Source organism: Oryctolagus cuniculus, chromosome 8 (genome assembly GCF_964237555.1).
Source record: "Oryctolagus cuniculus chromosome 8, mOryCun1.1, whole genome shotgun sequence".
NCBI classification, from domain to species: domain Eukaryota; kingdom Metazoa; phylum Chordata; class Mammalia; order Lagomorpha; family Leporidae; genus Oryctolagus; species Oryctolagus cuniculus.
Genome location: NC_091439.1, coordinates 59,194,102 through 59,338,280, shown reverse-complemented (window position 1 = coordinate 59,338,280; position 144,179 = coordinate 59,194,102). Strand labels below are relative to the sequence as shown.

General features: G+C 41.1%; 2 protein-coding genes, 1 long non-coding RNA gene, 1 other non-coding gene and 1 pseudogene across 9 annotated transcripts in view; 3 read left to right on the top strand and 2 right to left on the bottom strand.

Moving 5' to 3' along the window:
• GSTCD (glutathione S-transferase C-terminal domain containing) overlaps positions 1 to 10,766 on the top strand; it is a 142,365-nt gene extending 131,599 nt beyond the window's left edge. For all 3 annotated transcript variants that reach the window (XM_051819527.2, XM_008267531.4, XM_051819525.2), the window contains 4 exons: positions 109 to 242; positions 2,406 to 2,436; positions 3,819 to 3,888; positions 9,068 to 10,766. In XM_051819527.2, the coding sequence (XP_051675487.2) occupies positions 109 to 242; positions 2,406 to 2,436; positions 3,819 to 3,888; positions 9,068 to 9,204 (372 nt within the window). In that variant the 3' untranslated portion in view covers positions 9,205 to 10,766. The remainder of the gene's footprint in view (positions 1 to 108; positions 243 to 2,405; positions 2,437 to 3,818; positions 3,889 to 9,067) is intronic.
• Positions 10,767 to 18,678: 7,912 nt separating this feature from the next.
• Positions 18,679 to 19,810, top strand: LOC138843312 (nascent polypeptide-associated complex subunit alpha pseudogene; annotated as a pseudogene).
• A 37,142-nt stretch (positions 19,811 to 56,952) lies between these two features.
• Positions 56,953 to 139,531, top strand: NPNT (nephronectin). Of its 4 annotated transcripts, XM_008267522.4 has the most exons (14): positions 56,953 to 57,292; positions 59,175 to 59,275; positions 75,958 to 76,008; positions 91,803 to 91,895; positions 96,695 to 96,784; positions 100,998 to 101,117; positions 102,365 to 102,484; positions 104,445 to 104,579; positions 104,838 to 104,960; positions 107,436 to 107,831; positions 126,090 to 126,176; positions 126,659 to 126,757; positions 135,128 to 135,384; positions 136,719 to 139,531. In XM_008267522.4, exons 1-14 carry the CDS (start codon positions 57,222 to 57,224, stop codon positions 136,812 to 136,814), a joined length of 1,839 nt encoding a protein of 612 aa, XP_008265744.1. In that variant the 5' UTR covers positions 56,953 to 57,221; the 3' UTR covers positions 136,815 to 139,531. The 4 variants fall into 4 exon arrangements, with proteins under 4 accessions (XP_008265744.1, XP_008265745.1, XP_002717228.1 ...); XM_008267523.4 differs by lacking the exon at positions 75,958 to 76,008 and having other exon boundaries at positions 56,956 to 57,292; XM_002717182.5 differs by lacking the exon at positions 96,695 to 96,784 and having other exon boundaries at positions 56,957 to 57,292.
• LOC127483158 (uncharacterized) lies at positions 111,162 to 112,940 on the bottom strand. Its single transcript, XR_007909129.2, has 2 exons — positions 112,789 to 112,940; positions 111,162 to 111,493 (listed from the first exon to the last, which is right to left on the bottom strand). It is a non-coding gene; the product is annotated as an uncharacterized lncRNA (long non-coding RNA).
• Positions 116,264 to 116,372, bottom strand: LOC127483323 (U6 spliceosomal RNA). The gene has a single exon (XR_007909521.1). It is a non-coding gene; the product is annotated as a U6 spliceosomal RNA (small nuclear RNA).
• Positions 139,532 to 144,179: the final 4,648 nt, after the last annotated feature.

The window sequence follows — 144,179 nt, the reverse complement described above, 5'->3', positions numbered from 1 at the left end:
TAGAATCTCTCAAAGGTTAGTCACAAAAAGTTAAAAATAAAAAGGCACAGAAATTATACTGTTAGTTAGGAAAAGAACTTAGTGCTAAAGTCTAGTTTTATTTTCCAGGTGGCACTGCATGCTTGTGGAGTGGCAACTGACATGGTGATTGAACACTGTGTCAAAACACGGGCTTCCTTCGTCACATGCCCTTGCTGTTATGGTTTCATTCAGAACACCTCAAAGTTTAATTTTCCAAAAAGGTAAGATCTCCTGTTCTACCTGAGACACCAAGATATGGGTTAGCCAAGGACAAAACTTGATTGATACACATTGTACTAAGATTTTATTTTGAGCTCATTACCTCTTCTTTCCTTGATGGCAAGGATTGTTGTTAAGATGTATGAGGAAAAAAGAATCTCATCTATATCAGTCTCTGATTTTTGTCTTGGATCCAGCTCTTGCTGAAATAAAGCAAGTCATTCTAGAAGTCAGACTGTAATTAACCACTCTGTAAATTGTAGTGAATACATATTTAGGTACTGGACAAAGTATACTGCCTGGATGCAAATGCCAGTTTCTTATCATTTTATAAGTCGTTTCACTTTTGTCAACTTAGTTAAACTCTTTTTGCCTGTGTTTTCATATCTATGTAATAATGATTATAATGGTAACTACTTCAAGGATTTTGTGAGAATTTGGAGTCCTAAGTAAAGCTCTTAGAAGTAGCATTAGAGCAAGCACTCATCAAACAACTTTTGATAATAGTAGTAGCAGTGGTATCTTAACATACTGCCCATGGGTGTTGATGATTAATCTGCAAGCTGACAGTCATTTTTATAGCCCTTATACCACTTAGAAGAAGAAGACACTTTGGTTATTAGTTAATGAGAATAATGATGGTCACCTTAATTACAGAATAGGTTAAATATATTACTTTGGGGAAGCCTTTCCTATAATATGTCAAAAAAGACTTCCTGACCAATTGCATCATTACCTTTAGGAAAGCTTAGAAAACTTTCATTACAACTGATAAGTAATTTAAAATAACAAAATAAAAATAATAGTTTTCTTTGTCTTTTTCTTGTTCTTTACTAAATTTGCAAAGAGTTGAGAAAAAAAAAGAAACCATTAAAAGTAGAAAATAAAATACAATTTGAGACTTAATTCAGCAGCCAAAATTCATTTTACTCTAAATCTATTTTGATAAAATGTATAGTTTTACAACTCAAAAAGAAATTTGTAAGTATAACACTATCAATATTTTAAGAATGCTATTTTAACTTGTTTTGCTTCCAGTCTAACTTAATTGATTTTAAAATCTCAATTGAATGCCACCCCTATAGATTTACTGACATTTGCTCTCCTTGTCCTTGGAAATGATTAGAAAGTTTGTTTCTTTCTTTGGATATAAGACTGACCTCAATCACCAAAGATAGAATTGGAATTTTATAACTAGCACGATTTCTAGAATATGTGAAAACAAATACTCATTTCAAACAAACAAATTGGCACTAATAGACTTAGCATCAAATGTATAGGTGCATGTTTTTGATTAACTTAAGAGTGAGGGTTACAGCACTGATAATAGACAATGTTCATGGAATGTATGTTTACTTTAATAGCTGTGACAGCACTACTCTCCTGGTGCATTAATCACATCTTTATTTTCTGATGCATTGACATCTGAGGCCTTGCTGATCGTGGAGAGACTGCCCTTCCCAGGGCTATATCTAACAACCAGAGATAGTTAAAACCTTGCTACAAGCATGACTTTCATTAGCAAACTAACCAATGCAGAGCTCATATCCTCCAACTGCCTCCTTCCTGGGGCTCTTTTGCCTCCACATCACAATCTTCTTGCTCTAATACCCCAGGGCCTGGTATTATCATTCACTGAGAGCCCTATTCTCCAGACCTACTGAAATTCAAACTCAGCCTGCTTGTCCTGCCTCCCTGTTCCTTCCCAGGGACACCACATCTGACTCTTCCCTTTCTCCTAACACTGGTGCTTCCCCATATGGCCCTGCATGTCATGGCATCCTTCCTCTTGGGGAGCTATGAATAACCAAGAATGTATCCAATAACAATCATCACCTGATTTGTTGGCCTCACTACCCCTGAATAATAAAACCCACACAGGAATAGTAAAACACCACAATCTGTGTTCTCATGAGGGTGAGAGAAAGAAATTGGTTGTGCTTCTATAACCATGTAAATAATCTGTGAAAGAAATTCTTTAAAATTAATATATTGATGACATTTTTTATAAAAACATTTCAAACTGGCATAGTTTTTACTTCAGTATAGCTTTTTATACTCTTCAGAATAATATATATGTCTATTTACAATTTAGTTCCTTAAAAATTATTTTACTCAATATTTATGATTTAAAATTATGACTAATTTCTTTTTCTTTATTCCAGTGAACAATTCAAGAATACTTTATCATACAAGGTAACCTTGTACACATCTATATGTCTTCCTAATATGCATTTTCATTCTTTATATTTTTTCCTCTCTAATTTATTTTTAATTATTATATATTTATTTGAAAGGCAGAAACAGACAATCAGACACAGTTATCCTATCTGCTGGTCCACTCCCCAGATGCCTGCAATAGCCCCAGCAAGTGCCGAAGCCAGGAGCTGGAAACTCGATCCAGGTCTCCTACATGGGTGGCAGGAACCCCTTCATCACCTGAGCTATCACCTGCTGTCTTCCAGGGAACACATTAGCAGAAGACTGGGATGGGAACAGAGCTGGGACTGGAAACCAGCCACTCCAATATAGGATGTGGTGTCCAGCTAATGTCTTAACCACTGCCCCAAATGCCCACTCCCTCAAATCTCTAATGGAATATATAATCTATAGTTATATTTAAATTACTTCAACATCTAATGTGGATTATTATTATTATTATACAAATCCAGATTTACTCTAAAATTGTTGATAAGATTTTTAAAAGATCTGAGATGTTTGGCCCACTTGGAAGCTAATGAGTTAGCCTGCCATTGTGAGTAGTGGCAGAAGATAAGCGCCTCCTGAGTCAAGGACAAAAATCAATTTGCTGCTCACAGAGATAGCAGTAGACAAACTGCTATCGTTTTCACACTGACTCCCAGAGTTCCAGTACCCACAGGGCTTCAGGAAATGGAGTTTCTCCTGAGGGAGAAACTATATTCTCCAAAGTTGTTCACTATATAAAAATTTTTGAAAAGGTAATCCAGAACAGAAGCAAGTTTTCTGTAAAGCGCCAAATAGTAATTATTTCAAATTTTGCTGGTCACATACAAATCTTCCACATTCTTCTTCCTTGTCCTTCCCATTGTTACTGTTTTGGTTGTTGCTAGTTTATGACCCTTTAAAAATATAAAAACTTTCTTAACTCATGAGCTATACAAAAATAAGTGATAGGTTGGTTTGGATCTATGAGCCATAGTTTGCCAATCCCTTATTTGGAACAAACCTCTGCTTATAAGACACAAAAAACACAAAAGTCATGGAAAATTGTGTCTCAAACATAATAAGAACATTACATAGTTGTGCATCACCAATCTGAGCTACATAGTCTCCTGCTTTCTGAACATCACAACTAATAACTAATTGGTCAATAACATGGGATATTACATTCCAAGAAATGGTAATAGATTAGAGAACTGCATAAACATCAGAAGAAATAATTATCATTTTTTGAAAGTTTGCTTCTTTGAAAAGTACTATTTCTATAGTACTTTATTCAATTAAACAGTGTTGAGCTGAGAGAGTTTTTGTGTTATTTTTACATTGTGGGAGTAGAAGGCTAAAATAAATCCACATCCAATTGCTGTTTCTTTCAGGAACACATGATTCTGTGCAGATTTGCAGATCAGACAGCTGTCCAGCTTCCACCCCAAAGAAGACTCATAGGTATGTATATTCACAAAGCAGCTGGTGAGTAGATCAAGCACAATATGCTGTGGAACCAATGGACAGAGGCTGCGTGAGAAAAACTGGCCCATTTACTAGCAAGAAACTAAAGTTTATTCTTCTCAGAAAACTTAGTCCATATTGAAAAAGGGCTTTGTAACTATAATAACATTATATCCTATTTTGGCAAACATTAATACATTTAAATACATTTTCGATGTCTGTACATTGAATAGAATTCCTATGTTAAATCTCTCTTACTGTTATGAACAAAATGCAGCATCTATCAAAAGTCAAAAAGAAATAATAATGATGCCAAATTGATGCATTAAAAAATGTATAAAGATAATATTTTCTTCCTCAGAAAAAATATACTTGTGTGTTCATCATAGATGAATTTATCTGACATTTGCAATATTAAACACTATATAAATAGGGAGACCCAAAGAAAGATTTCAAGTTTATTAAGTAATTGATGTATTGAAGACTTCATTTTAGAAAATGGAATCACATTTAGAAGAATATAGAAGCTAATAGGTATTATACATTTAAGCACTAAGCTAAATGCTCTTACCTATTATCTCAGTAAATTCTTATAAAAATACTTAAGGAATAGAAACTGTTGTTTACGTTTTAATGCTGAGAGAGCTGAGACAAAAGGTTGCCTGGGGTACTTCATCTAATAGATGATAGAGCTACCATATGAACCCAACTTACTTGATTCTGAAGCTCTTAACTACCTTTGCGGTGCTGCTACCTAGCATGCTGGAATCACATCACTGGAAGCTTAGGTTCTAAAATCAGAGCTTAAGATAAAGGGGCAGAGTCAAAAATAATCTTAAAAATCATTCATAGGGTCAGTGTCATAGCGTAGCAAATTAAGCCGCCACCCGAGATGCCAGCATCCTGTATGGGTGCTGGTTCATGTCTTGGATGCTCCACTTCTGATCCAGCTCCCTGGTAATGGCCTGGGTAAAGCCCAAATGCTTGGGCCCCTGCCATATATGTAAGAGACCCTTGAGCCTCTGCCTTCCACATGGGATACCCAGATGAAGTTCCTGGCTCCTGTCTTCAGCCTGGCCGAGACCTGGCCATTACAGCCACCTGGGGAGTGAACCAGCAGAAGGAAGCTGTCTCCCTCCCTGCCTCTCCCTCTCTCTCTGTAACTCTGACTTTCAAATAAATAAATAAGTCTTAAAAAATCATTCATAAAGCCCCATATAAGACATTTCATTCTTTCTCTTCAAAATTTCAATAAAACACATTTTCCTCGAAGATACTAGAAAATAGTCTATGGTTTTATTGGTTGAGCACCAGATGAAAGTTAGCTGGTATTCAGGGACCATATTTTATCAGAAATAGATATCTTTAAACTCTAAAATTGATCTTTAAAAATGAAGTCAGCATAGCTAGGTGTTCACAGTTGGAGAGGTATGTGAAACCTGATGAGGAGAGAGATATTATTTCCTTTTCTTTCTTATATTCTGTCACATAAACCTTTTTTTTTTATTCCCTTGGCTGCATTTATATATTTATATTTTTCTTTACTTTGGTTCTTTTTTTTTTACTTTTATTTAATGAATATAAATTTCCAAAGTACAGCTTATGGATTACAATGGCTTCCCCCCCATAACTTCCCTCCCACCCACAACCCTCCCCTTTCCCACTCCCTCTCCCCTTCCATTCACATCAAGATTCATTTTCAATTCTCTTTATATACAGAAGATCAGTTTAGCATGTATTAAGTAAAGATTTCAACAGTTTGCACCCACCTAGAAACACAAAATGAAAAATACTGTTTGAGTACTAGTTATAGCATTAAATCTCAATGTACAGCACATTAAGGACAGAGATCCTACATGAGGAGTAAGTGCACAGTGACTCCTATTGTTGACTTAACAAATTGACACTCTTGTTTATAGCATCAGTAATCACCCTAGGCTCTTGTCATGAGTTGCCAAGGCTATGGAAGCCTTTTGAGTTCACTGACTCTGATCATATTTAGACAAGGTCGTAGTCAAAGTGGAAGTTCTCTCCTCCCTTCAGAGAAAGGTACCTCCTTCTTTGATGGCCCGTTCTTTCCACTGGGATCTCACTCGCAGAGATCTTTCATTTAGGTTGGTTGGTTTTTGTTTTGTTTTGTTTTGTTTTTTTTGCCAGAATGTCTTGGCTTTCCATGCCTGAAATACTCTCATGGGCTCTTCAGCCAGATCCAAATGCCTTAAGGGCTGATTCTGAGGCCAGAGTGCTGTTTAGGACATCTGCCATTCTGTGAGTCTGCTGTGTATCTCGCTTCCCATGTTGGATCATTCTCTCCCTCTTTTATTCTATCAGCTAGTATTTGTTTATGTGATCCCTTTGGCTCTTAGTCCTATCATTATGATCAATTGTGAACACAAATTGATCACTGGGACTAGTGAGATGGCATTCGTACATGCCACCTTGATGGGATTGAATTGGAATCCCCTGGTATGTTTCTAACTCTACCGTTTGGGGCAAGTCAGCTTGAGCATGTCCCAAATTGCACATCTCTTCCCTCTCTTATTCCCACTCTTATATTTAACAGCAATCACTTTTCAGTTAAGTTTCAACACTTAAGAATAACTGTGTATTGATTACAGTATTCAACCAAAAGTATTAAGTAGAACAAACAAAAAAAAAATACTAAGAGGGATAACGTATTAAGTTGTTCATCAATAGTCAGGGCAAGGGCTGATCAAGTCACCGTTTCTCATAGTGTCACATAAACTTTTGAAGAGAGTTGATTGTCTCTTACCTACAACTGCTACTCTTTCTTTTGCACTCCATTTCCCTTTCCCTCTTCCTGTCACATCACCGACACTTTGAGTAAGTCAAAAGTACATTTGATATAACTCCAGTAGTCCTTTGTCTTGGTCCATTTTTTTTTCTGCAAAAACAAAATACCTCAGACTGAGTAATTCATTACAGACACATTTATTTAACTTACAGCTCTGGAGGCTGGAAAGTCCAAGACTGAAGGGCATGCATTTAGTGAGGCCTTTTCTCTGAGTCATAATATGGCAGAAAGCACATACGAAGAGAGAGAACCAGAGGGGACCAGACTCGCCCTTTCATAAGGCACCCACACTTGTGATAGCAAACACATCACTGAGATAACAGTATTAATCCTTCTTGGCCTGATCACCTCTTGCTAGGCCCCACCCCCAACATTGTGCATTGGAGATTTGAGTTTCCAACACCTGCTTTTTAGGGAATATATTCATTCCAGGGCCACATAATGAAGACATAATTATATAGTAGATGGATATGTACACAACAGAAGTTGGGTGGCTGGAAGTTGCTAGCCTTGAGGAAGAAGAGCATTTAAAATTGCAGGCAGGAAGGGGAGAAAATCAGATTCAAATAAAGCCGTAGACTCCGTCAGATATCTACACTTCTGCTTCATACAGGCTATTCCTGTGTTCTGTGAACATTTTTAGGAAATTTATCAGACCCCAAAAGATAGACTACCAACAACTGAATTTTAGTTGTAAAAGACATTTCAACATGTGAAAACATGAGATTATTCTACATAATGAAAACAAAAAAAAATTAACTGAAGTGGGATCAAAGCCAAGTGTAAATGCACTGCAATGTAAGCCCAGGGTGGGTACTGAAGGAATGTAGAGCATCTCATTCTGGCAGAGAATATTTCACTTCAAACTGAAAAGTAGATGCAGAAACATTTACAGATGTGAAAGACGACGTTTTCAGGCAAAAAACAATGTCAGCCATTGGACTGTTGATGAAGAGGGGATATTTTGTCTAAATGGAATTCTAAACATCTCTTTATATCATTTCTAACACAGTTCATCCTTATGGCATTGGTCCTTTTAAGGAAAATATACAAAATAAGCATTTTAAATCCGACTCTCCCATTGCCAGTTCTTATCTGTGGCTTTCACCTTCCATTGATTTTTTTCCTGGGAGGATGCTGTCTTTCACAGAGGACTTTTCTATTTTGGACATGTGTCTTCACTTCTGAATTGATTTTAGCTTGGCAGTTTCCACTGTCATTCAAATAAATTGTTTTAAAATAAGGTTGAGGCATTATAATTATTGAAGAAAAATGGAATGAAAGAAGTTCTGCATAGTCAGTAGCTTATTTCCAAGAGAATGCGGAAGCTTATATATTGAATTTAGAGAAAAGTGTTAAAGTAAACCATAACTTTTAATATATTCAGCCCCAATCATTTCTCTCAAGGCACTTCTCAAGTTTGAAGTTTGTGTCTGCCAAAGAGAAACAAATTAGCTGCTTTGTTTGCCAGTCAGGTTTCTACTTGTTTTCCAAAGATTGCAGTGGACATAGAATACCAGTATTTTACAGAAGTTCAAGAGCTCTGAAAAGGAAGAGTATATTATACCTCACATTACATGTCTACATGAAATAATGAGCACATAATTGAGGATTTTCTGAAATACTCTCCATTTCTTATTTCTTCACAGTCCTGAAAAACCCCAGGTGGAAAATGTAGCATTTTTCAGAGGGTTTTTTGTCATCATGATTTATTTCTGTCTTTTTTTTTTTTCATTTAGTTATTTGAGAGATAGGGAGAGAGACAGAGGTTCCATCTAAACTGGTTCACTCCCTAATGCCCATGATGGTTGGGACTGGGCCAACTCAAAGCAAGGAACTGGTCTCAGGTCTCCCATGTGGGTGGGCTGCAGGAAACCAACTTCTGAGCCATCACCTGCTACCTCCCAGGGCCTGCATTAGCAAGAACTGGAGTCAGGAGCTAGAGCCGGGAATTAAACGCAAATACTCTGACATAAAATGTGGACATCTTAATGACCAGGCTAAATGCACATCCCTAAAAGACAGATTTCATTTCAGAATATTACAAATAATGTAGTTTAAAGAGAAATGGATTTTTAACCAAGGTAGGAGAAAATCTGTAGTTTTAATCTGAGAGTTGTCTACAACTACATTTGAAGAAGTTAACTTTCTTAGAACTATTAACAGAGACAAACCTGGGAAATGTCATGTATTTGTGACTATCTTCTCTCAACAAGGATCAAGAATCAAACTGAAAAAGTTTAAACAAGACTTGGTGTTGCCAGCATTCTCCATGGTGCTTGTGGATTTTGTCACCCTTTGGTTTCCCTTATTAACTGAAACTGCACTGCTTTGCTCACGATACCATCTGCTGTATTTCAGGGAAACAGTGCATGTGCCTGGTGGATATGGATCGAGCAAGAGCGGCAGAAGAACATGGCTATTCCGTTCAAGTAATATCTATGGAGCCAGAGAGCTGCTCTCCCAAAAATAACATGATTGTAGGAGTCCCCATGTAGAACAAGATACTCACCTTTCATGTTTTGCCATCAGTCTTCATGATGAAAGCCCAGTGGCATTCAGGGTTTCTTGGCATAACTGGGACATGGCATCAGCCATCCTGAACCCATTACACTCAGGAAGGAAAGGGACAGGAAAATCTTAGAAGAAAGGCTGCCTGCAAAGCATCACAGATGCTCTTACAATCTGTGATGAGAGGACTGCTGGTTTTCACGGTGAGAATCCCCTCAAGCAGAATGCTCCTCCCCAGTGGAAGTCCATCACCGGAATAACAATGTCTTCCTCAGTTCACAAGCTTTTCTGATCTTACTGATGTCATGTTGAATTCAAGACAGTGCACTTGCAACCCTTATTTTGTAATCACTTAAATATTCACATATAAACTAAAACTAGACTCATGGGGTGGGGCATTGTGTGTTTTTATATTTTTAACAATTGTACTTTTTTCTAACTTTTTTATAAATCTATTTAATTACTATATGGTTATTTTTAAACTAAGGATAACTGAACTTGAATATCATTTAGTATATTTCTTTTAAGTATATTGCCAACAGTTTACCAAATGAGATAATGATGGCTGGGTCAAACATTTTATGTGAAGAGACTATAAAACAATTGCAATAAATTTCCCATTATGAGAGTATGGATTTGTACATAAATCCTAACTAAGTAAGGAAGACATTGATTAATTAATTTAAATAAGTATTGAGGATCTGTTATTTGCAAGACTGTGGCTTAGATTCTTCTGAGGATACAAAGGTCAGTTGCAAGAGACACAATGTGAAAGTAAATCATCTAGAAGACAAGATTGAAGAATTAGTTAATTTCTTTATGTCATATCATAATTCAAATGTCAGTAAATCCTTATTTTTTTGTAAAAACTATTGAATATAAATTGGGAGTGTCAGAACTGTAGAGTGTTGAAGCTTATTTGAATACCCTCTGGTTAAACTCTGCTTTTCCCATCAGTTTTAAAGACATATGGCATCTCCTTTCTCACATGCTGCTATTTCTTTAACTTGTACATGTCATAGGTTATTCCATTTAAGATTCATTTAACTGGTTTTAATGTTTTCAACTCCTGTATGGCACATATCATAAGGAGGAAGGGCTTCAGATGGTCATGTCTATGGATTGAAATACAAGAGTCATTTACTGGACAGTACGAGCTTGGAGTAGAAGGGAGAGTTTTGAAGTCTTGTTTTCTGGCATAAAATTTAAGAAAAGAATTAACCATCTAAGTATTTTAGTCATTTCTGCCCATAAATATGATGTGTTCTTTTATCCTGAACTGTCTTTGTAATTGAGATATAGTTACATACAATAATAAATTTTAAGTGTTCCATTTGAGAAGTTTTGGCAATTGTATATGCCCATGGTAGTACCATGCAAAATAAAAATATATAATATTTCCATCAGATGTCAGATTTGTCCCAGTCTGTGGCTTGCCTACTTATTTTCTTAATGAATATCTTATTTTTGATGAAGTTTAATTTATCTTTTTACTCTTACAGTTAATATTTTCTGCACCCTCTTTAATAAAACTTTGCTTACCCCAAGACTGTGAAGACTTCACTTGTGTTTTATTGTAGAAATTTTATAGTCTAAAGCTTATTATGTTTAGGTCTAGGATCCATCTCAAATCATTATTCACAAATAGAGGTAAGTAGATTTTGAGAAATATACAGTCATTTTAATACCATTTTTAAAAATTCCTTTCCGGCTGGTGCCGCGGCTCACTAGGCTAATCCTCCGCCTTGCAGCGCCGGCACACCGGGTTCTAATCCCTGTCGGGGCGCCGGATTCTGTCCCGGTTGCCCCTCTTCCAGGCCAGCTCTCTGCTGTGGCCAGGGAGTGCAGTGGAGGATGGCCCAAGTGCTTGGGCCCTGCACCCCATGGGAGACCAGGATAAGTCCTGGCTCCTGTCATCGGATCAGTGCAGTGCACCGGCTGCAGCGCGGCGGCCATTGGAGGGTGAACCAACGGCAAAGGAAGACCTTTCTCTCTGTCTCTCTCTCTCACTGTCCACTCTGCCTGTCCAAAAAAAAAAAATTCCTTTCCTCTCCTCATTGAGTTTAGTATCTCAGTTGAAAATCAATTGAAATACATATGACTCTATTTCTGAATTTTCTTGTGTGTTCAAAATCTGTCTTGATTGGCATAGTTTTTTTGTTTTAAAACATTTTATATAAAGGGAGCAAATTTCATATATTTCATATATACAGTTTTAAGACCATTATGATACTCACTTTCACACTCTACTTTGCTCTCACTCTCTCTCCCTCCTCCCTTCCCATTTTTATTTTAATTTTTACAACATACTTTCAATTTTCTTTCTAATCAGAAGCTTAACCCTCCCCTAAATAAAGAATCAGCAAGTAATAAGTAAAAAAAAACACTGTTCCTCAAGAGTATAGACAAGGGTTATAAACAATAATCAAATCTCAAAATGTTAAATTTGTTCATTTACTTTTTTTGTACTCTGTATATTAGTTACTACAAGTCAGGGGAAACATTATGTTTGTCTTTTGGGGACTTGCTTATTTCATCAAGCATAATGGTCTCCAGTTGCATCTATTTTGTTGTGAAAGGCAGGCTTTCACCCTGTTTTATGTCTGAATAGTATTCTATATACCATATATACCACAATTTCTATATCAGGTCATCAGTTAATGGACATCAGTGGATTCCATATCTAGCTAAGCTATTGTGAGTTGAGAAAAATTGGGTAGTTTGTCTTTCCATTTCATGTTTCATTGTCTTGTTTGTTTTGGCTGTTCTAGATCAATTGCATTTCCATATAAATCTTAGAATTGGCATATCAATTTCTTTTTTAAACTTTTACTTAAAATTTCTTTAAAAATTTTTTTAAATGGGGCAGGTATTGTGGTGCAGCAAGTTAAGCCACTCTTTGGGATGCCCACATTTCATAGCACGGTGCCAGTTCAAGTCCTGGCTTCTCCATTTCCAATCCAGCTCCCTCCTACTGCGCCTGGGAGGCAACAGATGATGGCCCAAGCACTTGAGCTCCTGCTACCTGTGTGGTAGACATAGATGGAGTTCCTGACTCATGACTCTGGCTGCCCAGCCCTGGCTGTGGAGCCATTTGGGGAGTGAACAGCAGATGGAAGATCTCTCTCTCTCTCTGTCAAATAAATAAGTCTTTTTAAAACTACTTCCATAATAGTTTAGTGGGATTTTCAATATTGCCTGGTCTCTTTATATCAAGTTGAGGGAAATGCACATCCCAACATTATTAAATCTTACAATCTATAAATACATCTTTCTATGTATTTAGATACCCTTTAATCGCCCATAGAAATATTTTGTAACTATCAGTATAGATGATTTGTTTATTATTATTTCATGGTTTGATACTATTAACTATGAGCTTTTATTTTTTAAGATTATTTATTTATTTGAAAGGCAGAGTTATAGACAGAGAGAGGGAGGAACAGAGAGAAAGATCTTCCATTCACTGGCTCACTTCCCAGATGGCTGCAACGGCTGGACCTGGGCCATCCAAAGCCAAGACCCAGGAGCTTCCTCCCGGTCTCCCACATGGGCACAGGGGCCCAGCACTTGGGCCATCTTCCACTGCCTTCCCAGGCCTTTGGAAGGGAGCAGGATCTGAGATGGGACAGCCTGGACACATACCGCCTCAGGCGGAAGCTTAACCTGTTGCGCCATAGCTCCTGCCTCAACCGTAGCTTTTTTACACCCTATTCCCACTACTCAGAATAACTCGCTTTTACCCTTCTTACCAGCATAATCTCATTCATCCTCTGCTCTGAAGATATGACCTCCTGAGAGAAGACTCTCCCAACCTCCCTGGTTAGGTACCTGCTATATAGGATATCTTCCATAGGGAATAGTCTGCCCACTCCTCCCCAGGTGACTCAGGAGGCCCTTTTCCCCCCACCAGGGGGAGGGGAAAGCCTATCTGAAGATGATGAATATGGAGAACAAAAAAAGAGACTCCACTGCTCTCTCTGCCTTGTTCTCTGCATGGTGGTAGCTTTGGGATCCGCAGGAGAGAAGGCCCACACTTCCAGGAATGGAGAGTCCATACCCGCACTTCCGGGAATGAAAAGTCCTTGCCAAGGTCCCACGGGTGCCTAAAGGTCAACCAGTGAGGATCAGACATGCCTCAACCTTTAACCCCCACGCCCTGATTCTACAAAAGGAGCCTCCCAACCTCTGACGGGCGACTCCCCACCCCCACACTCTGTTGGGACCAGTGAACCTCGCCAGGGAGCGAAATCCCAATAAAAGCTTGTAAATTAATTGATTTGTCTGACTGGGAAGATTTGTCACACGCCGGACACCTTGTACATGGTATTCTCCAGCTATGATGGCTGTAGCCAATAATAGACACGGGTACTGCAATTGCTCTTTTAGCATGATTTTATGGTGTAACTCTTTGCCAAGGCTGTTGGCCAGCCAGAGCAAACAAAAGTGGTCAGTGGGATGCAAGCAACAGGGAAATCATTGCAATGACAATAATCTCAGCAAGTGACCTGATCTCACTCCACCGTTGTCCACCAAAATAAGGCTGCCCCTCACTGATCTGTTTCTCCTAAGGTAGTAGTAATATTAGGAACCAAATCTCATCCTGCATTGGTATTTAGGCCTGACTCTGAGAAACAGGCATAATTGTTAATGGCCAAACTTTTTTATCTTATTTGGGGGAACAAATTTCAGTCATTAGAAATTAAAGCATTTTTAAGGGCACACATTGCAAAATCATATATACTTACATATTAGGATTAGGTCTCATTCTAAAGATTTTGGCTACAGGTGTTCCCTACTTCATGGTTCAAGTCAACTGCTATTAATAGAACTTCACATACTGAAACCTATTTTTCTAGTGACTTTAAGAATGAAGGTCACAGGAGAGAAAATCCTGTGAAATGATCATAAAAAAAATCGCAATAAAGCCACACATTTGAAAATCACAGCTTTTTAAAAATAGACCCAATGAAAAGTAATTTGGAGTCTGAATAGCAATTTCTAATTACTCTGAAAATACAGGTTTGTTGTAGAACAGCTAGAATATGTGGCTAAACAAAAAGTACAAAATTTTTTAATTCACTATGTGGATACTTTTTTGTATACCCTCTTAGGCTTTGTGTTGTATATGCACATACATGCACAGATTGAACAAACACTAATATAGTACTTTCATGTACTAGGCACTATTCTAAGCCCCTACAAATAATATTTCATTTATTCTTTTATGTCATTTAATTCCCATAATGACTCTAGGAGCTATATACCATTAGTAATCTCATTTTATAGACACTAATGGTAAGATTACACACTTAAAGCAGACCTGGATTTGAACCCAGCCAGTAATTGGCAAAGATATAAGTCTCTTTGGCAAGCCTATTAGAATTGGTAGGGATAATCTATGAGAACAAAAATCTTAGTGCCTTTATGCAAGAAAGATGTGTTTGTCACTCACACTACATACCCATCCAAAATACTACAACTAGTCCACATTGTCTTCACAGCATGACCCAGCTGGACCAACTAGCCTCTAGCAAGAACACAGCTGGTCTCCTGGCAAGGGAAAAAGAGGCATGGCAAACTACCAGCTAGCTATTAAAGACTTGACACAGATGTGATACATATCTCTTCTTTGTTTCACTGGCTAATGCAAGTTACATAGTCTTTCCTGAGTTTAATAGGATGGGGATATGTACTTGTACATGTGAGAAATGTGTATTATGAAGAGTACGCATGGATTTAAAAAATATTTTACACCAAAATAAAATTCGTTTAAATCTATGTTTCTTTGAACTGTTTAAAATACCCTCATATAATAGCATAAAGTAGATAAAGTAGGATGAGGGAAAGGAAGAAGGAAACAACAGAAAGAAAAGACCCTATTCCAATTTGGAGTTAGAGATTCTGAATGCCATTGATTTATTGTTGGATATTCTATTAATCCATCGAGGAGAATTATGACATATGCCACAAGCACTTCTTGTTATTGCTCTGAGAATTTTCACAGTTATCTTTGGAAAAGATTTTTCCACAAAAAACACTCAGTGGAATTGTTTATTATTATAGACGTTTGCAGAACTATGCAACAGGGTTTCAAATTTGCAAACTCTGCTTTATACATTAAAGTACTTTATCTTTAATGCCAAATATTGCTTTATGAAGTTTGTACTAAGAATATATGAATATTTATTTCCTAGCATCCTTAATCAATAAAAGCATTGTCAGAGCTTTTGGTCAATTTCACAGGCAAAAAAAAAAAATTATTTTGTTAAAGTTCTTGGCCAATCTGACAGGCCAAAAAAAGTTATTTTGATTTTAATTGTTTAAATTATTCAAATGATTGCATACTTTTTTTCATGTTTATTGGCCAAATATTCTGTGAATTGCTGCTCAACCATGAATTTATTTTAATGAACACATTTATTGAACTTTTTTTTTTTTTTGACAGGCAGAGTGGACAGTGAGAGAGAGAGACAGAGAGAAAGGTCTTCCTTTGCCGTTGGTTCACCCTCCAATGGCCGCCGCGGCCAGCGCGCTGCGGCCAGCGCACCGCACTGATCCGATGGCAGGAGCCAGGTGCTTATCCTGGTCTCCCATGGGGTGCAGGGCCCAAGCACCTGGGCCATCCTCCACTGCACTCCCGGGCCACAGCAGAGAGCTGGCCTGGAAGAGGAGCAACCGGGACAGAATCCGACGCCCCAACCGGGACTAGAACCCGGTGTGCCGGCGCCGCTAGGCGGAGGATTAGCCTAGTGAGCCGGGGCGCCGGCCACATTTATTGAACTTTGAAGCCAGGCATTGTGTTTATGTCCCCTGATCATTTTTTATCTGGTACTTTCATCTTTTATATAAATTAATAAACATTTATTTGTGAGTTAAAGACTGTTATTAATTATGTTTTTAAGAGGATACTTTGTTATTTTTATTCCATTATTATACATTTTAAAATACACATGTGTTCATTATGTTACTGTTTTCCTTGTGGCTTCTATTTAAAAATTTTCTGCCAACCACAGATAAAATATTAACATTTTTGATATTCTAATTCAGGAATAATTTTAGGGTTTTTTTTTTTTTTACAGGCAGAATGGACAGTGAAAGAGAGAGACAGAGAGAAAGGTCTTCCTTTGCCGTTGGTTCACCCTCCAATGGCCGCCGGGGCCGGCGCGCTGCGGCCGGCGCACCACGCTGATCCGATGGCAGGAGCCAGGAGCCAGGTGCTTTTCCTGGTCCCCCATGGGGTGCAGGGCCCAAGCACTTGGGCCATCCCCACTGCACTCCCAGGCCATAGCAGAGAGCTGGCCTGGAAGAGGGGCAACCGGGACAGAATCTGGTGCCCCGACCAGGACTAGAACCCCGTGTGCCAGCGCCGCTAGGCGGAGGATTAGCCTAGTGAGCCGCGGCGCTGGCCAGGAATAATTTTAGTTTTTACTAAATCCTTCAACCAGACAGAATTTCTGCTGATGGGTGCTTTGAGATAGAAATATAGCATTTCTCTTGATGTTATTAATTTACTTTTTATAATACTATTCTAAAAATTCAACTTTTGGGACTGGCACTGTGGCCTAGCAGGTAAAGCCGCCATCTGCAATGCTGGCATCCCAAATGGGCACCTGTTCCAATCCTGGCTACTACACTCCCATCCAGCTCTCTGCTATGGCCTGGGAAAGCAGTAGAAGATGGCTCAAGTCCTTGGGCCCCAGCACCCCATGGGAGACCCAGAAAAAGCTCCTGGCTCCTGGCTTTGGATCAGCACAGCTCCAGCCATTGCAGCCATCTGGAGAGTGAACCAATGGATGAAAGACTCTCTCTCTCTCTCTCTTTCTCTCTCTCTCTCTCTCTCTGCCTCTGCTTCTCTGTACTCTGTCTTTCAAATAAAATAAATAGATCTTTAAAAAAAATTCAACTTTTTACAATTACTTTGAGATTCTTTTATCAATACTAAGTATACTTGCGATTTTCTTCACATTAATTCTGTTCTTGTACTACAACCACACATTAAATTATTGCAACTTTGCGTTAAATATATTAAATTATATAAAGTTTAAAAGGTTTATTGTGACATCTACTGGTCTGTGTTCTACATTTGTAATCATGACAGACCATAGCTTTTTTTTTTAATATTTATTTATTTATTTATTTGAAGGCAGTTACAGAGAGAAGGAAGAGACAGAGAGAAAGAGAGAGAGATCCTCAATCTGCTGGTGCACTCCCCAAATGGCCACATCGGTCAGGGCTGGGCCAGACCAATAGTTTTAATTAAATTCTCCAAAGAACCCTGGGGCTGGCGCTGTGGCGCAGAGGGTTAATGCCCTGGCCTGAAGTGCCGGCATCCCATATGGCCGCCAGTTCCAGTCCCGGCTGCTCTTCTTCCAATCCAGCTCTTTGCTATAGCCTGGGAAAGCAGTGGAAGATGGCCCAGGTCTTTGGGCCGCCCCTGCACCCACGTGGGAGACCCAGAGGAGGCTCCTGGCTCCTGGCTTCAGATGGGTGCAGCTCCGGCCATTGCAGCCATCTGGAGAGTGAACCAGCGGATGGAAGACCTCTCTGTCTCTACCTCTCCCTCTAACTCTGTCTTTCAAATAAATAAAATAAATCTTTATTAAAAAAAAAAGGACCCTGACCCAAAATAACACTAAGTGTCACTAATCTAAACGAAACAGAACCATGGTAACAGAACTCAATGTTTTGCACTAAAGAATTAACCAAATATTGAAACCTTTACTCAATATTTACAATTAAAAAATCATTATTTGCCTTTGTAGGACTCCTTTTTTATAATAGTCTTGAAAAGCCAGGTTTTATGCATTAGTGTTTGTTTGCTTTTAGGACTAGTATTTAATCTAGCTAGAAAACAAAATTCAGCAGCCAACAGAAGAGTGTACTCACAGGATGAATCATCTAAAAAGTCCTGAAAATGTCCATAATGTCAGTCGGATAGTGCATCCACCTCGTCACCTACCGGAAGTCCCTCTGGCCGACTAGAGTTGCATTTCCCAGTTACTCCCTTCAGCCCCAAAATACATTTGGGTATGTTTCTTGTGTTTTCCTTACCAGCATTTAAGTAGACTTTTTTTCTATAATCACTGTTATACTTTCAAACATAATCCAGTGTCTGACATAGTAAGAACTCAATAAACGTAGCATGTGTATTGTGTTTTAACACCTTCCTCAAGGGCGGCTTTCCTTATGTAGAATTCATATTGTTTTGGTTTATATTGTTTTTTTTATGTTGTGTAATGTCCTTACAACATACTTAGAAAGTCTAGTGCTAAAGAAGACTAAGGAGTGGTGGTTACTATTTTCTGACATTCAAATGAAGTAGATCCTGGTCACTTATGTTCCCTGTCCACGGAGGAAAAAGCAAAAGGAAATGAGTTTATACTAAAGTGAAGAGAGAAATGTTAGTTTGATGTGCACTGTCCCAAACTTGTCCCAGAATAGAGCATCACTTATGCTGCATGCTCATCAACGCTGTGCTGCATGAGAGAGACCGAATGGCCGTCAAGGAAATAGAAGAGTCAAGTGCAGTCTTCAGGGGAGGCCACTCCTCTGGCCTTGCAGCGTCTTCAGAGATGTCTGGTAAGCCCGTCACAGGACTGGTAAGCCCGTCACAGGACTGGTAAGGGGCCTCAGGAACGGAACGCTCCTCCTCACCCACCTGTGTTTCAGTCAGGGGAGCATATGCAAACCTTGGAGTCCTCTAATTTTCATACTAGATTAATTTTATTTTTATATTATTTATATTAATTTATAGATTATAATATGTATTAACACATTACTTTATATTAATGTAATTTTCCTACTAGATTAAATTTCCTGCTTGTTTTCTTACTAGACTAATTTTCCTGCTAGGTGCTTTCTCCTTTGCAAACAGCTAACTCAATCATCTGAGGATACTAGACAACTCATTATAACTTTGGGATGCAGCAGATATTTTGTTGAGAGCGACTTTCTCTCGTAAGAAGTTCTCAGTAGTTAGGAAAAGTAAGCTAGAACTTCTTGGATGGGCAAAGGAACCCAACCTAGGGATAAAGGTTTACCATGGAGTTGAAGTAATGGTTTATGTCCATAAACAACTAGCAGTTGACAAAGTATGTATCAGTAAAGTAATTTTTATACACAATTAAATATACTTCATTAAGACTTTATAGATGGTCAGCTTGGTTATTTCCTTGATTGAAACCTATTCTTCATATTAAGTCTTTCATAAATCATTTCACAATTGACTTTAAGAAATCTGAGAATATCCTCTTTGTCATCACAAAACCAGATGTCTACAAGAGCCCAGCCTCAGATACCTACCTAGTTTTTGGGGAAGCCAAGATTGAGGACTTATCTCAGCAAGCACAACTGGCAGCGGCTGAGAAATTCAAAGTTCAAAGTGAAGCTGTCTCAAACATTCAGGAAAACACACAGACTCCCACCGTACAGGAGGAGAGTGAAGAGGAAGAGGTCGATGAAACGGGTGTGGAAGTTAAGGATATGGAGTTGGTCATGTCACAAGTAAATGTGTCAAGAGCAAAGGCAGTCCGAGCCCTGAAGAACAACAGTAATGAGATTGTAAATACTATTATGGAATTTACAATGTAACCATCTGAAAAACAAGGATCTTTTTTGGTGTTTCAAAGAGTAACTGCAGCTTGGTTTGAAATTTGTACTGTTTCTATCATTAATAATATTATGGCTTCTTGTTGGAAAAAAAGAAATCTGAAAATGCCTAAGTACATTCCTGTATGTGTATAGGGACTGCTCCCCCTTATTATTTTTTGAGTTTAGTGCTGCCACAATGCACTGGTGACACTGAGACTCTTTAAATAGGCTTTTCAGAGATGACTTGGATGTGTGTTCCTGGCTGAATTAAGAATAGCCAACATGTAATCATTTTCTTTATAATTGAATGAAATATCATTTTAAGTTCCTCTATTCTTAATCTTGAAAGTATAAATTGAAAACTCAAACCAGAGTAGTTTTCCCCTTCCTCTTAAAATAAAAATTATTTTACTATTAACTATTTTTAGTCAACTGGAAATGGATTTGTTTTTAAAGATTTATTAATTTGAAAATCAGAGACAAAGATCTTCCCTCCCCCAAATAACTGCAACAACCAGGGCCTGGGTCAGGCCAAAGCCAGGAGCCAGAAACTTCATCCAGGTCTTCCACATGGGTGCAAGGGTCCTTGGGCCATCTTCTGCTGCTTTCCCAGGCACATTAGCAGGGAGTTGGATCAGAAGCAGAGCAGCCAGGGCCCAAAACACACCCATACGGGATACCTGCATCTCAGACAGCGGCTTAAATTGTTACGCCAACAGCGCTAACCCTGGCTGTGATATTTTCTAATTGTAAGCATGTCAACAGCTGCCTGTGCCTTTGTCCATTATTCATTTTGTGGAAAAACATTCTCTTTTTTTGATAAAGAAATAATAAAGAAAGCTATATTCTTTGGGTTTGAAAGGCCATTTTCAAGTGACCTATTACCAACTAGTCTGTAGGATTTTGTGGTGTGTGTGTGTGTGTGTGTGTATTAAACACTGCTTTTCCTTACACTAAATGCATTATTTTCTTGAATAAGTATCCTTTCACTGGGACATATAACATTAAAGCTGACTGTTGAAATGTTGAAAAAAAAAAGCCAATTGCTTTGGGAAAGTTATGTGTGTGTATCTGGGGAAGTGAACAGAGAGGGCAGAGAGAGAGGAAACGGTGCATCCAATGTTTCACAGCCTGGTTTTCCCCTCAGTCCTACCCTAAAACAGCATGCTTGGGTTAGCTCTATAACTGTACAAGTGGAAATAGTCCCTGAAGCCAAGTATTAATTTCAACAGCTTTATTACATAAATCTCTCAATCTGCTTTTTAAAGACATCTAGAGCAAGATACCCTGCCTTCTCTCTCAGCAAACCTTTAGTATATTTACCATTATCTCACCTCAACAAGATTCAATTTGAGCCAAATTCCTCATGCTATATTTAAAATGCTTCTCAGGTACTTATGGTGGAAAAGGACAAGAGTTGTGAACTGACTGCCCTTGCTTCAAAGTGAGTTATACTTCAAAAGTTCTACTTCTAAATTGTCTTTGTTTGCTATTGTTTAGTATTGGAGAGTAGTGTTAGAATTATCATCAGACAAAATAGTTCCGATTTTACTCTTGGTCTTATTTCCTAGGTCTTTCAATACTTCTCAGGCTCTCTTCCGAAGCCAACACTTTCTTTTCACTTTCTCTTGGATGCATTACAGAACTTACAAATAATATGCACAGAATAATTAATGCCAGTTAGTCTCTTCATTACCGGAAGCTCTGCGAGTCTTGAGATCTGGCCGAGTGAAGCCCTGCCCTGTGCTGCTTCCTCAGAATAGTTTTGGCTATTCTTGCCCTTTTGCTCTTCTATCTAAAATTAAGATCTGCTTGTCATGTTCCATGAAAAAGTCTTTAGGGTTTTTTTTTTTTATTGGCGTTAAACTAAATTTAGAGATTAGTTAAGAAAGAACTGACATCTTAAAAATGTTCATGTTCTTAATCCTAAGTATGGTATATATGCACAAGGTAGTTCCCTTCAATTCCAACTGTATTGTGAATGGATTGCCAATTTTAACAAATGCCCAAATGCCTTTTCTATCCACTGAAGTGATCATCTGGCTCTTTTATTCTCTTAGTATTTTTGATGAAACTAATTTCAGTAGTAAATTTTCTAATGTAAAATGGTTCTCATATTCCTGGAAAAAATAAAATAGTTCAAGATTAAGTTTCTTCCCAGTTACTGATATTTTATTTTTAACTTTATTATCTTTGTTCTTAAGTGCGATTGGACTTTCTGATGTTGTGCTGATCTATTTTGGATCTCAAGATCAAAGTTATTCTAGCACCACTGACTGACCTGAAAAAAATATTTTCTCTATTCTTTAGAACTGTTTTTTATAAAACAGGGCTTTTCTTTCTCAAATGCTTTGTTCACAGGCTTATAAAACCATCCAGCGTATTTGCGGACAAGAGAATAGGAGTCAGATTCTAAGCTACTTAGTAAGTTTCCTAGATGATTACTGATATATTATTTTCCATTTCTTCTTGAATTGCTTTTCTAAGGGTGTATTTTTCTAAGATATTGTCTGGGCTGATCTCTTTATTTCTTTATCTAGGCTGTTGATGAAAATTTAGGAGACAAAAGGCGAGGCCACTACCTGACTTTGACAAACACCTTGTATTATTTTTGTCCCTATAGCAATTTGTGTTCTCATCTAATAGTTATGCTAGCTGGACCATATTTTCTAAATTTATGGCCTCATACAACTGAATCACCTCACCTCCCAAGAGTCAAGATAAATTAGAGCTATCAGTTTTTCTTGATCTACCTGGAACTCTTATCCTAACAGATGAGGTTAGTCTGACAGTGTTTATTCTTCTTGGAGACTTGCTGGCGGCTGATCTGCAAAGTGCTTATAAGATTGTTCTCTCAATGATGTTTAAATGTACAGTATTTACTGTATAGAATTTAAACTCACATATCTGTTACTCTCTGAGACTTTTATTGTGAATATCATCAAGAGAGCTTTTCAGGAACAGAAATAGAAACTAAGTAATAGAAAAAACACAATAGAATGAACCTTGAACAGATTCCTTAAGAAGACATGGTAGACTGTAGGCAGAGCAAAATCTAATATTCAATCCTGTGTATTTTCATATTTCCCAGTGATAAATTAAAATGTACTTTAAATTTAAGTCACTGGCAAGAAGCACTGATGAATGTCTCTGATGATGTGCCAAACAGTTAAAAGCAGACTGGCGGTTGCCATCAGATGCAACTTAAAAGATTATTATCAAATGTGACAGGAGGGAAGGATCATTTTAGTGGTTTCTTGTTCCGTCCTAGACATTCCAGAGAAAGGAAGATATAGCAACTGCTGCTCTTTTACAATATATTTGTGTGGCTTCCACAGCATGTGTATTTGTGTGTACTGAGGACTTCCGCAGTGTGAAACACTGCCAGCCAGTTCTAGATAAAATTAATTCACAGGTGGTCAGATTACAACCCAGAGGCCAAAGTCATTCCACAATCTATTTTTGAAAATAAAGTTTTATTAGAACACAACTATGCTCATGTGTTTACATATTTACTATGGCTGATTATGCACTATTTCAATTTCAAAATTGAGTAGTTTTAATAGACTGACTCCCACAGCTAAAAATAGGTACTGCCTTGCCCTTTATAGGAAAAGTTTGCTTGTCCCTATTTAAATCATTAAGTCTCAAGAAAGCTGGTGAATAGCTATTTTAGGACAAGTTTGTGGGTTTTTTTGTTGTTGTTGTGTTGTGTTTTGTTTTGTTTTTACAGGCAGAGTGGACAGTGAGAGAGAGAGAGAGAGAGAATGGTCTTCCTTTTGCTGCTGGTTCACCCTCCCATGGCCGCTGCGGCCGGCGTGCTGCGGGCGGTGCACCGCGCTGATCCAATGGCAGGAGCCAGGTGCTTCTCCTGGTCTCCCATGGGGTGCAGGGCCCAAGGACTTGGGCCATCCTCCACTGCCTTCCCGGGCCACAGCAGAGAGCTGGCCTGGAAGAGGGGCAACCGGGACAGAATCTGGCGCCCTGACCAGGACTAGAACCCGGTGTGCCGGCGCCGCTAGGTGGAGGATTAGCCTATTGAACCGCGGCGCCGGCACAAGTGTTCTTAAACTAGGGCTCATAGATAAGTATCTGGGCCCTATCATTCCAAGAAACTATTTGTACTGTTTATTGCATGTCTATGTTTCACTGACAAGAGGCTCCAATGGCTTTCATCATATCTTCAAGGGGACCTTGTGCCCTGAAATATTTTAAGAAGTAATGCTATACATGAATATTGTTCATTTATTCTGTTGATGGCTTCTGAAATGAAATAGAAGAAATGGCATTCACAAAACTCACCCCAAAGGAGGTAGCAGATGATGGCTCAAGTATTTGGGTGCCTGCCACCCCCAAGGGAGATCTGGATAGAGTTACTGGCTCCAGGCTTCAGCCTGGCCCAGCCCCGGCTCTTGTGGGCATTTGGAGAGTGAACCAGCAAATAAGAAAGTCTTTCTCCCTCTCTCTCACCTTAAAAAAAAAATGGACCCAAAAGGTTTCCTGAACTGATGAAAATGTATAAAAATTTATAAATACTGTCAGTTTAGGGATTTTTTAACATGAAAATTTTTGTAATTCTTGTTATTTATTTTTACTGACTATATAAGTCACACATCATTCATTATCTCTTATTCTCACAGTCTTGCCTGGTGGTTACTAATCTCTCATTTTACATACACAGTTGCTGAGGCTCCCTGAAGATACATAATTTATTCTAAATATAACTAGTGATAGCAAAGCAAAGATTTGAAACTAGGTGTGATCCCTAAGATCACACATCACAGTGCCTCCTCACCAAAGATTCTTAAATTATTGAGTTGTCTATGATGTTTAATTAGGTAATGTTTGCCATCTTTAAGTTGAGGAAAATCTTAGCTTATTGCTGCACGGGGACCCTCTGTGCTAGAGATCCACTCCCACCAGCTATATCACCCGGCTCTCCCCTATGAAATGCGATCACACCCTCAGAGTGCAGTATGGGGCTCCCATCCAAGAGGGACTCGCTGGCTTTCCTGAGCCTGTGGAAGATTTCCCTCTTACCTGTGCCCTTCCTCAAAGATATCCATTTCTCTCCTCTCCTTGTCCTTGCTAAGCTTTGCCTGAACTACAGCTCAAACTTTTGAAAAAGGTAGAAAAAGACAAGTTGCTTCTGCTTAAACCCTCAACAGATGCCCCAAAATTATAAGCCTGGCACCCTTCTCCCTTTTCTTTTTGTGGAGTGAGAGAGAGAGTGATAATAAGTACTGGTTGGTAAAAAGAACCAATCCACAAACAAATATCTGAATATATGATTCTGTGACAGTCTTAACTACAATGAGAAGCCTTTCAGTTCTTTGGGGAGGGTAGTAATGGACTGAGATGTTATTTTAAGAAACAGGAAACACCTATGTATTTGTGGCAAATTAACACTTGGCCATCTCCCAACAAAAGAGATACAGATTACTCTCACCAGTGAGGGACAGAAAATGGAGCTTCCAAAGAGCTTGCTACTATGGCCAGAATAGATAGACTGGTGCAAATTAAACAGAACGAAAGAGCTAATGACTATCTATACTTCAGTCTTCTAGAGATTTTCTTGGGATCCAGGGATTGTAAAAGCAAAGAAGTAACCCAAGGGGAGATAATATTACGTATTCAATTCCTACCAATCTTAATCTTCAGATGACCCCAAACTTATATATATGATGAAACTTGAAATTGTTATGAAATAGTTTACTTAGGTTATCTGAAAATAATTGCAAATGCACAAATGACCAATATTTACCTTCACTTGCACCTTGCAAATAGAATAGTATTGAATGGGCTTCCCTACACTTTTTCTGATTTTCCCATGAAGAAAGGAGGAAAATTTACCTTTTCTACTGGAGATTGCTATTTTAGTACATCAGTCTCTTAAGACTAGTAACTATATATTTATCTGTGATACCAGTGTTCCAATGTAACTTTTCAACTGTTTTCTTGGGAAAGGGCTACTGCTTTCTGGATTTACAAATCAATTGTGTGTGATGCGCAGTCTATCATCCTGGGTCAAATGGTCTTTATATTGCTTCTCTTGAAGAACGTAAGGTCCTGGCAATGATGTTTGTGCTTCTTGAAGAGGGGAACAGCCCTTCTGGGTAACCTTTCATGAAATCACAGGAATGGCAGCTGCCCTAATACTAGTTGTCCTCCTAGAGGCAATGACATTTGAGCTGCTGTCATCTTCATCTTGCAGTATCTCAAAGCCAATTATTCATCCAGGTTGTCCGGAGCTTTAATGATGATTACTTTTGTTTCTTGCTGAATTCATAAAACGTATCTTGGCATTTTCAATTACTGAAGCTCAAAAAGACAAGTTTTGTGTGAGTATTGACTGAGGCCCACATCCATCCTAATAATAGAGATTCTATAACTACCTAGCCAATTCCCTATAATAAGAAAGAATAAATCAAATCATTTATTAATCCTATTATTTTAATCACTAAAATCAAATTTTGGATTTACCCAAATGAAGGAAGCAATTTACAGCTAATCCAAAATATCATTTTATATTAGATTTGGCTCCTTGCTTACAATTTTACTGTGAATAATATGAAAACTGACAGGACATAATATAAAAGGATATAATTCTTTCAGCTGAAATTTAGTGAAAATAGAGACTAAAAACGTGTTTGTAACCAAAAACTGGGTTTAAATACGAAAGCAGTCATGGATCCACAAAGTAAAAAGTCTATGGATAAAAAATGGAGTATAGTTTGAAATACCCACTGTAATCAGCCCTTAAGGCATTTGGATCTGGCTTAAAAGCCCATGAAAGTTTCACAGGCATGGAAACTAAAAGAAAATGACCTAAATGAAAGATCTCTGCGAATGAGATCCCTGTAGAAAGTAAGGGCCATCAAAGAAGGAGGTACCTTTCTCTGAAGGGAGGAGAGAACCTCCACTTTGACTATGGCCTTGTCTAAATAAGATCAGAGTTGGTGAACTCAAGAGGCTTCCATAGCCTTGGCAGCTCATGACAAGAGCCTCGGGTGATTACTGATGTCATAAATAAGGTGTCAATTGTTAAATCAACAATAGGAGTCACTGTGCACTTACTCCCCATGTAGGATCTCTGTCCTTAATGTGTTGTACTGTGCGAATTAACAGTAAAACTACTACTCAAACAGTACTCTATACTTTGTGTTTCTGTGTGGATGCAAACTGTTGAAATCTTTACTTAGTATACACTAAGTTGATCTTCTGTATATAAAGATAATTGAGAATGAATCTTGATGAAGAATGGGATGGGAGAGGGAATGGGAGATGGGATGGTTGCGGGTGCAAGGGAGGTTATGAGGGGAAAAGCCACTATAATCCAAAAGTTGTACTTTGGAAATTTATATTTATTAAATAAAAGTTGAAAAAAAGAGAAACACCCACTGTAACTGTCTTTTAGATTCTGCTGGTTTAGAGCATTCCTGTGTTTCCTTAAATTGTGCACACATTCCCTGTCCATTCTCTGCCTTGCTGATGCCACCAAGAAGCTGACTCAGGGGAAGCACTGGCAGAAACTCAGAAGGCAGGATGAATGAGAGGGAGGCAAAGATACCGCTCCTGGCCTCCTGCTTTAGCGCAGCGTCTGGGACACTGCGCCTTCACAACTACAGCTCTGGCGAGGGGCCCTTCCTCCATGATTCAGGGCCTGTGGCTCTGCCTTACTCCTTTACACCCAGGACTGTTGACCTGCTTCCCACTTCTGCTAGCTCTTAACATCTCACCATCTTTTCTTTATTCCTTCAACTTGCCTATACCCGTCTGTGCTCCTTGCATTAAGGTCTTATCACTTGAACCATGCTATGGTCTGTGTCCTCCAAAATTCCTGTGTTGGAACCTACCTGCCATGTGATAATATTAAACGGTGGAGCCTTTCGCAGTTTACGTCATGTCCACCCTTGTGAATGAGGCCATTGCCTTCTAAAAGAAGCGTCCCACGGCATTTGCCCCTTTCACCCTTCTGCCTTCTGCCATGGAAGGATGCAGCAAGATGTGCCATCTTGGAAGAAGAGAGCAGCCCTCATCAGACACTGACTATGTGGGTGCCTTGACCTTGGACTTTTCAGCTTCCAAACTTCAAGAAAATCCTCTTCTTTATAAATTATCCATGGGTCAGCATGATGGCATAGCAGGTAAAGCTGCCGCCTGCAGTGCCAGCATCCCATGTGGGCACCGGTTCAAGTCCCAGCTGCTCCACTTCCGATCCAGCTCTCTGCTATGGCCTGGGATAGCAGTAGAAGATGGCCCAAGTCCTTGGGCCCCTGCACCTGCATGCGAGACCTGGAAGAAGCTCCTGGCTCCTGGCTTCAGATCAGCCCAGTTCCAGCTGTTGTGGCCATTTGGGAGTCAACCAGTGGATGGAAGACCTTTCTCTCTCTGCCTCTGCCTTTTCTGTATTCCTGCCTTTCAAATATATAAGGAAATCTTTTTTAAAAAATGTAAATTATACAGTCCATATTTCATTATAGTAGCAGGAATGGACTAAGAAAAATCACCTGATGCTATTACCTGCTGGAACTCTCATCATATTGATAGAGAAAAATAAAAATACTTACTTTTACTGATTTGAACTTATCTTTTTTGTGGGACACAGACATTTTTATTTATTTTAAGCACTTTTATTAATATAAAGGAAGAGTTCATGTATTTCATATATATGATTCTAATATAAGGATTATCAATTTTAGTTTTTACTGGCTAAATTGGAATATAAGTGTTGATAGTGGAAAAAAAAACTTGTGATGAAGGTTCTAATTTACAAATTAAATAATTATGATTTGCCCATGCATAGACCTTCATTAATATTTATCCTTACTGTCTCCTAGTGATCCATTTATTGGACTTAGTTCAAATTACCTTTCCCATTTGAGTTCTTAGTATAACCAAGATTTTTCACATACTTTATGTTGGAAAATCATTCATCTGTAATTGTTCAAAGGGAAGTAGAGTATACGACTGCAGCAACCATATAATGTCTTTTTGTAAGTCTCAGCATTAATAGGTAATAAAATACTTCAGCATATATTTTGAATCACTATACATTACAGTGGTTGTTTTAAAATTCCTTAAAGGACAAATCAAAGTAAATAATAGGACTCAAATATTTGCACAAGCAAGGTGAACTTTAATTCACAAATGATTTTTCCTTAATTTGTACAGATGTCTATGGTTAATGAATCAAGCACCAATGTTAATTTGTTAAAACCTACTCAATATAATGTATTGTAACTACATCTACTAAGTATGACTACTCTTCTTGTCAACATATATGTTTCAATCTACATATATATACATATATATGTTTTAGAGAAGATATTTTAGAACTATAGTTTAAAAACAGAAACATTTCTCAAAGTGTAAAATCAGAGTTTATTCCAAGTCAAATTGATCCCTAAGAAACATTTTTTGCTTGCTTTCATTCTGACAAACTGCTTCTGTAGACTGTCTAGTTTTCAGAATTGCCTGGAGGGTATTTTATAAACACAGACCACTAGGTTCTATCTCCGTTCTGTGAAGGCTGAGGAGGGATGGGACTATGCCTGATTCATTGAACATTGTGTACCTGTCATACAACCTAAGACCCTTGATAATCAGTTGTTCAATGAATGAATCAGAATAGCTGTAGGAAGAGTCTAGGAGCTTGCACTTTAGGAGCTCCCAATAATTCTGTTGTCCATTCACTTCCAGAAACACTGAACTTTAACTTAGAATTTTTTATCTAGAGGATTTTATAGGCATCATCTAACTCTATCATCTCTCTTTCTCTCTCTCTCTCTCTCTATTTTTTTGATGGCAAGACCTTCTTTCCACTATTCATTCTTCAAATGACCACAACAACACAGTCTGGGCCAGGTGGAAGCCAGGAGCCAGGAAGATATGTGATGGAGATCCAAATAGTTAGATCATCTTCTGCTACATTCCAAGGCACATTAGCAGGAAGCTGGATCTGAAGAGGATCAGTTGGGAACTCAAAATAACACTCTGATATGCGATGCTGACTTAACCCGCTGTGCCACTATGTTGGCCCCTCATTCTTTCATGGCTGAGTAACGTGCCATTGTGTATATATACAAAATGTTCTTTGATCTGTTCATCCATTAATGCACACCTACTTGATTCTGTATCTTGGTTATTGTGAATAGTGCTGCAGTGTCCATGGAAGTGCAGATATCTCTTTGATGTCTGATTTCATTTCCTTCAGATATGTACTCAGAGTTGGGTCATGTGGAATATCGATTTTTAGTTTTTTGAGGAACCTTCATACTGTTCTCCATAATGGTTGCCCTTATTTATTTTCCCACCAACAGTGAGCTCCCTTTTCTGCAATCAGAAATGCAATTTTGAAAAATTAAAATTAGTTGCTGTGTAATTTTAAAAGGGTTGTCCAAATATGGCAAAATAAATTAAAGCAGCACGAAAAGATACACCATTGAAGGTAAAACTCTGTTTTCCCTTCCTGTACTCCTGGTCCCACTCCTCAGAAGTAATTATCAATCAATTGTGAATGCTTTCCTTGCAAGTAGCAAAAACCATACTGACACTGTTGTCATTGTTAATTTACATAAGAAGTTCGGAAATACATGGTCTCAGAGATCCTGACAATCAAGAACCCACGCTTCATTCACAGTTGCCGGCAATATCACACCTCATTGTTGCGGATTGTCGCGGGTGGCTAACACAGCTCCAGACAGCACATTTTCAGATGAAAGTTTCCTAAGCAGAAAGGTAATGGATACAAGTAAATAAGCTTTCTTTCATGCACATTTCTATTTCATGAGGAAGATAGTCCTCCCCAGAAGTCCCATGCAGATCTCCCCTTATCCTTCACTACTCAGGCAAAAACTGAGTCACTTGCCTATCCCTAAACTCACTATTGGCAAAAGAGAATGAAATTGGCTTGACTGATCTGATAATTCATCACCTGGTGTGTTGGCAAGAGAGAAGGGCAATAGCTATGATGTGGGCAAACACCTGTGATTACCTCACTATTAAATGTGTCTTAATGTCTCCCAGAAATTTTCTTTTCATATTTAAGTAGATACATCATAAATATTATACATTATCTACATGTCCTAATATTATATAATTATTAGTACAATTTTATGTTAGTACACACTTTACATATTTTACATTTTAAATATTTTTTCATTGTTATTTATTTATTTATTTGAGAGGCAGAGAGACAGAGAAAGAGATCTCCTACTTATTCTCATTGCCCAAATGCCCGCAACAGTCAGGGTGCAGCCAGGACAAAGCCAGAATCTGGAAACTCAATCCAAGTCTCCCAAGTGTCCCAAGTGTGTGACAGGAACCCAATTGTGAGAACCCAATTGTAGTTCATTTTCCAAGTAAGGTGTTCAGCTGTGAGTAGACAAATAGCTACTGTAACAGCTTGTAGATGAATGGAAAGCTGCAAGTAGCTAGCTAGCGGAACAGCTAAGTTACATGCATCTGGAAAGTTCACAGGCAAACAGGATGTTAGGAGTGGCCAAAACAGCTGAAGAAATTTCAGGAAGATTATAACCGCACAGTACTCAACCAGTGAGGAACTGGGTGAGGTACCTGCATGCCACAAAATAAATAACTTGCCATAACCCACCAGGCACCCAATCTTACAAGACTGTCGCACCAGACACTCAATCTTGCAAGATCATCAATAAAGTCTCACTTTTGCTGTACTTCCTGACTCTGAGTCCATTCTTTGGGTGCATTGGTAAGGCCGTTTCTCAGTCAGTTGAGCCATCATCACTGCTTCCCACGGTCCACATTATCAAGAAGCTGGATCAGGAGCTGGAGCCTGGAGTTGAACACAGGTACTCCAATGTGGAATGCATGCATCCTAACCACTAAGCCAAATGCCCACCCTACATTGTTTTAGATAAATGGGGTATTCTATGTACATAGTAAGTACTTTTGCAATGCTAATTGATACATTTTTTATTATTACTTTAGTCTTTAAATAAAGAATGAAGGGGGCCAGCTCTGTGGTATAGGGGGTAAAGCTGCCACCTGCAGTGCCAGAATCCTATATGGGTGCTGGTTCAAGTCTCAGCTGCTCCACTTCCAATTTAGCTCTCTGCTATGGCCTGGGAAAGCAGTAGAAGATGGCTCAACTCCTTGGGCCCCTGCACCCACGTCAGAGACTCAGAAGAAGCTTCTGGCTCTTGGCTTCAGATCAGCACAGCTTTGGCCTTTGTGGCCATTTGGGAAATGAACCAGCAGGTGGAAGACCTCTCTCTCTCTCTCTCTCTCTCTCTCTCTGCCTCTGCCTCCCTGTAACTCTGCCTTTTAAATAATAAAATAAATAAATCTTTAAAAAAAGAGTGATTCATCACTTTACAAAAAAAAAAAAAAGGAATGAGGATCATTTTCAAGCAGATACTAAGTTTTACTTGACCAGTACATTAAACAATGATACCATCATATTTATTTTGGGCTATTGAATATTCTTGAAGATATTATTTACAGAGTTTCTTAAAAAGATTTAAGAATTACTGTGGTCTGCATAAAATTCCATTTAAACATAGTGAAATGATTTTGTGACCCACAGCTAGGTGACTAAATGTTTACTCTGATGAATATCTAGCCACAAATATTTTCTATCATGTTAATATGCAGGCAGAAGTAAGAGGGCTAGGCATTACACATTTTTGGTGTATTTGCACAAAATATCATGTTAGCAAGTAAATTTTAAATTATTGACAGACTTCCGGAGAGAAAAATAGCTTCAGATACTATTTGCCTAATTTGTCCTGCACTGAGAAGATGAAAGTTGTTCACAAGATTCTTATGGAAGAGAAGGCCAATAGAGATATTCCAAGTAAAAACAAAGCACTTTTCTTCTGGTATTTGACATAACTGTATGACAGGCATTGGGAGCAAATGAATTGGAGAGATGATATTCTGATCAAGGGTCTAAGGTAGGTGAATTCAGATTGCCCCTAGCATAGATGCCCCATAGTCTTCAAGATCAACTTGTAAAACAGTTTCCCCATTTTTAGTGAAAGCTATAGTTTTAGTTCCATTTTCTCATATGTCTCTTGTAATTTGTCCCCAAATATTTTACTACATATAAAAATATTATGACTGTATATAACAAATTATTTAATCAGACTTCACAAACTCTAGCGTCTAAACAAGTTGGTGTACAAGGGTAGCATTGTTGCACAGTGGGTTAAGCTGCTGCATGCGACGCCAACATCCCATTTCGAAGCGCTGGTTTGAATCCCAGATGCTTCACTTTCAAACCAGCAGCCTCCTAATGTGCCTGGGAAGAAAATGGGAGATGACCCAAGGCCTGGGTTGGAGTTCCTGGCTCCTGGATTCTGGTTTTGCCTAGCCTAGATCTGGTTGTTGGGGTCATTTCAGGAGATGATCAGAGAATATCAGCCGAAGTGTTGACCAGGGTTTTTCAAAAACAAAACAAAATAAAACAAAAAAACTTTATACTAACTCAATTGACACATCAATTTGCCTCTATGGACATAGGAGAAAAATTAGAATAATCATTCAGAATATACTTGTACAGGACTGGGAATGAACAGAAGTCAGTGCCCTGACACTACTACATGGAAAAGTAACAACATATCACAAAAAACCTGTTACCCCAGTCCTCATCAATCATATTTACACTCAATAGATATAGAGTGAACAATAGCATTAGAGAAAAATAAGCCCAGCCTTAATATGAAGAATTTGGATCAAGAGAATCATAATGCCACTCCTGATATTGCTACTACTGAGCACATCCCCAAGCAAGAGCCTGGAGGTAGGATCGCATTAACCTCATTTATTTATTTTTTATTTTTTTTTTAACTTTTATTTAATGCATATAATTTTCCAAAGTACGACTTATGGATTACAATGGCTTCCCCCCCATACCGTCCCTCCCACCCACAACCCTCCCCTTTCCCACTCCCTCTCCCCTTCCATTCACATCAAGATTCATTTTCGATTATCTTAATATACAGAAGATCAGCTTAGTATACATTAAGTATGGATTTCAACAGTTTGCTCCCACACAGAAACATAAAGTGAAAAATAATAGATGATTTTTTTTAAATGATGATGAAATCAGAGAAGACCTATTGTCATGTTTAATCCCAGTGAGAGTCAAGTTGGGAATTGATAATTTCTTTTTTTTCTTTTTTTTCTTTTTTTACAGAGGATCAGTTTAGTATGCATTAAGTAAGGATTTCAACAGTTTGCATCCCCATAGAAACACAAAGTGAAATATATTGTTTGAGTACTCGTTATAGCATTAAATCTCAATGCACAGCACATTAAGGATAGAGATCCTACATGAGGAGTAAGTGCACAGTGACTCCTGTTGTTGACTTTACCAACTGACACTCCTGTCTATGGCATCAGTAATCTCCCTATGCTCCAGTCATGAGTTTCCAAGGCTATGGAAGCCCTCTGAGTTCTCCGACTCTTATCTTGTTTAGACAAGGTCATAGTCAAAGTGGAGGTTCTCTCCTCCCTTCAGAGAAAGGTACCTCCTTCTTTGATGACCTGTTCTTTCCACTGGGATCTCACTCGCAGAGATCTTTTGCCAGAGTGTCTTGGCTTTCCATGCCTGAAATACTCTCATGAGCTTTTCAGCCAGCTCCGAATGCCTTTAGGGCTGATTCTGAGGCCAGAGTGCTATTAAGGACATCTGCCATTCTATGAGTCTGCTGAGTATCTCACTTCCCATGTTGGATCACTCTCCCCTTTATTTACTCCATCAGTTAGCGTTAGCAGGTACTAGACTTGTCTATGTGCTCCCTTTGACTCCCAGTCCTTCACCATGACCAACTGTGAACTGAAACTGATCACCTGGAACAGTGAGATGGCATTGGTACATGCCACCTCAATGGGATTGAATTGGAATCCCCTGGTATGCTTCCAACTCCACCACTTGGGGCAAGTCAGCCTGAGCATGTCCCAAATTATACATCTCTTCCCTCTCCCATTCCCACCACCATGTTCAACAGGGATCACATTTCAGTTAATTTTCAACACTTAAGAATAACTGTGCATCAATTACAGATCTAAACCAGTCATATTAAGTAGAACAGATAAAAAAACTACTAAGAGGGATAATGTATTAAGTTGTTCATTAACAGTCAGGGCTATGCTGATCAAGCCACCATTTCCCATAGTGTCCACCTCACTCCAACAGGTTTCCCTCTTGGTGTTCAGTCAGTCGTCACTGATCAGGGAGAACATATGGTATTTGTCCCTTTGTAACCTCATTTATTTATAATGTGATCCCTTACACCCATTCCTTCGCTAAGATTTGTTGAGTTGTTCTTGGTAGAGATTCTTTGTGTTTCTTTACAGTTCCCTGTACTCTTTTTTTTTTTTTTTTTTTTTTTGACAGGCAGAGTGGACAGAGAGAGAGAGAGAGAAAGGTCTTCCTTTGCCATTGGTTCACTCTCCAATGGCTTCGCACCACGCTGATCCGATGGCAGGAGGCAGGTACTTCTCCTGGTCTCCCATGGGGTGCAGGGCCCAAGCACTTGGGCCATCCTCCACTGCACTCCCGGGCCACAGCAGAGAGCTGGCCTGGAAGAGGGGCAACCGGGACAGAATCCGGTGCCCCGACTGGGACTAGAACCCGGTGTGCCGGCGCCGCAAGGTGGAGGATTAGCCTAGTGAGCCATGGCGCCGGCCTCCTGTACTCTTTTATAACTATAATAGCCTCCTTTCCAGATTTTAAATTTTCCAATTTACTTATTCATAGCTGTCATAATCATCTTTCTTAAAGACCTTTATCATCATAATATTCCCTACCTAAGATCTACTGAGGAGTAGAAATAAACACTTGAACAAATGGAGACATTAAAAAATCAATCATTAAATGACAAAAGATGGAATTCCTTTCTTTTCTTTTGTTCAAGAGTTATCCATTTATTTGAAAGGCAGAGTTTCAGAGAGAGGGAGAGGGGATAGGTGTGTGGGAGAGACAGTTCTTCTACCCACTGTTTTGCCTTCCAAATGACCACAGTGGTCAGAGCTGGGCCAGTCCAAACCTAGGAGCCAGAAACTCCATCCTGATCTCCCACTTGGAAATCCTTTTTGTTCTAGTGAGATATTCCTTCTCCAAATTTCCTTTTTATTTCACTTGTGTATGTAAATTTAAATAAATGTAATAACCATAGGTTTGTTTAAAATATTTGATTTATTAATGTAGATACCTAAATCAAAAATATGAAATTACAGATAATTAACTTAATAATGTTACTTCTTCTTAACACTTAAGGAAAAATTATTTCAGTGCTTCCCATGCATGTTCTACATCAGTGTTCTTTCGTCTTTAGAACCACTTCTTGTCATCCATTAAAAGCAGACAAGCAGATGCCCTCTGGGAGATTCCGCTCAAGGAAGATGGTAACTGACAGCCTGAAGTGAGAGGCCACAGGAATATTTTTATTTTAACTGGTTCCATCCATGACTCTCTGCCTTAATACACAGACAGTGCTAAAACTTAAATATTCTTATTAGTCTTCACTTTGTACCTATCAGCTGAGTCTAAATGACTTCGGAGCTTTTCTTCAGTAAGAGTCCCCAGATGGAGTTTTGTGTGTGGGGAGCAACTCGGACTAGACTAAGTTACTGGAATTAAGACTTATTCTATGCATCTGCTCTCCCACACTATGGCGCTGGGAGAGGAGGCAACAGCGTCTACCCAGCTGCCTCTCACCAACTTCACAAGCTGCAGGAGCTGCTCCTGATTGGAGGAGAGCAGCGTACTCGGCGTGTGGGTAGTAGAGTTGGGATTGGTGGAAGAGGACTATAAAGGAGGAGAGAGACAACATGCACCAGGAACATCTAAGAGGAACACCTGTGCAACCCCCGAGAGAGCCGGCCGGCGGTGTGCCGCTCCCCTGCGGAAGTGGGGAAAGTGGCAGGGGGAACCGCCCTTCCACGGAGGTGGAAGGGACGGCAGCCAACCCGGGAAGAACCAGCAGCAAACCCAGGGAGGGCCAAGCAGACAAAAGAACAGCGCAGGGTCCTGTGTCGTTCCTCCACGAAGAGGGGGAGCGACAGTGTGTGGCACAGAGATTGAGCCATGAGCCACTGCTTAGCACACCATCATTCCATACTGGAGTGCCTGCTTTGAGTCCTGGCTACTCCACTTCTGACCCAGCTTCCGGCTACTACTACTGGGAAGGCAGCAGAAGATGGCTCAAGTACTTTGGACCCCTGCCACCCACCTGGCTGGACTTCTGGGCTCCTGGCTTGGGCTTGACTCAGCTGTGGTTGTTAGGCATTTGAGGAGTGAACCAGAAGATGGAGGATCTCTCTCCATCTGTTTGGCTCTTTCTATGTCTCTGCCTTTCAAATAAAATCTTTAAAAGCTTTTTTTAAATCCAAAAGTGTGAAGCAATATTCCTTTCACCACACCTTTAATAATACTAAAGAGCTGAGTAGCTTTTAGGTTGTTATTTGCAATCATGCTGCAATATCTACTTTAGCTATAATAATTCAAACCTAATGCGGGTGTACCGTACATGGTTCTATGGCAATATATTATTAGCTCTTTTCTCCGACTTCACAGGAGAAAATGGGCTTTCACAAGGCCATTTTCCCAGAGTCTAAGTTTGTAATAATGGAGTGAGAGATTTCCCACCACGCCAGCATGCTCACATATGCACACATGCACGCAAAACAGAGCCTGTAGACTGGATTATGCTGTAACTAACTCCAGCATACATTTTTTTCTGCCCTAGAACAAGTGCTGAGAATCCACAGTCTGGGAAACCAGCAGGCCACGGGGTGTGGTGGATGGAGAATGGCTTTGGAGTCGCACAGAAGTGAGTTAGTAACCAGACTCTGCCACTACTAGCTCTGTGACACTGGGTGAGTAGCTTAACCTCTCTAGGTCTCAGATTTCTCATTAGAAAACCAGGGATAATACTGACCTTCCAGGGTACTTGTTTTTCCTGGAAAAGCAACTCAAAAATTCTGCTTACTTATTCAACTTCCATTCCCTCTCCACAAATAAAGGTCAAGGAATGAGTATAATCCCCAATCAGACATTTTCTTACCTCTAAAGAAGAATGTTGTCTTTTGCTAAAAAACCAGTTGGATGTAAAATATCCTCAAATATTAGAACAATATACAAATTATATAATTTTTATAGCTTTTGGCTGAAAATGATAGCCACAAAACTATATTTAAAGTTTTGACATGAAAGGATTCAGACATAAGACAACAATAGTTATGCAGTGACAATGAAGCTCGATTTCAAAAGAAAAAAATGAATCACACATGCTTCAAACAGAATTTACAATCAAATAGATGACAATTAAATTTTCCTTTTCAATTTTACCTGGAAAGTTTTAAAAACTCAAGTTTCAAAACTTTCAAAAAATACACCTATATACACAAAATGATTTCTTGCTTCAAGAGTGAAAAACCATTTATTTTTTAAAATTTAAAGCATGTTTATATGTAAAAGATCGCATGCCCTGTATTTTTAAAAGGACTCAAAAATTATCAAAAGCTGAGAATGCTATTTGCCATTTAACTATTTTGTTGCCAGGGATAAGTTCTGATCCTGAAAGGGTGACCCTAGAAAGCGAAAGTCAGCCAACCTGAGCACAGGTCCCTTGATACCCCTTCTCTCTGGCCCCCAGATCTGGGCAGACTAGTATCCGGCTCTGAGCTTGGATCTTATTTGAAGCAGTTGGTGGCAGCAGGGGCTGTGCCCTGGAAACATCTTAATCCTGACCCTGCCTTGAGTAGATTTACCCCAAAGGGTAAAAGGAAAAATGTAAAAGGCAACTCTTGGCTTACTGAAAATTTCCAGTGTCTCAGTCAAGCTATAGCATGATAAAGAGGAATTCTGCTTTAAAAATCATGTGTTGATAATTGTTTATTGCCTGGACATGAATTGACTATTCTTTGGTAAATGCCTCGCATCCTGTGGATTTTAGATGTACAGCTTCATTGGTGTTTGTCCTTAAAATCTTGGGTCAATGTTCAAATGTGTCACTAAACATTTTATTCCAACTTTAGAATTTCACTTCACTGGGGGAGAGAAACTAATAAGCTTCAGCCTCATTTGAGGAGTTCACATACTTGATACTTGTTTTTCCCCTTTAGTAGATTTTCTCCTGTCACAATATGGGAACTCGTCCTTGGCAGTTATTTAAAATTTCATGAGGATTCCAGAACACTGAAGCACTGGGTCCAGATCACAGTGATTGGGACACATTTTGAACGTTCTTTCCAATTCTCTTCTTTACAACACATAGTGGGTAAAGCCACTGTCTGCAGTGCCGGCATCCCATATGGGTGCCAGTTGGAGTCCCGGCTGCTCCACTTCCAATCCAGCTCCTTGCTAATGGTCTGGGAAACCGGTGGAAGATGGCCCAAGTCCCTGGGCTTCTGCACCCATGTGGGAGACCCAGAAAAAGCTCCTGGCTTCTGGCTTCAGCCTGGCCCAGCCCTGGCCATTGTGGCCACCTGGGGGGTGACCAAGCAGATGGAAGATTCTCTCTTTCTCTCTCTCTCTCTCTCTCTCTCTCTCTGCCTTTTGCATAAAATAAATAAATCTTTAAAAAAAAAAAAAGCATCATCAAACAGCCCTCCCTCCCATGTCTGTGCCAAAGAAACCCAACCTTTTCTGATTATAAAAATGGTGGACTCCTGAGTCATGAACTAGGCCAATCTGATCAGTTTCAGCTTTTGAACTGAGAGACACAGGCTGCAGTCAGGTGATGATGTGCCTAGAGCTGCAAGGTCATGTGGAATGAGTGACTAAGGATGCTCTTGATGGTCGTGCATGGGCAACACACAGACAGGAGCTAGATAAGGCAAGGGAAATGAAATATATAGGTGGGAGTAGTGCAGCCCCAGAGAAAGCCTGCTTCGATCCTGAAGACTTTTCCATCACCCTCTCTTGGGTTCCTTGAGGAGCTGCTCCATCATAAGTCCTCCTTTACTTTAAGTAGCCAGAATGGGTTTGTTTCTGGCAACCAAATGAGCCCTCAGACAGAGTGAAGCCATAGACTGTTAAAAATTCTACCCAACTTCTTCCACAGAAAGGCAGTACTTGGTAATGACGTCTTTGAAATACCGTCATCCAAGATTTGTATTCATCCTTCTGAGACTATCGACATTTACACTTGATGTTAATTACAGTACCAACTTGGATATATATCGCCTTAGAGAAAGTCAGGCTGTCATCTTCTGCAATTCATCCTTTGTGGACAGTGAGTTGTGAAATTTATGACTCACTTTACATTTGCCCTACTCTTTCCCGTGTGAAGATGCTTCATTCTCCTTGACGAAGAAGGATGGTTGCTGAATAGTTCTGCCTTCTCCCGGCATTTGTTAACATTGACTGTCTTTCCCACGGAATCTGCCTGTCCCTTCCATGCTGATATTCTTGCAAACACGGCTAAACCAGCTCTGGGGACTTCAGCATTTTTTGTTAAGCCTCAACTAATTTGGGAACCAACAAAGGACTATTTCTGATGTGTAATCTGTTCATTTACTTTTCCGCCTGAGGGATGAAAGTAAAGTAAATTTGAGAAGATACAAAAAAAAAGTGTTTTCCCCAAAATAGAGGAGAATGAAAACCAAGTGATTAAAAGAACTGGTTAGTTGAGTAGGGAATTCACCTGGTGGGGAAAATGCACCTGACTACACTCATGCCAAATGGCATGATCTGACATTTCCTATGTGGTCATCTGTCTTCTGGCATATCTAAAAATGTGGCCTTCCGTAGTCAGTGTGTACCCTGTTTTACAATCATAGATTTTACCCTTGTTCTGATGATGGACACACACTATTTTCTCTTCCACAACTGTTCTTCTTAGTGAAAAATAGCCGAGCAAGAACAGTACATGTGGTGGTTACAAACACAGGCTCAGGCCGGCGCCATGGCTCACTAGGCTAATCCTCTGCCTGCAGCGCCGGCACACCGGGTTCTAGTCCCGGTTGGGGCACCGGATTCTGTCCCGGTTGCTCCTCTTCCAGTTCAGCTCTCTGCTGTGGCCCGGGAAGGCAGTGGAGGATGGCCCAGGTCCTTGGGCCCTGCACCTGCATGGGAGACCAGGAGAAAGCACCTGGCTCCTGGCTTCGGATCGGCGCAGCGCGCCAGCTGTGGCAGCCATTTAGGGGGGTGAACCAACAGAAGGGAGACCTTTCTCTCTGTCTCTCTCTCTCTCTCACTGTCTAACTCTGCCTGTCAATAAAAACAAATAAACAAAAAAACCCCACAGACTCAAAAGCCAAATCGCTTAATTTCATATCAGTTCCACCACTTCACAGCTTTGTGACCTTGCAGTATATGTAACCTCTCCATGCCTCAGTGTTCTAGTATGTAAAATGGGATAATACTAGTACCCATCCCACAAGAGGGCAGCAGGCGAGTCCTGGTGTATTGTTAAGTGCTCAGTAAATGTTATTTGTTATTATTGAGCAACCACTGTCCAAAAGGCACAAGCTTAGGCAGCGTGAGGGGTAAGGCAAAGTTTGCGTCATAATCCCTCCATTAGGAATTTGCTTTTTCTACTGGATGACATAAATGAAGGGGGAAGGAGCAAGGCCCTAAGTCAGATAGGAGTGTGAAATGCAGCTGTATTTCTTACTAGCCACATGACCTTAGGCAAATTACTTAATTTCTCCATGCCTTGGTTTGCTAAAGTCAGGGATAATAATAGGGTGTACCACACCATAAGCACTCAAAGTTAATTATATATACAAAGCATAGCAGGTTTTAAACTCCAAGTGAATATCTATTGTCATTAAGTTAAAGAGAAGGATTTTGAAAATGAGGAATGTTGCTGCATTGTCTCCCAAGTGATTGAAAATATGCAGAAACATGGAGTGAAGCAAAGCCAAGTTCACTTGTCCATGTTCTGCACAGGTCCCCTTGCAAAACTGTCCTGTTAAATCACCAGCTCAGGAAGGAAGTAGGAACAGCAAGCACCTTTTATATCTTTTTTCTCTTGCCTGCTTTTAACATTTTTGTCCTTGGTTTTAATGGTATTGTCTAGATATGCTTCTCTTTAATATATGCTGTTTGGGATTCACAATGTTTCTTAAATCTGTGGCTTAGTATCTTCCAACGATTTTGGAAACATCTCAGCCATTATCTCTTCATACCTTCATTGTCTGTCTCATTTTCTAATTCTTCATTTTCTAATTCTCTGTCTCCTGATCTCCCTCTCCTTTTAGGATTATAACTACGTAGTCATGAGGCTATTCAGCTATCCCATATGCTTTTTACACTCTTCTGTGTTTTTCGTCCTTTTGCCTTTCTGTGACTCAGTTGAGATTATTTCCTTCTGACATATCTGATTCCTTTTCAATTGTCTAATCTGCTATTAAATGCATGCATTGAATCCTTTAAAGTTATTGTGTTTTCAATTCTAGAATTTCCTTTTTACTTTTCAATTTTGTTTTCATTTCTATTCTCTGCCAAAATTCTCAACGTGCTTTTTAATTTCTCAAACATATTAACCAAAGTTTGAAAAAAAGTCTGTTGAATAACTCCAATATCTATCTCCTGATAATGCAACTCTATATTTATTATCCTCTGTATTTTTTCCCATCTCATCTGCTTATATTCCTGATAATTTTTAACTGTGTGCCAAATATTGGTATGGAACATTCCAGGATATTTGAGGGTGTGGCTGATGTTATCTTCCTCCAGAGAGGGTTCGTTTTGCCTCTGGCAAGCAGCTGGGCTAAGACAGCAGATGCAGGTTACCAATCAATCAGGCTCCTAGTTTTCTCTCACTTCCTTCAGGATCCCAGTTGGATGCCTAAGGAGTTTACCAAAACCCATCCTCTTTGGCAAGCTCTGAAGTCTATTTTTTTTTAACCCTGTTGAAAGCCTTGCTCAGACAGGTTCCTTTCTTTGGGCTTCTTGTGGTTCCCTATCTGGATCCCCACCATCCTGGTTCCTTGTGGCCTAGATAGCTTTTCTAATTGTTCTCAAAGACAGGGTTAGTTGGGTTACTTCAAAAATTTCGGTCTACCATTCTGGGCAGCAGAACTCTCACCTGTGTTTTCGTTGTATATCTGATGACCTTCTGCAGACTTCTATAAAAATAAGTGGAACCATTTCAAACAGCCTGCCACATGAATTTTACTGGGGAAAATGGCCTTTAAAGGCATGAAGAGGTCAACAAGAAAAGGTGGAAATATCTCCAGGGAAATCCAAATCTATTCTTTTATGTTATAAATCACATCATCATGGATACCTGGAAAATGTTAATGAAGACTTGGGCAGGCCTTTATTCCTCACCTTTTAGTTTCTGACCCTTTCTAGGGTCACTTTTGATGAGTAAAATAGATTTATTAGCATAGAAAAAGGTCACAGCATGGTGACAATCTGTTTTGCTGTTGTTTTAAGAAAACCAAGCCAAATTATAGGGACTACAGGAATGATATTAGCTTCAACCACAGCCTTAGATGTAGGGTAGGACTTAGACGTAATTCGGTAAAATACCCATAAAAGTTATGCAATTAAGTACCTGGTAAATTGTTTATTGAAAAAAGTAAATCTCCCTTCTAGACTATAAACTCATTTGATCTGATTGCACCAAGAGTTGACAGCAGCTAAAGAGCTGACAGAAACCTTCCACCTGGCACACAGCATTTGGCACTGCTCCTAGGAACCAAACCTGGATGTCCAATCCAGCCAAGCTTTTCTTTGCCTCGTCCGGAATTGGTATGTGCCACTTTCATCTTCATTTCATTAAAAAGAGGAAATTCTTTTTGTCTCTGGTTCAGGTGAATCCTTCCCTCTAGGGGAGCTTCCTGAGCCTTACACTGGCTGCTTAGCAGGAAGCAATGCATAGCTGCTGTTGAAAGGCAGGTGTCTGGACTTCTAGTTTCTAAGAGACAGGAAACCCCTGTAGTCAAAACAAAACAAAACAAAACAAAAAACCTTATGAATTCACAAATGGCCCAGCATTCCTCTATCTCAGATGCTATGAAAAGCAGCAGGATGTGTGATGGGATCTTAAATGCTGTACTGATAGATCTACTCTCCTGTGTTAGATCTACTCGCCTTTACCCTACCACTTACTGAATGTCCTCTATGTACTGGCACAGTGGTCACATCATTATATACTCACTCATTGCATTTTCACAATAACTCTGTAAGACCCACGTTAGTATTTCTAAGCAATAGAAGAGGAAATTGAGGCTCAGACAGGTGAAGTGATTAGTCAGTTTATCTGGTATTTATGAGCAGGTTTAAATCTGAAATCTGACCCTAAGTGCTATCCTGTATTAATTTTTTCTTAAGTAAAATTCGTCAGAATTACACTATACTCCCAGATGTTCTTTTAGAAAAATGAGATAATACTTGTGGCATGATTTTACTTCTTTGATGAAATCATTTTGCATATTAATCATGATTAGTATGCATATTTAGCAGAGTTGAAGACACTATAATAAAAAACATTAATCTACCCATATCCCCCAACCTCAATTTCAATGAATTTTACACTTCAGGTTATTTGCACTGAGAACGAAAGCCTTACTCATTCAATAGACCATGTATCTTAAGCTGTGTATAGAAGAGTTTAGTTTTTTCCACCTGTAGCACAAGTAAAAGTAACCTGAACTGATTAAGATTGCATTTAAAGAATTATGCAGCAAAGAGTTATGACATCTTGGCATTGTGCTTTGCATCTTCATTTTGGGAAAGATAATCCATTCCACAGGAGACAAATTTTACTATGTACACAGAAGGGGGAAAGGAAAGTGTCATGGTTTGAATAGGATTTGGCTTCCCCAACACATGCAGATGTTTAAATCCCATAGTTCTGTCTTAACAATTAGTGGATTAATGTTAACAATCAATGGATTAAAGGTGGAGACTTGATCTAAATGCTACCTGGGAGGTGAGCCCAGTGGCAGGTCTTTAAGTAATGGGGGGGGGGGGGTGCCATCCCAAGACAGGTCTCATGAGCCAGTTGTCTATATAAGCAGAGTACGCCTCCTGTGTCTCTTTCTGCTTCCTAGCTTAACATATGATCCTCCCTATGCACACGTTCCACTGTCCACCACCCCTATCAGACATTAGATCAATGGGGGCTGCCTGATCTTGGAGAAGCAAGCTTCAAACCTGTGAGCCAAAAGAAAGGGTCTTCCTTCCTCAGTAGCTCCACTCAGGTATTTAACTACAGTAACAAAAAGTTGACTAATATGGAAGGTAAACTTCCTGTATATAGGAAAGACCATATAATTCAAAATTTAAAGATTTCCAGAGTTATATCAGGAAAAAGAAACCCAAAAACCTTGATAGAATATAGTAAAATAACAAGCAGATAAACAAATAAACTCTAACTTTTAAATTAAATGTTAATAGTTGTGGGAGTATCTTTATACTTTTATTATCGTGTTTATTGAGCTTTTTTCTAAAATGGACTTGGAGAAAAATCTCTGGAAATGACAACATAAAATAAGGGTAACAAAGGAGAATGAGAAAATCAAGACTAGGTGATCAGAAAAAGAAGGCATAGGCTAATCTACCCTGAAAGTTAACATAACTCATGTCAGAATGTAACTCTGAGTTTCCTAGTAGCTACTTAAAAATAGACAAATTTTTAGAGTTTTAGGTTCCCAGAAAAAAGTACAGAGACTTCCTATATGTCTTCTGCCCTTACGTGCACAACTTCCCCCTCCGTCAATATGGAACATTTGCTCAGTCAAGGAACCTGCATTGACACATCATTATCACCAGAAGCCCATGGTTCACATTCAGGCTTATTCCTGTTATTGAAGATTCTGAGGGTTTGGATAAATATAGACTGACACACTCCCACCACTATAGTATCATACAGAGCAGTCCCACTACCCTAAAAGTCCTCTGTGCTATGCCTGTTCATCCCTTCTTCCTTCCAGCCTTGTCAACCACTGCTTTTTACTGTCTTCACGTTTTCTGGCATCCACACTTATTAAAGGGAAACTTGATACACTTTTTTTTAAAGATTTATTTATTTATTTGAGAGGTAGAGTTTCAGAGAGAGACAGAGAGACAGAGACAGAGAGATCTTCCATCCTCTGGTTCACTCCCCAAATGGCCACAATAGCCAGGGCCATACCAATCCGAAGCCAGGAGCCAGGAGCTTCCTCTGGTTCTCCCTTGCTGGTGCAGCGTCCCAAACACTTGGGCCATTCTCTGCTGCTTTCCCAGGCCATTAGCAGAGAACTGGATTGGAAGTGGAGCAGCCAGGACTCAAACCTGTGCCCATATAGGATGCCGACACTACAGGCGGCAGCTTTACCTACTAAGTCACAGCACCGGCCTCGAAGAGGTAAATTTTCATCAGAAACAGAAAACACGAAATTTTCTCAGAAGAGATGATGATTGTTTTTGTTCCTAAATTCTACAAAAAATGAGTTACATTATGGGCTCAAGATAGACTTATGAGATAATATCCACAGTAGTTTCCCAGAAAGTACAGGTGGAGAGTTTCTTTGACTATTTCTTATAAAAAATTCATAAAAGCTGAAAGTCCAACTGTGTAAGAATCTTCTAGATTCTAAATCAAGTTTCAAGACACTAAGTAGATCCAACCTTAAATCTGGGAAATCCAGAAGAGGTGATAGATTAATGTATCCTTTACTTACACTATATCCTATAAGTATCATTTATTTTAACAAAGATCTTTTTTAATCTATTAAACATTTTATTTATTCAAGAAGCAGAGGGAGGAAGAATGGGAGTGGGGAGAGTTCCTGTTCACTGATTCACTCCCACAACAGCCAGGGCTAGAGCCAAAAGTCCAGAATTCCATCCAGGTCTCCAAAGTGAATGACAGGAACCCAATTACTTGACTCCTCACCTGCTGCCTCTCAGGGTCTGCCTTAGCAGGAAACTGGAATCAGGAGCTGGAGTCTGGGAATCAAACCCAAATACTCTGATGTGGAATGCAGACAACTGAACTGCTAGGCCAAACACTTGCTCCTAACAAGGATTTTAATAAACATGAGCCATCGCCTCCCACATCTTCGGGAACCCCTGGACCTGCTGTAGCTGGACTCTGGCACCTAACAAGGATTTTAATAAGCACTATAATTTTGCCTGAAGAACTGGTGTTCTGTGGTTTGAAAACTGATGCATATTTTACAGACCAGAAGGGTAGGTTGAACATTTATTATGAAAGGTGAAAAGCCTAACTAGCACTTCCCCCACGTGGCAGTTGGAGGTAAGGGTAATTTTAGGCCACTTAGAATTAGTGGAAGTACTTTGAAAAAAATCTCAGTGAAGATGTAAGGATTCACACCACAGCATGTCAGAGCTGTAAAAGGCACAGAAAATTTCAGTGCAAGTGCTTGTAGCTGCCTGCCTTGGACAGAGAAAAACCTGAGTAGAAAAGTACTTAATTCCAGTAGTAAGATCTCTACCTGAGAAGGCAATCAATACCTGTTGAGTACTTACTACTGTGCCATGTGCTGAGCTAGGCACTTTATGCAGTGTGCCTAATTCAAATGGGTGAGTTATATGTTAAGAATTCTCAAATAAATGAATTGACTTGCTATGTGATAAGAATCATTGACTAAATGAATTTTGGAGAATCATTTTAGTGATATCTGAATTAATGTTCAGCCTTTTTTCTAGCAGTAATTAAATACTAAGTTCACTCGTTTCTTGAGACCATGGCAAAAACAAACGATGTAGTCAATCAAAGTTTTTTATTTTCCTCCTTGGTACACTGGAAAAATGATTTTTCCATGTTTTCTTTTGAGGCCGTATGACTAGGTAGTGGCCAGTGATACACACACACACACACACACACACACACACATATATATATATCCCAAGTTATGATAATCTATGATCTTTCTTCTGTCTCCCAAGTGGCCATGTGAGGAGCACTCCAGTAAGAGAGAACCACAGTAGGAAGGGGAAAGATGCCTGATAGCCACTTGCAGAGTTTGGAAGAGCTGTCCAACATGCATTAAACTTTACATAACTGAAAGGAATTTTTATCACGTTAAGCCAAAGATGGTGGTTGTAGTATGTTATAGAAAATAGCTCGTGTTACTCTTCCTGGTTTTGTGATACTAAAATGTTAACTGTCAACATAGAAGAATCTTCCTATTTTTATAAATAAAATATGAATCATAATTCTTTACGTTTGTACGAGATCATTGACACAATTTTAAAAAACGCTGGAGTGTAGAGAGTAAAAATATAACTCCATTTTACAATTCTTGAAACAGCTTTCTTGTTTTTCTTGCTTTTTTCAATTCTTCCAGTGATAGTAAAATAGAATCCAAGACCTAGCAAATAAAATCTTCCATTGTCTTTTGCAGAATTATTTGAAAATGGGTAAGAAACATTCACAGTACTAGTTGTACCTGAAGCTGTGGTGTCTCATATGCACTATATTAGATCAAAAAATCAATGTCTTCAGCTTATAAAGAGAAAGCTGGCCTAAAATTTTAAAGATCACTCTTTTAAATTGGTAATGTTTTCATTATATTTAGAGCTTTTTTATATGTGTTTATTGATATATATTTTAATTATCAATTTCTGTAAATAATTAGCTTACTGAATATTCTTATTTGTCCAGTGAATTTTATTTTTAATGTTTACTTATTTTCACCTATGTGAAAGGCAGAGCAACAGAGAGAGAGAGAGAGAGAGAGAGAGAAACTGACAGAAAAACACAGAGACACAGACAGAGATCTATCCACCAGTCTACTTCTCAAATGCCCACAACAGCCAGGGCTGGGCCAGGCCAAAGGCAGAAGCTGGGAATTCCATCTGGGTCTTGCACGTGGCTGGCATAGGCCCAAGCACTTCAGCCATCATCTGCTTCCTCCCAAGAAGCGCATAACAGGAAGTTGAATAGGTAGAGGAACAGCAGGGATTCAATTGGTACTCCGATGGTATACCCTATGGTACACCCTAGGCAATAGCTTACTCCACTGTGCCACAATGCCTGCTCCTCCAATAGATTTAAGTGACTATTTGATGTAGTTGAATAATTATATCATCTTTAAATAATGAGAGGTTGGCTTTCTGCTTTCAAAAATTGACATGTTGTCTAATTGTAACAAATATTTCACAACTATTCTAAAATAAAAAGTGATAAGAACATCCTTATCTCATTCCTGATATTAATAAAAGTCCTCCTAGTACTCATTACATAATATTCTGGAGTTTTGTTAGAGATACATCAGCTTAAGACCAATCCCTTATTCTATGAGTAGGTCTTTAAAAGAATCAGTATGGGGTGGTGGTGGTGGGGTGCCTGGGCTATGTTGTAGCAGGCTAAGCCTTCGCCTGCAGTGCTGGCATCCCATATGGGCACCGGCTCATGTCCAGCTGCTCCTCTTCCAATCCAGCTCTCTGCTTGTGGTCTGGGAAAGCAGTAGAAGATGTCCTAAATGCTTGGGCCCCTGCACCCTCCTTGGACACCCAGAAGAGGCTCCTGGCTTCTGGTTTTGGATCATCCCAGATGATCTGGGATCTTGGATCTGGCCACTGTGGCCATTTGGGGTGTGAACCAGCAGATGGAAGACCAACCTCTCTCTTTCCCTCTCTCTATTTGTAACTCTACCTCTCAAATAAATAATAAAATCTTAAAAAAAAAAAAAAAAGATTCAGTGCTCAGTAGTGCTGATCCCAGGGTCAGCAGCACCGTCTGGAGTTCATCATGGGTGTAAGCAAACACCCAGGTTCACGAGGCTTTCATGGCCACGTGGGCCACCTATGTACTCAGAAGGCTACAGCAGAGACCACAGTGGCCAGCACTGCTGTGCTCCTTATGTGGAACTCTGCACAGAGCAGCACAGCGCAGGTGCAAGGTGTAAACCACTTTCAGCACACGTGAAACCACCTGGTCTTAACACCTTCATGCCCCTCTGCAGCATCTCTTGAGACAATACCACAAGCACAGAGTCCAGGGTCCCTTCGAGGAGTAAGCTCTGTAAGGAGGGCTCAGTGCTCGGGTTTGCTATCAGGTATATTTGATTCTCCCCGTCTAAAGGCAGCTTACCAATCAGGGAACCATTTCCAACAGCAACAGAGCAACATAATTCACATACCACCTTATCAGGTTGCTGGGGGAAGGGAGAGAGTTTCCATCAGGTCACATTTTCATGAAGGAGGGGAGAGGAATTTGTTAACCCTTTATCCACACAGAGTTTTTCTGTCGACTTGATTGTAATAAAGCCTTTTAATATATTCCCAGATTATACTTCCTAGTCTTTTATGTAGGACTTCTGCATCGATATCTGTATCTGACATCAGAAGTGTATGTTTTGTGAGGTGATTTTTTTCCTTCCAAATTTAGACAAATATCAAGGACTTCTCTGGAATAATGTGTAAACATTTTTTCTTGATATTTTAGAAAACTTTAAATAGCTCTATAATTGTCTATAGTTTGAAGGGTTGGAAGGCAGTTCTAAAACAACTTATCTTACTTCAAGGTTGTTGGTTAGTTTAGGTTTTCTATTTCTCTTGAGATAATTATTTTGAGATCCAAAGCCCATTTTAATTTCTGCTGTGTTAAAATTATGCCCATTCCTTTTATTTCTATATTTGAATATTTGTTCAATCATGTTACCTTGTTAGGCAAGCTAGTGTTTTAAAAATTTTAATAGTTTTTTTCTCCCTCAAGCATCAACTCTTAGGCCGGTGCTGTGGCATAGCATTGCCAGCACCCTGTGTGGGCATTGGTTCATGTCCCAGCTGCTCCTCTTCTGATCCAGCTCTCTGCTTGTGCCTGGGAAAGCAGTGGAGAATGGCCCAAGTCCTTGGGCACCTGCACCCATGTGGGAGACCCAGAGGAAGCTCCTGGCTCCTGGCTTCAGATCAGCTCAGCTCTGGCTGTTGTGGCCATTTGGGGAGTGAACCAATGGATGGAAGATTCTCTGTGTCTTTCCCTCTCTGTCTGTAACTCTACCTCTCAAACAAATAAATTTTAAAAAAAATGTTTAAAGAGTCAACTCTAACACATACTTACCAGTTCTATTGCTGTTACCTAATACATTAAAAAAAAAAAAAAAAGACTTATTTATTTGAAAGGCAGAGTTACAGAGTGGCAGAGGCAGAGAGAGGGAGGGGGGTCTTCCATCCACTGGTTCACTCCCCAGATGGCTGCAATGGCTGGAGCTGCGCTGATCCAAAGCCAGGAGCCAGGAGCTTCTTCTGTGTCTCCCACGTGGGTGCAGGGGTCCAAGGACTTGGGCCATCTTCTGCTGTTTTCTCAGGCCATAGCAGAGAGCTGGATCAGAAGTGGAGCAGCCAAGACTTGAACTGGTGCCCATATGGCATGCCAGCACTGCAGGTGGTGGCTTTACCCGTTATGCCACAGTGCTGGCCCCTACCTAATACATTGAATTTATACTCTTGTTGATATTGCTTCCTTCTTTTTGTGTTCCTAGTTTACCTTGTGGTTCTTTTTCTAATTCCTTCTGTTGAAAACTTCGTAATTTTACCATCTTTTGTTTAGTAATGTAAGCATTAGGGCTATGAATTTTCCTTAGAGTTCAGGCGTAACAATACATGAATAGCTACCTATAATGTTTTTTAACCACTGCTTTCTAGAAGGTCTGCAAGTTCAGTTGACGTTTATCATTTTTTTGTTTCAATCTGGACACTGAATCTTAACTTTTTGTCACTTCCTAAAGTAGCTTGATTTTGTAATTATTTCTTTTTCCTCTGGGATCATTCACATCAGCATATACACATGCATAAATATCTTTTCCTCAAAGATGAAATTCATTCTCCAGTCTTCATCTCTCACTCCAGCTACTACTCCACTTCTCTGCTCCCTTTGTAGAGCAAAGCTTCCAAAGAACTTAATTTCGTTCTCATCTTTTCTTTTCAGGACAGTAGAATCATGCCTTCGACCTCACCATTGCACAAACACTACTCTTTGCAAGATCTCCACAGATCTCCTTGTGAAATCTGATGATCACTTCCCAGTCCTGATTGTACTTCGTCTCTTAGCAGCACATAGCATAGCTGGCTACTCTCAGATCCTTAATGAAACCCTTTCTACTCCGGGCTTCTAAGACAAAACACTCTCCCGAGTTTTCTACCACACTCCTGTATCCTCCTTCTTAGGCTCATGGTTTGTATCAGCACCCTGCTGCCTGACGCTTACATTTTGGAGCATTGCAAGGCTCTGTCCTTAGTCCTCCTAATCATGAATGCTTGTTGTTTTCACTTCATTCTTCACCTCTTCCATTCCCGGAGGTTTAAGCACTACTGCTGATTACCAAATTTATGCCAGAGTACAAAAACTCTCCACTGAGTTCTAGAGTTATAATCTTACTATTTGACTTTTCCACTTGAATGTCTTATCGATATTTCATAGCCGTCTGTGATATGAATTTGCTCCCCAAATTCTGATCTCTCCTTCCACTGGAAGAGAGAAGGTTGGGCACCCTGGATACTTTATATTTCCCAGCCTCCATTGAAATTTGGTGTGATCATCTGATTTATTTCTCTCCGGTGAAGGCTGAGTAGCAATGACTGGTGCTCTTTGCTAGCCCTAGTCTTTAGGAGAGCAGATGTACCTCCCCCCATGCTTTTCTCCTTACCTTTGGCTACAATGGTAACTATTAGAGTGGCTGTGTAGGTAGCAGAGTCACTGACAGCCTGGAATCTGAATGACTACCTGAGACAGAGCTGCCAACCACCCTGATACACTCGCTGCAGACTGCTACATGATGAGGAAATAAATGCCTATTTTGTAAAAGCCATTACCTTCTTTAGTCTCTTTGTTACAGCATTTTAACCTTTTACCTTAGCAGAAATAGAAACTGGTACCAGAAGGGAGGGATGATATCTTAAAAAAAGCTTGCATTTTCTGTCCTTTCCTTCCTTCCTTCCACTTCACCTCCCACCCTTCCTCCCTCCTCCTTCCCTCCTTCCCTCCCTCCCTCCCTCCATCCCTTCCTCCCTTCCTCCCTCTCCCTTTCCCTCTCTCCAGAGAGCACTCCCATTTGCTGATTCACTCCTCAAATGCCCATGGCAGTTGTGGCCGGGTGGCTGGCTTGGGTTGGAGCCAGGAGCCAGGAATGCAATCCACATTTCCCACATGGGTGGCAGGAGCCCAATTGCTTGGACAATCCCTGCTTGCCTCCCAGAGCCTACATTAGGGGGAAACTAGAGGCAAGAGCCATGACACCAATGTGGAATGCAAGCATCGTAATCACCAGGCCAAACGCCCACCACAAAACCTGCATCTTCTTAACCATCGCATAAACATGCAGAGAAATAGGCAGGAGAGCAGAGTAAAGAGTTTATTTCTCACTCTGCTTGTGTTGAGAAGCCATTGGAGGGATATGATCCTATTGTGGTTTACAAGGAATTACCACAGGCAGCTACTGTGTGCAGGTGGAAAGCTGGTGATACCTGCGCTAGTTCATAAAGTCCTTGCCTGCAGTCGTTTGGAAGTCACAACGCATATCCAGAGCAAGAAAATATGGCTGAAAGAAATGAGAATGTTAGTTCATGTCACTGCTCCTTGTTGCTTTTAGTAAGGTATCTTAAGAGAGAGGTGAGCTCAGGCAAGAGTTGGCCGCTCTGCAAGCAAAGTGGAAGGAAATAAGGAAGGCCCCTGAGGGTTGAAAAAATGATGGCTGCTTTGTGCCCCAAACATTAATACAAATGAAGGGATCCAAGCCTTGTGGCAAAGATCAGAGCAAGGGCATTGCCCTCGCAAACAACCCTAGTATTTCAGCCAGCCCCAAGGTGGCCTCTGTTAAGGTGAGAGAGTAAAGTATGGACACAGGAAGCAGAGAAAGCAAGCAGGCTTAGGAACCAGACGAGGCAAGACTGTGGTTGTGGTTATCTGCACAAGGAACTGACTGGAAGCAATTAGATCAGAAGCCCATTAAGGTTTTAAGGAAATCCAGTTGCCACAGAAACCATGAATCTGGCCTGAAAACGTCTTTCTCTGTTAGATCCTTAAAGCAACATACAGGCCTTTGAATCTGTACTAGGAGAAAATGGGCAGTGAGTTGTGAATGATGCACAGCCTTTAAGGAGGGCAGATGCTCAGACTGTCACTTGTAAAGTAGCCCCTGGGAGATTATGGACAGCACAGTTTCCCTAGCGGGGTCTTCTCCAATGCCAGAGCAGAGTAGTCATAACAGTTGCTCAGCTGGGACTCACAATTGCTATAACAACACCTGGTGTGCGTCCTTTTCTTAATAGGAGTTTTTAAGAGCAACAGTCCTGTGCCTGTTACCACCAGTGTGTATGGTATGCAGGAAGCCATAGCTTGTTTCATGGTTTCCATGACACTTGACTATGAGAAGTCATTTCAGAACTTGATAGAAAAAGCTGATCTTGCTCTAAGCTCTGCCTGGACACCCGTCCCACCCTTTGCCCTCACAGCACTCAGAATCAGCTCAAAAGTTACCCTCACAATGGTGACCAAACCCCTCCATCTAAAATCCCACCCTGCCTCGATTTCTATCTCCTTCACCTCCCTTTGTCTTCTCTTTCCACCTTTTCCCTGTCCGAGCACTCACTGTGGTGCTTCCCCGCTGGACTCCAAACTCCCTCAAGGCAGGGGCTTTGTCTTTGTTCTGCGCTGAAATCTCAGCACCTGGAAATGGCTAATCCACTCCAGGCTCTCAACTGATATTTACTGAAACACAAATACTCATGAAATTATTATTAGTTTCTGATTTATAGTTATTTGAAGTTGTCTTTGCTTCACTGCATTTTGTCATTTATCTGTATGACATGGTGACCAGCGATGAACAATTGTGCACTAGACAATTAAGATGATCACTCATTACCTAGATATCATTACCTAAGGAAACCTAACCAAGTTTATCCTACCAGAAAAGTAGTCGTTATTAAAAGTAAGCTGTTCTGATCTCATTCTTGCTAGTTTTTTTTTTTTTTTCTTTAAAGACTGAGACAGTGAACTGCAGCTCCCAGCGAGAGCTTCCAGTGAGACCCTGGAACTTCTTTAGAGTCTTCTCATTCCATGATTCAACAAAGATGATGCAGTTAGCCATTGCTTACTACAAGGCAGAGTTCAAATCAATCCAACCCAGTCTACTTAATATTTACTGAACTTAGGACCTGTGCTATACACAAAGGATATAGTGACAAGATGGCCACTGTCCTCACCCTGTTCTTGGTGAGACTAGTGTCCCAAGGGACCCACGGTGGCAGAGAGGCAATTTCAACACAATACCTTAAGAGTTACTCTTGGGAGAATGCAATGTGATAGTTGCACATACCATAAGCATCTCAGGGGAGCCAAAAGGCAGGAATCCTTCCCTGGGTAAGCGTCAGCTAAGCTGCGACCCAGAGGGCAAGTGCAGATTGTCCAAATGAAGAAGGAAGATGCATGGAGGGTTTTGTAGGCCAAAGAAAATACATGGAAAAAAGGAAAGGAGGCATGTTAATGGGTCGTTACACTTTTGCTCCCGATATTAATTCCAGTTTTGCCCATTACTCTTCCTCTTGTCTTCCCATCTCCTCTTTTTTAGCCAGTAGGTTAGCCTCATTCTACCTAATCATCCATTGCTCCAGTGGGCTTATTTGTAAATCCAATCCAGGAATCAATAAACAGGGAGAGCAGCTAAGGAGTAGGCCCTGGAGCCTGGAACAGAGCCTACATGATGCTTACACAAATTTGATTTTCTGCAGAAAAAATATTTTGACTCCCACATTTTTGGACTTCATTAGAAGGAACTGAAATGGATGACACCAAGCTGTTTGCCTAAAATAATGTCCCAAGCCTGAATTGGCATGGATGTTTCCTGAGATCAAAATAGAAACTTGTTTTGCTAACAGAAAACAACTTGGAAATCAAAGAAGTCATTTAAGTTGGAACCCATTCTTTTTCCTTTTCTTGCAGAAAGTTCCTGTTCTTACACACACGAAGACATCAGGCTGGTGAGATCACCCTGCCACAGAACTTTCCATTAAAATTTTGAAGTTGTAGAAATCTCAAAAAGAAAACTGAGACACAGGAAAAGGTCTGTGATGTGGCAAATTCATTCAACAAACATTTACGAGCACCTACTGTGTGCCAGACACCGTTCTAGACACTAAACAAAGAAACGTGCCCTTGTGGAGTTTGCATTCTAGGATAAAGACACACAAACAAGAAATAAGCACATCGTACGGTGGAGCAGAAGCTGCGTGGTGTGGCGAAAAGCCCACGTAGAAAGAGGTCAGAAAGCCTTAGGACAGGGCAAGTTGCCGTTTCAAACAGGGTGGTCCTGGTTGGTCTCTTTAGGGAGGTCACTCTGAGCAAAGACTTAAGGAAGTGAGGCTGTGAACCCTGCAGGTGCCTGGGTCCGGTGGCCCCACGGTGGGGTCATGTCTGGTGTGTGCGTCGTGAAAGGTAGGCCGTGAACCAGGAGACGTGACACGTGGTGGGTGAGCGCCATGGGGCTGGAGAAGGGGGATGCCTTGATCGCATTTCAGGAGCGTGGTAGGCTAATCGCCCATTTTCATTTGAACAGACGAGAGTGCTTTGCGCTCTGCAACAACAGAGCAACAGCAACTTAAAATGTCTCTGCGTGATCTCCGCGAGATTCGGCACCACGACTCCCGCGCGGTCACAGCCCTCCCCTCGCGGACCGCACGTGCCTCTAAGGGGGCGCCGCTCACTGCCCTAAGTGCTCAGTGGAACTGGCACTTCTCAGGGGGAACCGTCAGCACGTTTGCTTCTTCACGACTCCACTGGCCAGACATTTCTTTCCGTTGGTTAGAAAATAAAAAATACACGCCCGCCTCTGCCAGCTCTGCGGGAGAAGCAGAGTTTGCCCTCGCTAATTTGTCCAAGTCGTGCTGTGGTTTCACGAAACGCAGACAGTGCCCAGCTCCAGCCCCCAAACCCCCAGTGGGTCTGGGGCGTCTCTACCCACCCCCGGTGAGAGGCGCCGCTGGCTCCCGCGGTCACCACCTGTTCCGGCGGACCCGGCCGAAAGCGCACCCTCGTCTCGGGCCTCTTTTTTCTCCTCTGCTCACCCTTTTCCCAGATCGGGCTTGTAACTTTTCTTTCAGCCCGAGGCTCGCCCCACTGGTCCCGCAGCGCCCCCGCCCCGCCGGGCCCCCGGGAGGGGCCGAGTGCCCTCCTCGCTCGCCAGGCTCGGAGCGCGGCGGGGCGGGTGCACGCGCCCCCCACCCGGCCCGGCGCCCCTCCCCGCGGGCGGCGCAGCTCCCCCTGCAGCGCCTCCCCTCGCGGGGAGGGTGGCGGAGGGGACTCCCGGCGCAGCGCCGCAGACCTGCTCCGGCTGCGCGCGGCGCCTCTGGCTCCAGGAGTGGCAGCGGTAGCCGCGGCGGCGGCGGCGGCGACAGAAGGATCCCGGGACCCGCAGCTGCTCCGCGGAGCCGAGGAGGCGGGAGCGCCTCTTCACCGCGCCCAGCACCCAACCTGTGCCCGCTCGCAGCCGCGCTCTCGCCCGGGGCTCGCCGGCCAGCATGGACTTCCCCTTGGCGCTGGTGCTCGTGTCCTCGCTCTCCCTGCAGGCGGCCGCCGACTTCGACGGGAGGTGAGTGGGGCCTCGGGGCGCCCTCTCCTCCTTCCCGCGCTCCCTTCCTGTCCGCGCCACTGAGTCCCTCTCCGCGGCCGGAGAGGCGTCTCCCCGGTGCCGAGGTCTGGCGGCCGCACCGTCTCCGCGGGACGAGCGCCGTCCAGCGCGGCCAGGGGCTGCCCCGCCGCCGGGAGCGCGCGACCCCGGCCAGTCCCGGAACCCGCGCGGGAACTGGGGCTGCGGGAGTAGGAAGGCGCGGGCCGTGGAGCTCAGCCCCGAGGGCGCGGTGGGGCTGCCAGAGCAGAGGTGACGCGTGGGGGCATTCCCCGGCCGGGACACTGACTCTTGGTGTAGACTGCTGTTCGGTGGGGGAAAACTTCGGGCGAGCGGGGCGGAGCTGTCAGGGCCCTCACAACAAAGAGTGGGGCCGAGGAAGCGGCTGGGGCTTACTAGGGGGACCTGTTTGCCGCCCCCTTGATGGGGGCCTCAAAATGAAGACTGCGGGTGGGGGGCGCCAGGAGTATATGATGGGGAGAGAGAGCTAGCAGCTCCGCAGACCGCGCCCGCCTGCTGCGTGCTCTGACAGGTCCCGACAACCCCGGGCCGCGTCGCTGCCGCCGCTCAGCGGGCCCTGGCGCGGCCGCTCCCAGCTCCCCGCTCCCGCCGCGGGGTCCGCGCGGGCGCCGGGTGAGTGAGTGACTGACCGAGCACGGGGATGGCTCGGGAGGCGGGCCCGGCCCCCGCCTGCGCGCACCTGCAGACCGGACTCTCCCGGCGGGCGCGCGAGGGCTGCAGCCCCAGAGGTCCCGCGGCGCCCCCGACCCCTCGGCGCAGCCCTGAAGCGAGACGCCGCGCCTGTTCCACCTGCAATCTTAGGACGAATCAATTCCGCGACTGATTGGCTGCCTCGTACCTGGGAGGGGAAAGGACGGGACCCAGTGGAGCGCGGAGGGGAAACGGCCCCGCCTGTGGAGCACCTGGGCGCAGGAAATACGGAGTTGGGGTTATTTTGAACTTTGGACCTGCGCAGGTGGAGGAAAGGGGAGTTGAAAAGATCAGGGAGTTGAAAGAAAACACGGGTCGCCGCCCGAGGCTGCGCCTTTTGTTTTTTAGGCAACTCTTTCCCACCTTTGGGCACGCTGTGCGTTTCTTGTACGCCTATTTACCGCAAGCGCGCCACGTGACGTGCGTCCGCTTTTAAAGTAGCTTTAACCAGAGGGCTAGAACACCCAATTCCCTTGTGGATCCTCTCGGAGGGAGAAGTCTTTTAGGTGCGAATCTGAGCAAGAAAGCAAGTGGCCCAGTCCTCGCAGTTTGTCCAAGTGTCATGCGGTGGATAAACCAGTACCTTGAAATCCCATACTTTCTGTAGTCATTATTTACAGTAGAGAGGGAATGAGCACGCACTGTTGCTGCAGCAAGCTCCACGTGCGGCGTCTGAAAACGCTTCATTTCATTTGGTTTCTGAGGAACCCCGTCCTTCTGCCCCTTTCCCAATCCGCCTTTTACTTTTTTTCTTTCAGCTGTGCCACATCTTGTATTGTTTAATACCTTTCAGTTTATGATGACTCAGTACAAACTGCTCCCGCGCCGCCTCCCCCTCCCCCGCCCCCAGGTGTGGGTCTTTGAGGAATCTGTTTTATTTCAGGCTTCAGAATCCACCCTGTGAGTGGCAGCCTTGAGAATTCTGCGTTGTAGCTGGTGCTGTTTCTAGTTGAGAAAGGATGGTGCCCTCGGCTCTGTTCCTAGCCCCGGGTGCTGACGGTGTATCTGTTTAACTGTCTGAAACCTGCCTTCAGATTGTTGGGTGTGGTTTGCCAAGTTTTCTCAAATAACAAAAAGGAAATTATCTTTGATCTCAAGAGGATCCTTATTTATTTTGAATCTGTTTGCTTGGTAGGTGGCCCAGGCAGATAGTGTCGTCCATTGGCCTGTGTCGTTACGGTGGCAGGATTGACTGCTGCTGGGGCTGGGCTCGCCAGTCCTGGGGACAGTGTCAACGTGAGTATCAGACCTGGGACCTCACCTCTCTGGGGGGCGGGGCATCACGCCACACCTGGGAGTGCTCAGTGCCTGAGCAGGGCTTGGTGCTGAGAGCCTGACCTGGAAGTTTTCCGGGGAAGGTCTCTGACTTCCTATCCTGCCCCTTTCCAACCTGAGCCACCTGGAGGAGAGGGGTGGCTTTGTCGTTCACATAAAAGCCATTAAGGATGTTAGTATTTCTCCCCGGTCTCTCTAGCTTCTGTTTTCTCATTAGGCTTACTTCCTTGTTTTGCTACAGGCTGAGGTGGCTGAGATGGGAGTAAGATAATAAGTCTAGACTGTATTTACACTAAATAGACTCTGAGCCTGAGAGTACTTACAAAATCCACACCATAGCTGTTGTGTAAAGTGGCCCATGTGTAAGTCTTTTTTTTTTTTTTTTTTTTGAAGTGAGGTTGAATTGACAGTGTTCTAAATGGACCACCTAGTATAACCACAGACAGATCTCTGGAAAAACATCACTTGGAAGTTCCATGGGTAATCAACCTCGTGTAATAGGTGCCACATCAGAACACGAGTGTTAGTTTTTCATGATCACAAATGGATATTTTGATGTTAAGATTCAGAACCTCATCACAAAAGTTTGAGACACTTAGGAAATTTGTTTCCAGCAATCTGTGTAGATCATAAAATTTTATCCCTGTCTTTCTGCTAGATGAAAAAAAAAAAAAAAACAGGAGCAAAAAGGGAAATCCCCAAATGATCAAGTCTGTTTCCAGGGTGTCTTTCTCTCTTACCTGTTACGCCACAAGGCCAACCCCTCTGAGTGTCTTTTCAGTGCTAGGCAGGCACCGGCGAGGTAATGGGAATTAAGGTGAGTTCCACGTTGGGATATTCGCTTTATCACTCACCAGGAAAGGGCAGGGAGGACTCACGAAGGGATCAGGAAGGTGAGAACTGGCAGTGGAGGAGCCTGTCTTAGAAGGAGGTTGGCAGGATGTGGAGTCATGTAAATTCAGGTTCCAGAAAGTTCCTCTGCTATCTTCACTCTTGAGGATGCCTGTGATGGTCATCCTTAACTTTGTGAAGCAGGGAGAGGGACAGTCGCCGGCTGCCTGAAGCTGTTGCTCTGGTTGGTGCTGGAAGGAGAAAGGCACTGATGCTGTGTCTGCCTGCACCCTGCAAGCCGCTGGGCTAGCTCCTCTGCACGGCTGGGCCATTGCCCAGGGGACAGGGGGATCGTGGTAACTTGTTCTCAGTAAAGGAAGAACTGCTGGTCCCCGTTGGGGAACTGCTGGTCAACATTGCTTTCAAGGGAAGATGGTGAAAGAGAAGAATGATGCCTGGTGCAATTTGGGCTTCTGCCACTCCTCCCACACTGTCTGGAGTATGTGCACAGCTAGAGGCCACAGCTGTGGCAGTGGAGGAGGCCAAGGACCCTACCACATATTCCTGAGTGTGTACTTACACCCCTCCAGAGCGAGAAATGCAGGAATGGAGACAGTTTCTTCCTTCCTGGCTCGCTTTAATCTGCAGCAGACTCCCAGATCGAATATGCAAGTGCTCTGAGGTATGTGCAGCCCTAGAGCCACACCCTGGCCCAGGCTGCCTTGGCAGAAGGCCCTAGGCAGCCATGGACGGCACTTCTCTGAAGGTGGGGGCTTAGGGCACATAGGCTATCTGCAGGTGTGCTGAGAGCATTCCAAGGAGAAAACTTCTTGGATCCCTGAGAGACTCATCAAACGTGGGATTCCCCAGGAAGCATCTCTGAGAGCTTTCTATTTTTCTGTACCATGCAATTACATTTTATCTGATGTGGATCTAGCTTGGTGATCTTGATTTTGGATGAGTGTAGAGACTTTTTAAAGTTACACTGACAGTACCAAATCTAAACAAAAGATTTTCTAGTGTTTCACTTTTTGCACAGTAACTTTCCTAACAGATACATACACTAATTTACTATGTTGTCATTTTGTTTCTTTTCATTCTTACTATTTTTTAAAAAGATATTTATTTATTCAAGAGGTAGAGTGACAGATAGAGAGAGGGGGAGACAGAGAGAGAGAGAGAGGTCGTCCATCTGCTGGTTTGCTCCCCAAATGGCTGCAACAGCTGGAGCTGGGGCGATCTGAAGCCAGGAGCCAAGAGCTTCTTCCAGGTCTCCCACGCCGGTGCAAGGGCCAAGCACTTCCAATGCTTTCCCAGGCCATAGCAGAGAGCTGGATCCGAAAAGGAGAAGTCAGGACTAGAACCGGCATGAATATGGGATATTGGTGCCATGGGCAGAGGCTTAGTCCACTATAGCACAGCACTGGCCCCATTCTTCCTCTAACAGAATCTGAGGAAACGGCAACTTGACATGAATTAATTATTGAATGGTAATATTATTAAAAATATGTAGGGTGATTTTTCACAAATCACATTTTATTGCTTATTTGGTGAATGTTTGAAATAGCTCCTAGGCTGGAGCTAGACTGGGGTTAAATTCCAGCTTCATCTCCTCTTGGCTATGTGACTTTGGGCAAGTCATTTAGCCTCTCTGTGCTTTATTTTCTCACCTTTAAAAATGAGTCTAGGGGCAGGTGCCGTGGCTTAGCGAGTAAAGCTGCCTTCTACAGTGCCAGCATCCCATACAGGCACCAGTTCAAGTCCCGGCTGCTCCACTTTTGACCACTCTCTGCTGTGGCCTGAGAAAGTGGCAGAAGATGGTGTAAGTCCTTGAGCCCCACATGAGAGACCCAGAAGAAGCTCCTGGCTCCTGGCTTCAGATCGGCTCAGCTCCAGCCATTGCGGCCATTTGGGGAGTAAATCAACGGATGGAAGAACTCCTTTGTCTTTTTGCCTCTGCCTCTCTGTAACTCTGCCTTTCGAACAAATAAAAATAAAAATCTAAAAAAAAAAATCACAAATTGTACATCTCTCAGAGGACCTTAGTGAGGATTAAATGAGTTATAATTTTTAAAGCATGTCACACTGTTCCTCACACAGAGTAAATACTGCATATGGGTGTGGTAAAATTAAAGAAATATAAAGAATATTACTACTAAAACAAGGTTATGGGACAGAATACACATGTGCAGTCAGATTCTTTGTTCATTAGGCATCATATATACGTATACTTTTTATATTTATGCTGCCAAAATAAAGGTTCTCTGTGTTGGCAGTAAAATAAAATTCCCTTTTAGATCAAAAAAGCCAAATGGTTCTTTACCATGCATGTTGAAGATAACAAGATTGTAAAAATGAGTTCAAAGATGGATGGTTCCTTCTGTGTGTTTTATTTTTCCGGAATCTCAGATGGTCCAAATGTCTCTTGTCAGTTCCTAGTTCTGTCTGTGTTTGTTTTGATATAAATAGGTAGAGGAATGTGGGGGCCAGAGGTCGGTTCCAAGGAGCAGAAAAGCAACAAAAGAGACTTACTTACGGGGATGCATGGAGTGGCTCTGAGAACTCCTGAGTGTGTTTAGAAGGAAGACTTGATGCAATTCAATGCTTGATCACTGTACATACTCAAGGGAAATACCTTGAAGATCTTCAACAATTAGATCTCGTAATGGACTACCCATCAAAATGGCAAAGAGCTTCTAGGAGATGTAACGCAGAAAATGTTTTTGCCTGTCTGACCCTTTTATAATCTCTGGGTTCTCTTCCATGAGGAGCATGCTCCCTTCTTTGACAGAGGTGTCTTGTGCAGCAAAGTGAAAGGCAACTATTTCCACCTGTGCCCAGAACCTCCCTGTGCATCTATCTCTTAGGAGATGTGTGTGTGTAAGCAGGAGCAAGTGGCACCCTTGTTATAGTAATCAGATCAGTGCCATGACCTAGTGCAGCGATGTGTAGGTGAAGGTCTGTTCCATCTGAGTGAGTGTCTGTGAGATGTTCTGACCCAATATGAATGAGAGTCCAGTATACATACTACACAAAACATGCTTCGTTTCATGTTCACTTGCCACCCTCCTTTCTGTGGACTTGTTTGGCGAGAGAACAACTACGATGAGGGGGCTATGTTGCCAGACCTCCCCTCCTGGCTCCTTATTCGAGCCATGAAGCCATACTCAGCTGGGAGATTTACTAACCTTCCCTTTGGGAATGAGGAGGGGTGGATCAGAGATACCACCCCAGTGGGCATAGAATCTGCCCTCCAGTTTCCTGCCTGAACCACCCAACAGTCAGTCCTAACATTCCTCCCCTCCCCTACTGGGAAAGCATGGCCCATTCCAGAAATAGGCAGGTTGTGTTTTCATAGTTCTTTTGTGGGTCATACCCTTGGCTTCTTTCTATTTGATTGTTTTGTGTTCTTGACTTATAAATAGATGTCTAGCTATTGAAAATTCAAAGTGTGATTTTCTAATCGCCTTCAGTTTTGAATGAATATTGATGTGGCTCTTTATTGTCAAGTGAAAATTTCTTATTATGTTCACACACTGATGGTTCCCTATTTCCAGCACACAGCACTTTAATCGTACTCAGGAATTGTCACAAAATATTTCTATTTCTTGCTACGCAATTACTCTGTTCCTTAACTCTTCTATCATCTCAGTGGTGCATTTCACTTTAATTAATTTTATCTGCTCCTACCAATTGAAGACTGCCAAACAGATTTGTCAGAGTTTGTATATTTTATTTTAACAGAATGTGTATACTATGGAAACAGTTTTTAGCTAAAGCATTAGATAATTTGGGAGCCTGAGTTCAAGTTCTGACTTTTGTACCTGATGAGGTAACTAACATTTTCCAGCTGCAGTTTTCCTATTTTGCAAGCAGATCTTCAGTGGCCTTTGGAGCCACCCAAGAACATCCGTAATGTAGAAAGGGATACATAGGATCCAGATACTCCAACCCTGCAGAGTTGTCTTTCTGTTCACTTGGAGATTCGGCCATTGTGCGACTTAGGACAGTAGTGTTCTTGTGGAAAGTACTTTCCCGAGGTGCGAAGAAGAACTCAAGCTAGTTCCAAGTTTCAACAAACTTATTTACTTTCTGAGTTCTTTGGCTGTTAGTGAGCAGTTTGTGGTTTTTGAAGGAAATGATGCAGATTAGGATGGTTTTATATCTTTTATCCTTAAGACTGGAGAAAATGCAGATGTTATGTTTCTTCTGAAGATATTGGAGAGATAGAAAACCTACACTTAGATATTGCTTTATTGGGTCTTTTCTCTCTATCTCTCTACCTCTCTACCTCTTTTAACTTATTTATTTGGGAGGCAGAGTTACAGATAGAGAGAGGGAAAAAACAGAGAGATAGGTCTTCCATCCGCTGTTTCACTCCTCAGATGGCCATAATGGCCTGAGCTGGCCAATCAGAAGCCAGGAGCTTTTTCCAGGTCTCCCACATGGGTGCAGAGGCCCAAGCACTGCTTTCCCAAGGCATAAATAGAGAGATGGATCTGAAGTGGAACAGCTGAGACTTGAACAGGTGCTGGGAGGTGGAGGCCTAGCCTAGGCTACACCACAGCACCAGCTCCAGTTAGTTCTGAATCTTAACTTCCTCCTCTGTCTTCCCTGAAGCTAGTAAAGGCAGAGTTAACAGAGAGAAGGACAGTCACAGAAAGAGATCTTCCATCCATTGGTTCACTCTGCAAATGGCCACAACAGTCAAGGCTAGGCCAGGCTGAAGTCAGAAGTCAGGAGGCAGAAACTTCTTCTGAGTCTCCCATAAGGCTGACAGGGGCCCAAGCACTTTGGCAGTTCTTTGCTGCCTTCTAAGGTGCATTAGCAGGGAGCTGGATTCGAAGCAGAGCAGCCGGGACATGAACTGGTGCCCATATGAGTTGCCGGTGTTGTAGGCAGTGGCTTTAGCCATTATGCCACAATGCCAGCCCCTTGAACACTCTTTAAAATAACAGGAGTACATAATAAAGATTGCAATCTTCTTTGAAGGCCACACATAGTGGCTTCCCCACATAGAGGACATTTCTGATAAATATTGCCTTTTTGTTTGTAGTCAACAACTATGGCAACTTCCACTGAATATGAATTAGTATTTTATATACTTAACATTTAAAAAAGTTATTTATCTGAGAGGTAGAAAGAGAGACACAGAATGAGAGAGAGAGATAGAAATCCCATCTGCTGGTCTTCTCCCCAGATGCCTACAGCTGGGCTGGGGTTGGAACTGGGAACTGGGAGCTTAACGTAGGTCTCTCACATGGCTGGCAAGGACCCAGCCACTTTAGGCATCACTTGCCTCTTCCCAGAGTCTGCATTGATGGGAAGCTAGAATTGGGAGCTAGAGTTGGGGGTGGAACCCAGGCACTCTGATGTGAAGTTGGGGATGTAGGGTCCTTACTGCTGGGCCAAGCATCCATTTCCTATATAACATTTTCAGAATACCCACACATGATACCAGGCTTTGGAGTAAATGGCAGCAGTGGGTAGTAGGGGGAACGCTGTGCTGTTCAGACCCATTTTGAAGATTGCTGGCAGGGCTCTGGGACAAGCCTAATGGAGCTAAGCATACTTCATTGTCCTGACTTGATTAGCTTCTTCCCCTGATTTTGGGATGAGAATGCAGAATCTGATTCTTTTCTTTTTTGAGTAGGCATAAAAAATGCAATACACTGTTGTATAATTTCATTTGGCCCTAAGCTTGAATCTGCAGATCCTTAGGAAGTGAAGCTTTTGGTTAAGATTATTGAACTACCACTTTCCTAGAAAGGTTGTTTAAGAACACCATGTACTTTGGGTATCTTCAAGTGGTCTTGGAATGCAGATTCCAAACGAAAATCAGTGTTGAAGAAGTTTGACCTTTGCAAACAGGTAATTTTTGAGTATGTGTATTCTTCAAAGGTAAGTTTCACAGAAATTACTTAGTTCTTTCCTTCCTTGCTCTCATTAGAACTGATCTTGACATAACACTATTAAGATCCACTGATTTCCTGAGAACCCTGCATAAAGTTAATCTGAACAGATGTTAACTTTAATGGATTAGAGATTTTAGTGCTTGTCAAGCTGGAAGAAAGGCCAAGTGGAGGGAAGCTCTCTAGTCTTGGCAAGTTCAGCTGCTAGATATGGCCTCAGACACCTGCCACAGGGGTGTGTTGCCTGACTGTGCCCGTGCACATACACATGGGCACCAAGGAGGTGCTGCTGGCCCTAGAAAAGACTTGTGATGGTTGCTTGGAGCTTTTGGATAGGCTTCCCTAAGTGGAAGTCTGTTCCCACCCCACCCACCCTCTGGTAGAAAGTGTAGTGTTCAGCATTTCTATTTGGTGCTTTTCATCTGTAGAATCCATGTTATATGTGTTTTGAGTCAACTGAATCAACTCTATGCTCTCATGGTGAAAAGGTGAGATGATATTGAGTGATGCCATGCAGTACCCTTCAAGTAAGAAAAGATGCTCATCACGGAAGCTGGGCCTCCTTTCTAGGGAGACAAAATGGCGAGAGAGAAGAGGTCTCATGTCCTCACCTTCGTTACTCTCCCACCCCTCACATACCAACACTTTTGCCCCTTTCCCATCAATTTTGTCTAAGTTTTTAAATTTTTCACCTCCAATCTTTAAAATCTAGTTTGCTTCCTAAGAGAAAATGCATTAATTTCCTCAAATATTGCTTCTTGGAACAATAAGTGTTATTGGTTTTCTGTATACATTTCAGAAATATTTTACATACTTAGGGGTGAATTCCTATACCTGTATCTCTCCAGGTGCCCCTGTCCATGACCTGTTTGATATAAATGAAATCATACTGTATCACTCATTGCTCTGTATCTTCCTTCTTTTTCTTAACATGTATCTTGAAGGGCTGTCTTTATTGTACATGAAGAACCTCCTTTTTTACAGATTCATAGTATTGTGTTGTATGGCTATGCCATAGCTTCATATACTGTCTCTTATTGATGGATGTTTGTGTGGATTCTAATGTTTTGCCAATACCAACAATTCTAAAATAATGTTGGATATTATAATGGACTTGTTTTGTATGTGCTCTAGTATTTCTGCAGGAGACAATTTATATGTGATCAAATAGGATAAGCATTTGTAATGTTTATCATTTGGCCACTGATCTGTGACTAGATAAATGGGAAAGACAGGATGGTAATGCTCAATAAAGGCTCTGGCAACCCAAGACCCAGACTCAGATCTGTTACTTGACTTTAGGAGACATTTTCCATAAAAATCCTCTGACAGGTCGGTAAAGATCTGTCTGATCTCATTTTTCATTGTTTTCCTTGGAGCAGAGGCCATTGGCTGATGCTGGGAGATCGTGGTGGTTTTGCCCATTGGCCAGGGTCTCACCTTGAACTCCTGCCTCTCAGTTGTCTACTTTTTAGGGATGTGGTATTATTTTATTTTGTAAGAAAGATTCACACATTCTTCTAAGAATTGCGTAATTCCTTGATCTATTATTTTTATCCTTTTTTTTTTTTTTTTTGACAGGCAGAGTTAGACAGTGAGAGAGAGAGACAGAGAGAAAGGTCTTCCTTCCGTTGGTTCACCCCCCAAATGGCCACCACGGCATGGCGCACTGCGCCGATCCGAAGCCAGGAGCCAGGTGCTTCCTCCTGGTCTCCCATGCAGGTGCAGGGCCCAAGGACCTGGGCCATCCTCCTCCACTGCCTTCCCGGGCCACAGCAGAGAGCTGGACTGGAAGAGGAGCAACCGGGACTAGAACCTGGAGTACCGGCACCGCAGGCAGAGGATTAGCCTAGTGAGCCGCGGCACCAGCCTTATTTTTATCCTTTAACCATCATTTTTATCCATATGCATGCAATATGTACTTTTTCCCTAGACCTGTGGTTGATTAGAGAGGCACATGGAGAACTCTGAGATCTGAATACTGTTTTTTTTAGGGATATCTGTTATGATAAAAAGATTTTCAATAGCTACCAAAACACTTTGGTACCAGAATACTTTATAGGATGACTTTAAAACTGTAAGGGTATATCTTTTCCAGTAGTTATTTAAATCCTTATCCCAATTATATATTTAAATTGTCTTCTTTTTGAAAAGTGAGAAATGAATATTTAGGAAAAAATTTAAAAACATAGCAAATTTATTCATTTTCCTGATACATAATGCCAACCCTTAATGGGTAACCACTGTTTCTTAATGATCTTTGCAGAGATTTATAAAGATTTTCATAATTTTTCTTTTCCATAGAATAATAGTATAAAGTACAACATTTCTTGTATTATGCCTTTTTCATATAATTTTACATTTTGGAGACCAGTACTTATCAACTCATGAAAACTGACTTTTTTTTTCAAGATCTATTTATTTGTTTGGAAGTCAGAGATATGGAGAGAGAGGGATAGAGGGAAAGAGAGGTCTTCCAACTGCGGGTTTACTTCCCAGGATTCCAGGGCTAAGCCTGGCCGAATCCAGGAGCCAGGTGCTTCATCTGGATCTCCCACCAGGATGGCAGGAATCCAAGCACTTGGGCCATCTTCCACTGCTTTTCTCAGACCATCATCAGGGAGCTGGATTGGAAGTGGAGCAGCTAGGACACAAACTGGCACCCATATGGGATGCCGCCATTGCTGGCAGTGGCTTTACCTGCTATGCCACACCAGCCACTGAGTTATTCTTTTAAATGGCTGTACACTTGCTATGTAGGTACCATTATTAATTAATCACTTATTTTTTAAAAGATTTTATTTATTTATTTGAGAGTTAGAGTTACAGATAGTGAGAGGGAGAGACAGAGAGAAAGGTCTTTGTTCCGTTGGTCCACTCCCCAAATGGCCGCAATGGCCGGAGCTGTGCTGATCTGAAGCCAGGAGCCAGGTGCTTCTTCCCAGTCTCCCATGTGGGTGCAGGGGCCCAAGCACTTGGGTCATCTTCTACTGCTTTCCCAGGCCACAGCAGAGTGCTAGATTGGAAGAGGAGCAGCTGGGACTAGAACCTGGCGCCCATATGGGACGCCGGCCCCGTAGGCGGAGGATTAACCTGCGCCACGGCGCCGGTCCCAATTAATCACTCATTTATGCACACTGAGTGGTTTTCATTTTTGTTTTGGTGGAATATGCTGTAATGAATGTCTGTGCCTATATCAATACTATTGTACTCACTTTGAAATGGAAGAATTATAGAGACAGCTTCCTTCTTTATTAGTACAATAATTGAAGAGGTCTCATTTTATTGTTATAAATTTTCTTAGGTAAATATATAACTCAAAGAAGAATAAATCATGAATAATTTTACAGAATGTAAACCTTCTGTTCAGTTATTTTTTATATTTGATTCCTTGGAAAGGACCGTAAAATATAAACAGAACCAATTTCCTTATTTCTATTAGTCTATATTGTTTGAGAAAGGATGTAAAGTGGCCTCTAGGTATTCATGCAATGAAACAGTAAAATAAAATTAACAAGGGCCAGAAGGAGAAAAAAGGGGTAACATAAAAGGTGTCAGGAGAGAGGGTTATTAAAATGTGGATATGTGAGAGGATCCTAAATATGTTTTCTAACTTGGCTGTTAGTTTTTGGTGGCCAAAGGAAAAAGGCTGTATAATTCATGATGTTTTTTGGGCGAAAAAGCAAAACAGGGCATGGGGAAATTATGACTTCTGCATGTGGTTTGGAGAGAAGACTTTCCCGTGGCCCTTTGCAGAGGGGGTTGCAGGAGGGCGTGCAAAGCACTGCAGGAACATTTCTGTCATGAAGCCAGTGGTGGTTTTTGCAAAGCCACTGGATGGCTCCTCTGATGGAAGATGAGGCCCTTACTATAAAAGTGCAGCTCATGCAAAGCTGTTTTGCATGTGATTTAAGAAACAGCATCTGCGTACTTAGTTTTGTGATGGTTTGGCATGACTGTACCCCGAGTATCCAATTGTGATGTGTGGCTAGACAGTTTCAGGTAAGGCAAGACAATTTCAAATCAGGATTGCTAGCAGTGACCTAAAGCTTGCTGTATTATTTCATAATGTAAAGGTCAGGGCACATTTCTTCTTTCCTTTTCTTTTTTAGTATATATATTTTGAAGATCTGTCACCAGTTGATGGAGTTGGATCCAGTAACATTAAGAATGAAGTGCAAATAGGAATCTCCTCTGCCCTAGTATAAGAAGAGTTTGCAAAGAAATAAATGAAAGATTTTTAGTATCAATTTTATATCCAGTGGATACATAAACTCATCACCATTTTGCTGCACACTTTGGTACTTCCATGCTAATTATGCCTGGAAGTAAGAAGAGGCACAAACTCTGTCTATGCAGCATTGATCCTGCTTGCTCTGTTAACACAGATAAGGGCTGGGGAACCCGCAACAGAATTTTGACCCGTATTCATTTTTCCAGAACTCCTGGTTGGTTTCAGTGTGTGAATATTATCACAGTGGCCATTAATTGGTTTCCTTATCAACATGGATCTCAAGGAGGGCTGCTTTATATCAACCACTTAGGCCCGCACAGACTCAAAACAGAGTTATGTGGGAAGTAAGTACACTACCCATCACCATCCTAACTCTTTTGCATTGAGGTGCGCAGAAAGACTGATTCTTATATATCCCTGAGCCAGCTCTAGGTGCAATAGAACCTGAAACCCTGATGAACACATGCTCTGGGGGAATCCAGCTCTCAAACAAACAAAACCAAGCAGTAATATTGAAATATGGCTCAACATGAGTCCTGAGAGGCCACGAGTTCAGTAAGGGCCCAGCTACTAGGGGGAAGCATAGAGGCCTTTACCTCAGAGGCCACCAGAGTGAACAAAGAATCTAACCTGCCTGAATTGTCCCTCTGGATCAACTCAGAGGGCAGCTAGCTGAGTTAGCATTGCCAAGGCCAGCGTTTTCTGCCCCTTCATGGGAACAAATCAATGGTCCTCAAGACAGTAGAATGTACCCAAGATCGTTTGGCTCAAAAAAGATTTCAAAGTGATGAAACCACCAACTCTGAATAGAAAAATATTAGTAATATAGGCCTAATGTGATTGACAGTGCATCCCTGGGAACTTGCTAGGGCGAATTGGGGTGTAAAATAAACCTAGTTACTAAAAAAATAATATAGAGTTTAGTTAAATAATATCAAATATAAAGAAATTTTCTGTTTTTTAAAAGATTCCTTTATTTTTCAAATAAATAGCGTTACAGAGAGGGGAAGAGAGGGAGAAAAGAAGAGAAGGAGAGACAGAGAGAGAGAGAAACATGCACGCTTCCATCTGCTGGTGCATTCTCCAAATGGCCTGCAATGGCTGGCACTAGGACAGGCCAAAGCCAGGAGCCAGGAGCTTCATCCAAGTCTCTCACATGGGTGCAGGAACCCAAGCACTTAGGCTATCTGCTGCTTTCCCAGGCACATTAGCAGAGAGCTGGATCAGAAGTAGAGAAGCTGGGAGGCTGGCACTGCGGTGTAGCGGGTAAAGCTGCCGCCTGCAGTGCCAGCATCCCATATGGGTGCCAGTTCAAGTCCTGGCTGCTCCACTTCCAGTCCAGCTCCCTGCTAATGTGTCTGGGAGCACAGCAGATGATGTATCAAGTGTTCAAGCCCTTTATCCACCTGGGAGACCCAGAAGCAGCTCCTAGCTCCTTGCTCCTTGATTCAGATTGTCCCAGCTCCAGCCATTGCGGCCATTTGGGGAGTGAACCAGCAGATAGAAGACCTCTCTCTCTCTCTGCTTCTCTGTAAATCTGCCTTTCAAATAAATATATCAATCTTAAAAAAAAAAAAGAGAGAAGCTGGTACTCTGACTGGTGCCCATCTATGATGCCAGAGTTGGTTTAATCTGCAGTGCTGCAAAGCCAACCCCAGAAATGTTCTGTTTTAATACACTACAGCTTTTTTTTTTAAATTTTTTTGTTTCATGAATTACTACTGAGTACATAATTAAAGGGACAATTATTGTCCTAATGGGATCCTGAATAAACTTCCAAATGAAGCCAGCATAAAGGAGTACGGTTGGCCCTTTCTATCTGTGGATTCAACCGAGCATTCTTTTAAAAACAATCGTCTCTGTACTGAACATATACAGACTTTTTTCCTTTTAATTATTCCCCAAGTAACTATTACAAAAAGATTTGTTTGTTTATTTGAAAAGCAAACTTGTGGAGAGAGAGAGAGAGCGCGAGCGCGAGCACGCGCTTCCATCCTCTGATTCAATCCTCAAATGACTGAAATCACTGGGGCTGGGCCAGGCCAAAGCCGGGAGCCAGGAGCTTCATGCAGGTCTCCCTCACGGGTGCAGAGCCCACGCACTGGGGCCATCTGCTGCTGCTTTCCCAGATGTATTGTCAGGGAGCTGGACTGGAAGGGCAGCAGCTGAGGCTTGACCAGTGCCCGTTTGGGTTGCCAGCATTGTGGGTAGCTTAACCTGCTACACCACAATGTCAGCCCTGCCTTTTCTAAATATGACTGTTTTATTCTGAAATTTTAGCAAATATCATTTAAGTTTTGTGCTGAAGTACACAAAAGGAGGAAACAATTAGGAACTCTTGGATTTATGTTTAATTTGCTGAAAACAATGTTATTTTTCAAAGAACTTTGCATGATTTTTCGCAAATTGGATTTCTTAAATCCAATTTCTGTGAAAGGTCCTTAAATGGTCACTGGTGTGAGTTGCCAAATTTACAGAAACTCCATGGATAGACTTACCATATATAAGGTCCCTGCTACCCAAAATATTTTTCCAAAGCCTTTTGGACTTTCTGTCTTATTTCAGTGTTAAGATTTTACAGGGACTTGATAATTATGTGCCAAATGTGTGCATGACAAGTAGCAAAGCCATTAATCATTAATAAGAAAACATAAAATTTCAGCTTAGTTATATGTTTTTAAATGTCTGTGGATGTTTAGAACTGATTTCATATTGTGTATTCTATGAGAATAGCTTCTACTGGATGCATTGTTTCAAGTTCAAATGATAATGTGAATATTTCAAGGTGTTTCACATAGATTGTGGTGGTTTTGAGGTGCTCTTCTGTGCTTTAAATTGAATTTTTAAAATAGTTGATGAATTAAAAGATTTATTGTACTCATACCTTGGTTTCTATGGTCAAGAATTAAGACATTTTGATTGATAGTTTCATTTCCAAACTAATGCCAAAGTGTCTTTGAAATAATAACTATTTTTAAAAATTATCTGTAAAGCTAAGAAGAATTAATGTGTAGAGCTTTTCAGTGTTCTGCTCTCCAATCTTGTGGTTAGTTCTGGTGCATTTGTCTGTATCTTTAATGCAAAGAAGTGTACTGAAAATGGGATCATGCAGATTCCTAGTTAATGTGGTGTTCATTGAGTCTGTTGTGCTAGGTGTTGGTGTTAGAAATGTACGGATTTCAGTAGTGGCCTGTGAAGAGTTTGCAGGGTGCATAGAAACTGTTTGACAATGAAAAATATTACCTGAAATTTAAGGTGGGGTTGTAGTGAACTTTTTAGTTATGACTTTTCCTAGCTGATGATTAGGCCTGGGAGGGAAAAGTGCAACGTCACAGAGGACATTCCCCTTCCATGCATGTACCTGGCACTAGTCACCTATGAGCGGGGCTTATGTCGTGCCGTGCTGCTTGCTTCCAAGGCTGCGTGCCTCCGATCTGAGTCATAACTGCATGGAGTAACTATGTCACCCATCTTTGTCTGTTGCATGGCATTATTTCCTTCCAAAGGCCAGGCATGGCCGGATATTTGGGTATTTTAAAATCCTTTGCAAGGTTAAAATATTCACATGAAGATACGCATACCATTAGGTGGGAAGAAGACTTACTTTCCCAAAGTTTCTTATCCCTCATTTTCTTTAGCACCATCCAAAGCCCAGGACTGGCTCCAAATTCATAAACCTGTGTTGAGCAAGCAAGAAGCCATCCCCAAATAGTTTAGTTTTTCTGTTTTGCATGAATCACAGTTTCATAAAATCACCGAAGTGCTTATTAATTTTAACCATGTATATAGTAAGGTGCCTGATGTCACACAAACCCTCAGCTCTGGGGCACGCTGCAGGAGACGGTTCTGGAGTTGTAAGTTCTAACTGAGGGGCTTTGCTGGCAGTGCTGCATGTATTTATGACTGTGGCCTTTACAATGGATGGAGAGAACAGATTATCAGAATATGGGACAGATTTTTCTGTTATGTGTTACTAATGAATCCTGCTTTACTACCTCTCACACACAAAAAATGCATCTAGGGCATCTTTACAAAAAAATGTGGTGATGGTTGCCTGTGAAAACTTTCTTACCCAGCAATAGAGAATAGGTGCTAGAAACTTCTGGAAGTAATCTATTATAGTGTTCACATGGCTTTGATTTAAAATACAGTTTTGTATAGTTTTAAAGTACAAATTTTAGAATACAGGACATTGGCTAAAATTTTATGCTTTTATACCATAAAACTAAGGATAGTTTATGTTAAGTGGGAAAAAGATGACCATCCATATGATATTATAAGAAAAAAATAAACTATACAGAACTGTTTGGCTGCTTAGTACTAATACAACTAGTTAGAAAATAATGATGTTTGCTATTCTTTATTGAGTTGTTTTACCTTTGTTCAAAATAATTACAAATTTTTTCTGATAAATTAGATTATTCAAAATTGGCAATTAAAGAGTATTACAGAAACGGTATCCTTTTATATTTTTTCCTACTTACATATAACCATAATCATAAACAGTTTTCCTTAATATGTGATCCAGAATATAATTTGCTATTTATGCTTTGATTTATTTTCAGCTGTTTGCTTAGATTGTGCCTGATGTATTTCATTATTCTATTTTAAGAAATGTGTCAACATCAAGATATGGTGAGTTCTTTTAAAATTCACAACAACAATAAAAACAAAACACTGATTTATTGTAAACCTAACCAACGTGAAAAAAAAGTAATGATTGCCTTAAAGAACACAAAGCAAGCATTCTGGATCAATTGTTAAGTTATTGCTTCAACTGAATCTTATTTGATTTAGACTGTTTTTTTCTTCTGATTTTACCCCTAAAGAAGGCCCCATTCATCTAATTTTAAATTTTACAAAGAAAGATACCAATTGTAAGTTAAAGTGGATGTTCTATGCTTTAAAGCAGGAAGGCATAGATCAAAAAGAGAAGGGACAAAAACCATCTCTTCTCTTACCTCTCTAAGCATCTCTAGGTTGGTCCATCACTGACCATTATTTATAGTGCTTCACGTTTCTTCCCTTTACTTTCTTCAAGCTGGGTTATTTATGTATCTTCAAATGAAATGGCCGAACTTTCATGGTAATTCTTGTTGCTATTGACAACCACAGCAGCTATGCCAGAAGAATATGCTGTGGAAGGGAAGAAAAAAAACTTAATATTTTTCTCCCCAAAGTTGTAGAGAAAAGGAAACATATAGTCTGTAAGAAACAGGTAAGTCAAGACATATCAATTTAAAAATAACAGCCTTAGTTACTAATGGATCAAAAATTTTAATTTTTACAGATGTTTTAACAGCAATTTTTTAACAGCATTTAAATAAAAGGATACTGTCTCTAGGAACCAAAAATTAATATTCTGAAAGTGAAAAATTGGATTGGAAGATACAGTGTCAAAAAGGTCTGAACTATTTGGACTATTGAAGAATAGCATAACTTCAATTATTGGTTCATGTTTTTGTTATAAAATGTTTTAAAATAACAAGATGGTGACTAAAATATGACTATTTTAAACATGTCCTAGATGTTTTTTGTTTCAGAAAAGCACTGAAAGTTGAATATGTGTAAGTCTCCGGGAATGTAACAAGTTGATAAATCCCCAAGTCCAGCCTCCTTACAGAGAAAAGATCTGGAATTTCTTTTTTTGGACATTTGTTTTGCAGCTTTCTACGTCTTAAGGCAGAGAATAGCCAGGATAAGGTGCCAGCTCAAAGGTTAGATGAACATATTTCTTGAAATAATTTTGGCTAATCTGTGTCTCGAAAGGCATAACTTCTGCATAATAACTTTACAAAGCTATAAACAAAACTTAACATTTGATGTGTTTTTGAGTTGCTTCTTTGTGGGAAAACTCTATTCCATAGAGGTGTGCTTATTCTGTTCACAGTTGTACTAAATTAATTTTGATTCAGTTATACATTAATCTTTGCCCTTTCAGTTCATAATTCCTTTTTCCTGTTCTATGAATCTAATAAATTGACCTCCATTCTAACCTAAAGGACAGTTTATATTTTTAATACTTAAAGAAGCAAATATAAAAAACAAAGTCCACCAAATGAAATTACTAACACCAGCCTATCATTAACCTGAGGGGATTATGTTTCATGTTCATTAATTCTCCATGGAACAATTCAGGTAAGAAATATTTTTATTGTACAAAATATATAAGGTGTTATAATGGCAAATATGGGTATTCATGCTTTTGTTTTAGTATATACAGGATTTCTTGTTTAAAATATTTTTTGGCAATGAATAATGTCGCTTAATAAATCACCTTATGACACCTTAGCAGGAATTTTTGTGAAGTATGCAAAATTCTAATGTTTAATGGAGTTGGTGCCATCAATACAACGTGTTTTAAACTGATTAATGAAAGATAGTATCACATGTCCTAGAAAATGTTTTTGAGGTGGGATTTTAATAAAAACATTGGGGAAAATTGATAGTGTTAGAAATAAAAGTTAAGGGATTTCTTTGCTCAGGGAGACTAAAAAAAAAGTCCAAGTGTATGTATCTTTTAGTTATTAACATTTACAGGGGAGCTATGGCTGAGACAATGCACAGAGGAGAGAAGAATATGTGCCTTGTCACCAATGGATCTGGGTTCAGGATCTGTGTTCTTAGGACTTGCAGCTGTGAGAAAAGAGAGTTAATTTTTCTGAGCACAATTTCCTTAAACCTACACCACGAATTGTTGCTGACCATAAGTAGAATGCCTCCTATAGAACAGTTCTTAGGAAGTGTGTGCTGTTGTTAGTGTGTGGTCAACATACAGAATGCAGGTGGAGAACTAGGAGTTACCTTTTGCAAGGGTCTTTCAGGGATACACAGTGTAAAGCACAATTTAGGTACATTGTGTTTTACCATGCGACTTTTGGGAATAAATAATGGATTGGAAGTAGGAGCTTTCTCAGTTACTCATTCCTAAAATAAAACCTTTCACTGGCTAGCTGTCTGTGCATCTGAAACATTTCTTTCTCATTTCTCTGATTATATCCATGCACAGCCCTCAAAGTGGAACAGTTGTGATATCTAACAGTGTTTGCACTTGGAAATGGAACCAGAAGGAAATAGAATGGAACTGTGGAACCTTAGCCTTTAGAGTTACTGTGATTTATCTGACAAATATTTGAGAGCTAAGTTAAGTGCTGAGAAGATATAAATATTAATAAAATAGGGACCCTTACTTTTGAGGAGCTCAACTCGGTACATGGTTATCTGTTATTCTCGGTATGATTCTAAAGTAGAAAAGAGGGCAAAAGAGTTGGTGGAGCTTTGGGGGGGGAGGGGCTCGGGGAGAGAATGACTTCCTGCTGGGGAGGATCAGGGAAAACTCCGTGGACTCGGTGTTCAGTAGATGCATTCATTCGACAGCTGGGAACTGAGCCCTCATTCCTTGCCTTATCCTAGGCCCACCATGGCAGATATCACCCCAATAAAATGAAGCTCCAGGTGTTCAGATTTCCATCATTAGCATGGAAGGCCCACGGTTAATGACACTGTGGAGTGTGTTTTAGCACAGGCCATGCTTTTGTATAGGATTCTGCAGGAACACATCTCAGGGACAGTGTTCCTGACCTGGAGTGCTGGAATTGTGAGGGCCCAGCTAAATCTCAAGAGGTGAGTCACTCAAGTGAAGGGCACCCTGGGTGGACAGAGAAATACATTGCAGCCTCAGAAGCCAGAGTTAAGGATACATTCCAGGAAATGTAAGACTTTCAATCCAGCAGAGTTCATTGTGTGTTTCAAGACTATTTGATGAGAGGTGCATGGCTACTCACGGAAGGCCTTTGGTGTTGTGTTACATAGATTAGCCTTTATCCCCACGTCTAGAGGAACATGATAAAGATTGCAAACAGAGAAATTACATAATATTTTGGAGCTTATAATCTGGTACTAATGGGTCCAATCTAGCACATAAGTGAATGTACTTTTGCTGAGTGTTTTCACATCTTTTTTTTTTTTTTTTTTTTAATTTTTGATAGGCAGAGTGGACAGTGAGAGAGAGAGACAGAGAGAGAAAGGTCTTCCTTTTGCCGTTGGTTCACCCTCCAATGGCCGCCGCTGCAGCCGGCGCACCGCGCTGATCCGATGGCAGGAGCCAGGATCCAGGTGCTTTTCCTGGTCTCCCATGGGGTGCAGGGCCCAAGCACCTGGGCCATCCACTGCACTCCCTGGCCATAGCAGAGAGCTGGCCTGGAAGAGGGGCAACCGGGACAGAATCCGGTGCCCCTACCGGGACTAGAACCCGGTGTGCCGGCGCCGCAAGGTGGAGGATTAGCCTATTGAGCCACGGCGCCGGCTCATGTTTTCACATCTTTTTAAATAGTTGCCAGCATTTCAAAGGAAATATGGTATCGGGCTGTGTTGAACATCAGTAGCTCCGTGTTGCTGCATAGCATTGCTGGCTGTGAGCTTAGGTAATTACCCCACTTGAAAGAAGCTTGTGCTTCAGTTCGTCTAGGGTCTCACCATGTTCAGGGCAAATGGCTGAGACTTGTAGGTTGCATGCCCGGTTCTGAACTTCCACATGGGCAAGTTGGAGAACAACTGATTGAGGCTCAGGACTAGAGGCTATTGCAGTCAACCTACTGAGAGGCGAGGCTTGATTTTAAGTAGTGATGGTAGGGACAAAGAGAGGAGAGAGAGATTGAAAGAGACTAAGAAGAAGAGACAGTGAGGCCTGCAGCAGCAGGGCATTGCAGAGGGAGCTACTTCAAACTGTGTTTTTGAGGAACTTTCCTAACCCTCCTGAGCTCCGACTTCTTTTTGCTAAATGTCGATAATAGTCCTATTATCATTTTTAAAACGAGGATCACAGGAGAAATTACTGAGAAGGCACTTAGCTGGGCAGCTGGCTTGCATTCAGTTTATAACACGGTGGCTGGGGTTGTGATGAGGAGGGTTGTGGAGAGTGGAGCAGATGTTATCCGGAAGGACCCCCCAGTTTCTGGCTTGTTTGTGACGAGCTAGACTACATGGAGAAGGTGCAGATGATGGGGAGCAGGTGTAGAAAATGACGCCAGTACTGGAAGTATGCATGTGAAGTGCCTGTGGGGCATCGCGGTAGAAAGCTTTGCTCTGTGGTTGGATTGGGGGGCAAGAGCTGAGCGGGACACAGGCTGTGATGTGATGTGATGTCTTCCTGCCTCTGTCCCACTGAAACCTTTCTGCCTTCACTTCATCACCCTCAGGCAACCTCGACTGATGCCGCTACTCCCTTGATAGAGGAACAACCTCCCACAGGAGAGGAGCGAGGTGGGATAGGCAAAACACTGATTCACACCTGCTAGTTTCTAGTTATTGAAAACAGATCTTTCCAGCTTACGATTTTTGCCCACAGTTGAAAGAAACTAATACTTCAATATTCAGTTATATCAAGAGCTGAAAAAAATATCTCCTACTGCAAATTTTCTTTCCCTTTTTTGGTTGGCTTTTTTGATTTTATGTCACTGTTGCTTGTAATTCTAAGCAAATATTTGGCTGTAAGTGAATCATCATTAGGAAAAAATGACCACATTTAATTTTTAAATTTGTATTCTCTCCTAACTCAACATATAGAAAATCAGCCATAACTCAAATGCCACTTTCTCTTCTATGCCTTCCTGACTTTTGTAGCAGGAAATATTTTCTTTTTCTCTACTTTTCACTATGACACTTGCACAGAGCCTATCTCCTACTGCCCAAAGTTGTGGTTATTTGTGGATCTATATCATTTGTTCAGCCAGTCTGTTAGTTCCATGAAGGGGGTTTAGTCCAGATCAGTTCAGTACACTTGTAAAGATATAAGGGCTAGACATTTCGATTTAAAGAGATTTTAAAAATCCAAAAGATGAAAAAGATGTTATTTTAATAATAATAAAAAAAACCTGTGGTTTTCAGGAAAGAGACTTTACTGGGAAAAGAATACATTTTAATTGTCTGCCTATCTTATGATCTTATTATATATCATAGATCTTAGCTCTTGCTTAAGATCCTAAAAAGAACTCCGTTTTCGTGCTTGAAAACACATAACTGTAATCTGGTTTCATTATCTGCTGCTCACAGTCTGTTGATTGTTCACAATTATGACTGGAACTCTGATTCCTAGTACGGGCTCTTCAGGCTGACAGCTGCCTTGTCTCTGAAGGACAGCTTTTGACCAGATGCACCGGTCCCAGTGGACGGCCCTTGCACAGCCTGACCTTCTGCCTGTTCCTGGCTTTCCCTGCACCTATCCCCATGCTGGATTCCTGCTGATCCTTGAAGATTCGGCTCACATTTCCTCTTGAAAAGCTTCTCTGCCTCGCTGCAGAGAAATTCCTGCTCTGTACTCTTATAACACCTTGCACACCTGTCATGGCTGTCTTTGTCAGGAGATTATTGGACGCTGTCTCAGAGCTGGTATTGTGTATTGAAAGACCTCTAAGTGTAGAGGGGAAGCTCAATTTAAAAAATAACTATGGAAATGTAACATGAGCTGTGTATGAATATACTTGTATATTTATAAATAAATCTGAACTATCCATAATTTATGTTGGACGTATGCACAGGGGCTGACAAGGCAGTGATGAGGGCCGTGAAGTTACTGTGAGGGGTAAAGCAAATCTTGGAGATGGCTAGATTGTATATTGAAGCTGATCTAGATATCAGTCCAGCAGACAAGGGGAAGAATGGCATGCCATGTGAAAGTATGAGGGTATTAGAGAATGTTATTTTGGCGGGAGCTACTGTTGGCTTGTGTGTTTGTGGATGTGATTGGAGATGAGGCTGGTAGGATAGGTAGCAGTCAAATCATGGAATGTGGGGGCCAGTGTTGTGCAGCAGGTTAAGCTATGCTTGTAACGCTGGCATCCTATATCGGAGTGCTGGTTCAAGTTATTGCTGCTCTGCTTCCAACCCAGCTCCCTGCCAATGCACTGGGGAAGACAGTGGAAGATGGCATAACACTGGCTGTTGCAGCCATTTGGGGAGTGAGCCAATTCTCTCTCCCTCTCTTCTCCCCTCCCTCTACACACCATCACCCAAATTTTGTTGCTCTTCCTTTCAAATAAATGAATAAATTAGTATTTTAAAAAAATCATGATGGGGCCAGTGCTGTGGTGTAGTAGCTTAAGCCTCTGGCTGCAGTGCAGGAATCCCATATAGGTGCTAGTTCAAGTCCCAGCTGATCTACTTCCGATCCAGCTCCCTGCTAGTGGCCTGATAAAGCAGTGGAAGATTACCCAAGTTCTTGGGCCCCTGCACCCCTGTGGGAGACTTGGAAGAAGCTCCTGGCTCCTGGCTTTGGATTGGCCCAGCTCTGGCCATTGTGATCATTTGGGGAGTGAAACAGCATATGGAAGACCTCTCTTTGTGTCTCCTTCTGTCTATAACTCTGCCTCTCAAATAAACAAAAAAAAACTTTAGAAAAAGTTTAAAAGTCATGAAATGTGGTATTTGCATGCTGTACTGTTAAAACTACTATGATTAAATGAGTAAAAATCATGGGAGTGAGTAAGTGTAAGAGGAGTGGCTCACTGAAATCATGGGTTAGCAAGTTTTTGCAGTTTTGGCCTGGGCTGAAGTAGGAGTGATAAAACTCATTGTTGCATCACTTATTTAACTTATCTCTTATAGATGGACATTTAGGTTGTTTCAGATTATTCTTAATGTTCTTCATCAGATGAATTTGTAATTTAATTAGTGTTTTTCTTTTTAAAAAAATCCAGAAGGCCAAACTGGTAAATGCCTCACATAGTAATCTATGTATAGTCACAAAGTTTATTTAATTTCTTAAATAGTGTATAGCTCAACTCATTATAAGCTGATTCTTTTAAACAGGGATTTTGGTTGCTATAAGAGGTGATAATGGTTACATTAAAAATTTCTAGCCTATTGTGATGATTCCTCAGTAAACCTTCTCAAAATTAGTGTATAATATATTGTTTTCTTTATAAAAAAAAAAAAAGAGAAAAGATTACCTACTTATTTGGAAGACAGAGTAAGAAATAGAAAGAGAAAGAGTGCGTCTTCCCACCACTGGTTCACTCCCTAAATGCCTCCAACAGATGGGGCTGGGCCAGGCCAATGCCAGGATTCAAGAACTCCATCCTGGTTGCCCTCATGGTTGACAGGGCTCAAGTACTTGGGCCGTCCTTTGCTGCTTTCCCAAGTGCATTAGCAGGGATCTGTCTCAGAAGTAGAGTAGCCAACACATAAACCGGCACTATCATGTATGCTGGTGTTGAAGACCCTGTGCCATAATGCCAGCCCCCATTTAATTAAAACAAAATAATTTTCAACTAAAAATAATATGTTGCATTGTTGCTCCCCCTCTTCACGGAGGAACAACATAGGACCCTGCACAGTTCTTTTGTCTGCTCGGCCCTCCCCGGGTTTGCTGCTGGTCCTTCCCGGGTTGGCTGCCGTCCCTCCACCTCCGTGGAGGGGCGGGCCCCCCTGCCACTTTCCCCACTTCCGCGGGGGAGCGGCACACCGCTGGCCAGCTCTCTCGGGGGCTGCTCAGATGTTCCTCAGGTGTTCCTGGTGTATGTTGTCTCTCTCCTCCTTTATTGTCCTCTTCCACCAATCCCAACTCTGCTACCCACACGCCGAGCACGCTGCTCTCCTCCAATCAGGAGCAGCTCCTGCAGCTTGTCAAGTTGGTGAGAGGCAGCTGTGTAGAAGCTGTTTCCTCCTCTCCCAGCGCCATATTGTGGGAGAGCAGATGCATAGAATAAGTCTTAATTCCAGTAACTTAGTCTAGTCCGAGTTGCTCCCCACATTGCATCATATCCTAATCATTTTTTATTGAAATCAGATATCTTTAAATGCTCTTTTTGAAAGAATTTCTTTTAGCACTACTTCTTTTCAAAACCTTTTTGGACTTCACTAATCCTATGTGATTAATGACTGCCTCCTCTGTGTGCTTACCATGCTTCTATATTAAAGCATTTCTGTGCAAGGCTGTCTCATTACTGAATTTACCTATGTAATAATGAAGACTTGGTCTCCTACTCATTTTTATTCCCTTCTTAATTTGTGTCTTAGACTTTTTAATTCTTTAATTTGTGTCTTAGACTTTTCCTCCTTGTCTTCATTATAATCTGTACCATCACTAGCATTTTGTTGTTCTAAGTACTCTGTTTGCTTTTTTCTCATTTAGTCTTCCTAAAAACCTATGGAGTGAATGCTGCATGAATCATGTGGACTTAGTATTTTTTGAGTTAAAAAATAGCAAGCTGGCAAGTTCCCATGGTTCAACCTATGACTTCCATTTGAGAGCAGAAAGGAATTGGGTATACATGGTTCACAGGGTTCCTAGGTGTAGAGCTGGGGACCCAGCAGTCTAATTCTAGTGTTGTGCTCCTAACCCTTCTCTAAAGTGCACTGAAAAGTAAAAAAAAAAAAAAAAAAAAAAAAAAAAGCTTGTAAGTTAAGTAATAATATTTGACAAGATATTCATATTATCATATCTCTATTCATACACTTTTCCCATTTTTGTATTGGGAAATTTAATCCATAGAGGGATTGAAATGGTAAGAGTTGCAAATACCTAAATACTCTTCATCTAAAATTGTGAGCATTTTATTCATTTTCTCTACCTTTGTGGCTCCCTCCTTTCCTCTTCCCCCTGTCACTCTTGCTGAACCATAGAAATAACAGCACTTCATGCCTGAACACTCCGGCATTCACTTCCTGAGAACAAAGGCATTTACCTGCTAACCACAAACTCAGTAACATATTTAACAAATATAACACAGACACAATAACACTATGTAGTGAGCAATCCATTAGGTTGCCTCAGTTGTCTCAATAATAGTTTCTATGGATCTTTAAAAATTCAAATCTAATCAAGGATGTTGAGAGTTTTTCAGACTATCATTTCCCCTATTAGCTAGAATTTTTCTATAAAGAAGGGCTCAATCTTCTTTGCTAGAGTCATCTCAGACCTATGGGTCATTTTATTATTTACTTGTTACCAATTGCTATCAGTATTTTTCTTGATGCCCAAATAATCACAGATGTGGCCATTACAAGTCATCTAAGCTCCCTTCTAAGTCTTTTTCATGTCTCCACATGATTCTTCAGTGTTTTTCTTTATGATTTATTTCCTTTTATTTACTTGAAAGGTGGAGAGACAGAGACAAAGATCTTCCATCTACTGGTTCACTCCCCAGAGGCCTGCAAAAGCAGGAGCTGGGCTAGGTGAAAGCCAGGAGCTGAAAACTCAGTCTGGCCTCCCACAGGGAAACAACACCTGGCACCATTATCTGCTGCCTCCCAGGGCAGGCAGCTGGAATCAGGAGCCAGAGCCAGGACTTGAACCCAGGCACTCCAGTGTAGAATATGGGCATCCTTACCAGGTCTTAACCACTAGGCCACATTCCCAAGCCAGGCCTTACTTATTCAGCTTCATGCTATAAATTACTACCAGTTGAGCATCGTTGACTATTTGAGTATACTTCATGACTGGTGAATTACAGTAATGTTAAATTAGAGATGGGCCCCACCCCCATCCTAGATGTCACAGTACATCAAAAGAGATGACAGTTCTGTACTTAATTAGTAGTTCACAGTCTAGCATCTGAACAAACAAGCAACAAAGAGATTATTTTATTTTAAAATTCTCTGGGAGAGTTACTTTGGTTTTCTTATGTTGTGGATTGTGTTACGAACTACAGGTTTTCCTTCCTGGAAGTATAACTTACTTAGTTCTATACCTGTCATCACTGTTGGTGTTCTCCATACCCTCGTCCCTCCTGCCTAGGGTATCTTATTATAATGTCACTCCCCTCCCTTCCAAATCCGCTCCTCATGCTGGCTTTTTGGACCACCAGAGAACTAGTGGGTTGAGCATGGAACAAAAATAAGAAAATTACATTGAAATTGGTGAATTCACTTAATCTTCTGTGTTTTCCCTTGTTGGATGGTAAAAATGAAGATAGTGTCTGCTTCTCTTCCACTTTACGTGGCTATTGTGTGGATAAATTTGGTCAGTTATATAAAGTGGGTATTCATGAGAGCTTTTAATAGATTGTCTTTTATGGTGATAACAATCAGAGGCACTTTTAGTCAGTTTTTACTGCAGCAAGAGTTTAAATTTGAGTATAGAATTACTGACATTACACTAAAAGTAGGGTAGTAGGAAAGGTGAAGATTTCCCGTCCTCTGGAGACCTTATACAGTAGGATTCCTCCCTCTGTGTTTTGTTCTGCATGTGACATGCAATAGCTTAGAGCTCTTTCTGATGGAACCCTATAAAATTCTGCCTTCATTCCCTCCAGGTTCTATTAATACCGCAGTAAGTGTTTTCATGTATTTTTCAGCAGCCTTCTTCCAAAGCAAATTACTCTTTAAAAAAAAAAAAAGATTCAAGAGACAGAGACAGAGACAGAGACAAAGAGAGAGAGAGAGAGAGAGAGAGAAAGTGAGAGAGAGAGACAGAAAGCACTTCCATCCACCAATTCACTCCTTACATGGCCACAACAGTGGGGGCTGGGCCAGCCTCAAGCAGGGAGCTGGGAAGCCATCCAGGTCTGGCAGGTGGGTGTTCGGAACTCAATCACTCAGTTCTCACTGCTGCCTCCCAGGGTCTGCATTGACAAGAAGCTCAAGTCAGGAGCTGGAGCTGGAGATCAAACCAGATACTCCAGTGTGGGAGGTGCAGCATCCTAAGTAGTGTCTCAACTGCTGGACAAAATGCTCACCCTCACCCCACAGCTCCTCCTCCTATTTCCTAATGCTCTTAAATGAGTTTGTCCATATTCTGTGAATATGTTGGATGTAATGAGAGCATTCTGATCCCCCCACTCCCAGTTTTGTGTCGCTCCATTCTCCAGCCCTGTCCTTGCATGCTTCTTTGTCCTCTTTGTTTCTAAGTAACATAACCTGGAGGATAAGGTTCTTTGTCTGCTTTTAGTGGTGCCATGTCTAAATAACAGTAAGATGTAGATTGTAAAATTTACAAATGATTCTTAGGGCTCTATGTAGATAGTCTTATTTATATTAATACAATCCTTACCGAGTTACAAACAACACCCAAACTTGGGTTGGCTTTTCCCTTGTGACTCTCTAGAGCTATCATCTGCTTGGGCCTCTTAACATGTGCTGGCTTCTCAAATGCTGACACTTGACTCCTTGCGTGATTTGCTTACGTAAGAAGCATTAGAGGAACTAATGTGGGAGTTGTTGAATTTTCCCCCAACGTATTTGATAACTAACTACTTCTATCTGAGTTAGACAATACTGTGTAGGTCTCAGATCCCCAGTTACATCAGTTAGGATGGATTTTTAGCAGTAAAATTTTAGCCTGAAGTTAAATAGAAGAGGCTTGGACACGTGACATTGAAGAACTGTGTTTGCCCAGCCAGTTGAGACTTGTTTCTTTTTCTAGTTCAAAACAATGATTTAGAGGTTATTTTAAGGGCACTTTGGAGATTGTGCTACAAGAATGTTGGTATATTTTGAGTGTGATTCACTCATTCGGGCTGATTTGCCTGATTTTGGCTACTGATCTCGGGGAAAAAGACATCTGTCACGTTATCTTGCCTTATCTACAGAGCTGCTAAACCATATGTGGATGCCAGGGATGGGGGCCATCAAATGTGGTCCCAACTGCTTGCTCTGGATCCCCATGAAGATCAGAGATGCAGTGCTGCCTTTTGTAAATAACCAGAAGCACCAGGAGGCACGGTGTTGCCTCCAAGTCATGGCATCTACTTTTGATATTTTGAAAACCATTGTAAATGGACCCCTGAAAATGGATCCCTTCTCCTTTTCTTTTGGGACCTAATGCTGGTTACCTACTAGTCACAGAGTGATGCAGGTTGTAAAGAATGGTTTGTCCTGGACCCCTGAACACGTATTACAGTGGAATGAGATACTAGAAGGTGGGCCAATTTATACACAAGTTAGGAATTCTTTTTATCTAATTTTGAAATGGGGTATGTATTTTCTAATTTCATTTCTTTAGATGTAGAAATGAAATTATTTTAGACTCATGCATATATGAAATAACAGGTATAAAATAAATTTGACAAGTTTTATCTATGTGCTGGTATATACTCAAAACACTTCCTTTCTACCTGTATATCCAAAGAAAATCTTTGCTGGCTGAATGATAAACAGACTAAGTCCAGATTCCATGGCCTAGTGATCAAGGATGGTCAGTTAGGAATTGTGTTTGGCTGTATGTAAAAGTGCTACAGATAGTGCCCTCAATTGCTGGGATGTCCATTTAGGGTTACTATTAGGACATCTTTCCCTACCTCTCTTTCAGTTTTCCAGATCACTTCATGGTCATAAAAGGCCACTGTACTTCAGCAATGACTTTCACATTCCAGACAAGAAGACAGCCCCCCATGGAAGCAGAATTTCAGATGCCCCACCCAATAACTTCTGCTTGCACTACAATTAGCCAGAGTTAGTTATTTGGCTATCCATAGCTACCAACGAGATATGTAGGGAATGTAGTTTTCCATTGCTAGGTCAATTTTATTGCTGAGTCCTCCACTCAAAAACAAAAAAGAAAAAATCTATTCTGTATCAAAGCAGAAGGGGAAGGGAGAGGTTGGTCAAGTCTCTGGCTGGCCTTCTGGGGTCCGCTGCAGCCCATCTTTGATCTTATCTGCTGTTAAGAGTACTCTGCACCATAGCCGCTCGAGAACACATCACCCTCATTGAGAATCCCCAAGGAGTATCTCCTGCCCCCACTCTGCGGGAAAGCTTTTGTCTCCCATGCCATGCTGCCTTACCTCTAACAGACTTCCCGGATCATAGCTCACACATGGGGCCATTTGGAGATCTGAAGCTATCATAGCTATGGCTTAGCCCAAATGAATCCCACAGTTAATTTTTCATATCCTCTGTGACTCTGATCCCCCTCATACCTCCCTAGGATGAGACATTGCATAGAACAAATACGCAATATGTACTTGTTGAATTCCAGTCCAAACCTAATGCTGGCAAGATGACAAGAGAAAGTAACTTTTGTGCAACCTTTATAAAAGTTTTTTTCTTTCTTTTTGTAAGAAGAAGAAAATAGGTTTTCATCAGCTTTAGGCATATCCTATCATATTTAATAGCTGTCGGGAAATCTCAGGGTTGTTGGTTACTTCAGTGAATAGTTTGTCAGATAGAAGTGCAAATAGTGGTTTGTTTTAAAATACTGACTCCCTAAACCTGGAAGAAACATTGACAGTCTGGGCCTCTTGGAATGTGTGCATTTGATGTGCTCAAGATTAGGCATTCTGCTGAGGACAAACAATGAAAAAGGGAGGAAGAACAATAAAAACTTTTGTTCCCATAAAGCACCTGCAAGCACCATACTTGGAATGCCATCAAATGGTCAGGGGGTCAAAGGCAATACAATCTGGGGGCTCAAGGAAACTGTTTCCTGTGTGTGCCCTTCTTACTGGGCTGCATCGTGTTCTCAAGGGTTATCTTCTGTACAACTCTTTCACGTTTTCAGAGATATTTTCAAATGCCAACTGTTGTAGAGGTTATCACGTTCACTTGGTGTGTCACGACCTTGAGTTATTTCCTTTTCATTTTGAATATGTCTTTCTGAAGGCCTTAGTGATGTGTGACTATTCAGGTTGTATTCATATATAAATGTTAAGGTTTATGGGATCTTTTTTTAAGATTATTTTTTAAACTTGCATTTTTTTTGGTGATAGGGCCTGAAATCACATAAAGAGTGGCTTGTTTCTGGGACTTGTTTTAAAAACTGCATATAAACCATCTATCAGGTATTCAATTGGCTGAAGAATAATATTGAAAGGCCTTCCTCCAGAATTCATCTGTTCTGACAGATCTGAACAAAACTGCTTCCCACAGAATTTATTATATTAAAAAGTCTATTTATTTATCTGAGAGACAGCCACACAACACCCACAGAGAGAGAGAGACAAAGCACTATCATTCACCGACTCACTCCTCAGATGTCTGCAATAGCTGGGACTGCACAAAGCTGAAGCTGGAATCTAGTAACTCAGTCCAGGCCTCTAACCTAGGAAGCAAGAACCCTGTTGCTTGAGCAGTCACAGACCCTCCCAGGGTCTGCCGTATCAGGAAGCTGGAGTTAGGACCTGGAGCTGGAAACTGAACCCAGGCACTTCAGTGTTGGACACTGGTGTCTTTTTTAAAAAAGACTGGCACATTTATTTGAAAGTTACAGAGAGGGAGAGGCACAGAGAGAGGTCTTCCACCCACTGGTTCACTCCCCGAATGGCCACAATGACTGAGGCTGGGACAGGGCAAAACCAGGAGCCAGGAACTTCTTGCAGATATCACACATGGGTAGTAGGGGCCCAAGCACTTGGGCCGTCGTCCACTGCTTTCCCAGGTGAAATAGCAGGGAGCTGAATTGGGAGTGGAGCAGCTGAGACGTGAATCTTTACTTATGTGGGATGCTGACATTGCAAGTAGAGGCCTTACCCACTACACCACAATGCCGGCCCTGACACTGGTATCTTAATTGGAGGTTTACCTGCTAGGCTAAATGTCCACCTCCCCCTTTGAATTTTATGCTATGTGTAAAAGCAGAGTTTAAGAATTTCCCACGCATATTACCATCTGCACTCTGCTCATCCTTTCTTTCTGCACGCTTTTTAGATTAAGTACCTCCTGAGCAGAATTGTCTAAAGATCCAGTGCTACAGGGCCCACCTCTGGTGACAAATAAACAAGCAAAGTAGTAAATGAGCCCTGTGGGGTCCTGGTGAGGGAGGGTTAGTGATTGTTGAGTGAGGAGATCTAGAAAACAAAAGAGCAACACACACACACACACACACACACAGGCACACCAGCTTGGCAGGACTGCTGGAATTTGAAAAAAAAGAATGTTTAAGCATCATCAGGGAGGACACTGTAGCATTTCCCAGAGTGGAGAACAGCATGGGCAAACAATGAATGGGGAGGAACAGGTATCCGGGCTTCAACACTGAGTCATTGCCAATTCCAGTCCCTAATCAGTAGTTACTGCAGCCTGTGGATTCCTCACGTCAGACCTGAGACCTGAGTGTCTTCTTTGATTTCTGAATGCACTCTCTGCCTCGTAGGATCTACAGTCTATCCTATGTAGCATCACCATTACCATTACATTTCCAGAGCTAATTCTCCTGACGATAAACTTACAGCAGCTTCCTGTTACCTACACATAAAGTGAACATTCTTCGGTCTAAATTGAGGGAAAGTCATCTGATACCTCTCCCCCATGAGTGCTTCCCACACTTCTGCTAGCATTCACCATCTCTTTTGCTCAATATATACCCTGCGTGTCCTTTAATGAAATGATGGTCTACTTTGCTGCATAATTCTCTTCTCCTTGGGTAGTCTTCTCCTGTCTCTGTGAACACATGCTTCATGAAGGATCCAACGCAAGCTTCTTCTATGAGACTTTCTGTCAACAACTCTGTAGATTTTCTTATGTGATGGATTTTTTCACAAATTTCATATATGCTATCCATTTGGATAAAAAAATGCTGCCTTGAGTTACAAGCTCATGATTATTACCTCTCTTTATCTGGATTGCAGGATTCTTGAGACCAGTTACATTCCATACTCTATTTTTCATCTACTGCAATGCACTGTACACATACTTATATAGAGCACAGTTTTTCAGTCTTGTCACCATGACGTTTGAGGCCAGATAATTTGTTCTGTGGTGAGCTGTCTGAGCACTGTGTTCAGCAGCACCCCTGGCCTCTGCCTACTACATGCCAACAGCACCCATACCCTTCCGTGTGACAACCAAAAATGTCTGGCAGCATTGCTGAAGGGCAACAGTACCCCACATTGAGAACCACTGCCGTAGAATAAACAGAATAAATTCCAATCAGACCATGAAAAGGCTTGGGTAAAGATGGACAGCATTTTGAGCTCTTAAAAGCAGTGGAGCTTGGTTTATAGAAGAGTGTCAAACAGAACTTTCTGCTTGCTTTGGGAGGCCAGAGAGAGATCATTATAGATTGAAGAACAATTGTAATGCATCTTAGGGTTAAGCAAGATCAAGATGACAGAAATATTTAAAAATTTTAATTCCAAAAGGAATTGAATTCTACTTTTTGTTTCATTTTGAATGATTTTATACTTAGAAATTTATTGGAAATTTATCCAGATTACATACCTGCTTTGTATCTTTGGATTAAGAAATACTTTTTGAAGTGTGTTTGAGAGAATGGATTTGAAACTGTGGATATAAGTTATTGCAAAGTTAAAACTGTTGAGAAGCATCAGTTATATTTAATGCATAATTTTACTTACTTTTCTTTCTTTTTAAGTATTTGAATATGGTCTTCAAGTTTAGAAAACTTCACAGCCCCAAGTGATACACATACATATACATAAAGTATGCATATGTGTGTGTGTGTGTGTGTGTGTGTAGTATAGTATAAACAGTCTCTAAGAACTGATTTTGTGTCTCTCTGCTACTTTGCTGTAAGTTCTTCATTTTTCTTTTATTATCAAACTAGGACATGACATCAATGCTATGTGGTTGCTATGCTGCTGATATAGAAATAATGCATGATATTCTCTTTTCACAGCTGTGTGCCAGCCACAATGCAAGCATGGCGAATGTATTGGGCCAAACAAGTGCAAGTGTCATCCTGGGTATGCTGGAAAAACCTGCAACCAAGGTAGGACGGCAGTCTGGCATAAATACCCAGTCATGAGCCTCCTGTATTCCTACCAAACAAAAATTTTAAAGTCTCATCTCAAACTACTTTCCATAGCTATTTGTTCCAAATACGTGAGCTGCCAGTCATCCGATAGATAAAAATGATGAAACTTGTTAAACTTTTTTTTTTTTTTGCAAAGGACAACTAAATGAATTCTAACCCCTTATTCTTTTTCTCTGATACTATTTATATTTTGCAGAAGATAATCACTGTATCTGTAAAGTAGAAGCCTTACATTCTGGTACTCTTTGTTCTTCTATTACTAGTTGGAAGCCTCGAGCAAACTGTTAACCTCCTCACACCCTAGTTAGTGCTCTCTTTCAATAGTGGAAGTCAGGTAGGAGATTTGACTTGAAAGTTAGAGCTTTCTTCCAGCGTGGAGGGCTTCGGTTCTGTGACTAAATCTCTCTTCAACTGCTGACCAAGTTGGATGCCCCTCTAAGAAATAAAAATGCTGGGGGGCGGTGTTGTGGCACAGCAGGTTAAGCCTCCACCGGTGTCTCAAGGGCATTAGTTCAGGGCCTGGCTGCTCTGTTTTTGAAAAGAAGCAGAGGATGGCCCAAGTGCTTGGGCCCCTGCCACCCACTTGGGAGTGCCAGATGGAGTTTTAGGTTCCTGGCTTTGGCCTGACCCAGTCCCTACTATTGCAGCCATTTGGGGAGTGAACCAGTGGGTGGAAGGCTTCTCTCCCTTTCCTTATCTCTCCCTCTCTTTCTATAACTCTGCCTTTTGAATAAATAAATCTATCTTTAAAGAAGAAAAAAGAGAAATAAAAATGCTGACCAATTTAGCAAGTGATTAAAAAATCAGCATCAATTGCTCATGAAAACATTTATCCAACATTGTCAGTGTCCCAGGTATTTTATATGTAATAGCCATTTTAATCCTTACAACTACATTAGGAAGTAGAGTTTTATTTATTGTAATTAAGGTATAAATAACTATTATTCTGTTTTTTCCACTTGAAAAGATTGAAGCTCAAGAATTTTGTGTCTTTCCCAAAATCACAGAATTAATTGGTAAAAGAACTTATTTGTCAAATTAGAATTACTGCTGTATTATCCATAGTCTTTCTACCAAACTAGTTTTGGATGAAAAAAATATAAGTGGAAATGTGATCCTCTGACTCATCCTGAAACATCAGACAAGGCTTGTTTTTTAAATTGGTTGCAGCTAAATACTTCTATTGGGAGCTAAAAAGCTAGAAATAAAGTTAGGGCAAGATTTCACAAAAAGATAACAGGATAAGAATCAACTTTTACTTGTTTCTGAAATACTCCCTATCATTTCAAATGTCAAATGAAACAGTGATCTGGGCCTAACTACCCCATGAAGACTCACTGATCTCATCGGATACAGAAATGATACTGTTGAAACTCTACCATTCTTCCGTATTTAAATTATTCCCGGTCCTCCTTGAGGCGTGTCATGCAAACTAGTGATTTATAGATCTGGTTTTTACAACCATCCAGAACTCTGTTGTTAGAAAGTAAATGTAATTATTTATCAGATGAAATTCACACTAGTAAAATGTGGCATGTCCCATGGCAGGAGAAGCTGTTCATGTATTATCTGCTGTCTGATTTATAGCAGACTCTCCCAATGCTTATTTTCTGTCTTATATTTTAATAACTTGGAATTTATCAGACATTCCTGGGTAGTCTTTTTGAAATAAATGATGCTTTTGTTATCTCAGTTTTGATTTCCCTCCCCCAGCTCACAAGCAGCAGCATGCTCCATTCTGGCTATTGAGTTATCAGCGTTCGTTCTAGAATCCCGGTGTGCTGCTGCTGCTGCTGCTGCTGCCGCCTTTTTTTTTTTTTTTAAGTAGTCAACTCCAACCCTCAGCAACTTCACTCATTTGTCAGCACTATGAAATTTTGTTTTCTTGATGCCAGGAATTTACATAAAGAAGACAATTTAAAGAAGCCACTTTCAAAATTGTAGAGAAATTCATTTAAATTTAGTTTCAGGAGCTACCTCAACTTTAACATGCTTCAAGAAACGAACACTGTTCTGGGAATAAAGCTCTCTCACTGGGTAGCTCTTATTTTCAGAAAAGCTGTCTATCCCAGGCTTTTTTCCTATAACATGTACCTGTCTCCCTAAAATAAAAGAGAGCATATGCCGAATTAAAAATCTTGCTTCCCAGAATCATATTCCCTAGGGAGGAAAGGATTTCATTAGTAGCAAATGGGATTTTACACTTGTAAAAATAGTGCTGACACTAAAAATGTCATTTCAAGCCCAGTCTTGAAAATAAAACTCCAGCTTAGAATAAACCTATGTGTTTTAATCATCTCTTACTTTTCCCTCTTTACAAAAAGAAAAAGCCAAAAACAATGAGTTGTGGCACATTCCTGGGGAAAGGTTTGTGCTTTGGGAGCAGAAACCCTTTGTGGTGTCTCTCTGGTTTCGGTAGCTGAAAACGCTTATTAACCTGATTTGCACATGTTAAGTGCTCATGAAACATTTGTTTCATATAATGGTTCCGGTACACCTTAGCCAGTCTCTGAATCTGGACTGAGAGCCCTGTTGAGTGCAAGAGGCTACGGGCGAGTGACCTGGGTAAGTGTGGGAGCTGCCTGGAGAGCGGCAGCAGAGCCCACTGTCCATCACTGCTCCATAACAGATTCACACTGGAGTCCTCCCAGCTCACACCTCTATAAGATGTAGATCCATGCCTCAGAGACACAGGAAATCAAATAGGTCTCTGTGTGCTTGACGAGACAAATACCAAGACATGAATTTGAAATTATTACATAGACCTGGAAATTAGTTTCTGATCAAAAGTAGATTTGGATCTAAGTATTAGCTAGGCAGGTATTCACCAAGATTTTGTTGGGAGTTATGAACTTTAATCATTAGCCCTCTGGAAACTTGCTGAGGAGAGTAAACAGCCTGAATAAATGACAAGTCCTTAGCCTGTGCTTTCAGGGCTGCCCGGAGAGCAACTAGAATAGCAGGTGAGCCACAGTTTGGAGCTGGCGTAGTGAGGCCTGCTGGTGGCTTGCTCTTCCCTCTGTGTCTCTTTCTGGATTGGGTACACCAAGAGAAGATAGAAAATCATAGGCATGGACTGATCAGTAACATACCCTATAAGGCACAGAAACCCTTCACAGGAGACGAAATTCTAACCCAAATTCTGGTAAAATTCTCTGTGATCGTTTACTTCCCTCCACATTTCCCTAAATTCTCCAGTAATTTCACTCATGCCTATTTTTCCTCTTCTTGATTCTCTGTACCCACTAAAGTCTTCTTTCTCCCTGGCCAAAAAAAGAATACTATTATGGATAATAATCTTTGTATAACTTTCCCATTTGGGGATGATTTTTAATGTGTAAAAAAACCTTGGAATTTTGAAAATGAAAAACATTCTTTTGAAGTTACAGTGTATTTTATAATAATTTCAGAAGAAACAACTTAAAGTGATCAATTACTAATGTTTTACTATGGCTTCTATTTCATATGTTGATTTCCTCATCCCAAGAAAAGAATCAGTGTCATACAGTACAGAGCATGCATTAAACTTTAGTGAAAATTCCTTAGACCAATTAAATTTGGTAGTTTGAACAAAACAAAGCAAAATAAAGACTATTCACAAATCTGACAGCTCCCAGAACCAGAACGGGTTATAAAACTAACAAGTAATGTGATCAGACAGCATTAATAAGAAAACAGGTGAGACATAGAAAGCAACTTAAATGGCTATAGCCTGATCAACTAGTCAACTGGTTATAACTTAGTTAATTGTTCTCAATCTAATTAATTAATTGGCTACAGGCCTCTTAGAACCAACTAAAACTCAGTTACTATGATTAAACTCTACCTGGATTTTTGGTCTGTTGGGCCCAGTGCAAATCTAAGGCCTTCTACAAAGTTTTATTTAACAGACTAGTTATATCTGAAAGTTGATTGTTTTCCCAAGCACAACAATCTAAGTGCTTCAACCCTAATGTTCCTAATGTACAGCCTTATCTTTTGAAGAATATTATGCTTTCAACCCCAGAAACCAATTTTCACTTGATTTGAAAGTTTATTTTGCTGTTTGTAACATAATAGTCTTGAAACAGAATATGATTACCTTTTTGAGTCTCTGTTTTGAAACTCATCCACTTTATAATATTTGGTAAACTATTAATGGCAATGGTTAACATTTTTTGTTAACTATTGAAAAGCTTTTTATGTATGTTCTAATTAAATGTGACCTAAATGTATCATCAGTTCTTAGATGTTGATAGCAGCATTGATGATCTTTCATGCTATTATTTAAAGCCTTTAGGCAAATTGTAAATTTGTGCTTAATTTCCGAGTATTTTAAACCACCATTGTACCACATCAAAATATAGGAAAAAATCTTATGTTGGTTATTTAAGGCTTCAGTGTCCCTAAACAGCAGTTTGGTTGTAACGATATTTGAATAATTTTTTTATTATCTATCTTCATTGATAACTAAAACTATGCTTTTAAAAGTGGCCATTTGTTTTTTGGAGTTTAAGAAAACATGGCATAAGAATGATGGAAGACAATAATTTATAGTGTGCATTATCCTTGGGACTATACTGAATTTTTAGGAAAATAAAAATGAAAGAAGAGAGACTAGAAATACTAGAAATATTTTTGTAAAGTATCTAAAGCATTCTTTTTAAACCCCACCAACTTTGTGTAATTGTTTAATATATACTTGTAAAGATTTTTAGGGCTAAAAATGACATCCGTTCAAAGTTGACTCTTATTACCTTCTTCCTGGTGTGAAGACGAGCACGTCTACCCAACTCCTCTTGACCAAGGCAGTGAACAGCCTGTTTTTCAACCCCTGGATCAAGCCACAAGTTTACCTTCAAGGGGTGAGCGTGCGTTGTCTCAGGTGGTCTGCTCCTCCCACCTGCACGGCTTCCTGCAGTTATGTCACTTCTTGCAAATGTTCTGAAGACTGGTGCAGGAGTGTCCAGCCTCCAGCCCTGAGCATGTGAAGCAAGCCCCCCAGGAATTACTCCCTGGTGCTCATTCTCTGTGACCTGGCAAGCATGGAGCCTCCACTGTCCTGTCAATGCACCAAGTATCATTGCTTCTCTTCTTCTCTGGATTTCGATGTGTTTTCTAAAAATCAGATAGAAAAATAATTTTGTTTTCATATTTAGGCCTAAAGCCCAAAATTATAGAGCACCTGAAACTGGGGTTTTACTGCCTTTTGCTAAGTTGACTTTTAAAAGTTATCAAGTCATTTTCCCCACCACCATCTATTTGAGGTGTCTGGTTGCCTAAAGATCAAGCCAAATATCAGAAAACCTAACTTCTGGTTCCAGGATGTTATTTTATTAGGTGTTTGGGAGCAAGTCATTTAAATGTGTTGAGACCTTAGCAAACCAATCAGTAACAGGGGGATAGTAATTCCTACCTTATTTGCCTGCAAGGATGGTGTCAGGATGGGAACACCAAAAATATTAATGTTTTAGTTGTGCTGGAAAGTTTTATAGGAAAGTAAAGTGGTAGCTTAATTCTATCCCTTATCCACCCACAAGTTTACGAATTTAGAATAACTACATTAAAATAGTTTATCAATTCATTGGTTGTGCTGAAAGGGAACTTTATGCATTTCTGTACCTTCTGCTGAAGGAATTGGAGTAATGGGATTAATTTCAGAGTCCTTGACAACGTAAAGAATAGAAGCCGTGACAGTTGACCTATTGACATCTGTTTGCCTATGACATCCAATTTAGTCAGAAAAAACTCTGCAGGCTTAGGTTTGTGAAACGTTGCCCAATTTAAGCTTCAGAGGGAAAAAAATGTCCAAATGCATTAAAATGAATGATACATTCTTTTCCCTAAAAAAAAAAAAATCCATTAGGCTATCTTAGTCAATGAGCTCTTCTAGATTTTTCCAGCTACTTTTTAGTGTGCGCATGCTAATAAAATTTCTGATTCTTCTTTTCCTGAAATGCAGTAATGCTGTGCAGCTTGCACTGATGTTCTGAACCAGCTCCCTTCTTCCCCCCTTCTCCCACCCAAGCTCCTGAATCTACCAACCTGCTTAAATGTACTCCTGACTGGTAATAGATTCCCTTTGAGAGCTATGTACTTCATAATTAAAGTGTTTACATGTAAGTGACTTAATCATAAAGATCTATCATTTGGTGTGTAAGCATATGATAGAACTCATTGAATGTTTTAATTATAGGTTTTCCTTATGATTTGTATTACTTTTTAAACTTCCAGAAAAACATAAAGATTAAATTTAATGTAAAAAACACTAAAGATTTGTTTTCTAGGTTCTCTTAGCAACTTTTAAGACTTATTTGAAACAGTGTTATCAAGGGGAGTTTTCATGGCCTTTATAGTGTTCTTCTTATCATTATTGGAATATTACTACCATTTTAAAGCATCATTTTTGAATTTCTGACTTAATTCTGTAATATAAGCATTACTAGGTCTGCAGTCAACAGGTTGTGATGGTGAGTGTAGCAGTTACTAGAGGCACCACACATTAACTCATTTTATAAGGTTTTAGGCCAATAAGAAAATAAGGTAACATTATTACAGAATAGAAACCCTTGAGAAAATTGAGGGTAATGAGGTTCCTCACTAGGATACCACATGCATTTGATCTTTTGAAGCTCCTTACTTTAGCATAAACGTGGTATTTGGAAAATACTGATAAACATGGATGACTGTGGGACCCTATGTTGCAATTTCTATAGTGGTCTTAAACATTTGTAGGGGCCATTGTGAAATTTTTAGGCAACATCTGCCTGTGGCACATGGGGCAATGGTGGCAGTCACTGCGGACATTAACATCAGCCACCTGCCAGGGATGTCATCCAGCCCATCAGCAGCTGTTAGAATGCAGCTTTCTCAAATTGCTCTCCATGTATTTGGATTCTTAGACACCAGCTTAAAAGGAGTAGAATAGCTAATGAATGTCTCGACATTTTATGTTTGTTGCAGATTTTCTTCCTTTTCCATATTATTTCACAGAGAATGATTCCCAGATTTTTTTTTTCTTTGAATTATGACATCTTACTGTTGTTTATTTCCTTGTCGTTTATCTATTCTTAACTCCAAAGTGCCTTCCTCATGGAAAGAGAAGGATGAATTTGGGGTGAGTCAGTCCCTAAGAACACCGGCAACCCCATTGTGGACTCTAACTATTCCTTAAGCGATTCTAAGAGGCCTTTCATCCACCAAGCCTGGAGTCAGGCTGTGGAAGAGCTGCCTCTGTTGGGTTTCAGCTTCAGCTTCATGGGCAAAACCTCAGAAGAGTTTTCCATCAGCATAGACAATCCTTATTTCAAAATGCCCAGAGCTGTAAACTCTGACCAATTCCCATGAGGAACCCACAGAAATTTCTGTGGTTCTTTAAGAAAAAAACCTAGGGATTCTTAACTGACTCATTTTACAATCCTTTAAAAAGTCTTCACTTGAAATGTTTTGTTGTGTTGTTTTATTTATTTACTTTTTAGTGCAGAAAAATATTTAAAACGCAAAGCCTTTCTCTAACAATGTACTCAGATTTAAATACTATTTAGATAGTATCAGTCATGGATTTCTCACATCCAGGGCAGGGCATCTTAGGAATAATAATTAAGTCCTCTTAGAGGGTGAAAAAAAGATTCTCCAATTCTGATTTTTTATAAATGTTGAAATGTAAGGTAGAAGAATATGGCAGAGGAAGACAATTTCTTGCTCACACATTCCTTCTTAATTTTTATTTAAAGAGGAATAAATCAGTATTTTTGATGCTGTAATCTGCAGAACACATCATATTAATAAAATTTTTTGAATTATTCAAAAATGCAGTTCTATTTTGAAAACCCTTGACTTGGAAGAACAACAATATAGTAGAAAATTGAAGAAAGCTTATGAGATGACAAAGGTATTTAGTTTATTTATTTAACCTTTTTAAGCTTTTACTGCTGGGGATCTGCCTACGATTGTGTTAAAGGTAGGGAAAAACTAAGTTGGAAAGTCAATGAGATATGAAAATATTCTTAGGTGCAATAATTATCTGGTGGTTTCAAAGCATAATGTAACGTGGTGATTTAGTGAAGTAAAATAAGCAGATCAGGTTCAAATTTGTTCAGATTTGAAAACCACTTTGTGACTGGATATGTATATTTCTTATTCAATGACGTGGATTAATAGATAATTACTTTATGCTGGTGGTTCCAGACAAAATAGACATGTGGTCACATTTCTTTTTAATAAAGTCTATTTTGGGGGCATTACTATTTCATTGTTTGTCATTATGAGTTTTATGTTCACTTGAGGCAATGTTCAACTTCACGTGGAAAATTTTCATATGTGAAATTTATTAATTCACTTATATTGATATTTAAGCCAACACTTCCAAAATATGTAATAATTCATTACTTTTTTCATTAGTATTTATATCCATGTGCCCTTCTTAATTGAAAATATGTTGGGGGCAGGATTTTTTAAAGTTCATTTTGTGACTTGAATGCATTTCTGAAGTTTCTCCTTTAATCTGAGATCAGTATAGAATCTACAACACAGCAAGAAAAACTACGTTAGTGATCACTGATTTATGTCGTTCTTATCTCTGAAGCTGTAGCATTCTTTTGGGAAAGTCAAATCAGTTTAGTGAATTATAATCTGTACACTTCCCTGTAAAATAAAATATGCTCATGTGATATCTTCTTAAAGAAGACATTGAAAGAAAGAGTAAGACAGATTGCCAGGGGTGGCTGGTAGTGGAACCCAGAAGTTTGAGTTGACCGATGATAGAGTGCCTGTACCCATGAGGAGATTCGTATGCCGCTCTTTCCAGGGATGGTCAGGTAGACACCTATCTGTGAGGAGAATCAACTTGCCCTTTGTAGAGAGAGTTCCATAAAGGCCATCTGACTCCTGGTCACTTCTAGCATCACTAGCGATCAAATTTGGGTTGTCTGAACAGGCCTTATCCCTTTTACAAATGATGGCTACTCTATCTGGACCTCCTTTTCTCCTTCATTCTTCAATATACAAAAATAGTTCAGATGTTGTGCATGAATGCTGAGGCTTTGTGATTTTTTCTGCTTCAATCCACATTCTTTTCAGATCTGAATGAGTGTGGCCTGAAGCCTCGGCCCTGTAAGCACAGGTGCATGAACACTTACGGCAGCTACAAGTGCTACTGTCTCAACGGATACATGCTTATGCCGGATGGGTCCTGCTCAGGTATGTCAAGAATCTCAACTGCTTTATAAGTGCTTTGGGCTTGATTGCTGCTATACTCTGGCAACATGCCTTTGTGAAAGTGGCCTTCCACGCCCTTCTAAGTGGGATATGTGTGTGTGTTTATATGTGTGTCTGAGGAATTGAAAATCAAAATAAGTGGCACCCACTTTAGATGTATAATGTTCGTGTACCATTGGTGCCTGTATTAAATTGATTTGGAAATGGTATTCAAACCAATAATCATCAAACTAAGTGCATTTCCTAATTTTTTTTTCCTGTTTTCTATCTGGGACTAGAAGAACTATTCTAGTATAAAAAAAAAAAAACCTTAGTGACTATTTGGGGAGTATGCAAAGAAAATTCTTCAGGTCTGTTAAATGATTATAAAATCATTCACAAGCATTCACTTCATTTTATATTTCTTGCTAATAGTATAGAGACTTTTAGACTTTTACAATAGTCTAAGAGTTTTGAAATAAAACTACGTAAAATGAAAAAAAAAATAGAAGAATACCATACCTTTGTAGGGAAGAAATGAATCGGTGTTTCCTACTATCATTTGGATGTATTTAAGAGATGGAAAATGCCCTAATATTTTCTGCAGGCTGAATGTTGAATTGAAGTTTTTATTTGATATCCAACAAATAACACCTTGACTTTAATTTTTGATGATTATCAGTAAGCTGAGTTGTACTTTCTGAAACTTAAAAAGTTGGCTAATTTTCCTTAGGATTGTATAAGCATAGATGGTGTTAACAGTGAGAATGCACTAAACCTTGTGCAGCTCACTGGGAAATCTCTTGCGCCCCTTGTGGACTTTAACAGCGAGTTGAGATGGCTGTTTGGATGTTTTGGTCATGAACAGCACTGAGCTTGAGTAATCTGGAACACATCTTCATTCTACACCGTCCTGGGTCACTGGAAAAATTTCCAGATAATCTGTGTGAGATGAAGTTTTACATTTGTGTTTTAAGAGCATCAGCAGTCTTCCTCTTGCACAATGGTGACAGAGCTGGTTTGCTTCTTAGTCACCCTTGGGGAAGTGTGTATGGCGGAGGTCGGGCGGGTGTGTAGCTTTCTGTCCCTCCCTCCGCTCTTGACTTACTCTAGAATGTTGGGTCATTGAGGCCTCCTCGTCTTTGTTGTTGATTCAGTGTCAGTGATTTCAAGACAAGTGGAAACCGTAGTTACTTCAGCGCAAGTTTCGTTTTTTACCTCTCTGAGTCAGCCAGCTGCTTTCTTCCCAGGTGCCCTGACGTGCTCCATGGCAAACTGTCAGTACGGCTGTGATGTTGTCAAGGGACAGATCCGGTGCCAGTGCCCCTCCCCTGGGCTGCAGCTGGCTCCCGATGGGAGGACCTGTGTGGGTGAGTTGCCGGCTCAAGCACCTCTGTCAGCAGTCTCTGCAGAGTAAGGGAAAGTGGGAGGTCCTGTGGGCGGAGGGAAAGGCAATTACTCTGGGTCATTAGCTGTCCTCCAGCCCACAGCACATGGCCCAGAAGGAAGGGACCTCTCTTCGCGAATGGGTCTTTGTTTCATGAAAAGTCAGAGATAAGAGGAAACTTTAAGCAGAGGGAACCACACGTGCAAAGGCGCTGATGTTCAAAGGAGCTCGATGTTCAGGGACACAAGAAGAGCTCAGTGTTTCTAGAAGATAAGAAGCAAGGGGGAGCAATGAGTGTTGGAGCTGAATAGGTCTACAGAGCTGGTTAGGACGTGTTGCACCATAGAGGTTAGATTTTGCTTTTTCTGGTAAATTAGGAAGGCAGTGTCAGAGTATAGCTCCCTGGCTCTGGTTTCAAACATGGCTCTGCAATCTTAGGCAATAGACGTTCTTCGAGCTTGGGTCTCCATATTTATAAAATGGGAATAACGCCACCTAGGACCATTGTGAGGCTTGAATGAGATCATGTATGTAAAGAACTTAGCACAGTGTCTAGCATGTTGTGGGTATTTGGTGATTCAGGAGTTATTTGTTGAGTGCTTTGTCTCTTCCAGACATTGTGCTAAGTCATAGACGGAAATGGACAAAGCAGGCCTGATTTTGATACTAAGCTGATGTTCTAGTAGGAGAGACTGAAAAGAAACAAATACCCAATAAAACTACAGGGCACGCTAAGTGCTAACATGAGTACTAAGACAAAAGCTGGAAAGGGTCTTTTTAGAAAATAATGGTCAGAGAAACCGGCCTTGAGGTGCACGAAGAAGAAAAGCCAATCTGCTGATGCAGTCACAGGCTGCTGTTTATAAAAAAAAAAAAAAATAATGGTCAGATAAATTTAACGTGGATCATAAGCCATGTGAAGAATTAGTCAATCCTGTGGAAACATTGCAGGGCACTTCATTGAGAGAGAGATTGGTTAGTATGAGATTTTTAAAGAAAGAAGGCCGGGGCTGGCATTGTGGCCTAGCAGGTAAAGCCACTGCCTGTGATGCTAGTATGGGCACCAGTGTGTGTCCTGGCTGCTCCACTTCAAATCCAGCTCTCTGCTCATGGCCTGGGAGTAGCAGGGGAAGATGGCCTAAGTGCTTGGGCCCCTGCTGCCCACACAGGAGACCCAAAAGAGGTTTCTGGCCCCTGGCCTTGGCCTGGCCATAGGCCATTTGGGGAATGAACCAGTGAATGGAAGACCTCTGTGTGTGTGTGTGTGTGTGTGTGTGTGTGTCCCACTCTTCTGTAACTCTGACTTTCAAATAAATAAATATTTTTTAAATGAGGAGCTGTGATAACATTTGAAAAAAAAATAGAGTCCTTCAAGGACATGGGGAGACAGGTGGCTCTAATTCAAAAGGCAAGCAGAAACAATCGTGAGGTTTTAAGCATAATAATGATTTGATTTTATGTTTTAGCAAAATAATTTTGACCATCGGAGAATGCTTGAGAGAGAGTAAGATTGATGGGGAAAGATCAGTGTGGGGGCCCTTGTGAGAGTCTAACTCAGGAGGTGGTAGCTTGGAATAGGGCAGCGGCAGTGAATGAGGTGCAGAGAAGACAAGTTCGGGTAACACCTCCACGGGAGAATTAATGGCACTTGATGATCTGGGAGTTACAGGAAAGAGGTTTGTCAAGGATGACTCATGTTTAGTTCAAGGAGCTAGGTAGGTACAGGTGTAGGATGTGCTCATAGACCAAAAACAACTTGGTTTACAAGATGAATTAAAATTTGGAGATGTGGAATGTATGTACCCCTTGGGGGCAGCCAGCTGGATCCTGTTTATGGTGAGCCACTGTGTGTCAGGCAACAGTGTGCAGTCAGTTATTGTAAACTCCAGTCTGTCTGAACACGCACTCCCTCCTCCTAAGATACAATTAACTTACGTTTCTAGATATTGATGAGTGTGCCACTGGAAGAGCCTCCTGCCCTAGATTCAGGCAGTGTGTCAACACTTTCGGAAGTTACATCTGCAAGTGTCATACAGGCTTCGACCTCATGTACATTGGAGGCAAATACCAATGTCATGGTAAGGAAATCCAGACATTGCTTTGTGTTGTTGCATCCTGTAGCACTGAAAGATCTCTTTACTGTGGTGATGGGTGGGATGTCAGGGGCAGAGGAAGGCACTGTTGATGCCTGCTTCAATGGCTATGAGTTCTGGATCCACATATACTTTATTTTGTTGATCTGTCAATTAGATAAATTTTTTTGAAACTGTATGTATTTTCATGCCATTATATTTATTCCATAACCAAACCTTTTCTTTCCCTACTTCTTGATGCAGATATAGATGAATGTGCCCGAGGTCAGCACCAGTGCAGCAGCTTTGCTCGATGCTACAACGTACACGGGTCCTACAAGTGTAAATGTAAAGAAGGGTACCAGGGCACTGGACTGACTTGTGTGTGTGAGTAGCACTTGTCTCCCAGCAGGAAATAACGGCATTACACAAAGGTCACTGCTAGGGAAAACAAGGAACAAGATTAATTATTAAAGAAGTACAATTCCGGCTGGCGCCGCAGCTCACTAGGCTAATCCTCCGCCTTGTGGTGCCGGCACACCGCGTTCTAGTCCCGGTCGGGGTGCCGGATTCTGTCCCGGTTGCCCCTCTTCCAGGCCAGCTCTCTGCTGTGGCCAGGGAGTGCAGTGGAGGATGGCCCAAGTACTTGGGCCCTGCACTCCATGGGAGACCAGGATAAGTACCTGGCTCCTGCCATCGGATCAGCGCGGTGCGCCGGCCGCGGCAGCCATTGGAGGGTGAACCAACGGCAAAGGAAGACCTTTCTCTCTGTCTCTCTCTCTCTCTCAATGTCCACTCTGCCTGTCAAAAAAATAAATAAATAAATAAATAAATAAAAAGAAGTACAATTCCTATAGCTGATAATCCTAGTCTATGTTTTATACAAACAACAAATTCACTTGTTCAGGTAGTTTTCCAAAACCAGACTCAGTAATACATTCTAACCTTAAAAACATTCAGGTTTATTTACTAAAATTCCTTAATAACTTTACTTTAGCTAGAAAGAAAATATAGAGCCCTCACTAAGAAATTTTCTTTTGTTAAATTCATAAGTAAATGATTGCCATTAGTGTTAGATTGTGATGATAATCTGAATATAGTTTACTTCTTTATTGTTCTGTTTTATTCCTTCTAGCTGTACTATTAAAAATAATTTTCATATTTATTTCCTCTATATTCAGGACTGTTTTGCTTTTAAAATTTTTGTAAACTATATTGACTATAGTTTGACTATTGGAATGGTGACTATGTTAATAGATAAAGATGAAAAAAAATACCCTCCCAGATGAAAGTGTGTACAAACCAAAGGCCATAATTTAGCATACATTTCAAGTAACACTAGATAATTTTTTAAAATTACTTTAGTAAAATATTTACTGAAAACCATGGGGCATAAAATCATGAGGATTAAAGGATTTTTAAAGGATCATGTAGTCTGAAATATATACTTCCAGGCAGATTAAATATTGATTCTTTTTGGTGAAGAATATCAAGGAAAAAGAGTCCACAGATGACCTTTGTGGTAAAATTTGATTTTATAAATTAGTGAAAGGGCAGGAAAAAAAACCTATAAAGCAATCTGTAGAAGGTTTAGCTAAATTCTTTCACATGAACTATATATGTGTACATAGTGTGAATGAGAAAATTATTAGTCATTAGGCAATTCTAAACATGACTTTATAATATACATGTAGCCTAGAGATACTTAACATAGAGTCTAAATATACATTTCTCATATTTAAAAAACTTAGGATATTTACATTTAAAAAATCTCATTGTCAGTTTCTACTTTATAAATATTTAAAATTCTTTTTGTGGTTAAAATAATATATATTCATTATAGAAAAACACCCATTTTTTTTTTTTGCATAAGCCCAAAGGATGAATCAAGGTATATATGAGGGTACTTCAAAAAGTTCAGGCCAGCGCTGCAGCTCTCTAGGCTAATCCTCCACCTGCAGTGCCGGCACCCCGGGTTCTAGTCCCAGTTGGGGCGCTGGATTCTGTCCCGGTTTTTCCTCTTCCAGTCCAGCTCTCTGCTGTGGCCCGGGAAGGCAGTGGAGGATGGCCCAAGTGCTTGGGCCCTGCACCCACGTGAGAGACCAGGAGGAAGCACCTGGCTCCTGGCTTCAGATCTGTGCAGCGCGCCGGCCGCAACGTGCGGCCATTTCAGGGGTGAACCAATGAAAGGAAGACCTTTCTCTCTGTCTCTCTCACTGTCTAACTCTCCCTGTCAAAAAAAAAAAAAAAAAAAGTTCATACAGGAGCAGCATTGTGGTGCAGTGGGTTAAGTTGCTTCATGGAATGCCAGCATCCCATCTGAGCACTGGTTTGAGTCCCAGCTGCTCCACTTCCAGTCCAGTCCTGCTAATGCACCTGGAAAAGAAGTAGAAAATGACCTAAGTGCTTGGGACCCTTCTTCCCACGTGGGAGATCCAGATGCAGCTTCTAGCTTTAACCTGCCACAGCTCCAGTAGTTGGGCCATTTGAGGAGTGAACCAGAGGATGGATGATCTCTCTCTTTGTCTCTCCCTCCCTCTCTCTTTAACTCTGCCTTTCAAATAATAAATAAATTCATCTTTTAAAAAAGTTAATGAAAACTTTTTATTAATTCAAATTAATATAATGTCCATTTTCTAGAAACTTTTTGAAGTACTCTTCTATATGAATATGATGTCTGTGTATGTATATAAACACACCTCTATTATTTGAAAAACAGCTTGACTTACGGTAGGAAATATTCTAAAGGTGAAAAGCAAGACTAGTTGGCATGAGATGTTTCCTCTGATCTTTCACAGTTTAATATTTTACTTGTTAGGAAGAAATAGTCACACACTAATGTAAGTCTTTGAACTTTTTCAGATATCCCAAAAGTCATGATTGAGCCTTCAGGTCCAATTCATGTGCCAAAAGGGAATGGTACCATTTTAAATGGTGATGGAGGACACAGTAACTGGATTCCCGATGTTGGCAGTACCAGGTGGCCTCTGAAGACACCGCATATTCCTCCTGTCATTACCTACCGGCCCACTGCTGAGCCAACAACAAGCCCTACACCAACGCCAACAACACAGCCAACTCCACCACCGCCACCACCCCCCCTGCCAACAGAGCTCAGAACACCGCCACCAACAACCCCAGAAAGGCCAACCACCAGGCTGACAACTGAAGCACCAGCTGCCACTACCTCTGCAAGAGGGATTACAGATGACAACAGGATACAGACAGATCCTCAGAAACCCAGAGGAGATGTGTTCAGTAAGTCACATAAATGTTAGTACATTTTTAGTAGGTGCCTTATGTTGACATTTCAGCCCCAGGCCATGTCTTGAGTAAGAGTCAAACTCATGAAGTAGGTGTGAAAGGTGATATAACCGTATTGACAAATATTATGGAGAGCTATGTAAACAGTGTAGTTGGGCAAGCAGGAAGGAACGTGTGCAGAAGTGAAAGGAATATCACAAAGTCACATGATAGATGCCCTCTTACCCAGTATTGGAATCCTCCCAACAGCCAGATTCACCTGAAACATTCAGAAATGGGGAGCTTACCATATCCTGTGGCATTTTACTTTTAATCTGTGCATTCACTCAGTGAATGTTCTTGAGTACCTTTCTGTATGCGAGGCCATGCCCTAGACATTAGTCTTACGAAGGTCAAACCGAAAAGGTCATGGACTAGTGGGAAAAACAGGCACCCAGAAGACCCCTGTTCCATGTTAGTGATAGTTTTGTGTAGGACATCACAGGACTGGAAGGGGTGCCTCGTCAGTCCTTGGATGGGGAGTATTCGGGAGGGCTTCCTGAGTGAAATGTGGCAAAGGCAATGAGAGAAAGGAGGCATTGTAGTTAGCAGAGACAGCACAGCAAAGGTGCAGAAGCAGTAGGCAGCGTGACCTACACAATAAACCATGGGGACACTGAAGGGTCAGGGCAGGGAGAGACGAAAGAAGCTGCAGCATCACCCTCATTGTACTTGCTGTTAAATGGGGATTTAATGTAGACTGGAGCTAGGTTCGAGTAAAGGCCCCCAGATTTATAGCAGTGTCTGGGTGCAGGTTGGTACCATCAGTGGAGGTAGAGGCTATGGGAGAAGGAGCAAGTTTTGAAGGAAGAAAAGGTTGTTTCTAGCTACTAGACCAAAATTTAGATTTTTACTTTTATCTGTTCCTTTTTTTCCCATTTGTCCTACGTCACTTTGCTCGCTCACTTTCTCTCTCTCTCTTTTTTTCTTTCTTTCTTTCTTTCTTTCTTATTTATTTATTTATTTGAGAGGTAGAGTTATAGACAGTGAGAGAGAGAGAAAGGTCTTTCTTCCATTGGTTCACTCCCCAAATGGCTGCTACGACCAGCGCTGTGCCGATCTGAAGCCTGGAGCCAGGTGCTTCTTCCTGGTCTCCCATGCAGGTACAGGGGCCCAAGCACTTGGGCAATCCTCCACTGCCCTCCTGGGCCACAGCAGAGAGCTGGACTGGAAGAGGAGCAGCTGGGACTAGAACCCGGCACCCATATGGGATGCCAGCGCTACAGGCAGAGGATTAACCAAGTGAGCCAAGGCACTGGCCCCGTCACTTTGCTTTTTCTTAGCTACCTTTGCATTCAGTCCTCTTATTCTTTGCCATATCCTATTCCCCTACAATGGCACCAAACTTTATATCATTTTTATTTAATACCTTAATAATAATTTTTAGTATATAGAAAGAATACTGATGTACATAATGTTTTTAAGATTTATTTTATTTACTTGAAAGGAAGAGTGGCAGCGAGAGAGGGAGACACAGAGAAGATCTTCTAGGGGCTGGCGTTGTGGTGTAGTGGGTAAAGCCACCGTCTGCAGTGCCAGCATCCCATATGGGCGCCGGTTTGGCTCCTGGCTTCAGATCGGCGCAGCTCTGGCCATAGCGGCCATTTGGAGAGTGCACCAATGGAAGGAAGACCTTTCTTGCTGTCTCTCTCTCTCTCTCTCTGTCTACCTCTCAAATAAATAAATAAAGAAGCAGAGCAGCCAGGATTCCAACCGATGTGGGATGCCGGCATTGCAGGTGGTGGCTTAATCTTATGTGCCATAGCACCAGCCCCTGTACTTTTTTTTTTTTTTTGACAGGCAGAGTTAGACAGTGTGGGGAGCAACCGGACTAGACTGAGTTACTGGAATTAAGACTTATTCTATGCATCTGCTCTCCCACAATATGGCGCTGGGAGAGAAGTAAACAGCTTCCGCACAGCTGCCTCCAGTTCAACCAATAAACTGTAGGACTTGCTCCTGATTGGAGAGCAGCGTACTCGGCGTGTGGGCAGCCGAGTTGGGATTGGCGGAGGAGGACTATAAAGGAGGAGAGAGACGGCATGCACCAGGAACATCTATGGGGAACATCTAAGGGAACCCGTGCAGCCCCCGAGAGAACCGGCCGGCGGTGTGCCGCTCCCCTGCGGAGGTGGGGAATGTGGCTAGGGGGAACTGCCCTTCCACGGAGGTGGAAGGGATAGTAGCCAACCCGGGAAGAACCAGCAGCAAACCCGGGGAGGGCCGAGCAGACGAAAGAACAGCGCAGGGTCCTGTGTCGTTCCTCCACGAAGAGGGGGAGCGACAGACAGTGAGAGAGAGAGAGACAGAGAGAAAGGTCTTCCTTTGCCTTTGGTTCACCCCCAAGTGGCTGCTACAGCCAGCGCGTTGTAGCCGGAGCACTGCACCTATCCGAAGCCAGGAGCCAGGTGCTCCCTCCTGGTCTTCCGTGTGGGTGCAGGGCCCAAGGACCTAGGCCATCCTCCACTGCACTCCACTCTGCACTGCAGAGAGCTGGACTGGAAGAGGGGCAACCGGGACAGAATCCGGTGCCCCGACTGGGACTAGAACCCGGGGTGCCGGCGCCGCAGGCAGAGGATTAGCCTAATGAGCCGCGGCCCCCGGCCCCCTGTACTTTTTTGAAAGAAAAAAATTCAAGCACGTTTTTGCTTGTATGTGACTCCCAAATATTTTCCTCTCAGTCACTGTCCATTTAAAAGAGATTGAGATTCTGTAATTCTGCTGTAGTTGTGCACATTTTGGGTAACAAATGTAATTTTAGGGGAATTGGATGGTAGTTCTCAAAAATATACATCTTATGTGTACAAAACTGTTTTTGATTTTCAATTCATATCTTTGTAATTGTCTCCTCCCTCTCTTTTTTATTTCAAAGCTTTTATTTAATGAATACAATTTTCATAGGTACAACTTTAGGAATGTAGTGTTTTTCTCTCCCCATACCCACCCTTCCTCCCCCTCTCCTGTCCCATCTCCTACTCCCTCTCCCTCTTCAAGATTCATTTTTAATTAACTTTATATACAGCTGTCTTTCTTACTCTTTTTTTTTCCCAATCTCTTTGTGATTACAAAACGGGATTTTTATTCATAAAACTTCAGTGAATGTAGTATTTACATTTTTCTACTATCTTAAGAGTCATAAAAATCTGGCTGTTTAATGTTTCAAAGGTATCCTAACAGAAATCAGTGTCTGAGTATTCCTTTTGATATTTTTCCTTTTTAAAAAGTCTTACTTCCTGTGATTGCTCTTTGTACCAACACATATGTGAATCAAAAACAATACCGAAGTTCACGGATAGCATGTATCAAGATAAAATTGGGGAACTAGGTGATGCGTAAGCGCATTCGTTCCAAGAGTGTGTGATCCTGAAGATGTGCTCCGGGAAAGGATTTCCTTGATCCTGTGCCAAGGGCTGCATGCCACAGATAGCAGCGCTGCTGCACACACTCCTACCAGCAGTCACGTTCCACACCCTGCTCATCTTCAGCGGAAGCTGCTGGTTGTGTGCATGTGTGAGAACCCTCTGGACACTTCTTGCTGTCTTGTGGTTTCAGTATGTATTGGAAAAAGGACAGGGTTCTATGTTCTTCATGCAGGACAAATAACTAGCGCCTATTCACTGTGAAAACAAGAAAGGAAACAAAACTATTTTAGTTCCACACCATTTCTTTAATTTTTTTTTTAATTACTTATTTTTTGAAGGCAGCATTACAGAAAAGGGAAAAGGCAAAGACGGGATGAGAGAGACCTTCCATTCACTGGTTCACTCCCCTAAGGGGCCACAACAGCTGGGGCTGGGCCAGGCTGAAGTCAGGATACCAGAGCTCCTTCTGGGTCTCCCACGTGCGTGTCAGGGCTCCAAGAATCTGGGCCATCTACTGCACATCAGCCTGGGGCTGAGTAGGAAGTGTAGCAGCCGGGACTCAGCCGGCGCCCATATGGGGTGCTGTCATTGCAGGCAGTGGCTTAATCTGCTGCACTACGACGCTGGCCCTCCTAGACCATTTTTCCAGTGAATATTTTCTTCACTTCTTAAACCATCCTTTTTCTACCCAGATCTGAAGACAGAATTTGGCTTGACTCACCTCATGAATTTGCAGGTGATATTAATTATGGACACAACCTGCCCGTCTCCTACAAATAACCCCGTATCACTGTTCTGTTTTTCTTTACATTGAGAGATTTTTTTGAAAACATTTATTAATTAGCAAATGGCAATTGCATCTAAATATGGGTACAATTTTTTTTAGAGGAAGAAGTTCTAAAGGAGAGCTTTTCTTTATATATATTGACCCCTGAGAAATGACTTAAAGGTATTCTAAAAGAAATTTAAGGAAGAAAATGAATTATAAGAATATATCTTGGCTGGTGCCGCGGCTCACTAGGCTAATCCTCTGCCTTGCGGCGCCGGCACACCGGGTTCTAGTCCCGGTCGGGGCGCCGGATTCTGTCCGGGTTGCTCCTCTTCCCGTCCAGCTCTCTGCTGTGGCCCGGGAGTGCAGTGGAGGATGGCCCAAGTGCTTGGGCCCTGCGCCCCATGGGAGACCAGGAGAAGCACCTGGCTCCTGCCATTGGATCAGCGCGCTGCGCTGGCCGCAGCGCTCTGGCCGCGGCGGCCATTGGAGGGTGAACCAACGGCAAAGGAAGACCTTTCTCTCTGTCTTTCTCTTTCACTGTCCACTCTGCCTGTCAAAAAAAAAAAATATATATATATCTTTAGTTCAGACTGTCCCCAGACTCTAGACGTGTCTGTCAGCTGACTGCTTACCCTCTCCACTGGGATGACGTTGGATGTCTCCAAAACTCCCCCAGTGGCTCTGCCCTCGGTCTTTCCCATCCCAAGTCATAGTACCTTTATCTCCTTTTCTAAGGCCAAATAACGTGGAGTCCTCATAACTTGCTTTTTATACTCACAGCCATGCTGTAAGGAAGTCTCGTGAGCCTTATCTTCAGATTGTCTCTAAAATGTGATCCCTTCTCACCATCTCCATGCCAGCCTACCTCCTTTTCCCATTCTCCACCCTGGCCTAGGTCATCTCTTCCCGAAAGTTCAAGTCCAAAGTCCCTTAGCCAGATGACTTGTGGAATATGGATTTTAGAACAGTGTTAACCATTCCATGTTGATTGTCCCACAGTGAAATGCATTAATGTTAACAAAAAGGGAACTTATTATCATTTCAGAGATAATATATCCAAAACATGTATTAGGGGATATTGAAGTGTTCCTGGAAAACTGAAATTTAAAGATAAGTTTATTTGGGGCAGATATTTAGCCTAGCAGTTAAGATGCTCGTTAAGATGCCTATATCACATGTGGGACTGTCTGGGTTCAATTCCTGGCACCAGCTCCTGATTCTAGCCTCTAGTTAATGCAGACAATGGCGATGGCTCATGTACTTGGTTTGTGTACCTCACATGTCAGACCTGGATTAGATTCCTGACTCCTACCTCCAAACCTGGCCCAGCCCCAGATATTGAGGACATTTGGGGAATGAAGTAGCAGATGGGAACATGCTACATGCTGTCTTTCTCTGCCTTTCAAACAAATAAAATGTTTAAAAGTTTATTTTGGCACAAAAGAATTTTGAAATCTGTGCATAGGATTTTCATAATACCATTTTTTTTCTGAAGACCCCTTGTATTTCATAACTCTTGAAACTACTTAAATAATTTTTACTTGATGCTTTTGTTATTTAAAAGTTGACCTGCTTTAAGGCATACAACTTTCTTAGTGCAAGAAAGACTTAAGAAACAGTCCCTTGCCGGCACTGCGGCTCACTAGGCTAATCCTCCGCCTTGCGGTGCCGGCACACCGGGTTCTAGTCCCGGTCAGGGCGCCAGATTCTGTCCCGGTTGCCCCTCTTCCAGGCCAGCTCTCTGCTGTGGCCAGGGAGTGCAGTGGAGGATGGCCCAAGTGCTTGGGCCCTGCACCCCATGGGAGACCAGGATAAGTACCTGGCTCCTGCCATCGGATCAGTGCAGTGTGCCGGCCGCAGCGCGCTGGCCGCGGCAGCCATTGGAGGGTGAACCAACGGCCAAAGGAAGACCTCTCTGTCTCTCTCTCTCTCACTGTCCACTCTGCCTGTCAAAAAAAAAAAAAAAAAAAAAACAAAAAACCAGTCCCTTAAAACATGCTTTCTGAAGGTATAATGTACCATTTACACTGGAGATTTTTGTCCTTTTACTATTCTCACAAAGAAAGGGGTAGAGGGGCCAGCACTGTGGTGTAGCAGGTAAAGCCGCTGCCCGCAGTGCTGGAGTCCCAGATGGGTGCTGGTTTGAGTCCCAGCTGCTCCACTTCCTATCCAGCTGTATGCTATGGCCTGGGAAAGCAGTAGAAAATGGCCCAAGTCCTTGGGCCCCTGCACCCATGTGGGAGATCCGGAACAAGCTCCTGGCTCCTGGCTTTGGATTGGTGCAGCTCTGGCCGTTGAGGCCAACTGGGGAGTGAACCAGCAGATGGAAGACCTTTCTCTCTCTGTCTCTGCCTCTCCTTCTCTCTGTGTGTAACTCTGACTTTCAAATAAATAAAAATAAATCTTAAAAAAAAAGGGGTACAAAACAGTAAACAAAGTTACTTAAACTTCAAGTGGTTGGATGTAATAGTTACAATCTTTTGACATTTGAATTTGAGGCCTAAATATTTTTTTCTAAATCGCCATTAATTAAGTATTCAAATGCACTATTTTTTTTGAGTTTTTTTTTAACTTTTATTTAGTAAATGTAAATTTCCAAGGTACAGTTTATGGATTACAGTGGCTTTCCCCCTCCATAATTTCCCTCCCACTCGCACCCCTCCCATCTCCCACCCCCTCTCCCATTCCATTCACATCAAGGAAATGCACTATTCTTAAGAGGTCTATTTATTTATGTATTTTTAACTTCTATTTGTTTCTTTCCTTGAAAGGCAGAGAGACAAGAGGCAGACACACAGAGAGGTGTTCCTTTTGTTGATTTACTCCCCAAATGCCCACAATATCCAGGGTTGGCCCAGGCCAAAGCTGGAAGCCTAGCACCCGATCAGTCTCTCACATAGGTGGCAAGGATCCAGTATTTGAGCCGTCACCTACTGCCTGCCAGCATGTGTACTAACAGGAAGCCAAAATCGGAAACCTAGCTGAGATTCAAACCCAGGCACTCTGATAAGTTACAGATATCCCACGTGACAGTGTCTTAATCACTGCACCAAGTGCCTACTCCAAGGTCTCTTTTTAAATCATCCCAAATGATCCCCAGTATCTCTAAAAATGATTAAATCCCTTCCAAAAACTCATTCTACTATCGGGACGTTCTTCCTTATGTTTGGTCTAAGTTCATGAAACATGAAACTACCACGTATACTTTTAAATATTGTCAGACACTTAAGGTAATGAACAGAGTCCCCAGATCCTGTATTCCATGTACTCAAGGAATACTTTCTGGAAATGACTCAACTGTTTCTTCTTTGGGCTCAGCAATTTATGTTTTAGTATTCTTTTCTTAGAAACACTGTCTTTCAACCCACCTAGCAATTTTTGGCTGTGCCCTTTGAACATTCTTTGCTTTTCAAATCGGTCTTAAACAGTGGGATCAAAAGATACTTAATAGTCAGATCTGACCTGATACTGATCACAAAGGGAGTGTTTTTATTTTGTTTGGTTCATGTTTTGTAAGCTAAATCATTGGCCTCTGTCACGAAGTGCGTTATAGTGCAGATTTGTGGGCAGTCATTTAATCCCTAGGAATTTTCCTTCAAATGGTCACACAGTGCCTGGTACATAAAAGCACTCCAAGATATTTGTTGAATGGAGTGAAATGGAATTTTACACCGGGTGCAGTTTCTTTTCATTCTCTGTAAGTAATCCTTCATGTACGTAAACTATCTACATTTCACCTGTTGAATCTGATAGTTCTTCCCCAAATGATCATGGCCTTTCTCTTATCCTGATATGGCTGATGAAAGCCATTGAAAATACACATTCTCTAGAAAAGTCAAAGCCCAATATACTTACAAGTTTTAAGAATAATGTTGAGAAATAACAAAAGACCCATAAAGGGAATATAAAAATAGGGTGGAAGCATTTGGAGTTGAGAGTTTTTAATTACTCTTAAGGATAGAATACATTCGATCAGAAGACATGGTTTTGGTTCTCACCACCACTATTTATGAGTTACGTGACTGTGGCCTAGCTACTATGCTTTCTACCTCAGTTTTCTCATCTGTAAAATAGCCTTCCTTTGGCACAGATTGGCTTCAAAGACAGGTAAAAGCATTTGTGAATTATTACTAAGATAGGTGAAACACTACTTACTATATTTATTTACTGTAAACAACCACAATGGGGAGGATTTCTAGAGTAAGTGTTAAGGAAACAATCTTTCATGTGTGATTTGAAATATTAAGCATATTTTTTATATGGAGCGCTTCACAAATTTGCACGTCTTCCTTGTGCAGGGGCCATTCTAATCTCTGTATCATTCCAATTTTAGTTTTTGTGCTGCTGGAGACCTAAGAGCATATATTTTTTAAAATATTTTTTATTTATTTGAAAGTCAGAGTTACACAGAGATAGAAAGAGAGGCAGAGAGAGAGAGAGACAGAGAGAGACAGAGACAGAGAGAGGTCTTCCATCTGCTGCTTCACTCCCCAATTGGCTTCAACAGCCAGAGCCAGGAACCAGCTTTTTCTGGGTCTTCCCACAGAGGTACAGGGGCCCAAGGACTTGGGCCATTTTCTGTTGCTTCGCAGGACACAGCAGAAAGCTGGATCAGAAGTGGAGCAGCCAAGTGTCGAACCGGCACCTATATGGGATGCCAGCACTGCAAGCGGTGGTTTTACCTGCTATGCCATAGTGCCAGTCCTTCTAAGAGCATATTTTAAAAATTATTTTAATTTGAGGAATTCTAATTCTTTTAGATCATGTGACTGTAAATATAATCAAGTACATTTTCAGGGCTACTGCTATGGGCATTATCTGAGCAGCATTAAAGTCCTCTAAGACAATGTGGGATTGTTATTCTTTCATGAATGGGACAGACTAAGTGTTTCACTCAGTGTGTTTCAGGGACATTCGTTCTCTGTCCTATTATTGCAACTGTATGCCGAAAAATGTTCTGAGGTCAAATGTATTTGAGAAATCCTAGGTTTAGCTGTGTTAAGTAGTTTTGTTAACTGTAAGACTTCTTAATACTTTAATGTGCTAAGGGTCATTATAAATCTCTAGGAGAGGCATATACGAGTGATGTGCAACATTTCCCGAGTGGATTTAACCATGGGATTATTTAACTCTTGGGATTAGAATTCAGTGCAGCCGATTTCAGGCCAGGCTGTGCTGAACTAAAGAGCCTGAAAATCACTCTTCATAAAACCTTGTTGCCCTCACTAATTAGCTCTCATTGCATGTTTTTTTGAGACTAATGGGTTGGTTGATCTTGTGTTCCAAAATAGCCTAGTGAGATGGATGGGGACTGGGGGGGGGGGGGGGGGGCGAAGGGTACTGGGCAGACTGAGAGCCAGAAAAGCAGACTTCAGCAGCAGTATGCTGCATGGGCGCCAGAGTATGCTGCAGGGAATTTCTACAAAGTTGGAGACCAAGAACCAAAAGCTGGTGTCAGAGATGGTCAGAGTTCTTTCAGGGCAGAGAAAATAAGAGAAAAACTATGCAGAAGCCCATGACAAGAGTCTCAGGTGATTACTGGCACCATAAATAGGAGTGCCAATTGTTAAATCAACAACAGGAGTCACTGTGCACTTGCTCCCCATGTAGGACCTCTGTCCTTAATGTGTTGTACTATGAGAATTAACGATAAAACTAGTCTTCAAACAGTACTTTATACTTTGTGTGTCTGTGTGGGTGCAAACTGTTGAAATCTTAGTATATACTAAGTTGACCTTCGGTATATAAAGATAGTTAAAAATTAATCTTAATGAAGAGTGGGAGATGGGAGAGGGAGTAGGAGATGGGATGGTTTGAGGGTGGGAGGGTGGTTATGGGAGGAAAAGCTGCTATAATCCAAAAGTTGTACTTTCAAAATTTGTATTTATTAAATAAAAGTTTTCTAAAAAAAAAAAAACTTACATAGAAGCCAAAGTAATGGGAGTTTGGGGAAAATATATTCTGGTTTAGCAATATAATAAATGAAATATTATTCAACTATTAACAGTGGTGTGTTCTGAAAAATATTTAATAACTTGGGAAAATAGACATGCATAAAAATGCTAAATGAAAAAGTCATAGAACCATGTATACCATTTGACAACAAACATATACAAAATACACATCTGCGTAAGTATGTATGTATATAAAAAGACTGAAATAGTAACCATGGATATGTTATCTAGTTTATGATATTTTGGGTAGGTTTAATTATTATTTATTTAATTTTAGTTATTTAATTTTGTAACCCTCAAGCAGTAATTTTTAAACTTTTTCTCCCCATTGTTACAGCAAGCAGTAATTTGTTATACAATGTTTCCTTAGAGTAGGCAGTGACAATGGAATCCCATGCTCTCTAATGGTGGAAAAGTGAGTTGTGTCTTTTGAAGAGGTGCCCTGGGGAATTTTGATCCTTAATTTTGTTAACTTAAATTTTTTAAAATTTTTTGACACACACAGAGAGAGAAAAAGAGATGTGGGGGGGGGGGGGAGAAGGAGAGAGAGAGGAAAAGAGAGAAATCTTCCTTCCGTCCCTCCACTGGTTCACTTCCCAGATGGCCCCCAACATCTAGGTCTGGGCCAGGCAGAAGTCAGGAGCCCGGAACTCCAGCAGTCTTCCAAGTACTTGGGCTTTCACTGCCTTCCCAGTCACATTAGCAGAGAACTGGACAGGAAGCAGAGCAGCTAGACCCCAACCAACTCTCTAATATGGAATGCTGGTGTTGAAAGTGGTGGCTAATCTGTTGCACCACAATGTCGGTCCCTTAATCATGTTAATTTTATCTTGACATACTGGTTTTTCAAAATTCAGTAAAAGTTTTAATTACTTTTATTTTTACCATTTCAAAATTTTCTTTGCAATTGAGGATGTCAGATATGTCCAGTTCTAGCTAGGAAATTCTTATTACCACAAGGAGTGTAGTATCACTTGTACCAGCTAGCAATTATTTTTCCTCTCCAAAGTCTTTTCAGAAGCCTGTTTGAATTGGAATGACCTGGGATGCTTATTTAAGATGTGGAATCCTAATCCCTACAACATATTTACTAAATCAGACTCTGTAGGGGTCTTTAATGAGTATACACATCACACAAGAAGGTGGTTAAAACCAAGATGCTGATTTGGTGGGCCCGAGGTAGGACCTAAGATTCTACGTTTGTAACAAGCTCACGGGTAAAGCTATTGATCTGTGGACCACTCTTTGGGAGCATGGCTGTCTTCACCACGGTGGCAGCTAAACCCAGCAGAAGCACGCACTGAATGGAGACCGGTTTGGCCAGATGTAGGATGCTGAAAATAGAGCACTTGTGTCTGGACATCTGTCCACTTGGTCATATAAAATAAACAGGAAAGGTGTTGTAGCAGCAAGATTATAGGATATAATGTGATTAGTATGTATCAGGTGCTCCTATGAGTGCCCATACCCCAGGAGGAACCTCATCACTCTCTGTTGCTGTACAGTAAAAGGCTATGTTGCAGTTCCAGAGCACCAAGCAATAAGAAGAAGCTTATTAATTTTCACTGATTGCTGCTTTGCTGCATTTTGTTCTGAGTTTCTTTCCCTCGTTCCCCTTTTACACATTTTACGGATTCTGTGGCTTGTTCCAACTTGCTCTTAGTCATGGAAATAGGATGGTCTCTTTTTCTCATTCTGTGTGATGATGAGTAAAAAATTGTTTCTGCTGAGGGGTGAAAAGGTCTTCAAACTAGTTTGCTCTCCAGTAAACAGTAAGGCCTACAGAGACCCAGAGAGATGTCTGATACCTCCCCGAAGATTAAATTTTTGCTCATGTTTTCCAGGAGTGAGTTGTAGCTGCTTACAGGTCAGAATCCAGTACAGTGAATTCTGAAAGTTTTCAAAATTTTTGATTTATATTTTAATTGGATCCCATACTGGCTGCGAAAGAAAAAACAGTCTACTCTGGAAAGTATAAATGGAGTTCTTGTTGAATGTGACCCAAATCAAAAGTCAGATTTTTTAAGTTACATGCACATTTTTCCCAGAGAGTTCAAATTAAAATTGTGATTTGGAGCATGCTATTAACTCTTTCTATTTCTTTGTTTCCTCTTCTGTAAGTCAGGGATAATGGTAGTATCTACTTCATTGGACTGTTGTGAGAATTAGATGGGAGGGTGCATATAAGACTCCTAACCATAGTGGTTGGCACAAAATAAGAATGTAATACTTATTAGCTGTTACTAGTGCTGCTGTTGAATTCACTTATACAGTAATAATAGAATTTCCTACTTAATTCATAAAAAGATAGCCCAATGTTCTAGTTCTGAGTTGATATTTTTCAGATGCTTTTTTATTATGGTTTCTTACAATTTTAACATTATTTTTCGCTACATAGATCCCTTTGAAGTGAGTTGATTTGTCAGTGTGAGCCATTATGTGAGCAGAGAAAATGAAAACAGAAACTTGCTACTTTATATATGAGTCTCCCTTGCATGTTGCCAGATAATTGGAATATTAGATTTTACTTAGGTGTTTATAGTACCAAGTTAAACCGTTGTGTTGTTAAAATAGCGACTACATCCCCTCAATCTCTTTAATGCAGAAATGACAATAGCCTTTTTAAAGGTGAATCTGTGTAGATGGGGAACTCGCATGAGAGATTGGATGAATAATATTAGAAATACAGCTGTTTTTCTCCCTTTAAATAGATTCTTTGGGCCTGAGCATGTTGACAGCCGTTCCCTACAGGAGGTGGGCTTTGGCTGTACTCTAGCAGGTGTTTGTGATCCTTACAGTCTTGTTAGAACAGAAGCACCATTCAGAGATTCCCTTCCCCTGGGTTTCTCCAGAGAGTTGTTCTGCAGCTTCGTTAAAGGTGCATGCAACAGAAAGGAGCGCTAGGTGGGTCCAGGAACTGAGGAGCCATGTCTGTGTTCCGCCTTTCAGATAGGATTTTTCCAGTTCTGCTCTGGACTGTCAGCCCAAAGAGGGCTTTTGAACATTGTAAATTCTTCCCATGAGGTTAGAGCTTTGGCAAAGTCTTATTTCTATGGAGCGTAGAAACCCTTTTCTTTCTTTCTTTCTTTCTTTCTTTCTTTCTTTCTTTCTTTCTTTCTTTCTTTCTTTCTTTCTTTCTTTCTTTCTTTCTTTCTTTCTTTCTTTCTTTCTTTCTTTCTTTCTTTCCTTCCTTCCTTCCTTCCTTCCTTCCTTCCTTCCTTCCTTCCTTCCTTCCTTCCTTCCTTCCTTCCTTCTTCTTTTTTTTTTTTTTTTTTACAGGCAGAGTGGACAGTGAGAGAGAGAGACAGAGAGAAAGGTCTTCCTTTGCCGTTGGTTCACCCTCCAATGGCCGGCATGGCCGGCGCGCTGTGGCTGGCGCACCGCGCTGATCTGATGGCAGGAGCCAGGTACTTCTCCTGGTCTCCCATGGGGTGCAGGGCCCAAGCACTTGGGCCATCCTCCACTGCACTCCCTGGCCACAGCAGAGAGCTGGCCTGGAAGAGGGCAACCGGGACAGAATCCGGTGCCCTGACTGGGACTAGAACGCTGTGTGCCGGCGCCGCAAGGTGGAGGATTAGCCTAGTGAGCCGCAGCGCTGGCCGAAACCCTTTTCTTTTCACCAGTCATCAATAGGTGGTTAAGAATTTTCAAGAATAAGAGTAAAGACATTGCAGAAATCTATTTTCAGGCCTTTTACTTCTTTTTGGTCATTTAAAGCTAAAATCCATATATCCTGCCTCTGGAGGGAGAGGAAGGGAGCAAGTACTTCCTATAATCTTTGTCATCCATTCCCACCCTCAAACCTGTGCTCTCTAAAAATTTCTGTCTTCTACCAGAATGAACCTTCAGAATATTAGGAGAGTTACTGCGTTCCATTCTCTTCAACAAACTAGACCCCCAAGCATAGGAAGAATGTAAAACAGTGTTATCTTTAATCTCTTAGTCCAGCAAGAAACGCCAGAACTGGCCTGGGCAATGTCATGAGAACAGACTTAGAACGGAGACAGAATCTGCAAACCTATCTTGAGCAAATAATGCTTCTATTTTGCTACAGTTACTCTTTGCAAGAAGTGGGCAGTGGAGGTATGTATGATAATATTTACATTGACTTCTTAAAGTTCTCTTTAAGTAATCAAAATACAAATAACAGTCATACAGTTCCTCTATAATATATACTCTCACAGAACTTTTTTCTTCAGATGTTTTAGGTAAGCTTTTACATAATTAAATTTGTTTCTTTTTATAAACAATCTTTAAAATACAGAATTACAAAAGATAAAATGAATCAAGAAGTAAAAAAAAATCACTTTAATTTTCAATGCTTAGCCCACCACTACCAGCATTTTGGTATACTGATTTTCACTCTTTTTTCATGTATTTCACTCTTATTTTTAAAGATTGATTTATTTATTTGAAAGGCAGAGTTACAGACGGAGAGAAAAAGAGAGACAGACAGACAGAGGTCCTCCATCTGCAGGTTTACTCTCCAAAATGACTGTAACACTGGGGCAGGGCCATGTGTTGTTAGAGTGTGTAAGCCAGGAGCCTGGAATTCCATCCAACTCTCCCATGTGGGTGCAGGAGCCCAAGCACTTGGGCCATCTTCTACTGCTTTCCCAGGTGCCTTAGCAAGGAGCTGGATCAGAAGTGAAGCGACTGGGACATAAACTGAAATCTCATGCTGTTATTGCCATCGTTTGCTTGACCCTGGCCACAACGGCAGCCCCATCACTCTTTCTCTTGTCCCTTTTATCTTGAGATGATAAGCTGATACTACTTGAGTGATTTTTTCCACGACTTCCTTCACTTTATGTTTTCACATAAACTGAAATACTCCAGGGAGTGGGTGGTGTACCTTCTCTCGACGCTTCAATAGGATGCTCTTAACTTGTAGTGGTATGTGTGAGGAAGGAGAATTCGTTAAATAGTTGTGAAATGTCACAGAGCAGAGCCCCAGCATTGTGAGACAGCTGCTCAGCATTTCAGCATTTCAGGTCGCTGCATTCCCTGGGACATTTCCCAGCGAGGTACATGAAGGTGTGCAGGATCGCCCGATGCTAAGCTCAATCGTTCCTGAAGCCAAGTGCCTCAAATACTAATGAACAGCTGATGCTTTGCAGGTGGTTAAGTGACTAATTCTTTGGGTTGCTCTTTTATAAATGGATGATCTCATCTCTTCCTTTCTCTTAAACCTCATCTCAGGCTGCTTTCTCCATTTCTAAGTGTCTTCTAGCCACCACCAATTTCTTTCTCTAAATATTCCAACTCCATTCTTTGTAACTGCTGCCCACAGCCCCCTTCCCCCTACTCTAACTCCAGGCTTTCTGCTTGGAAAATTCCGCATTCTTCCCCTTTCAGCTTATTTTATTTGTTTGTCTTTTTATTTAGTGTCTCTTTTAAATTTGAAAGAGAGATAGATCTTCCTCCTGCTGGTTTACTCCCTAAATGCCTGCAGCAGCTGGGGTTAGCCTCGGCCAAAGCCAGGAGCCTAGAACTCAACCCAGGTCTCCCATGTGGTGGCAAGAACCCAAGTACCTGAGCCACCACCTGCCGCCTCCCAGGGTGCGCGTTAACAGGAAGCCAGGATTGAGAGCAGAGTGAGGACTCGGATGTAAGCTGCAGGTGTCCTGACCCCTGCATGCCACATGCCTGCCCTGCCTCAGTTTAAGTGTTGCTTCCCCAGAGAAAACCTCCTTGACTGCACTTTAGAAACACAGGCCCCTGATGCCAGGGAACTGCATTATCCACCCTCGTCTCCCTGACTCAATTTGCCATTTGACAATCTTTCATTGGGTGACAACGAGGAGCTTAAAAAAGTGTCATTCCTTCCCTGTAATACGGTCCTGCAAAAATTGAGCTACCCCACTTCACAGATAATTTAGGTTACCACAAGAAAAGGGAACAAAAGTGGAATTGTTGAGTAGAGTGTTTATAGCTCTGTGTCATGGGAATTGGCGCACGCTTGCCTACAGTTTTGCCATATTTCCAGTAACCAGCAGAGCAGCCCCTTCTCAGGCCTCCAGAGGAAGGGGGAGGTGTAACTGGATGATGTTGCTGATCAGGTTGAGTCCCACGTGTCGTCTGTCGTCTGTCATCTGTCCCAGCTTCTTCTATCCCTGTCCCTGTGAGAAGGGAGGGGGCTTCATGGCTTGATTCTTTGAAATAGAAAGAAAACAAATCAGTAGCGGTAAGCTAGAAACAGTTAGTACAAATATTATTAGATTGTGACTTAATTTAAAAATTTTGCTAAAAATAACAGGAGCCATCACTGAAAAGTGTACCCTCTTGAATGATGTGTGTTCCGTGGTATTCTACATGTTTCACTCCCTGCCTTATATAAATAGAACTAATTAATGGACGTTCTGGCAAAGAGCAGGGAGTATTCCTTGGCCTTTGGCCAGCAATTCCTCTTACCACCACCACCACTCCAGCACATTCCAACCCAGTTACTGTTCATGATGGCTTCTGGCATTTTTCCTTCTAGGCCCTTTTCAGAATTTAGAATTACCAGGCTCATTTATCTCCATGTTTAGTGTCTGCTTCTCCCACTAGAATTAGAATCAGGGCCATGTTGGACTGGTTCACCCCATTCATCCTGTCTCCACGGTGCTATCACAGTGCCCAGCATTTGGTTGGCAGATGGGCATTGCACGAAGAAATAGATGATTTAAATGCATCAGTTATTTTTGAAATGGGTTTTTAAGCTCTGTCCCAGTTGTGTCATTTGAAGAAAAGTGTTGACAGAATGCATGGGTTCCTGAGCGGATCTTTGCATTCACTCCATAAACACTTCTTGAGTGCTTGTCACCAGGTCAAGCCCTGGAAATGCTACATGGAAAAGATGTGACCGATGCCCCCCTAGGAGCTCAGGGACTGGCACATGTGTGTGTGTGTGTGTGGATAACCACACTTCTTTATGAAAGCATGCAACAGAGGTGTGTAAACACGAGCTGTCAGAGCACAAGGGAAGGAAAGGAGCCGCCTGGAGCATGAGGATTGTCACAGAGGCAGTGGCATTTACGCTGGGCCTTGAAGATGGGATGTTTGGCAGGTTAATTAGCAGACAGGAGAGCACTGGGCTTGGAGTCGTGAGAATGAATGTTCTGTTTGGACAGGGTTGTATATCTTGGTGGGAGGATTGCAGATGCTGCACCAACAAGTTTGGATTTAGTTTTAGAGGAGCCAGGGCACCTGCTTAAATGAAGGATGCATGGTAAGAAATATCTATTAGAATGCAACAGTGGACAGGGCTCATTGGAGGGGAATAGATGCTGTGGTTCCAAAACCAAACCATACCCTACAGTTGCAGGCATGCGTTGGCTGTTGCAACAGTCTTAAAGTAAATACCAATGTACCTTTTTTTTTTTTTTTTTTTTTTTTTTTTGACAGAGTGGACAGTGAGAGAGAGAGACAGAGAGAAAGGTCTTCCTTTGCCGTTGGTTCACCCTCCAATGGCTGCTGCGGCAGGTGCGCTGCGACTGGCGCACCGCGCTGATCCGATGGCAGGAGCCAGGTGCTTCTCCTGGTCTCCCATGCGGGTGCAGGGCCCAAGTACTTGGGCCATCCTCCACTGCACTCCCGGGCCACAGCAGAGAGCTGGACGGGAAGAGGAGCAACCCGGACAGAATCCAGCACCCCGACCGGGACTAGAACCCGGTGTGCCGGCGCCGCAAGGCAGAGGATTAGCCTAGTGAACCGCGGCACCGGCCACCAATGTACCTTTCATGGAGGTGGATTTTAGACTTGCAGAGAGATGAACATTTTGGTAGAACTTGAAAGTTCTTTTAAAGTGTATTTTACAGATGAAGAGTTTTACACTATTTTTATGTTGAATTTTAGAAACTTTTGAAAATTATTTTTTGAATCACACTGAGATCAATGTTACAATATAAATTGCTGCAGAACAACATGAATTTTCATGTGAGATGTAGTTATGGATTTCGGGTTGTTTCAGAGGAGTGAAACGCCTCAGTTTTTCCCCTTGCCCATTGTTAAAAGTAATACCACCACATGGCCCACTTCCTTAAAATAAATCTATTTCTATGTGTATTAAAAAAAGAGAAAAAAAAGTAATGCCTCAATACCTCATAAACAAACCAATACCTTGAAATTCTTTCTTTTCCAGTTCCACGGCAGCCTTCAAATGATCTCTTTGAAATATTTGAAATAGAAAGAGGAGTCAGTGCAGACGACGAAGCCAAGGACGATCCAGGTAGACACTTGCGCTCCTAGTACTGTTAAGATGTCTTCATTTATTTTCCTCCATTTCCTGAAAATGACTTTTAAATTGTACATTGTTTGGTATCATTTGGGAAAATGCTGCATCTTTTTTGATAACTCAGTTTCCACTGTAGTTAAAGCAGTTGAGCAGAAGTAATTATGAATCATCATTTTCTTTTTAAAAAGGTATTAAAATGGTATTTATATTGTGAGAAGGAAATCATATTTTACAAGTGACAGTGTAACAGGGTCATCATTTGGCAACACCTCTGTTCTATTTTTACAGCTGATTCTACAGGCACAATTATGCTGAGAAAGTATTCATGTGACTTCCTTTTGATCTCACGGAAAGAAGTTTTGGGGGGATAGTTAAGTGTGGGTAGGAGAGAACACTTGTGCAGATGCTCCGAGTTTACAGATCTGTTTTTGTCCATTGACTATGATCTACTCTTCTTTCTGGTCATTTCTTTGTAGGTGTTCTGATACACAGTTGTAATTTTGACCATGGACTCTGTGGATGGATCAGGGAAAAAGAAAATGACTTGCACTGGGAACCCATCAGGGACCCTGCAGGTAAAGCCATTGTCATCTGACTCTTTCTGGTACACAGTTCAGTTCAGTCCTCCTGAGGAGCAAGTTCTACGAATCAAGTATACTATAGGGTGTCTCTGTGCTTACTTAATGAAGAAGGTCAGAATAAAAAAACATGCCTAGCATTTTTCTTTCTTTTTTTTTTTTTTGGAAGTGAGTCAAATTTGTTAGGTCTCAACTAATATTATATTATGGGAGACAAGTACTTAATTAAAAGGCCAGCTAATTTCTCTCAAAACTTTGGTAAATTAAACATTTAAACTCATTCTGGTATAGACTTCTCAAGTTATTCCCAGGAATGAAGGAGATGACATGTAGTTATATCAACCATGCTAGTGGTCCCTGTGGAAGGTTCTATAAAGTTGTGATTATCAGTCTGACAAAAAATGCACTGTAAATTGGATACAGGCAAACATAGCCATGTTACCAGCACTTATTTAACTAGAGGATACTAGAAAGGTGGATTTGGACATAGTCCCCTGGGGTGATTTTTAAATTAGACAGTCCCTCTTAATCTCAAGTTTCAGGACTTTCAAGGTGTTTTGTCCTCTAGTTTCAGGAAGCAGAGCTACACATTGTTGTTTTCTTCCCCTTGGCCAACTGAATGCAACAGTGAGGAGTTTGATTTATCTTTCTCCTTTTTTTGTACTCTTGATATTAGATTATAAGAATAAAAGATAGAAGATGTGAAGAAAAGGTGTATTATTTCATTTATTTTAAAAGCTTATTTCTTAAATACTGTGCCTTGGGTATAGATAAAACACAGAACATAAAAGTTAACTTGAAAAAGGAGTGTTTTTCAAACTTTAGTGTGCACACAGATCAGCTAGGGTCTTGTCCCATGCAGATTCTGTGTGTTTCTAACAGGATCCCTGGAGATACTTACGGTGCTGGTCCTCAGTGTACATTTTACGGTGCTGGTCCTCAGTGTACATTTTGAGTAGCAAGTTATTTAAAAATGTATCTAAAACGTATTCATGATATCCTCTAAGAATGCAATATAACATTTAAAAATAAACATTTTAGGTAAAGTTTAAAAATATGAGTATTCAATAAACTAAAATTTCTTTGAGTTTTTAGATTTTTTTTAGTTTGAAGGGAAAATATCACTTAACACCCTAGACAAAGTATGTTGGCTCTCATTCTTAAATACTCTCCTATTTAAGGTTACCTCTGAACAGGACAATGCTATTTTTGTCACAACTATATGTGAATAAGAGAGAAAAACAACACAAATTTAGTAAATGCTGTAGTCCTAACTCATTCATCATCTCATTAATTTATTGAATCCTTTGTCCATCCTGTGAGTGGTTAATATTGTCTTTATTTCACAGAGGAATTATGGGTGCTCAGAGATGTTCATGCCACAGAGCTAGATAGAGGTAGAATTTCTGACTTTATGTCCAGGTCTCTGTACCACCCAGGCAGCTTCCTCGGCAATTTGACCCCCAGAACATCTGCAGCGTTGTTCTGCATTTGTCACTGTCCCACGGTCCGGCCTCAGTTATGTGGCAGTGTGCAGCAGATCCCAGGTCTGTAGATTTGACTGCCTGCTGACCTGGTGCAGTTTGCTACACGACTCTGGCAGTCGTGTGTGATAGAATGGTGAACAATCTTTACAATCATAATGAATAACTCTTTCAGGTAAGGTGCATTGGGGAGCAAATTCAAGCTAAATTCAGACAAATATATTTTATTTATATGCTGATAGTCTGTGTAATATATTTGATTTTTAGAATTTGAACGCTATACTTTAGAACAATTTAGGACTTCTTCAACATTTTTTATTATACATAAATTTTTGTGACCCAAATTCCCCTTGAACTTTTGGTGGATAAATGGAAGAGGGTTGGAAATTAGGGTGATAGACAAAAAGAAAGAAAAAAAAAAACCACATTTGGGATGGTCGTTGGGCTGTTTCAGTGCAGAACAGATGGAAAGGAAGTGGTTGCTGCTTGGGTGACTGATGACTCCTGATGATTGGCTCTGGCCCCTGGAGGATGCTTTTCTGGGGCTGGTTTAAGTTTTCCCAGCCCCGTGGTATTGAACTTAGATATGGAAGACACGTTGACCTAACTAGTTGATTCAGAGCTGGAAGGGAAAGTGATTGTGCTGGCGTGGCCAACATCATAAAAGCTAGGTTAGGGATGCATACAAGGTATGGCTTATGGCTTAGAACCCAGCTACACAGCTTGGGGGTGCAGGGAAGGTGGGACTGAGCACTAAATGTGAAAAGCTCTAGAATGTGAGTGGATAATAGAATCAGTATGAATGCTGTTGCTACCAAAAAGATGGGTCATCTTCATAGAAATCTGGTATTTTTCCAGAATGGAAAAATCCATTTTTGGTTCAGTGGTTAATCCACTTGTAGTTATTTTTGGTTTGAGAACTGTATGTTACTGAAAAGAGAATGACTTGGAAGGAAAGGTATCTTGAAGCCTATGGAAAACAGGTAAAGAAACCATAATGTTTAACCTGGAAAAGATGTAATAGAGCAAGGCTGCTTTTCAAATAATTGTCCCAGAGTTAGAGTTGTTCTCTGTGCCCACAAGGAGATGAGAGGTACAAAAAATGGCTGAAAGCTGCAGGAAGTATGATTTTGGTTCACTCTTAGAATGAACTTTATAATATGCAGAGCCATCTAAACAGAGAGCAGGCTGATGTGGAAGTAATGAGTTCTCTGTGCTGGAGGCATCTGACTGGGTGACATGTGGCCAGGTGTTATTGAAGGCTGTTTTGCATGTCACATAAATGTTGGATTTGCACATCTCTCAAGCCAGCTCTGAGAGCCTCTGATTCAGAATGGAATGTCCCAGGCAATCTCCAGTGTATTGTTGAGTGGGCTTCTAGCTTAGAAAACAGGATGGGGAGCTGGCACTCTGGGATACCTTCGGGCACAGCATACCATTCGGGCACCAGTTTAAGTCCTGGCTGCTCCACTTCATATCCAGCTCTCTGCTAATGTGCCTGGGAAAGCAGCAGAAGATGGCCCAAGTACTTGGGCCCCTGAACCCAAGTGGGAGACCTGGAAGAAGCTCCTGGTTCCTGGCATCCGATCAGCCCAGCTCCAGCGATTATGACCATTTGGGGAGTAAACCAGCAGATAGAGGATCTCTCTCTCTCTCTCTCTCTCTCTCTCTCTAACTCTAACTCTCTCTCTCTCTCTCTCTAACTCTGCCTTTCAAATAAATAAGTAAATATTAAAATTAAAACAGGATTGGGAGAGCCAAAGATGGCACAGAGCTGGCAGAAAGGGGAAGGAATGCACAGTCTGTGTCAGGGGAATTGCAAAATATACCAGGGAATTGTAACCATACCCAAATAGGAGAATGCTAAAGTTTGTGTGTGTGTGTGTGTGTGTGTGTGTGTGTATCACATGCAAAGAACAGAATATAAGCAATTATATAATTTCTGCCTGTTATTCTAATTACCAAATTGCTTACTTGTTTCTATCCAGATTAAACCATTTGTAAAAGAATATATATTTGGGTTTCTAGTTAGACTTATTTTAATGGTATATGGTTCTTTTCAAGATCTAGACTGCCAAATACTTTCATATGCCAATATAAGTCCTAAGGAAACTCTCAAACAAATTTGAAACCTTGAGAAGCAACTCAAAACATGTGAATTTGCAAACTGCCCTTCTTGGTGCTACTAGGTTTTATTTATCACATGCACTCTTGAGCCTAATTGTGAGATGTAAGATTAATGCATTCCTCTGAGAAACAGAAAACTGTGCTGCTGACAGATGTGCTGTGCTCCAGGTAGGTAGCTGTGGCCCTGAGGACACTCCTTTCTCCTGTAGATGGCAAGGCTAGGCCTGGGGCTCGTTCCTGGAGCTATCATCCCTGGAGAACAAGAGTTAAAAGCAACCAGCACCCTGTCCACTACTGAAAGCTACAGGAGTTTCCTAAAATAACTCCTAAGTATGCTAGTTTGTACATACAACTGTAAAAACATTATTTTGAAATACACATAAATGGGAAAATAACGAAAGTGGGAGACCCTGCCATCTCTGGCTTCCATCCACCCTCCCCAGATACAGCCAGTCTCTTGTTATCTTTCCAGAGAGATATTTTTGCACACAACAGCACCCCCCCTCTGTACCTTGCTGTCGTTCCTTAATGATATTATCTTGGGAGTAAACCAGAACCTGGACTTGGAAGCCAGGATGGCTGGGCTGAAACCTAGCCCCATTGTTTATAGCTTACTAGCTTTGACCTTAAGCAAGTGACTGAAATAGGCATGATCAGTAGTATCTCCCGAACATATTTAAACCATTTTAAGCCATGTTTGGCTTAGAGTTACTGTTAAAATGGTATTAGCCATGGAGGTTGAAGATTGTCCTGTATCAGTCCTTACAAAACACCTTCAGCCATGTTCATAGCCATTACTGTTGGTCACCAGATGTCACACAGTGTATGTAACCAGCCTGCTACAGAGGAACATGCCAGCCTGCTGGTGGTTCAGATGATGCTGCAGGGTAGCCCTGTATTTATATTGCTTTATATTTGTTTGAATATATCATATTTGTGGAATGAATTCCTAGACACAGAATTGCTGGGTCAAGGGAATTTGCATTTGGAATTTTGATAGATTTTACCAAATTGCCATTCATAAGAGTTGTAACAGTTTATATACCCATTAACAATATTTAAGAACCATCCCAGCACAGGTACTATAAAATTTGCTTTTAATCTTTGTCAAGCTTGTAGGTGAAAAGGCAAGTCATTTTTACTTTAATTTGCACTCGTAATTGTAAAAAGTTGACCAGGTTTTCATATATTTAAAAAACTTTTTTTTCTAATGCGTCTTATTTTTCCTTATTTTTTAGTGTTGACTGATAAAAGTTATCTACATAAAAAGGAAAATGTTCCCTTTTTCACGTGTTACAAGTGCTTGCTTGTATCTTAAAAAAGTAAAAATTTGGGACCATATGCTCTCCAATAAGAAATTACTAAATGATTAACAACATACTTACAGCTATGAACTGTCTATATTTTCTGAGATAAAATGGCTGTGATTTATCAATGTTGCCAATTTAAAGATTTACTTGAAAGTCAAAATTACAGAGAGAGGGAGACAGAGATAGCTCTTCCATCTGCTGGTCCACTCCCCAAATGGCTGCAATAGCCAGGAGCTTCACCAGGGTCTCCCATGTGGGTGCACGGGCCCAAGCACTTCCACTGCTTTCCCAGGTGCATTAGCAGCTGGGACTCAAACCAACACCCATATGGAATGTGGCGTCACAGGCAGTGGCTTTACGTACTATGCCACTATACCACCCCCCAATATTGCAAATTTAGTATTATTTTTTAAATGTTCATATTTATATGCATGTATTTGAAAAGTGCAGACATCAAGATGTTAGAAGTGTCTCTGGGTTATGGGTTTATGGTTTATTTAAATCTGTATGTTCTTCTCTTTCTCTCCCAGTGGACACAGATTATTTGTTAGAAAAAAAAAATTAAGCAGTTTGCATTGGAAGGGTAAATGCCAGCAAACCATAATGATTTTATTTCTTCCTGGGCTGTTTTTTCAGGTAGACCATAAAATACAAAGAACATCACTGTGAAACTCCTTATACCTTCCTTTTACCAAGGAGTTAACTGATTAAAGTAATAAACTCTATGTTGTTCTCTTTGTCACTTGCATTGATAGGGTACCAACCACTATAGAATTAAAGTTTAGGGGTGGGTTTTATGGCACAGCAGAATAAACCACTACTTAAGATGCCCACATCCCATGCTGGAGTGCTGGTTTCCGTCACAGCTCCTCCACTTCTGATGCAGTTTCCCGCTAATGTATCCTGGAAGGCAGCAGAGGCAGCAGACGATGGCTGAAGAACTTGGTCACTGCCATTCTCAGGGAGACCTCCTGGCATCGGCCTGACCCAGTCCAGGCTGTTGAAGGCATTTGGGGAGTGAACCAACAGATGGAAGATTTCTCTCTCTGTCTCCCCCAACCCCTCTTACTCTGCCTTTGAAAGAAATAAGTCTTTTAAAAAATTAAATTGTATCACGTAGCTTTCTGATTAAGTTTTCCAGTATATATTATTTATTCTCCTTGCATCTTAAAAATATTTTTGATGTTATACTTTAAACTGAATGAAAATATTTAATATAGTTTTGTATTTGATCCAATATTTTAGAATCAGAAGTGAAATTTTTATGTAAGAAGAAACTTGCTTGGGAGGCTGGACTGGTTTTTCCCTAAGTTTCTGTTCTGATTTTATAACATTTCCGTAATTACAAAAGGAAAAAATTCTTCATAGTAAAAATAGAATTTAATGGTTAAGGTGTGCATGTACCACATCACAGTTCCTGGGTTCAGTTCCTGGCTGCATTTCCTGACTCCAGTTTCCTGCCAAGGCAGACCCTGGGAGGCAGTGGTGATGGTTCAATTAATGGATTCTTAAACCCACTTAGAAGGACTCCCTTTGGAGCTGGCCCTGGCTGAGCCCCTGCTGTTATAGGCATTTGAACCAGCAAAAGGGAGCTCCACCTGTCTCTGCCTCTCAAATAAAAAAAAAAAAAATTAAAACCAAAACTTTGTTGCCCTCAGCAGCTCTGTATGTAACCTCATTCATCTGCATGTAACCTCATTCATCATGCTTAAAATTTTAGAGTTCTAGATACTCGTAGAAAATGATTAATTTGAATCTTATCAGGAGCTTTGGTTTACCCGGTTGTCATGTTTGCTGGCAGTTTTGCACAGAGTGACATGGGTATGAATTCCATAGACATTTAACATCAGCTTTGCTTTCTTAAAACTTGCAGGTTAACTGTCGTAACATCATATCTTAGTCTTTATCACAATACCTGTATTGACTCAAAATCTTATAGGGAAACACTTAAAATCCATGTAAATATTTTGGGCCTAAATATTATGGGGGTTGAAATGTTGGGGAAAGGCATGCGCTGGTGAGAGGAAGTAAGAAACTGTGTCTGTGTTTTTAGTGATTTAAGTATCTGAGTCAAACAACTGTCTCCCTACAGTTTCTTGCTATCTTCTTAGAACATCATTTATCCATTCAACAAACAGCTTCAAACACCTACTTCATGCTAGGAGTGTAATGCAGAGGTTTGGGAGAAAGAAAGGTGCTGACTTCAAACTGCCTTTTGGGTGCACTTAGCACCATGCCTAGGACATCATAAGCATCCCAGCCCCGCAAAATCACCCAGGGCCTCCGAGAGACCAGAGGGGACTTGGGAGAGGAGAAGACATTCCAATCTTAAGTCTTACATAAATGAAGTACCAGAAAGAGACGATGATTTTTCATTTAACTGGGAAGGAAATGGGTTTCCTACCAAAGCAGACACATGTGGTCAGCATTCCAACCTCATTTTTCCTGTGGACACATAAGTGTTGAAGCATCATGTTTTTCAGCTGGCTGACATGAAGCAGCCCCAGAGGAGTCTCGCTTGTGCAGAGTTGAGTTTCAAAAACACCACTTAGAACTCTCCCTGGAGACGTAGCAGCCCCTCTTCACTGTTGCTTAGACTTTTACTTAAAATTGTAGTTTCCCTAACAACAGAGGGATGCAAATTCCGTAGCGCTAGGTATCTGAGGACACCACCAAGTAACCTGTCTAAAGTGGAAGTTTTAATGAGCATTGTGGTCGGGTATTTATATGTAAAGGAATATATCCCTAAATAATGCCATAGGTTTGTTTCAACATAAAAATATTTTGAAGTACTTACCTCCAAAGAAAGCTGGTGCTCTTGGAAGATGGGTTAGGGCTTCCAAGACCCCTCTGTGTCCTTCCGGAGTTAGGTGTATACCAGTGTGACAGGCATGGCGATTTCCAGTTTGGATTTTTTTTGTTGTTTTGTGTTTAAAGATCCTTCCATCTTTAGAGATTCAAAAACAAAGGGAGGAGAGAATAAACAGGTGGAGTCCCCTTTAAATCACCCTGTCTGTAGGTGGATTTTCCACACAGGAAATTCTCCCGGGCAATTTGGGGTCACCTCTACTAGACACCCAGCTGATTCTGCTGAGGGGCTGGACAACACAAACATAAAGCGCTGAGGGTCAGGAGATGCTGAATGGGTGTGTCCGTGGACACCGATGTTTGTCTCATCATTTCCTCTCGGAATACTCACAGTGCTCAGGTTTCTGATGGTTGTGTATCCTTGCTGTAACTTCTACTCTCCAGGAGCAGAGTGAGTGAGAGTTTTCTGTAAGCACACACAGTTTTAGACAGGCATTGAAATAAGTCGTCTGGAATTCTTAACAGAGGACTGTCACAGTCCAGAGTTTGTTAAAACAAAGAAAGCAAGCTCCTGCCCAAGCTGTTTGTGCCAGCAGGGGAAATCATCACGTACACACGGTCCTGCCTTTGCATTGCAGGTGGACGGTATCTGACCGTATCGGCAGCCAAAGCCCCAGGGGGAAAAGCCGCCCGCTTGGTGCTACCTCTCGGCCATCTCATGCACTCAGGGGACCTTTGCCTGTCCTTCAGGCACAAGGTGGAGGGGCTGCATTCGGGCAGCCTCCAGGTGTTTGTGAGGAAACACGGTGCCCACGGAGCAGCCCTGTGGGGAAGAAATGGAGGCCATGGCTGGAGGCAGACCCAGATCACCTTGCGAGGGGCTGACGTCAAGAGCGTAAGTAGATCTGCAAAGGAGGCTGAACCTGGGAGCTTTTCCTTTCATAGGAGAACTCTGGGGTCTGAATTTGAAGAGGCCTCGCTCTGTGAATTCAGGCTCAGACAAAGGTTTGCGTTCCTCTGGGCATGCTGACTCCATTCATTGCCTCTTTCTGTAATCGCATTCTGCCTCTTCATCCTTCTTCATTGCGACCTGTGCCTCACCACCCTCCCCACCCTGCCGAAGACCCATCCTCAATGAAAAAAAGAAAAAATGAAAAGTAAAAACAATTCATGGAGGCTTTAAAGGGCAGGGGTGGTGAGCTTAACAATGCTTCCTTTCCCTTTTCCTTCGAACTTTTACTACCATAAATTAATATGGAGATGGTTCTTTAAAGTCCATTTTCCCCCTTTGCTCCAGAGATCATAGTGGGATCTCTAGAGTGGGAACCCACAACTGCAATTAGAAAGCACTCTTCTATTCAGGACAGGATGTGGGAAAGACTTGGATTGAATAAATTTTATCTTAGGTAGCAAGAAAATAATCTACAACAAAATTGATGAACGCATTTGGAAAAACATTTTTATGTTGATGCCTATAAACTTATTTTGTTAGGAAATCCTGCATCAATCTCTTTAGGTACAGTTTTCCAGAAACTATTTTAGGAAGAAAAAATCGACTTTGTTAATACAGCTATTATCAGAGTAATTTGATTTTTTCTCTTTTTTTTCTTAAATTTTTCTTAGTACAGTATTTGGAGAAATAAAACAAGATAATAAGTTGTTTCCAATCATATCATTGATGGATTTGAATCTTTTTTAAAACAAATAGAGGTTCTCTACAGAAGATAAAATATTAGAAGAATGAAAGGTTTTATTTTTTAACAGTGTTATTGGATCATGGTATTTGATTGATCCCATTTTTGGCAACAAAGCCACGTGAAGCAAAAGGAGGAACTAAGAAACACCTGAGACAGGCTGCATGATTCTGATCTTTCAGAGATGTGGCGCTTCACTTCTGACCCTCATATCCCGTCACATTCTCCTAAGCTTGGTTACCTTTGACAAGAGTACATACTTTGTATGCTCATAAATTCAAATAGTCTACAGTTTAGAACGGCTTTTTAAAGGGTAGTTGATTCTGAGCAATGTGCTCTGATGAACAACTTCCTGATGCCTCAAGTGTCTTTTAAAGAAACAAGCCTTCAGTGACGCTGGCAACTAAGTTCTGTTTCCTCCTGTTAAATAAGTTCCAAACTGAGGTTGGGGGAAGGTTTGCCTTTGTTTTGCTGAAAGAGCGGGCACTGGAAAGGGGCAGAGGAGGCTTGACTGGTGTGTGCGTTCTCTCCCTAGGTCATCTTCAAAGGTGAAAAAAGGCGTGGTCACACTGGGGAGATTGGATTGGATGATGTGAGCTTGAAAAAAGGCCACTGCTCCGAAGAACGCTAGCAACTCCAGAACTAGCAATGAACTACTGTGTTGCTCCCTCTTCTTTTTTCCAATCCTCACCTTCTCTCCTCTTCTCCCTCTTGACAGGCCTAAGAGAAGAGTGGGTCAGTGGGTCAGGAGAAAGTCTGGTTGGTGACCCGTGTCTCAATGGCCTGCTTTTGCAATCCCAATGAGCAGTGACAAGGGCACCTGTAGACACGTACAAACCACCTTTTGGTGTTGCCTTCCACCCTGTGTCTCTTTTAGGAAGGCCTTTGGTGTGGTGATCCGTACTATCTTTCATCCTGGTTACAAGATGCTCCTTGTAGCAAAATGTGGAAGTTTTCAAAAGAAAACTGTGCACGTGGGCATTCTGTTGTCTGTTGAGTGTTGCACCATGAGTAGTATTGGCTTCCCTTAAAATGAGATGTACAATGTGCTTGTGAAATCGGTTTATCCTCCTCATTTTAGTTAGTTCTGGCCTGACCTGAACTCTGACTTTCACTGTTGATTACTTTGTAAAAGAAGGGTGTGTAATATATCAAGATGCATCTATTCTTGTTACCCGTATTTTTCTTTTAAAGACAATTATGTAGAGTGGGCACGTAACCTCTCATAAGTAGTATTGTGCTTCGTGTAAATGTGCTATTGATATTAAGTATTTACGTGTTCCTAAGATTTACAGACTCTAGTTGCAAAGTAAAAGGCAGCTTGTGATCTCTTGAGTTAAAAAATACATGGTGAAATGTCATTTGGTTCTATGACCTTATATTGGAAGCAAAAGAATATCAGCAGAAGTGTCAGGTTGTGGTAGAAGAGTGATGAATTTTTCTAATGGCCTTGAATTTGATCTCTATGAAGGATAGTGAATCATTCAGGGAGACAAGAAACTGCAGTTAATCGTAACTATTACGAGTTATACTTTAAGACCAACAGCTTTTACCATCATAACATGGCTTTCGGGTAGTTTGTGAGAAGCGTGTAAAACTTCCGGTTGTTTCAGAGAAAATATCTTGTTGGTGGAAGCAGAGTGAGAGGAAGTATGGGGAAAGCGCCATGGGACAGATTTTCATATTGTTTTCAATTGATGCAACTTAAGCAGGTGTAGCTTGTAAGTTATGAGCTGTATCAAAATGGAAGAAGATGCAAGACCTGGGCTTGGAGGCATTGGATGTGTTGGAATGAGATCTGCCCCGAGAAGCAGGATAAGATTGGAATTGTAAGATCCATAAATGCACAGTGATATTTCTTCCTTGCATATTCTACCTTTATTCTAAAAAAAAAAAAAAAAGACTTAAAAGGCAACTTACTCCTGAGGCTTTTCTTCATTTCAGATTAAGTAATCAAAATGTTTTCTGCTGTTTTTGCCAGGAATCACAAAGATGATTAAAGGGTTGGAAAAAGAGATCTATGATGAAAAGATAAAGGAACTGGGATTATTCAGCCTGGAGAAGAGAAGACTGAGGGGCAAACCCTTGATGGTTTTCAAGGATATGGAGGGTTGGCACAGAGAGGACGGTGAGCAGCTGTTCTCCATATGCACTAAGAATAGAACGGGAGGAAGCAGGCTCAAACTAGAGTATGAGGGAGCGTTTCCTGACAGGGACAGTTGTTAATTTGGAATCCTTTATGAAAAGAAGTGTGGATCTACAATCTAGCGTTCTCTTTCTCTCTTTCTCTCTCTCTCTGACCTCTCTGTCTCTCCCCAACTCCTCACCCCTCCCTCGCCTCCCAGCAGCTTTTTAAAAATCAGATAAAGATTTAAGGTGGGTAAAGATGTCGTTACTTCATGGTAAAGTAACATGTTACAGAGTCTCCCAGAAGAGGTTTTGATCCTTTGAGTAGGTAATGAAAGTCTTCAGAACTAAGCAATTTGGACTAAGCGCCAATTGAGGTGTTTCCCTCGTGAGCCCCCAGTGGAAGGAGATCAAAGGAGGAAAAGCCAACCTAAGGCTGAGCTCACTGAAATGTCTCTCTCTTTCTGCCAAACCTAGCAGTATTCAAACAAAAAGTAAACGATAATTTAAAAAAAAAAAAAAACTGTTTATACCGAAAGAGTAGGATAGGCAGATATTATCTCAGTAATGCTCTAACACGGTGATGTTTGAAGCATTTTTTTTCTTGGTTAAGGTGTAAACCTTTCACTTGCTCAATGGATGATGCTTCAGATGTTTTTAACAGACCCTAGCAAGGAACACAGTTCAGAGAGATTTTTGTCTGGTGCGTTCTCTTCGCTGTGTATATGATAAGTTAACTTAGTTTCTGAAAAAAGGTGCAGTGTCCAATACCTCTCGACCATTCTTTCCCCTGGTTGGCACCATTCAGTTTCCCTGACCAGTTGAGATCTCCCAGGTTTCACAGAAGGGTAACACATTTGGAACAATAGGTACAATAGAAAGTCTTTTATCATTTAACTTGGTAGAGGCAGGACTGGACAGGGAATACAAATCTCCAAGCCTTTGAGTGGAAGCCAGAAAAACATGGCTTTAGACCCATTTTTAATGATTCATTTCCTTTTGGCCAGATAACTGCACAATTGAAGATGAAAGGGGAAAATAGTTGTGAAGTTCATTCTTAGGTGCCAATAATACATTGCACTAAACTGATGGAAGAAGTTATCCAAAGTACTGTATAACAGCCTGTTTATTATTTAATGTTTTCTAAAGTGAAAAATGTTAGTGGTTTTCCAAACAGCCAAATAAAACAATTCTTTGTAAATAAAAATATTGTTGTTAATACCAGTGGTCTGTTTCTTATTGTTTTGAGTTTTTTTTTTTTTTTTTTTTTTTTTTTTAATGACTGGGAAAAAGTGTGTTGACATAGTACCTTGACAGTACACAAAAGTCATCCATAGTAGAATCCTCTTTACTGCTTGGAAGGCTGGAGACAAAGATACTGCTTACATTATGGTGATTTCTGGGTTGTAAAATACAACACACTTTTCATCAGCAATCAGATCTTTATGACCTTTGTTGTGCCTTAGCAAATTGCTTTAGTTACGCTTTACTGTAAACATTTGCTTCAGATTTTTTGACGAAAAGGTAGGATAAGCCATAAGAGGCAAGGCAGTAAAGGCAAAAATAGACAACTGGGATTACATCAAGTTATGAAGCTTCTGCACAGCAAAGGAAACAACAAAGAAAGAGGAACAGATAGAATGGGAGAAAGTATTTGCAAACTCTACATCTGATAAAGGATTAATATCCAGGATATATAAGGAGCCCAAGAAATCAACAAGACAAATACTCCAGTTAAGAAATAGGCTAAGGACATGAACAAGCACTTTTCAAAGGATGAAACACAAACGCCAACGGACAAATGAAAAGATGCTCAGAATCACTAGCCATCAGGGAAATGCAAATAAAAACCACAGTGAGGTTTTTTACCTCACCCCAGTTAGAAAGGTTATCATTCAAAAGTCAAAAAAATAAATGCTGGAGAGAATGTGGGGGAAAAGGTACCCTAGTTCACTATTGGTGGGGGGAGGATAGGGTTAAGTAGTAGAGCATTTGAGTTCATTGTTGGGAATGTAAACTAATACAATCATTATGGAAGACAGTAGTGAGATTCCTCAGAAATCTGAAAATAAATCTACCATATACCCAGCCTCCTGACTCCTGGGAATTTACCCAAAGGAAATGAAAGCAGCATATGAAAGAGCTATCTGTACCCCTATGTTTATAGCAGTTCAATTCACAATAGTTAAGATACAAAATCAACCCAGATGTCCATTAACTGATGATTGGGTAAAGAAATTGTGTTACATACATACAATGGAATACTACTCAGCTCTAAAAAAAGAAAGAAATCCTGTCTTTTGCAACAAAATAGATGCAATTGGAGACCATTATGCTTAGTGAAATAAGCCAGTCCAAAAAGACAAACATCATAGGTTTTCCCTGGTTTATGGTAATTAATACACAAAGTACGAAAAAAGTCATGTATATGAGCAAAGTTGACATTTTGAGATTTGATTATTAATTATAGCTCTTGTCTATACTGTTAAGGAACAGTGGTTTTTCTAGAACTAGTTGAATTCTTTATTTAGTGGAGAGTTAAGCTTGTGACTATAAAGTAAATTGAACATGTCATTGTAAAAATAAAAGCAAGATGGTACCAGTGTTGTATAATGAGCTGAGCCACCACCTGCAACACTGGCATCCCAAATGGGTGCCAGTTCGAGACCTGGCTGCTCCACTTCAGATCCAGCTCCTTGCTAATGCATCTGGAAAAGCAATGGAAGATGGACCAAGTCCTTGGGCCCCTGCACCCATGTGGGAGAACTGGATAAAGCTCCTGGCTTCTGGTTTTTGCTTGGTCCAGCCCTGGCCATTGCAGCCATTTGGGGAGTGAGCCAGTGTTTGGAAGACTCTCCCTCCCCTCCTTCCCTCCTCACCCTGTAGCTCTGCCCTTCAAATAAATAAATATTTTTAAAAATTAAAGGAAAAATTAAGGTCAAGATAGGTTGGGCAGTATCATTATGCTCTTAAAGCTGTGTATATGAAATACATGATATCTGTTTCTTTTATATAAATAAAAATGCAAAAAGTATATGAATTGTTAAGTGAAAAACTATTTTACTGGTGATTTTGTTAATTTACAATATTTTACTCATAGTAATCATTGCTGATGGAGAAAACAGCAGTAAAAACATTAATGAAAGCATTCAAAAATAAAAGTCCTTGGCCAGAATTATACAAAATATACTAAATGGCTTCTCTCTTTCCAATACTCAGGTAATTCTTAGCAGCTGAGGGACTCAAATCTTGGAAATGAATATAATTCAAGCAAAAAGTAAAGTGTGTTCCTTGTGTATCCTTCCTAACCATCTCTTCAAGATCTGAGAAAGTTCAAGTTTTTTGAACATGACACATAAGGAGTTAACACTTTGGAGTAGGGCCTGCGCCGCGGCTCACTAGGCTAATCCTCCGCCTAGCGGTGCCGGCACACCGGGTTCTAGTCCCGGTCGGGGCACCGGATTCTGTCCCGGTTGCCCCTCTTCCAGGCCAGCTCTCTGCTGTGGCCAGGGAGTGCAGTGGAGGATGGCCCAAGTGCTTGGGCCCTGCACCCCATGGGAGACCAGGATAAGTACCTGGCTCCTGCCATCGGATCAGCGCGGTGCGCCGGCCGCAGCATGCTGGCCGCGGCGGCCATTGGAGGGTGAACCAACGGCAAAGGAAGACCTTTCTCTCTGTCTCTCTCACTGTCCACTCTGCCTGTCAAAAAACAAACAAACAAACAAAAAACACTTTGGAGTAGGTGTCATCATGCTGTGAGTTAAGCTGCTATTGGGATGCTCACATTCCATATCTGAGTGTCTGGGTCAAGCACATCTCCACTTCCAATCCAGCTTGCTACTAATGCACACCCTGGGAGGCAGCAGTGATGGCTCAAGTACTTGGGTCTCTGTCACCTGTGTGGGAAACCTAGCTTGAGTTCCTGGCTTCTAGCTTCCATCTGGCCCAGCCGCAGCTGTTGGCATTTGCAGAGTAAACCAGCAGATGGAAGAACTCTGCCCACCACTCCCTCCCTGTTGCTCATAAAAATAAATATTATAGGAAAAAACAGGAGATGTATTTACATTTCCAGAAAAAGTTACACTTCTTTGGAAATCCATTTGAGGTTGGGAGTTAGGGAAAGCAGACAGGCACAAGACTAAGGCCAAGTTCCTTAAATCACTTGACATATTTCTAGCAGTGAGGATGTGTGTGGCTCTGGGGTCACACTCTTAAATGTATGACTCTTTCAAGGTTTTCATTCTAGAGCGAGAGAGAGAATTATCAATATTTTAAATAAATGCAAAATTGTTATTCTTGAAAAGCACATGGTGCCTTGAAGGTTCTGAAACGTAGATATCAGGACCTTCACCTAGTGTTTTTCAGTCTTTGGTGTGCATGGGAATCACCTGGATTCCTGTTTAAATTCAGCTGCTACTTCCATGGGCCTGCGAGGAGCCTCCCACCGGGAGCGTCTGCACGTGTGTGTCAGCTCTCAGGGCTGCCGTTGCTGCTGGTCCCGGGACCACAGTTTGAGTGGCAGTACCTTCATGGTAAGACACAGCAGAGTCCTGGGGCTGTTAATACTGTCGGAAGGCCTGACGCTTACATGGCTTTCAAGATCTACACATTTGTAAACATTCACCAAGTTCCAGAGTATTATTTTCTTTCAAAAAAAAAAATACTTTGAGCACGGAATAAACTTGCCTGCGTGATGCAGAACACTGCTTTGTCTAACCAATGACACGGTGTTCAGAATAAGGAAGTCATAAAGAGGACAACAATCAAGCGAAGCAGTGATCCAGAGAGACCACATGTGAAAAGAAAAAGGGACGTCCACAAATTGGAGAAAATGCAATAGAAACACTTTTCAGGGCTCCAGGGTGCAGAACTCGCAACTGGAATTACAGTAAAGCTTTGTTCCAACTGGATTTTTCTGGGATTTGTTCTCCAAAAGCTAACATTTGAATCCTCACTCATAAATTCTTTGTTTCATGCTAAGGTGGAGGTCAAGCTGAGGCCCCACTGTGTTCCGGGGCTGCTTCAGACTGTCCCTGTCATGTATGTTGCCTCCTGCAAAGCAGTGGCTCCCAACTGGTATTTGGGGAAACTGGATAATGTCTAGAAGCAGTTTCTATAGACACAACGTAGGGGAGCCAGTGGCATGTAGAAGGTAGGAGCCAGGTATGTTGCTGAACATCCTGTAAGAAACAGGAGAGCTCTGCATTGGGTTATCTGGCCTGGAACAGCAAGCATGTCAAGGTCAGGAAACCCTGAGCTAAACTAGTGATTCTAAATCCATGATTTCCAAAAAGTAGTCACCTAACTGACAGAACTGGGAATGCATTAGCAATGTGAATTATTGGCCTCCAAGTTCGATTTACAGTCAGAAACTCAAGTGGGGGCAAGGCCATCTTTGCTACAAAAGCTCTCCAGGTGATCCTGATGGGCCTGGGCTTGGGAGCTTTTCCTTACTAATTCTGATTCCTACTCCCTATCTATAAACAGTGACTGCTGTGAGAGCAGCCCTCCAGTTTCCTCCTCCAGGGTCTTATCCCTTCCCTCTAAACTTTAACATCACTGTTCTAACCATGTTTGGAAATCCCGGGAGGACTGTAGTACCTGCAGCTCATTGTTCATCTTCCCCTGCTCCTGTTCCCTAGACCTGCTCTCCCTTTCTAATCCCCTCTCCTCTGAGGGGGACCACCAGCATCAATTTCCTCAGTTCTGAGATCCATCACGGTGTTGTTCCTGGTTTTTATGTATTCAAATCATTGACAAGTTCTAAATGGTTCTGCACTAAAATATGAGGGGACTTCAAAAAGTTTGTAGGAAATGGAATCAAATTTGTTTTGTCACAAAATGTGAAATCAATGCACAATTCCTTTAT

Excerpts from the sequence above, each read along its gene's own strand:
- NPNT (XM_008267522.4), top strand. The coding sequence starts at position 57,222 with ATGGACTTCCCCTTGGCGCTGGTGCTCGTGTCCTCGCTCTCCCTGCAG. Across the intron at positions 57,293-59,174 it reads GCCGCCGACTTCGACGGGAG|GTGGCCCAGGCAGATAGTGT; the intron begins GTGAGTGGGGCC and ends TTTGCTTGGTAG. Across the intron at positions 101,118-102,364 it reads GCCGGATGGGTCCTGCTCAG|GTGCCCTGACGTGCTCCATG; the intron begins GTATGTCAAGAA and ends CTTTCTTCCCAG.